The sequence below is a fragment of the Garra rufa genome, unplaced genomic scaffold, assembly GCF_049309525.1.
Source record: "Garra rufa unplaced genomic scaffold, GarRuf1.0 hap1_unplaced_004, whole genome shotgun sequence".
Taxonomy (NCBI): Eukaryota; Metazoa; Chordata; class Actinopteri; order Cypriniformes; family Cyprinidae; genus Garra; species Garra rufa.
This window is the reverse complement of record NW_027394279.1, coordinates 2,651,120-2,773,043: the sequence shown is the minus strand read 5'-3', so window position 1 is coordinate 2,773,043 and position 121,924 is coordinate 2,651,120. Positions and strand designations below refer to the sequence as shown.

General features: G+C 41.3%; 3 protein-coding genes across 3 annotated transcripts in view; all 3 read right to left on the bottom strand.

Annotated features, from left to right (window-relative positions):
• Positions 1-661: 661 nt before the first annotated feature.
• znf292a (zinc finger protein 292a) lies at positions 662-38,220 on the bottom strand. The gene is given in 9 exon segments (XM_073832614.1): positions 662-1,978; positions 1,981-7,339; positions 7,428-7,566; positions 9,859-9,995; positions 15,572-15,774; positions 15,925-16,060; positions 31,582-31,660; positions 37,267-37,421; positions 38,086-38,220. Coding segments are annotated over 9 exon segments (6,957 nt in total). The 3' UTR covers positions 662-1,364.
• Positions 38,221-39,616: 1,396 nt separating this feature from the next.
• On the bottom strand, positions 39,617-40,150 carry cga (glycoprotein hormones, alpha polypeptide). Its single transcript, XM_073832601.1, has 3 exons — positions 40,057-40,150; positions 39,787-39,974; positions 39,617-39,691 (listed from the first exon to the last, which is right to left on the bottom strand). The coding sequence occupies exons 1-3, from the start codon at positions 40,148-40,150 to the stop codon at positions 39,617-39,619; spliced, it is 357 nt and encodes a 118-aa protein (XP_073688702.1).
• Positions 40,151-102,717: 62,567 nt separating this feature from the next.
• fcf1 (FCF1 rRNA-processing protein) overlaps positions 102,718-121,924 on the bottom strand; it is a 53,633-nt gene continuing 34,426 nt past the window's right edge. Inside the window, exons 7-8 of the mRNA XM_073832610.1 lie at positions 104,228-104,322; positions 102,718-103,321 (exon numbers count right to left, since the gene is read on the bottom strand). Coding sequence (XP_073688711.1) covers positions 103,273-103,321; positions 104,228-104,322 — 144 coding nt within the window. The 3' untranslated portion in view covers positions 102,718-103,272. The remainder of the gene's footprint in view (positions 103,322-104,227; positions 104,323-121,924) is intronic.

The window sequence follows — 121,924 nt, the reverse complement described above, 5'->3', positions numbered from 1 at the left end:
ATAAACAACATAAAATTTTGACGAATTCTGCATCATGTCTGATTCATTCCAGTAACATATATTGCAGTTATAAACAATATTTATTGCAATTATGAACAGAGATGTGTCCTTGTTTTACACAAGAAAACACTGTGTAATGCTACATGTTGTTAGTGTTTTTTAGCTCATTGTTTTGTGGGTGACAAAGTGTGTTTGTCGGCTGTCAACCTTTGCTAGTGTTGTGGAAGAATGAGTTTATTTGAGACCTGAATAAAGTGTTTTGGTAGTTGTAGTGCATTCTGAATGTGAAATGAACTGCTTTGCCAAGCTGAAAGTCGGTTTGGAGAATTGTGTGAAGAGTTTTGCAAAAGTGACCTAAGTATTGAGAAATGTGTCCTAGCGTCTGTAAAAAACTGTAATGGTTACCAGTGCTTCCGTGAATGGAACAAATGGAACAAATGCTTATACAATGTCCAGTTAATGCTGAAAAAACTATTCTGTACTGATGCTGATGCAAATGCTGTTTCTCAGGAGCTGAAAAAGACCTTATTGAGGTCTTGTGTGGAGGGGATGTTTAAGCTAGAGTAATCCTGTTGTGCAGTATTTGTAATATCAGAGCAGCTACATTCACATTTCTTCATTGATTCTGCCACACAATTACACACACAAAAATACTTTGCACTTGTAAATTCTTTTAACATCTTTATTTTTTCCCCTTAGTTTGTACTTTGTCCTTCATTTCTGTGCTATATTAAATGTTCACATTTCACCTCATTCTTGAATTCTGTAGAAAAGAACCTCAGAATTGCAAACACCACAATCCGAACAAGGTAGTCACCAAGTAGTCATGTGGATGCCACAATTTACACTGAGCATTCAGTTTACTTAAATTGAATGTTAGGCGGAAGACAAGTACATTGACACACTAATGTTAAGTTAAAAATAAATACTTTCAAAAACAACAACAGCAAAAAAAAAAAAGAGAATACAATCCCACAGGGATATATTATAACTTTATCATCCTACACAAAATTGTACATTTTTTTTAAAATGTTTTCATCTAATTTATATCCGAGAATTTCAGAAATACAAAATGGTTTTTTAACACAACCATAATGGTACATCAAAATGTTAAATATTGTACAAAAGTTTTTTTCCATCTTTTTCAAAGCACTAATCAAAATCCATTAACAAACAAGGTGTTGGAACTACTATAAATGCAAGAGTGTAACTGGATGTACCTGTCAGCAGCATGTGACACAGTATGTGGTCCTGAGAACAAGGCCTTGATATATATATATATATATATATATATATATATATATATATATATATATATATATATATATATATATATATATATATATAAAAACACCATCTTACCATCAACTGTGCAGACCCTTTTTCAGTATAACCATAGGCTGCATATCTTGAAGTTGCCTTAGCAGAAGTTCAGAGCAAGTGGACAGGTTTTCATACATAACAATTTTAACATTCTTGACAGTCTCAATCTTTAGTGGATTTCTGAAATTAACAATGCATTGGACTTGATCTCTTTCTTGGATAAGTGGTTGAAGTTTTCGCTGTCGTTTTGATGGTTTGGAAAGTGAGTCTTCATTGAACTTCAGGACGGATGTCTCAAACTCTGAAGGCTTATAAAGTTTTAGTGCAACTTCTTTATCTACATGGTTCCCTTTAGAGTTAGATGAGTTCAGTATGGATCCTGAGACTTTGAGCATACATTTAACATGCTCACCAGAACAGTTCCGAAGACTTTGTTTTCTCTCAACACTTATTTTGTTTCTACATTCTGACTTCCGCGGACGACCCCTTTTCCGTTTGATTACCGGCATTGTTGTGGAAGCGAAATCTTCATTAACTACAGCTTCTGTTGCAGGCTCTAGGCCTACATCTTGAAAACTGACCTTTGAATTCTCTGTTTGATCTCCATCAAAGATTGATTCCTCGACCTCAACATTTTTTGAGGTACTTTCTGCTCCGGCATCTCGTTGCCTTTCTTGCAAAATACGAACTGGCTTCTCCGATCCTCAATGTACTGTTCTGTGAGACCGTGAGTGATGTAATGTTTTATTATACTTTGCTCAGTACTCATTACTGAATCACAACTCTCAATCATGCATGGGTACTGTAAAGGAAGTCTTTCGTTGCACATGGCAGACGCTTCATCAGTGGATTTAAGAGCAGGCCTTTCAATTGCCATGCAATGGTTTTGGCCCTTGTCCTCTCTTTTCTTTGAATTCTTCCTCTTCATTTTAATGCTATTTTCAATATTCTCTTTTCCATTGTTAGAACCTGCACTTAACTTTTTTGCTTGAACATCATCCCCAAACCCATTTTCTTGTTTCTCTTTCATAGTTTCAAAAGTAGCATCATGTTTCTTCATAAGATGTCGAAGAAGGTTCGACTTGGTTGTATATACCCTGTCACAACCTTCAAACTGACATCTGAATGTGAGGTCCACGCTCTCAAAGTCCCCATCTGCTGAAACCTTTATTGCTTTGTGATCATTTTTGATATGATCAATGTACTTCAAATGACACGTGAAGTGAGCAGAACATTTTGACTGGTCACACTGAAATGTGCCTACCTCAACACCGGATAACAATGAACTTGCTTTTTCCAATGTACATCTGTGGAGTAAAAGATAGTGTTTCAACAAACTTGTAACTTTCGACACTACTTTTGAGCATTGTTTGACTTGGCATCTGTATTCCTGCACTTGGACAACTCCATCAGTTTCTTTAGCGCTGGTTTTGTCATCACATTCTGATTGATGCATAGCCCTATAATGGAGGATAAGATTTTGTTGGATTGAAAAGGCAGCCACACATCCTTCATGCACGCATCGGTATGGCCGGTACATGATTTGTGCATCACTTGAACCACCAACATATATATTTTCTGCTGGCATTTTGGCTTTCTCTTCAACCATCACATTTGAATGCATCTCAATTTGTCTGTTAGATTGTGGAGTTGCATACTCTGTACTTTTGTGTGGAGCATTAATTGTGTCAATGAGATACTGACTTCCACCACTCAGCTCTTGCATTGCAAACATACCTGGTTTATTTAATTCAATAACACGATTCGCTTCAGTCAGAGAGGGGGCTTCTAGTTTTACATTTGTAGCTAAAAGCCCATCAGGATTTATTACACTTTTCTGTGACGCTTCCACAGTCCTGCAGGTGTCAGTGCTGGCAACTGCAATGGAGTTTTGTGTGTGCCATTTATTTTTTCTTTTAGCAGTGATGCTGGCTTTTCCTTTAAAATTTGAATCAGCAGATATAACAGTCAAATTTGCATTGATTTGGGATTGAGACTGCTCTGACAGGGAGTCATTTCCCTGGTCGATGATGAGACTGGTATGCACATTTTCTGTAGATTTTCTGATCTTTCTATAACCAAGACCAATTTTTAAGCAAGACATTTCTTCTTTTGAAAAATGGTGGACATTTTTGTAGTGAATTTTAAGGCCTGTGGTTCTGGTAAATGTCTTAGAACATAGGTGACAGTTGTAAGGTGCTAATTTGTCAGGGTTTTTCTTCATTTCATTTATCCTGTCCTCACTGTAATCATGTACACGGCTAAGGTGTTTAAATAAAGCTTCTTTTGTCATTGCTCCATAAACACAGCCTTCTTTACATCTAAATGGCTTTAAAATAGATTTCTCCTCATTTTGTACAACACCGTTAATTGTGTGACACTGATCATTTCTGGTGACTGCTTCAGAGCTTAGATCATGCAGGTTAGAGCTCTCAGATACACATTTGTCTTGACTAAGTATATCAACTAAATCAAGACGTTGTAGTGCCTTTTCAATTTCTATGATTTTGCCATCTTCACCAGTATTTGCGGGGTTGAATTCAGCTTCAGGTTTGAGTTCTGTGCCTGTGTTTGTTACAGGTTGATGGAAGAAACTGTAATTTCTAGTCATTTCAGAGGAGTCTTGAGAGGACATTTTGGTGTTCTGGACACTGTCTGTGCTATGCACACTTGTTAATGTGTTTCCATTAAAGGTATCTGATTCTGATGGTGCATAGATGCAGGATTTGTGATTGTGCTCATGTATGTCATTCACAGGAAGAGGCATTTGCACCGTTGAAATATCAGGATCATTCAGAAAATCAAGAAATGATACTGGTAAATCAGCAGTAAGATCAATTTCATCTACGGGTTTGCACTGGGAACGTTTTGATAAATGACCTCCAAGTGACTTCGTGCTCGAGAACTCTCTATAGCACCTGCAGCAAATGACTTTCCCATCCTGTATTATGGCAGGCCATTTTGTTCTCTTAGATGATTTAATTTTTTTGGATTTCCCAGTTTCTCCACAACCAGAAATGTTCTGGTCATCTGAAGGGATTTCTTCTGTTCCTTCCTGTGACAATTCATGATTACAAAAATCTTCTGGACTTTTCTCATCAGTCAGGGGGGCAGCACCAAAGAAATCTGCTGACGATTCCTTAAAATGAGGGGTTAAAAGATTCGACATACATTTGATGTCTGATGAGAATAATGCGTCAGTACTATCAGTGCTGATTTCTTTGTTTGAATTTGCCAATGACTGCACTGAAATAGGACTTGCCTCTGAAGGCAAAAAATATAGGCTGACATTCTGTCCCGACAAAGATCCTGTTTGCAGCAAACCACTGCTGATGGAAATATCATTGAGATGGTTTTGTCCAATTTGATTGAATCCAGGATTAACACTTGACTCAACCTGTGACAAGTCACAAGCCTGATCACTGTTAAGTGCATGTAGTACTCTAAGAGAGCTTGACACATATTTTGAGGCTTCGTTCATCACACTGGAGGGTGTGTGGGCATTCACAGAAAGGGGGATGATGTTATCATAAGATGAGGAAGATGCGTAATCTAAGACTGTGTCAGAATGGTATGATGGGTTTGTGTGTTGGTTGTCAGATAAAATCGTAGAGCGGTAGGGGTCATGTACAGAAAAACCTGAATCCAAATTTTCAAGTGAAGGTGTTTCCCATGTCTGAGTTATTGGCAACTGCATTAGACCTGCCTGGTTTGGTGACGTTGGACTGTTTTCAAGCTGAGAGCAAAACTTGGCACTTGCAGACTGCATACTATCTTGATTGGAAAAAGCAGAAGAAGGACTTTGAATCACTGGGTCCAGAAATGCAGTATGTTCAGTTTGTCTGGAACGGCTTGTCCATTTTGGTATCTGAGAACTAGAAGTTGTGTGCTCAGACAAAGATTTTTTTGCAGCAATTTCCGCAATCCGTTTGTACTTCTTTGATAACTTCCACTCCTCAAAGGCCTCTGAATGAACATTTTTGACATGTCTCGATAAACTTTTTGAGGTGCTGTATTTCCGTGTGCAGGTTTCAAATGGACACACATGAGTCAGACCTTCTTCTCTGTTGGCTTTTTTCACAGAGGGAGATGACTTCAGTGTTGAAGGCTCAAGCTGACTCCGTGGGAAAGAAAACAATTTCTTATCTTTCAAGAGTGTTTGAGTTTCACTGTCAGCATTCTTTAGAGCATTTAAATAAATTGGATCATTGCACTTGATGAGAATAGGCTGCAGCTTTACATAGCAAGATTCAAGACACAATCGATTTGTTCTCTCAAGACAATGAGATGTCTTACACCCATCAGGCTGAAAAGCATTCGTTTGGGAATCATTTTTGCTTACTGCCAACTGAGCTGTGCCTGATACAAGGTGCTTAGGCTGTTCAGTGAAATCTTGAGTGGTGTCTACTATGTTTTCATCTGTGCATTTCATTTCTACTGGGGTAGACTCTTGAGAAACCTCTTTCATTTGGCTTAGAGGCAACTCTAAGGCAGGACAAGTCAAAGCTGGTAATTCCAGTTGAGAAGGTGAACCCATATAAACAGCAGAGCGGTCCTGCTGTGTGTGTTCTTTCTGATGCAAATCTAGCTCAGACAGGGTGTAGAACACCTTGTCACAGTTATGACTTTTGCAGGAGAACGACACGTAGTGCTGCGCTTCATGATCATATAGCAGGTATGTCTCGTTGAATACTCTCTCGCAGTTTGGATATGCACACTGTGCCTTAAATTCAGCATGCACTTTTCTGTGTATCAGAAGCTCAGCATGAGAGGAAAAGCTGCAGTTACATCCAAGCTGAATGCAAAAATATGGCTTCTCGCCACAGTGCATCTGTAAGTGATCATTAAGATGTGTCACATTAACAAACTGACGGTGACAATATTGGCACAATGCCTTCTGGCTCTGTATTTCGAGGAAATGTGTTGCTTCTTGCTCATTTTTGTGGGCCTTAACATGGGCAACCAAATTCCTGAAGTACTTAAAAACTTTCTGACAGCTTGTAACAGGGCAGGAACAAAGTTTAGTGTTGTTAACATCACGAATAGGGTTGCCCTGTTTTGGGGATGATGATTTAATTTTACTTTTCACATTTGTGATGGGACCACCGTTTGAAGCATATACATTATTGCAAATTGTCCCTTGGCTAACTTTTGGAGCTGTTTTGCTGTAGTGCTCTTCTTTGCTCAAAGTACTGCTAGCTGGTGTCAACTTGGTGTCAGAACTGGGACGTTTCTTGCTCACACCCATAGCAGCAAGGCGTTCCTTACATGACTGTTTCACATGTGATGCCACATGAGGCTCTAGAATTGCTCTAGTTTCAAAAGTCTCAGCACATATTGGGCAACGGAAAATCCCATCTTGGACATGCTTTAATGCATGCTTCACAATCCTGTGTCCAAGGAACTCTTTATCACACAAAACACAATACTGCATATAAGCTTGCCAATTGCGGAATCGAGCAGAAACAAATCCCCTCTCTCTCATCTTCTTCATTTCCCTTTTCTTCTTTTTTTCTGCTTCAGCTTCACTGAGTTCGTAAGTAGGACTATGGGTAAAATGCAGATGTCTAAAATATTTCTCATCAGGGTCATGGACTTCATTGTCTTCACTGTCAGTAAATTTGTCAGTGGACAATATAGCTGCTGCCTCCTGACCCATCAAAGCAAGGCATTGACGTTTTAGAGTTTTCCAGTCCCAGAATTCCGGATCGAAAGGCCACTTAGTCTTTAAGGCCAACAACAGGTCACAGCGTAGTGAGTTTAGAATTGGAGGATCATCCTGCTCAAGCTTTTGGTCAGGCTCATTAAAGAGAGTCTCAACAGCATAATAAGAGTCCAAAGATGGCTTTATCAGGAACTCAGTAAGCTGACAAGCCTGTTTTACTTCCAAGTCTAAAGGCAGCAAACAAGAGATTGTTTTGCAGATGGAGATATTACAGCCCTCGCTATCATTAACTCCCATTTTTAGTGCTTGAATGCACATTTCGATGCACACTGAAAGTCCACCTTTCTCAACCTGAGGAAACAAAAATGTCACTGTCAGCTTAGTGCTATTGCCTTGGTTTCCAAAAGACAGACATGAAAAAAAAAAAAACTTTTCTAACCTCAGCTTGAATGACTTTGATGAGGAGCAGAATATGGTACACACTCCCAGAGAGGCGTGCTAACAGTCTGCATTGCTCCAAAAAGGCCTGGTTTGATTCGAGCCGTATTAGTAGTTTACTCCAAAACAGTGTCAGCTCCCTGTAAGATGCACAATATAAAATCATAATCACAATTATTATTTTCAAAATTGTTCAGTTATTTTTATGCAAGCTCATGAAAACTCCTGTTATAATCAATCAAGCTGTCTACACTGCACAATAAATCTCTGATTCACAGCATGTCGATGTAAACATTGGTGTTCACAGGAACATTGGTTAGAGTGCAAATCAGTGAGTTTGCATTCACCCAGACACTAAAAGAGCCTGTGCTGAAGAAAACAATGATCTTCAGTGGTTTTCTTCCATGCTAGTGGACATCATAAAACTTAATTTTTTTAGTATCAGGTAATGTTTCTTCACCACTCATTATACAGTATTTGCATAATTAAGCAAGTCAATTTTTCTGGTCATACTTTTTTCCAAGCACATTTTACCAACTGTACCCAATTCAAAATCACACTGATTCTGATTATTATTAAGATTGTATACGGTAATTTATAGGTGACATGTAATTGTATTGTGCAAAGCTAGACAAATTTTAAAATTAAGGCATAAACATCATTTAATTTAATGCTCACAAGGTAAGCAGTTTCACAAAAATAGGTTGAGAAGAAAATATATTCTCTAAAATTAAGATTTAAGATGAAGAATTAACCACCGGTAACTCTTTAATCTCCAGTGCCACTATTTTCCAGAACTTTAAACCTACATTACTTGCTTTTACTAGAGATGTATTTAAAAATACATTAAATAATGAAGACATCACTAACAAGTTAAGTTAAAAATATAGTGAAAGCATGTAATAAAGTGCATGTGTTCAGCTCACTTTTAAATTTATTAGCTGATAAACAAGACACGGACATTGAATGGATTTCCTAAAGTAAATGTAATGTTATGTGACATATTTACAAGCTGTTTTATTAATTTTTACTACTGGTAAAATGGTGATTTGAGTGATTACATGAAAAATGATACATGCAAGTTGTGCAGCTTCTTTCAACATACTTGACATACTGCAGATCTTCAACCAGCACACTTGCCTCAAAGCAGTGGTTCTCAAAGTGGGGGGCGCGCCCGCCAGGGGGGGTGCACGAGTATTGCAGGGGGGGGCGTGGGCCATCAGCAGAAAAATAGATATAAAAACGTAAACAGCCAAAGGACGTAACGAACGGGAGATGGATCGGTGTGTGAAAGAGAAGAGAAAACCATAGATGAATTTGCACAGACCCAGGCAGGTGCTGGTCATTCAAAAGCTCAATGCAGGGCTTCAAAGTTAAAATTATTTGCAACTTTGTCACGTCCAGCACAGCAGAGATGTCACTGACACTGCGCTCCGCTGAACTGCGGCATTCTGGCGCCTCAGTCTCGGTATACTGTACAAATCGGCATACATTCACAAATGATAACTCAGAGGCAGAGTTCAACTCATGCAGGGGCGTAATTTCCACTTGGGGCTTTTCATAATCCTGTTTGTGTCCTCCCACTTTCAAATGGTTTGTAAAAGTAATGTCTTGTATTGTAGAATGCACGCTCAGCGCCGCTGATTTTCATTATTTCCTGTCCCTTGCTTAAGGCATAAAATAAATATAAAAAAGGCTTTCAGAATCATCCCATTTGCTTGTAAAACATCTGCAATCAGAATCAGCCATGAAGAATCAAGATCGGCACATTACTAAAAATAAATTGGGTGTTCCTATATATTTTTTTTGTGCTCAAACTTTTTTAAGTGGTAGCACTGTAAAAAAGTTAATTTCAAGCCCTGCTATGCCTTAGGACAGCATGAAACCTACAAAAAATATATAAATAAATAAATAACATAGAGAATTATAATAATAACAGTTATTCTCCCTGTGCTATTTTTTATATTTCAAGTGTTGCATGTGGTTTTCTCCTGTAGCTTTTTTTTTTTTTTTTAACTAAGAAGCATTAATTTTTCATTAAGTTTAGTAAAATCATTTATTAGTCTTAGGTGGGATAGGTATTTTTGGGAGGGGGGGCACCAGATTTTTTTTAAATGTTTAAAGGGGGGCGCGACCAAAAAAGTTTGAGAACCACTGCCTCAAAGTGTCTTATGAGTCTGATCAAAATAAAGATCTACTTAAATGCATCACTACATATCACCTGTAAATGATTATATACAACCTTAACAGAAATTAATAAGATTGATGTAATATGAAATTTGTAAATGTGCTTAGAAGAAATACATGATCAGAATATTGACTTGCCAAATAATTATACATGCATTGGATAAATAAATGAATAAATGAGTAAATTAATAACAAATTTAATGAAAAAATATATGTTAATTGTTGAGTGAGAACAAGGGGCTTACCAGGCACAATAAGCATCACCACTGAGAAGCTGGCGCTTGAAAAATGCTGTACAAAGACTGAGAGCTCCCTTTTCATCTTCCTCAGACTCTAAATTACAAATCATGTCCAGAGCCTCTTTGCAGTCTACCTCCTTTATCTGTCAAATGGAATGAAGATAATTTAGGTTATCATTTGTGTGTATCTGTGTGTATACATACACACACACACACACACACACACACACACACACACACACCGTTGAGCCAAAACATTATGACCACCTATCAAATATGGTGCTGGCCCTCTTTGTGCTGGCGACAACACTAACCCACCATGTCACGAACTCTGCAAAACCCATGAAGTTGTCATGTGGCAACAAGACATTATCAGTAGATCCTTCATGTCCTTAAGTTTCCAGGTTGAGCCGGGATGGATGGGACTGTTTATTTCAACACATCCCACAGATTAACATCTGAAGAATTTCGAGATCAGGACAACACTTCAACTGTTCTTTGTTTCTTTGAACCATTCCTAAACAATGTGTACAGTGTAGCAGAGAGCAATATCCTGCTTAAAGAAGCCACTGCTGTCAAGGAATACCATTGCCACAAAGAGTGTACCTGGTCTGCAATGAGGTTACGGTAGATGGAATGTCAAATTGACATGCACATGAATGATGGAAACAGGGTTTTAAAGCAGAACACTGCCCACAGCATCACAGTCCCTCAACCAGATTGTCATATTCTTGCAGTGTATCCTAGTGCTATTACATCCAAGTAAATGTGATGTAAAGAAAATAGGGCTAATCAGACCAGACTGCCCCAAGGTCCAGTTTCATTGTTCAGGTGCCTATTTTAGGGGCTTTCCGCTGTTGAGCAGGGTCATGATGGGCAATCTGACCAGTCTGCACCTACACAGGCTCTTCATAATGTGTCCCTTCTTGGACCACTCTTGGTAGGTTCTCACAAATGCTGACCAGGAGAACCCCAAAGCCTCACGGTTTTAGAAATGTTCTGACACAGTTGTCTGGACACAACAATCTAGCCCCTGTCATAGTCAGATCTTTATTTCTTCCCATTTCTGAATATTCTTAATAATATTCACTTTAGATATTTACAATGTGGTCATAATGTTTTATCTCACAAATGTGTATGTTATTTTTATTTTTTTGGCTTTGATTCATATACAGTCATGTAAAAAAAAGTTAGGAAACCCTATTGAATTTCATGGTTTTCAATATCAGGACATAATGAAAAATATCTGGTCCTTGCCAGGTCTTGAAATTTGGAAAATAAATCCTCAGATTAACAACATCACATGACATATCACACTGTGTCATTATTATTTTTTTTTAAATGGAAAAGCCATGTGTAACAAAATTAGGGGGTACGTAGCAGTCAGGCACTGCTAGTCAAAAAACACGGAAGGACAAAGACAGCCCGAAGGGGAGGACCTTGTACTGCCAGGCCCGACCCTCGAACGCAAACCGTAGAAAGGGTCTGTGTCTAGGGAGAATTGAGACATGAAAGTATGCGTCCTTCAGGTTGTGCACTGCAAACCAATACTGGGCCTGAATACACCTGATGATGTGCTTCTACGTCAACAGCTTGAACGGGAGCTTTTGCAGGGCCTGATTCGAAACTCGCATATTAAGAATTGACTGAAGACCACCGCCTTTCTTGGGCACAATGAAATAAGGGCTGTAAGCCACGCCCCAAGCGCTGTGCGTGTGGCACCAAAGGAAAAAACGACGTACCCGCCGACGTACGATCACGTCAGGGTCCTACAAGTTCAGGAGGGGAGACACGGACAGTTCCTGCAGGTCCACGTAACCTCTAGCTGCCCCGCCATCGAGGGTGGTGAGGATGGAGGAGGGAGACGAGCGGCTTCTGGCTGAAAAAGGAGCCATCCACGACTCACCGTCAACTCGTCACGAGCCATGGCCTGCATCAAGGAACCAATCAGGGTGGCAGCCCCACCGAACTTTCATCCTCGGAAGCCAACAGCCCATCCCCCATTGCCATGATCGAAATTAGATTTTCCTGTGTGGTGCCGAAACGAAACGCTGATAGCACCGTGAGATGGATCAGCGGAATCGTCAGGAAGTTGCACGGAACAGTCTTTGCGGGAGAGATGACAGGTCCGTGGGGGCTGGACAAAATCCACTAGTCAATTTCATTGGTGTTTTCTCTTCAATCAGAGAGGATCGGGCTCCCAAGTTAGACCCCTAATGACGTCATGATGTAACTAGTAGTGACCGACAAATAGGGAACTATGCATAAACAAATGCCCACAAACCTCAATAAACTTCAGCAACACTGCAAAGAAGAGCGGGCCAAAATTCCTCCAGAATGATGTAAGATACTGATAAAGTCATAAAGGAAATAATTCAAGTTATTATTTCTAAACGTGGATCTACAAGCAATTGAATCATAGGGTGTCCAAACATTGTCACACATGGCTTTTGCATCTTGCCTTTATTTTTGTTAAATAAATAATGACACCGTGTGACATGTCATGTGATATTGCCCATCTGAGGATTTAAGGACCGGATAATTTTTTATTATGTCCTGATCAGTGTTGGGTAAGTTACTTTAAAAAAATAATTAATTACTAATTACTAATTACTTAATCAATGTTGTATTTAAAATACTTATCTAATTACTGTGTCTGAAAAGTAACTTAATTACTCAATAAGTAATTTAACTAAATACTTCTTAAAATCCCTATAAACCTTGAGTGGACAAAAAATGGAAATTAAACTCTTTAAAAAATAGATAATTAAATAAAACACGAGTCAAACATGAAATAGTTTAGCATTTTAGCTTTTTGAATCATCTTTATTACATTCTATAAAAACATTCTATAATAAACTTTTTTTTGTCAGAAATGTAACCTTCTTTAGGTAAGAAACAATTCCTGAATAACAAAAAAAATATTATTCTGCAACATATCTGAATAACAAAAAAAGCTAAACTTAAGAAAAGTTAAACATGACATGTATCAACCTGTAAACGTAAAACTTAATTTCAAAGCAATGAGTACAATATTCATACATAATGTATGTAATCATGTCATGTGTTTCAACAAAGTGAAGTTAACTGTAACCTTGCTCCTTAGCAGAAGTTGCCGCGGTGTTATCTGTCGATGATGAGCAAGGATACTCAGAAGTGTTCGTCTATGCTGCCGTGTCAGGTGCTTCAGTACTCGTGCTATTGACAGCGGCCGATAGTTTTTTCTCCCCAGGACATTCTCCCCCAGCTTACATATTACTGTAATGTTCTTGTCTGCTTGTTTCAGAAAACTGAAGTAATGGGAATTTTCCATTTCGTAAAACAGCCACTCGCTTCAGCCGAGTCCAACACCAACATCTTCCGCTTTGAAGAATACGATACGACTATGCAGCAAACTGGCAAGAAATCACGTGCACCTGCACTTCAACGATTTAAAGCGGCAGAGTTTACTTTTACCTTTAGAAGATTAATTAATCAAATTAAATAATGATATTCAGCAAGTTTAATTATTTTACAGTGTAACGCAAGTACATTAAAAGTAACTGTAATTAAAATACCTAAAAATGAACAGTAATCAGTTACTCTACTTTTTCAGTGGAAAAGTATTTTAATTACAGTAACTTTAGTTACTTAGTAACGCGTTACACCCAACACTGGTCCTGATACAGAAAACCATGGAGTTCAAAAGGGTGTCCTAACTTTTTCACATGACTGTATAAACATTGAACAATGCACATACACAGAGCAGCATACACAGAAATATGTTAAACAGGGAAGCCCAATGAGGTTTCATCTTACACATCAAGCAAATACAATTGAACTTTCATGTTTACTATGTTTGATGAGCTTCATGTATGTGCGTTGATCAAGGATCACAGAATATTAAGAATCTTCATTTGTGTTCCGAAGATTAACAAGTCTTATGGGTTTGGAACAACATGAATAAATAATGACAGAATATTTGCATGAACTAACTCTTTAACTAATAACAACACAGACCAGAAGGGAATCTTAACAGGTCATGAAACCCTAAAACATATTTTAGTATTTCATGACAATGACAGTAGCTTAGTCATACTTGTGTGACAGTTAGAACATCATTGGTTTTTGTGTCAAGCAAGTTTGAGCTTGTGTTTACCACATATGATGTACAGTAGGACTAGGGCTGTGCGATTAATTGAAATCGTATCGAAATCGCGATGTGAACATGCACGATTTCTAAATTGCCTTACAGTACAATTTTTTTGCACGCATTCGACTGATACTTTTCCTGCAGCATGCTATTTGAACCGATCACAACACAGCGCACCTAAACAGAGGGCAAAGAACATGCCAACGTTCATTCTTGAAACCAGAAATGGTCGTGCTGGTTTTCTTAGCAGAAAGCAGCTAGACTCTGCCAGTGTTCTAATTGTTTTAATGTGGGACAATGTGGTCTGGGTTGTTGTTTTTTCAAACACACGCACGCACATACGCACACACATACTTACTTTTTGCCATAGGTCTGTTCTAAAGACATTTTGTTCTACCTTTACTAGGCAGGGCTCGAAATTGTGAACGTTTTGGTCGCATATGCTCCCAAGATTTAATCTGCGTGACCTGAAATTATATTTGGGAGCATTTGTACCAGTGCGAGAAACTGTTGTGGTCCGACTTGGTTTAATTTCTTTACAAAACTTTCGCTAGCCTACTGCACAGACTGCTGTGAGCTGATACAGTGACAGGTTCACCGTTCTCTCTTTCGATTGTGAAAAATAAAAGGTCTCGACAAACCGTTTTTGAAGAAATATAATATATTTCGTGCTATAGTGTACATTCTGTCAGATACAATTCTGGCGCCTCAGTGTCCATATACTCTGTTGATACTTTGCTCACCTTCTCTATAAAATGTATTCGTCGTTTGAAATTAAATCATTACTATTAATAGGCCTAACTTACGATGTTTTTATTAAACTGTGATCACATAATACAGCTTTCATCGTATTAAAAACATTTTATGACCTGACACTCACTATCTGGTTCTTTCCTAAAAAGACCGTTATATAATGCGCGTTGTTAACAGATAACAGTTTGGTTAACTTCTGCCTATGAAATGAGAGAAAAAAAGTTTTCAAAAGCATCCACCCTCTGGTTTTTTCACAAATCGCACCCTGGTTATTAGTATGTGGTATAAGTTAGTATAAGTTGTGTAGTTGTCTATAGTTCTGTATCATGCTTGAAAAAGTCTCTATTTGCACTTTGAATATCGAAAGAGTAGCCTACTTTGATCATGTGCTTGTAAAACATCTGCAGTCAGAATCCGCCATTGCATTACTAAAAAGAAATTGGGTGCGCCTACATTTTTTTTGGTGCTCCTAACTTTTTTTCACCTGCTAGGTGATTTTTTTTTCCGCCTTATGTTTTAGAGACATGTTACAGGTCTTTGATAAAGATCTAATTGTTTTCCTTAAAAAAATGTTTTAGATTAACACTGTAAAACATGTCTGTGTCAAAATCATGATTAAAATAAAAAATCGCAATATTGTTCAACAAAATCGTGATAGGTTTCTTTAGTCCATATCGCACAGCCCTAAGTAGGACCATTAATCAGTGTTTATATGAAAATAGGCTTGGTTGTAATTTTAAATGACGCAAAAAATTTAAAAAGCAGAAACAAATTTCTAAATACGCTTAAACTCAAGCATTAATGCAAAGTAGACTTTTTTTTTAAAGACCTTACCTCTTGCATAAGTTCTTCTTGTGGCTTTATATCACACAGGCATACGAGGTAGATTTGTCTGAAGTTCTTTTTTCCTCCGAATTCAGGAAAATCTGCGCATGTCTTTGCTAGTCTTGCAGCTTTTTCCATATGCTTCTGTTTAATGAGGTGCTTTATACGCATATGAAGCAGTTCAGGTCCTTCTTGCGACAAAAACTTGTGCACTATGGAAGACACACATTCAATAAAGTTAACAACAGCAGCAAACAAATTATAAATTAATGCTATTATTACCACAATATTTGAACAAATAAGGATAACCCAAAATAGAACATTCAGATAAAAAAAGTTATAGACAGTAGAATGCATTTTACCTTTCTCTACATTAGGAATGTCACTTGAGAGAAGGCTACATAGCGTGGCGTTGGACCACACACCATTCTCCTCTGCTAGAGTCAACAGGGTGTAAAACTGTGAGTTTCCATGTGCCTGAAGAATGCCATGAGCCATCTGTACAAGAGAAATCAAAACACTCATAATGCTCACACTGTGGTGGTAAATTCCACAAAAAATTATATGATTTATTGTGATTTAAAATTTTAAATATGCATTAAAAGTAAAACACAGTCCTTGTGTAAAACAATTACACAAAACAAATAATGTTGTCATATAGTATACAGATGAACAATTACATTATGATCACCTCCAGCCTAGACCAATGAGTGTGTATGGCAATCAAACGGTGCAGCAGGGGCAGTTCACAGAACAGTGTATATATATATATATAGGACCGGCTTTCAGAGTGTTTAGTGTCAGAAGCTGCAGATTTATCACAGTTTGATAAAGGACAAATTGTGATGGCACAGCATCTCGGAACTTCAGTCTCAGAAACGGCATGCCTTGTGGGTTGTTCACATGCCATTGTAGTGAGCAGTGTTGGGGCTAGTAACTCAAAAAAGTAATATATTACATATTACATATTACTCTCAAAAATAGTAATGCCTTACTTTACTTGATTACTCCCTGGAGAAAGTAACTAGTTATATTACTAGTTATATTACTAGTTAAATTTTTTTCTTACACAAAACACTGTTATTCTTAACAAAAAAGCAAACATGACCTACTGCGTGCATCCACGGCAGAATGCAAACAAACAAAGCTCCTTTAAAGCTGACATCTCAGTGCATACGCGATCTCATAAAGCTCTTATAACACAATGGATATTATGCACAATTAATCTTTCATAAAGGTCTACATTTTGTGTGTTGTGATTCGTAAGCACGCAATATTCAGCACTGTTCAAAACTTTTGAGCAGTGAGTGAATTCTATCTTAAACACCACTGATTGGCGATGCGTTCCAAAAATCAGCAGATGGCTACATTGCTCATGCTGCAAACAAGTTTTAAATCGAAACTGCCTATTCTTGCGCTTACTAATCATATATGTTGTTCTTGCTGCTTTTGTGCAATAGATGAATAACATTGTTTTGTTTTTTAGATATTTTATGTTTAGATATTTCTATATTGCGGGAGTCCTGCGAATCGTTTTATTTTCCCGCATCCCGCACACACACACGAGTCTCTAGCCGCCCGCACCAGCACACGCACTTGCCCATGAAGTTTTCCCCCGCGCCGCACTCTGTTGCGTTGGGTCCCGCGGGATTGCAGGTCTCTATTTGCAAGTGCCGCTCTGCTGCTGGCTGCCGGGTGTCGACCAATCGGTGATGGTAATTTAATGATACCTCATGCCAAACCCAGGCCAATCGCTGTTCCATTCACGCCCTCCCCTTCCCTTCTGTTCTCTGTGTTGTCGTGTGCCTTGTGTGTGATGAAGGTGCTACTGGCAAATGTAACGCAAGTAACTAGCTCGGGAAAACTGTAATATTACCATTTTCAGACGAGTAATGCCTTACACTACTAGTTACTGAAAAAAGTAATATTATTACAGTAACTTTACTTTGTAACGCGTTACACCCAAGTACATAGTAGTGAGTACATATCAAAAGTTGTGCATGGATGGCTAAACGGCAAAACGTTGTCCAGCTCATTGATGGCAGTGGGGAGCTGTTAATGCCTTGGCCTCTAAATTCACCCAGTCAAACATTTGTGGTTCAATTTGGAAAATTAGGTTCCCATTGTACCGGAACTGGACATGGCTGGAAAGTTCTTTCTCCTACAGAAAAGCATTAAAAACTGCTAGGTCTGAATACTTTGTTTTAGAAGAAAACAAACACAACCCCAAGTATTTATTCAGTACAGTAGCTAAATTTACAAAGATCGATACTATTAGAGATAAAATTGTAACCAAGCAGCCATCAGCCACATGATCGCATCAGATTAGTGCACTATAGATCCCCTGAGGAACAATGTAAAAATTCCATTTCATTTTCTTTTATAGGCAGGGAAAATTTGTATAAACTTGTTAAATCATCTAAACCAACAACATGTATGTTAGACCAGAAGTCATAGATCCTCCTCTGAATATTATTAATTCGTCATTGTCATTAGGATATGTCCCAAAAACCTTCAAACTGGCTGTTAAGCCTCTCATTAAAAAAAAACACAACTTGACTCCAACAAAATTAATTAATTACAGGCTGATATCGAATCAAAGATACTAGAAAAGGTAGTATCATCACAATTATGCACCTTAGAAAAAAATAGTATCTGTGAGGATTTTCAAAGTTCGGAGACTGCTCTCATTGTAGTTACAAATGACCTGCTCTTATCATTCGATTGTGGTTGTATCTCTCTAGTAGTGCTACTGGATCTTCGTGTTTGACACTATTGACCACAACATTCTTTTAAACCAACTAGAAATTATTTTGGCATTAGAGAAGTGCATTGGTTCAAAACTTATCTGACCACAATGCAGACACATTAATTCATGCTTTCATGACCTCAAGGTTAGATTATTGTAATGCTTTATTGGGTGGTTGCACCGCGCTTAATAAACAAACTCCAGCTGGTACAAAATGCAGCAGCAGAGTTCTTACTAGAACCAAGAAGTATGATATTAGCCCATTCTGTCAACACTGCACAGGCTCCCTATTAAACACTGTGTACATTTTAAAATCTTGCTAATTATCCATAAAGCCCTAAATAGTTTAGCACCTCAGTATTTGAGCGAGCTCGTATTGCAGGGCAGAAGATACTTTTCCTGTTTAGCTCCCAAACTCTGGAACAATCTACTCAACACTGTTCTGGAGGCAGGCACACGCTGTTAGTTTAAATCTAGATTAATAAAACATCTTTTTAACCTGGCTTACACAAAACATATCTCTATAATTCAAATCTGTTAAAGGTTTGTTAGGCTGCATTAATTAGGTTAACCAGAACTGAGAACACTTTCTAAAACTTCCCAAAACAGTACACGTTAAAAGAATGGTGTCTATGCTAATATTAGTCTGTTTTTTTCTTATTCCGAGGCCACCGTAGCCACCAGATCCAGACTGTATCTAGATCAGATGGTTATTGCAGCCACCCGAATCCAATCCAGTTGGTGGATCAGCACCTAAAGATGACCTCTACAGCCCTGAATGTCAATGGAGAACATGTCAACTATATAAACCTCAGAGACAGATTCCCTCTGAAGACCTTGTCACCTAGACGACCAACGGGAAAAACCTGAGACTGACTTCTTAACTCCAGTCGATCTACTGAGTGCTTGAAATGACAAAAAACTAACATCCCTTGCATGGGAGACATTAGGGGGGGGGCAAGGGGGGGGGCAGTTGCCCCCCGTGGTTAGTCATGAAATCCTCGACAGCTCCACTGCAACTGGAGCGGCTAGCCAAGCTCAGGCCTATAACCCTCAAACGAAAGCAAAGCAATTGAAGATCTGTGCAAACTAACTAACGTGTTTTTGCAGCGTTGTAGCCAATCACAGACATATCTGTTGATTTCGAACAATTCATTCACTCACCGCTGAAAGCACCTGATTGTTTTTTATTAAGTGCCATTTTGCGCGCTCGAGAATAATCTCATGACTAACTGTAGACGCGTTGTAAATACAAGATTCATTGTATAGTTTAGAGAGCTTATTAATTATAACCGAACTTTGTGAGATCTCTATGAACTAAGATTAGTGACGCTTTTAGTGATAATAAAGGGAGCGCGCTTTGCATTTTCCAGGCTATAATCTATTCAGAATTTGTATGAAACTTTCGTTTTTTGGACACATACACGCTGCTATGTTTTGGGAATGACATCTGCATATTTATGCTGGGTTCATTCTCGAAATAGCGGTGAAGCAATGGACAGGAGAAAAATATATTTTTCCCCCTTCTCCCAAAACAACTTACCGTTTCAGCTATTAAAATAGTTCAGTTTCGTATGTTATGGCAAAGCGATTATATTTAGTTTAGGTTTTTTATTTAGTTAATTTAGAAAAACGTTTGGAGCATTTTCTGTTCAGTAAATATACGTTGTTTTTTTAATGAACAGCGCCGAGCGGAAGACTGATCATAGTCTGATCAGTTTGCCGTCTCAAATCATCACGACTTGCCTAAAATAAATTCAGTAGATATAAAACAGTTCAAGTATAAAACAATTTTAGTTTAAAGGTTAAAGATAAATGTGTGCTATTAGGCGCATAGTTTGTGCGGAGAGTGGAAGCTAAAGCCGTTTTGCAGGACATCGAGGCGCCAGCGCAATCACTTGCATTTTTTCAGTGGAAGCAATTTAAAATTATCCGTCATTTTTGCTCACAAAGGTACGAGTAATACATCAAAAAAGCTTTACAGCGTTTTTATAAAATAAAGAAAACAAAAATTATGCGCTTTCTGCCATCTCGTTCTTGAACAGGAGCGTTTAACAATGCACTCACAGACATGATAAACATATCTATAGAAAGCTTTAAATTATTACTTAACGAAATAAAACAAATTGAAAACAAAAACTCTTTCATTATGTAATCCGTAAAGATGCATTTCTCTCTAAAGGCACGTCCAAAAAAGAGATTGTGAGTCAGGATCTTTGCGACACTGACTCAGAATACACTAGTTTATTAATAAATAATTTAGATATGTCCTTTCTCTTTACCCAACACATTCATTGTTCTTTATTTTTGCCGGTGCTTTGTGGCAAGTTTCAGCATATTGCTTGCGCTTGAACGCGGATCTCTTCCAGCTGTGCTGAAAGACAACAAACGGTGTCCGAGCCGGTCTCGAAAGTGAAAGCGAAAGTCTCGTGTTGTTTCCATCAGCGCGGCATTTTTTTCTTCACCATAATTGATGGATGTCTAAAATATAAAAATAAGGAGAAGCCTAAAATGATGCTGTCCTGGGTCTGAACTATGACATGAAAATTGGCCCAAGGGCTGTAAAAAAAAGTCGGGGCCCATCACGGGCTGAAGTGCAGCGCTTTAATTGACTGCTTTGATGCGCTGCAATACGGCACTGTTTTAATGCTTAAATCCAATATATATATTGTGACGAGTCTCTCTGGGCTCATCAGCGTCGCCCTGGCAACCAACGCAGCACACCTGCATGTCCTCATCATGGGCTGATCGGTCCCAGCTGCCAGCGATCATCAAGTGGCTTTAAAAGCCACCACCAAGCACACTTCGACAGACAACTGTCTCAATGCTGACCGTACTGGTTCTAATCCTTTGTCTCTTATCTCTCAGAAGGCAGCGAGTGACCGACAGCCCGTTTGAGCACGCCTGGACACCCACCTTCACGAGCACGAGGACAACACAGGAGCACCAGCCACGAGAGCACCACGACCTTTAATTCCCCCTTCACTTCAACACGTACTTCTTTTTAATAAAATCCACCCTCCGGGGCTTTTGTTCACCAGCCAGCCTTGTTGTGTGTTTTCTCCCCCGTGACATCTGGTGGAGAATGCGGGCATTGCAGGAGAATTCACACACAAGTGTTGGCACTGCACCGCATTAATTTGTTTTTTTTCTTTTTGTTCACCCCCTCAGCATCAATCGGCACCCTCTCTCCCCTTGGAAAATGGACGAGCTGCTGCAACGCCTCACAGAAGTAAGCATCCGCCAGCAGCAAATTGTGGAACATCTGGCCACTCGGCAGGGCAGAGCTGAAGAAGAACTCGCTGCCCTTCGTGCCCAAGCTGCCCAGCCAGTTCCACTACCTGACCCCCGGGATGCGGGCTGCTCGGCTTCTACCCAAGATGACGGCCCACAACGATGTTGAAGCATTCTTACAAATGTTTGAAACCACAGCCAACCGAGAAGGATGGCCGCTTGAAGATTGGGCTTCGGCGCTGGCACCCCTTCTCACTGGTGACGCTCAGCGGGCGTATTTCTCTCTTCCCCCTGTGATAGCGGAGAACTACACGGAAGTGAAGCGCGAAATCCTCGCCAGGCTTGGTTTGTCCCCCATCTGTGCGGCGCAACAGTTCCACGAGTGGGAGTTTAAAGCCCGGGTGCCAGCCCGAGCCCAAGCCGCCGAACTCGCCCGCCTAGCTCAACATTGGCTGATGGATGGAGACCCCGACGCAGCTCAGGTAGTGGAACGAGTGGTCATCGATCGCCTCCTCCGCGCCCTGCCTCGGTCTCATCGTCAGGCACTGGGGATGAGGAACCCCACCACCGTCCTCGCCCTGGTGGAGGCGATCGAGCTGGCGGATGCTGTCCACCATCGGGAGGCTGGGGAGAGAGCGCCGCCGTTTCCCCGGGGGGTGGTCCAGGAGCGACGCACGCCGGAGGGCACCTCGCGCGCAGTTGGCAGACCGACGGTTCCCTCTCCAATGGACGAGCCCATGCCAACCGCTGACCCCACGACACCTCCGCGGGCTTGGCTGGCAGGCTGCATCGTCCATCAGCGCGTCCCACCTGCGGCTCCAGAGGCGGACGTGAAGCTGAACGACAAGCCCATCCGGGCGCTTCTGGACTCGGGCAGCGCGGTCACCCTCGTCCAGGCCCAGCTATGTCCTCCTCACCCTGGCCAAAAGAGTTACCTACCGATCACGTGTGTGCACGGGGACACCCAACAAGTTCCAGCTCGCCGCGTGAACATCACCGCCGCCCACGGCACCTGGTCTGTGGAGGCTGGATTAGTGAAAAATTTACCAGTCCCCCTACTGCTTGGAAGAGATTGGCCGGGGTTTGACCGCCTGCTCGCCGCCGCCGCTCAGCCCGCCAGCCCGGAAGGGAACCGTCGCCGCCGCAGCCGACCAAGAGGACCCCGCCGCCGGCCAGCGCTGCTAGCTTCGGACAGCGGGAGAGATGGTGAGTCCCCCTCTCAAAATACTAATCTCTTCTATGATGTGTTCCAGCAGGCCAGCCAGGGGGGCTCTTTTGCCAGAGAACAGCGGGAGGACGATCGTTTAAAACATTGCTGGAACCAAGTCAGAGCCATCGACGGCAACGACGTCCTCCCACGGCCCCATCCTCTCCCGCACTTCATCGTCCGAAGCGGTCTGCTGTACTGCGTTGCCCAGCGACGGGGGGAGGAGAAGGAGCTTTTGGTTGTACCGCGGACGAAGACGGAGACTATCCTGGAGTTGGCCCACTCCCATCCGATGGCAGGTCACCTGGGGGCAGCGAATACCATCCAGCGGATCCGGGACCGCTTCCATTGGCCGGGCCTGGAGGCCGATGTGAAAGGGTTCTGTAGAGCCTGCCCGACCTGCCAGCGCACGGCACCCAGGACTCCTCCCCCCAGCCCGCTGATTCCTTTGCCCATCATTGAGGTGCCCTTCGAGCGGATCGGACTGGATCTGGTAGGGCCGTTGCCTAAGTCTGCCTGAGGACACGAACACATCCTCGTCATCGTGGATTACGCCACCCGGTATACGGAAGCAGTCCCCCTGAGGAAAGCCACAGCGAAAGCCATCGCCCAGGAACTGTTTCTGTTGGCCAGCCGGGTGGGCATACCGACCGAGATCCTGACTGACCAGGGAACACCGTTCATGTCCCGGCTAATGGCTGACCTCTGCAGGCTGCTGCGGGTGAAACAGTTGAGGACAACCGTCTACCACCCGCAGACCGACGGACTCGTTGAGCGCTTTAATCAAACTCTGAAGCAAATGTTCCGAAGGGTGGCAGCCGAAGACAAGCGGGATTGGGACCTCATGATCCCCTACGTCCTCTTCGGCATCCGTGAGGTCCCCCAAGCCTCAACTGGTTTCACCCCCTTTGAGCTCCTGTTCGGCCGCCAGCCACGGGGGCTGCTGGATGTCGCTCGGGAAGCTTGGGAGCAGCAGCCTGCCCCCCACCGCACGGTCATCGAACACGTCAAACAGATGAGGGAACGGATTGACCGTGTCATGCCATTAGTCCGGGAACATCTCAGCAAGGCACAGCAGGCCCAACAACGCCACTACGATCGGGCAGCCCAACCACGGGAGTTCCAGCCGGGAGACAGGGTGATGGTCTTGGTCCCCACCTCTGCTTGCAAGTTCCTGGCCAACTGGCAAGGCCCGTACACAGTCGTTGAGAAGGTTGGACCCGTTACCTACCGAATACGCCAACCTGGACGGAGACAAGCAGAGCAGTTATATCACATTAACTTACTGAAGAAATGGCAAGGGACCCGGGACCAGCTCGCCGCCCTCAGTCTCACCGATCCCGTGGTTGGCGACATGGATCCCAATCTGTCGGCTGCCCAGAAGACCGAGCTGCAGCACCTGGCCAGTCAGTTCCAGGATGTGTTCTCCTCCAGGCCCGGGCAGACCAACGTCACCTGCCACGACATCAGGACGCCCCCCGGAGTGATCGTCAGGCAACGGCCCTACTGAATCCCAGAGGCTCGTCGGCAGGCTATAGAGGATGAGATCCAGGAAATGCTGAAGTTGGGGGTAATCGAACCATCACGCAGCCCATGGTCCAGCCCCATTGTGATGGTACCCAAGCCAGATGGCACCCTCCGCTTCTGCAATGACTTCCGCCACCTCAACGAAGTCTCCGAATTCGACGGCTATCCCATGCCTCGGGTCGACGAGCTATTGGACCGCCTGGGGAGGGCCCGGTACATTTCCACCCTGGATACTGGCAAGTACCACTCACACCCACTGCTAAACCGAAAACTGCTTTTTCCACCCCTAGTGGCCACTGGCAGTACCGGACCCTCCCCTTCGGCCTGCACGGAGCGCCTGCCACATTTCAGCGCATGATGGACATCATTCTGAGGCCCCACCAAGCGTACGCGGCGGCCTACTTAGATGACGTCGTCATCCACTCCGAGGCATGGGACGAACATCTGGAACGTCTGCGGAGGGTGCTCTCGGAGCTCCGGCGGGCTGGACTAACCACCAACCCCCGCAAATGCCACCTAGCGCTGTCAGAGGCGAAGTACCTGGGCTTCCAGGTCGGCCGTGGGCTCATCCGACCCCAGGATCAGAAGGTGGAGGCGATCCGTTCCGCTCCAAAACCCCAGACGAAGTCCCAGGTACGAGCCTTTTTGGGGTTGGCGGGGTATTATCGCTGTTTTATCCCCAACTTCTCCTCTTTAGCCGCCCCCCTGACAGACCTGACCAGGAAGGGGCAGCCAGAGAAGATCTGTTGGACGACAGCCGCGGAGGAGGCCTTCGCCCGGCTCAAGGCGGCCCTCTCCTCGTCGCCGGTGCTCCGCGCTCCCGACTTCGGCTGCCCCTTCTTGCTGCAGACGGATGCCTCCGATACCGGACTGGGAGCCGTCCTATCACAAATCCAGGAAGGTGAGGAGCACCCCATAATTTACATCAGCAGGAAGCTGTCCAAGGCAGAGAAGAACTACGCCGCCGTTGAGAAGGAGGCCCTGGCCATCAAGTGGGCAGTCCTGGAGCTGCGTTACTACCTTCTCGGCCGTAAGTTCACCCTGGTGACCGACCATGCCCCCCTACAGTGGATGGCCCGGGCTAAGGACACCAACGCCAGGGTGACCCGCTGGTTCCTCGCGCTCCAGGACTTCCACTTTGAAGTGCGACATCGGGCCGGGGCCGCCAACGCCAACGATGATGGACTCTCACGGATGTGGACAGCTTTTGCAGGTCTGTCATGGGTCATTCCCCACCCACCCCTTATCTCACCCCTACTGTCTACTCTCGTTCCCAGGGCCAGAACGACGCTTAGGGGGGGGGGATGTGACGAGTCTCTCTGGGCTCATCAGCGTCGCCCTGGCAACCAACGCAGCACACCTGCAGGTCCTCATCATGGGCTGATCGGTCCCAGCTGCCAGCGATCATCAAGTGGCTTTAAAAGCCACCACCAAGCACACTTCGACAGACAACTGTCTCAATGCTGACCGTACTGGTTCTAATCCTTTGTCTCTTATCTCTCAGAAGGCAGCGAGTGACCGACAGCCCGTTTGAGCACGCCTGGACACCCACCTTCACGAGCACGAGGACAACACAGGAGCACCAGCCACGAGAGCACCACGACCTTTAATTCCCCCTTCACTTCAACACGTACTTCTTTTTAATAAAATCCACCCTCCGGGGCTTTTGTTCACCAGCCAGCCTTGTTGTGTGTTTTCTCCCCCGTGACAATATATATATATATATATATAGGATCGGGACATCCCTAATATATATATATATTAGGGATGTCCCGATCCGATATTGATATCGGAAATAGGTCCGATATCAGCTCAAAAAAACTCTTTCGGATTATATCGGACTGCGTTAAAAATCTCCTATATAAGCAGTCCGTTCCGCTCTTAACTCCGTTACAGCTATTCTATCCAGCAGCGTCCAGAGCCAGCATGCAAAGCCCACGTGATCACAACACTGCTTGCTAGTGAAGTAGCAAAGAAAAAGAGCGATGTCGGCCGTGTGGCAGTATTTTTCATTTAAGTCCGAAAAAGACAGTGTGGCTCAGTGCAACACCTGTCATGCACCAGTTTTCCATGGTGGAACAGAACAGAGAAAGTTTAATACGTCCAACCTCATCGCGCATTTGAAGCAAGACCACTGAGTTAAAGAAGTTAAAGAAACAATCTGAGTTAAAGAAACAATCCTCTGGCAACTTCAAGCAACCAACGCTGCCTGAAACCCTCGCAAAGCGTGACAAATTCCCAAGAGATATTAAAAAGGCATTAACCTTAACAAAAAAGATATGCCAGTTTATTGTGCTCGATGACCAGCCACTGTCGGTGGTTAGTAATACCGGGTTTAAATGCTTAATTGAACACCTCAAGCCTCGCTACGTTATGCCCAGCCGCCACTACATTGTCGACAAAACCATACCCCAGATGCATAAAGAAGTTAAAGAGTGTATTGCTATGCATCTGGATAAAGCAAGTGCTGTTAGCTTCACCACTGACATCTGGAGCTCAGAAAACTGTCCGCTATCTTTATTGAGTCTGACTGCGCACTGGATAGATGCTGACTTTACTTTGCAGAGAGCAGTTTTACATGCACGCGAGTTCAGAGGTTCACACACAGCTAATGCCATCACAAACGCCATGGAGGAGATGCTAAGTGACTGGAAAGTCGACAAAAAGAAGGTCCATGTCGTTCTAAGAGATAATGCTGCTAATATGAGAAAGGGATTGGATCAGCTTGGTGTGCCAAGTTTAGGATGTTTTGCGCACAGTCTCCAGCTTGTAGTCCGTGAAGTGCTCAGCTGTTCCTACCATTTGCTGACGGTAACAAATAACTGAAGTGACCTTTAATTACTTTTTTGCACTTTAAAAAATATATTTTTGTTTATTCAATTAAGATATTTTTCAGGGTCTTAATATTTATTATTTAATTCTTTTTTATATATTCTTATGTAAAAGGTTCACATTTATGCAACCAATAGTTAATAAATTGGTCGTTTTTTTCCATACTTACTGTTGCTGATTTGTGTTCTCACACAACGAAATTGGTAAAAGTATTCAGGATTTGTGCTCATTATTGTATCGGATTTGTATCGGTTAGTACTGAAGGCTGCAATATCGGTATCGTATCGGAAGTTAAAACGTTGTATCCCTAATAGCCGTACCCCCCCGAAATCAAGAGTCAAATGTCGCCCATGATCCCTTGTAGTTAAGTTAAAGCCTAATGAAACATTATTTCAGTAAAAACAAATTTTACTTCAGTAAAAGTGCTTACATTTAATGTGTTATAAAATAGTAAGACTACTGATTTATGTTTTTTTTTTGTTGTTGTTCAGTTCTACATGCTCTATCCTACTGGGATCTGTGTCTTAGGCCACAGATAGAAGAGAGGTTATTATGAACAATGCTTTTTTCAGTATTTTAAAAACATATTAATGTCTAAGGTCTGATTACACTGTAATCAGCACAAAAGGGGCTATAATAATATGTACATGTTTGTGTTTTTGAAAAAGCAACGTTTAGGCATGGTTAGTGAAAAACTAAAATTTCACTGAAAAAGCCCATGAAACAGATATAGAACATTTGTTCACAAGACTTTTGAGAACTGGGTGTGGTAGTCTAGTTTTTGTTTTGTTTTGTTTTTTTCAAAATGATGTGAAAATCATCCCGTTTACTTGTTCACAAAAAACAATATATTGATTTAGACTTTGTAAGTTTTTGTTTTGTGTTAGAAAGGCCAGATGCAAGGGAGTGACGATGGCCATGAATTCTTAGTGATTCACACCTAAGAGACAAAGGGCCCTACCCTAATGGGCCATCACAGTGACTGTCAAGTAAAAAAAGAATGTTAAGAGAGTAAAATAATGGTTTTTATTATTATTAAATTTTTTGCATTTTTTTTTACAACACAGTATAATCAAACTATACACAATGGTCAAAGGTCAAAGGTCAAAGACACATAGTCACAGAGTTTTGGACACCTTTGTGACATTCATAAAAAAATAGATCCTGTTCAACTGTAGTGAACTATACCTGCTATTTCCAAAGTATTTGTAAAACAGCCCCATCATCAATAGTGATGTAGCTTAGTGTATCACATTCATGTAGAACTTAAGCCCAGTGTAGTTAAACATCTGATGTTGGTACAGCACAGGCGGAGAAAACAAGTTTTTCTGCCAAAAGACAGAAAATCAGCAGGGCTCATCTATACTGCAGGTATCTGGTCACCTAAATAAATAATTAAATAAATCTGTGAGCATGTTGACATCAGGAGCAGCTATATTATTACATTAGCAATCACTAATATTAACCACACAATTTTGTATCATAGATGCACATATGCTTTGTATATATTATCATACAGTACAAAAGCATTATTTTATATCTGGAAAAAAAAAACTATATTATTATTGTTAAGCACTTTATAAACATATGTTTAAGCAGATATTTGCAAACAGAATATTTCACTGTCAAGACAGGTCTAAGCACTAAAGAACATAAAACCATCTTTACGTCATACAACATTTAGATGAAATAAAAGGTTGCCTAACATATTAAAATGTTGCACTCAATTTCGCACATTTCAGTCTGGAATTATAGTTTGGAAAAAGTCCAACTAGTAAATGCGTTCAAGTTTGTCACAATAACACATTATTTAATGCCAATAAGAAACATTACTTACTCTGTATAAATGATCTCCTCCAAGCCGTGCATCACATTGCATCATGTTCTTCTTCTGAGGTAAACATAAAGCTTATTCTTCCAGAAATGAAAAGTAGCTGAGATTTACATGTTGCTGCTTTGTTTACGGAGGTGATGTGGGCGTTTACATGTTGGCGTATCTCACACAGATATTCATAATATCAAAAGCCTGATCAGCTCGTGGCCATGATCACATTAGAGATAATGAGGTCAGATGGGAAAGACTGTACATTGGTTTCATACAAATTTATCACAGAATATTTGTGTTTGATAAGATTTAAAAGTAGGTACATTTATCATGAGAAGACTGAAAAGCGCACAGTTGATTTTTTTTATTTTACAAAAAATAAAAAAATTAAAAGTTTGGTTGACATGGTGAGCAGTGAATGCATTATTAAATAACAAATTAAGGCAGATATTTTAAAAGGTCAATAACAGCTTGGGGTTCAGCTTGGATCAATTACATGAACAAATTAAAACTGCAGTGCTGTAGGAAAGTAGAGTAGTTTTTTACTTTTTGGATTTGTTATGTGTTGAACTTAAGTTTTTAAAAACACAGGGTTTGTACAGATACTGTAAAAAGAGATTCCAGGACTTTCAAAGACTTTTTAAGCACTACTTTTTTAATTTTAAGGACTTCAATCAGAGATCTCACTGTTGATTTCTACTATTTAAGAAAAAAAAATCTGATCTAAATCAAATGATTCGCAATCTGCACTCCTAGGTTCCAATCTAAAGCAAAAGATTCACAAACCCACTCTCAAGTCCCGATCTGAATAATGATATGCTCTTTTTTAAAAGATTTAACACTTATTTCATAGATACGTTGTCTTTCAATAATTCAAGCACTTTCAAGTACCTCTTCAGGAATACTGCTCTTTTCAAGGGTTTTCCAGGCCTCAAATTTCAAAATGTCAAATTCAAGTACTTCAAGCACTTTAAGCACCTTGTACCAACCCTGATTACATCATACCATAACCATTGCACTGCCTGAAGAAATTTTGTATGCTCGTAAAGTCTAGTGTGACTGCGGCTTTAGTCCTGAAAATGTCCAGGTGGATGCAGCTGCCCAGTGTTAATTTCATCAACAACATTTTTTCACAGATGAAACGAGACAATACCAAAACGAAAACTCGTTTTGAATGACAAAAACTATGACGAAAATCTATTGACATTTTCTTCAATGAATAAAAACAAAACGAAAATGTTAGGAAGGAGCGATTTAGGAAGAGATTCATTCAGAACGAATCACAGTAAGGAGGTTAGATGCATACATATGAACTGTATCATAGCCTATTGATCTACGCTGTGGGACATAAGCTGGCATACATTTGCTGCACGTCTCATAAAACATAAAAAAAATGTCAATATCTGTGAGTAAGAGAAGAGCAGACATATGAATACATTTGATGACGCAAAAGAGAACTCAGTTCGTTCCGGTTTCTGAGCACCTCTCACACAGCACACAATGTTGCGTGTCACAGCAGTTGAATCTGTGTCTATCATGATAAATACATTAAACTGTAACTAAACCCATTAGATTCTAGCCAACTAAATCTACAGTGGCCAATGCTGATAAAGTGACGTACTCTCTTGTTCACTGATCTGCTCTCTGCTATGATCTGCTCACATGCTCTGATAATAATATCTTTGTAGGACTATATATGTGGATAATTAGTCAAAAAATCTGATTCAGTTGCATAGAACTGAATAAAAATAACATTTATATTTAATATTAAAATATTTTCTGTCCAATTTTATTGTGTTAACTTCAATAAAAGTGTGGTTATTTTGTTGGCTTGTGTTTTTCAAGTTCAGTTTCATTAAAATGATGGAGTTAAATTAAAAAGTCGTACAAATTACTTTATATTATTTAATAAAATACTAAGTAATTCTTACAAAGCATTTCCGGTTTTGAATTTACATTTCAGTGCATCCCTAGGACAGCATGGCGCCAAAATGGATAAGTGCAAGATGTGCACCAAAAACAGTCCAATAGAAAGACAACAATACTAACAGAATGTTGTAAATTATTTGTGCTTTAGTTTATTTAGTATGTAGATATAATCTGTAATATTATGTTTGTTGAATATCTAATTAATCACAAATATAATGCGTTTGATTAAGTTAATTATGATTATGATAAATGATTAAGGTAAAACCACCACTGAAGCTCTTATGTTTATCCGTGATTACTGATTGTACAGCTTCTGTCCAAGCAGCTTAAAATGCAATACCTGGCATCACTGAATAATAGGTTTGGTTTTCTAATATACATAACATTATAATAAAAACATTTTTTAATACAACTTTCTTTGGGTTTGTTTGCTTGTTCGTTTAAGTGCATTGTTATAGAGTGCACACACAAAGGGAGTTACACGTTCTGAATTGCACATAATTTAGTTCAAGGTGACTTGTGTATTTTGTGCAGATATTAAATATGAATGGATTATTTGTAAACAATCATACTCCTTTTAGATGTTTTTTTTTTTTTTTTTGCATTTTTGCATGCAGAATTTATGCATTATTAATAATAACTAGATGTTCTGGCTTGCACAATAGCAGCCTCGTGTTCACCGAAAAGTATTAAGTAAGTAAAGTATAGTCTCTGACCTTGACAGAAGATTGAAACTCCTCCCATAAGGCACCAGGGATTTGTTCAGAGAATGACAACAGAAAATTCAGACAGCTCCTAAAAAGGAAACAAATACACATGTAATTCACTTACACTGTGCTTAAAAATTATTAACTATTGCAACTATTCAGTTGTTTAATGATGCACTAATTTTTTATTTAGTGAAATTACACAGCAGGGCCCTATATGGTGAAATAGTAAACAAAAATCAGTATATCGACAAACAAATATGCACCCCAGAAAACTGCAGTTTTGCAGCAATTTGAACTACAATTGCTGGACAGCTGAACGATATATTTATAAACAATAAATAGTATTAGTTACATAACATAAGTTCAGTTAGCCACTAAACTATCTGTATAAATGGAAAATACCACCCATTCCACAAACCAGGCAGCATGAAGAGTTTTTTTAGACTTTAAAAACATGAAACAACCATCACCATTAAGTCAGCATTATGAACTGGTCAGTGAAGGACTGAATATTCAATAAATATGTGTAAGATACTCTTCAGCTTTCATTAATGTCATTAAAAAACAGCTTTGTAGCAAACGTAAAACCAGACAACTATACTCATAGTAGCCCTTTTAGACTTTCAGCATTAAAGGGTTAGTTCACCCAAAAATGCCTGGGAACGTTTCAGATCCATTGCTGTCTATGGAGGGACAGAGAGGTGAATTTGTGTCCGGAAGATGAACAAAGGTCTTATGGGTTTGGAACAACATAAGGGTGTGTAAGGCTAGTGCACTAGTGCATTTTTGTTTTAAAACGCAAAACTTTTGTTACGGTTACACTTGTCGTTTACACTACTCCGGCATTTTCGACCCTTGAAAACTGAGACTTTTGAAAATGATGCAGACCCTATTTAGTTTGAAAACTCCGGGCTTGCATTTCAGTGTAAACGGACAAAAATTTGTGAAAATGATGGTGTGACTGCCCACATTAACAAACAATAAACAATAACATAATGCTCACTGGTGAACCCATAGATTGTATATGTAAATTCCCCATTTGATCGCTCTAAGCACGTAAACGTGGCAGCCATCTAAATAATAGGACATCTACCTATACAAATATTTTCTCAAAAAGGTTCCAGTGTAGACAAGGATTGTTTTAATTTTAAAATGCTGTTTTAAAATGAAAACGCACTAGTGTAAACAGGGCCTAATTAATAAAAGAATTTTAGAAAACTATCGCTATAAAGATGCATCATTTGCAATATGACAGATTTTACTAACAATTGAAGTACAAGTAGAAACATGAAAAGTCACGAACAGTCTCTGTTCATCGGTTCTCTTCAAAATAAATGAATAAACCTATGGTTGTCCTGTAGGTTCATGCTTAAAAATGAAAATGTAAACCAAAATAAAAACAATTAAATTATTATAATTAAAATATGAAAATTAAAATGATGAGTAATAATAGATTACGACTGAATTTTTATGACCCTGTCCATCAAAATGATGGACAATGTTAAAGTTTAACGCAACCTCTGATCTACAGAAAGCAAAATGTCTACTTTTAAGTGAAACAATTCAAATGGTAGTTATGTAATCAGTATGAAAGGTGCACGTCCACTGTGGAGATGATGAGTAAACGTCGTCGACTTCGTCACTGCACCCGAAAATACAGAAAACACTAGTTTATCACTGAATTAAGATGTTAAGTTTGTCCTGTATTTCTTCCCTAAATCATTCACAATATAGGATATAAGCAATTAAAGAGTCATTATTATGAATTATGTTTATTTATTTAAACTTGGGATTAGTCGACTAATCGCTTCAAATGAACGACTATTAGACGATCAGAAAAATCGTTAAAGGGGATAGTTCACCCAAAATTGAAAATATGATGTTTATCTGCTTACCCCCAGGGCATCCAAGATGACGGTGACTTTGTTTCTTCAGTAGAACACAAACAACGATTTTTAACTCAAACTGTTGCATGTGACGCGTCAACGTGAAGTAGATGCATGCGATCTGTCAAGTGTATATGTCACTCATTGTTTACACAGTACAAAGTGGCTATTTAAAATGGTAATTACTTGTGCTTATCCTGATTCTGGCAACCGATTAAAAACTAAAAGATTCCGTTTTCTTGTGCGAACTCATCCGGGAGTGTTGACTTTTCACCTATTACTTTGCCAGAGCACCTTGACGCGTCACATGCCAAGTGTTATGAACGCGCTCAATAAAGTTGAATGTTGCGGAGGTTCAGAGGTAAACAATGATATAAATACTGTTCAGTTTCTTGCAAAGATGATCATTTTGTGTCTTTACACCTCAATGTATTGTCACGAGATGCAGGGTTTAATTTGTTTTTATCTGTGTATGTTTTTTTTTTACTCTCTGGTGCCCATTGACTGCCATTATATAACTGACAGACTGCAACGGTTCAAGTTAAATTATGTTCAGATTCTTGTACAGACCAATTACCTCCTCAAAATATCACTAGGTATTAATTTTATGTTGCCTGATATGCTTTTTGACGCTCAATATGACGTTCACTTGCATTTTATGAATCACCAAAGACTATAGTTTCAGCTAAAAATCTTAAACATTCCACTGAAGAAAAAAGTGTCACCTTTTTAATTCACCTTTATTCCACTGTATTTATTTCTGCTATTGCTTGTTTATTATAATAACTTTATTGTAATATTATAGTAAGTTTATTTATTCTTATTTTATTTTGTTATTAAATTAAATTTAAAGTTTGATATCAAGCTTTCCTGCACTACGTATAAGCTACTGCACAACAAAATGTAGTTGGACACATTTAGAATTTCTGTTAGTATCTCTCTAAAACTTTGAATAAAAATCAACACAAAATCGTATACATTTTAAAAACATTTTAACAATTAGGTGAGATAATTTTAAAAAATGGCAAAAAAATGCAGGCTCCCAACTTCCCTCTCAAATGAATGGACATGGTCTTTTGATGTCATGTTTGATGTTAAAGAAATGAGAAATTACAGCTGCTTCTTTTGAGTTTTATATATTTTGGTCAAGAATCAATTTATTTGAATATTGCACTTTGAAGTGTAACAACAACTGCCAGGACATTGGTGCCTTGAGTTCAACTTTGTAATCAGTCTTACAGTCATCTTTGTTTGAAAAATTACATTATCACTTAATATTTACACAAAAGAATGACAAAGTGATTTCTCAAAAGTGAATTAGAAAGTTATTTTAATAATTTCTTCCACTGAAGAAAATAAAAAACGAAAGTCATTCTTATTTGCATGCCAAAAATTTGGCTTTAGAAGACTTTAAATCAGGGGTCTCAAACTCGCGGCCCGCAGGAGGATAGTTTGTGGCCCCCGCCTTAATATGAAAGTTTAATGTTACTGTGGCACGCGAGTTTGATATGTATGGCACTTTACAGTGTTGTGTGCGGAGCTGAGCGAACCTACCAATCACGGTGGGGTATATGGCTCTTGGAGGCGGGCCGGGTTTGATGCAAGCAGAGAAACATTTCTCAATGAGTGAAAGTTACAGCAGCGTTACCATGGAGTGTTTTCTTCCATGCCTGGCTGGCTGCCTCGTTTCTATTGGGCACACGCAGACATTTGTCCCAGCGCGCTGCGTTCACAACACTTAAAAAAAAAAAAGTTTTTTTTTAAGTTGCTGCCCAGCGGGACATTATACGACATAGGCCTATATACATTAGAATTCATTATCGCTTAATCGGGTCCGCCCACAGTGCACGTACAACTTCAGAGAATAACGTCAAATTAAAGCACCGAATGACGCATTTCTATAGAGAAAATGCATCTAAAAATAGTGGAGGAAACAGAATGAGATGCTGCAGGAGAGTTACGTGATCCAAGCCCAAAACATGAGAATTCCTCATTTTTAACTTGAAGCTAATAGCGTAATGGCTTGCCCTGTGAAACGCTTTTACAGATCCGTTTGCATCATCCTCAGCATGAAAACTTTCAGTTTACGGTCATATCCTTATCTGTAAATGTCAGAAATTCACACGACCATTTCCATTTATGCATAAAAGTCCATTCTGACAGTCTGTGTTAAGTTTAAACCTTTACTGAATGAGCGTCAGACAGGAACACAGACAGGGAGACAGTAGCCTAAATACTAAAAACGGTGCTTTATATTGAAACTCAAAATAAATGAGGCTCAAACATTATTCACGTGCGTGTTTATTTTAACAATTCCGTCAGTGAACAAGCAGCCTACAAAACGCTAAAATAAATCAAAGAAATAATACATTTAAATAAGAATGTAGCCTAAATAAGTGTTAAATACGCTATTAAACAAACATTCGTTGCAAAAATTACTATAACAACCTCGACAGCTGATCAGAATTACTGGCCGAGTTCTCTTTCTCTTCCCCATTGCACAGCTGCTGTTTTTAATAGCAAAGTAATTACATTTATTTTCGTTTCTTTAGTTTATAAAGTTAATTTAGAAATATATTTGGAACACGTTTTGTTTGTGAAATTCAAGCTTTTGTTTTTTAAAGTAACGAACAGCGGCCAGCGGCAGACAGATCCATTTAGCCTTCACGATTAAAATCCATAAAGCGCTGTGTGAAACTTCATTTTTGTTCATAAAGGTAATAGTAATAAATTTACTTTAAATTATTACTTCACTACTATAAAACGAAATAATTCAAATCGAAAACAAAACTTTTATTAGCTATAGGCCTAATTCATAAAGATGCATTTAGGCATTAAAAGCGCGTCCAGTGAGCAGATGCTGAGTCACGATCGTCAACTTCATCTTTGCGACACTGACTCAGAAAATACTAGTTTATTAATAAATAATTTGAAGAGGAAGCGCTGCCAGGTCTCTAGCAGCAAGGAGTAGGCAAGAGAAGCCATGTTCAGAACAACAGTTCATGTTCTTCAATGTTTCATTCATGTTCAGGACAATTCATGTTCAGAAAAAGGTTAAAGGTTAAAGAACTGTTAATACAGACTTTTGAATCTGAATACAGTAGATATAGAAGACTGAAGAAACCACATATAGTCGCTGACTAGCGAAATCTAATTATTATTATTGTTGTTATTAATTTCATTATTATTATTATTATTATTATTAAGTACTGATTGATTGATTTTCTTATTAATTCTTAATGTATTTATTTTTTCATCTTATTTTGATTTAAAAAATTAAAAATAAAAATAAAGAGATTTGAGAAGATTGGAATTTTTTTAACAAAGCTTTTCTTGTGGAAAACCTAATGCGGCCCAGTCTCACCCAGACTCTGCCTCCAGCGGCCCCCAGGTAAATTGAGTTTGAGACCCCTGCATTAAATAGACATTAGTGGTTTTTTTTTTTTTTTTTGTCCTTTGTCACTATGAGCTACACCTTTTTATGTTGAAAATTCTTATAAATGTTTATAAATGTTAAGCTAGTATTTTGCAGCAAAAATAACATATTGTTACCATGATATAAAATTACTTGTGACAAGATTTATGGTCATGTTGCACATGATGTTTCCAAAGTCAGTGAGTAATAATGTTAAATATGCCAATTTTATACAAAATATTTGTAATTATAATTATAACTATGAAACCTCATTAAGAAAATGTCACTTTTTAAACATAACCTTTAGTTTTGTTTTAAAACCTCATATCCAGTTCAAGTGATATTACAAACAACATGCAAACCTATTGTGATTGTGATACATATACTCACCATGATAACTTCTCCAGCACATCAGTGACGTGTTCACATTTAGGGCTGAGGAACGGGGTGGCCTCAGCACAACACATTATAGCTACTGTGTACATCTCCAAAAGAGGAAGTGGATCTTCATCTGACCTCCACTGACATCCATGATGCATCAAAATCTGCACATATATATATAAAAAAATACAAGAGCCATAAATAAATGGCCCAAAACCAATAACAACAAAGGAATGTAACAGTAGTAACAGTAATAATGAAATATGGTCCAAGCTAGATCTGAGAAAACAGCAGTGATTTATGTTATTTATATTAAGAATTTAACAACGGAAAAATAATGATTTGAGAACAGCAGTTTTCTTTAATAAAAGAGATGAAAATTACAACATTGTCTCTTTAAAATAAATCTGTTAAATTGTATTTTTATAGGTTATAGGAGAGATAACGTATATAGATAGATAGGTCTGTATATACACATGTAGATAGGTTACAGGATTATATACAGGATATAATATATTACAGGATTATATATAACATACATTATTTTTGAGTGAAAGTACAGGCTGCTGCTACAATAAGCTAATGTGTTAGCCATCAAGAGCTGTGACCGTACCATACAAACAAACAGCATAAATGTAATATATAATGACTTTAAAACACAATAATGCTTCATCTCTCCAGCACGCAGCTTTTTGTGTTTTATCCATCACATTTATGAATGACTGTATTAGTATTGTTAGTTTTGTTATCATTGGTGCAGCGATGCAAACATGCAGCATCGTCCACGAACAAAGACTGACAGATTAAAACGCATGAATAAAGTCGTACTTGACAGAAATCCTGACAAAAACTATTGGAGGCATCTAGCGTCGACTCGGGGCTCCTTTTTAATTCAGAGATGAGATCCTGAAATTTGTGTCTGAGGGCCACAACCTCAGTCGCGTTACCCTCCTCCTCCGCCATCTTCGCTGCATTCACACCAGCCCAAATATCTCAAACTACTACGGCCAAGGCTTGATCCAAATATTCATGACCCGTGCTTTCGCTATTAGAGGGTTACCGAGCAACGTCAGCACAACCTAATTAATATTCAAGAGAAAATCCGCATTACAGCAACGTTACCAAGCAATGTCTACAATACGTATTTAATATTTATGACCATGAAGCAGTCGCCATAGTAACTACTATGAAGTATATCAAAGCAACGTAATTAATATTTATCAACCAATCTTTCATCATAGTAGTATTCAAAACTGCGTTTTGCGCACTGTTCCTAGGAATGGCGCAGGCGGTATGGGGGCGTCTCTTTTCACTGAAATCACACCAAAAATAAATAAACAAACAAACGCTTTCTGTTCAATCACATAAAAAAGCCATTTAAAAGAAAAACCTTGAAAAAACATTGTTTTTGCTAATTGTATTCGTCGAAATTAAGATTCAAGTGACTTTTGCTTTCTTTATAAAGGCTTTACATTGGTAACATAAATTACAGACATACATACACATTTACACTGTTTTGATAAGAACAATGAAAAGGAAACGGCAAAAAAAAGTAACCAGTGATTTGGTTTCTTGTTTTAATGTGTTGATGCCACTGTGTGGTTGGTTGTCTTGTTGCACTAGTTACTCTGTGTCTCTCAGCAATGTTTCTCTATGGCATCAGGTTGAAGTCTTTTTCATTGGCTTTAATCAAAATTTTCTTCACAATGAGAAAAATTGTTCTTATAAGAACTATTTACTGAAAATTCTTCGTCCAAAATGGTTATTTTGCGAAAACCCACTTTGAAACATTTATTTCTAAGTATGTAGGAATATCAGTCACCCTAGGCCCAGACAAAGGATAAAGCATGTATAAAAGAGATGGAGAAAAGAAGAAACAAAGCAGCTGTCACAAGCATAATATAATGTAATAATAATCATATTTTTAATTTAATTTATGGATTTGTACATCAGTAAGATGACAAAATAAGCAAGCAATTACCAGTAAAAGAAGGGATAAGCTAATATCAAGCAGAGTGCAGTGATGATGTTTTCTTGCATTTTATTAGCCTAAAAATATCACATTCTATACTCTTAAGCTGTTAGTTGCAGTAACGATGGCCACCTTTTGAAAAAGAAGTGGGAGAAAAAACACCCAGCTATATATATGTAGTATATATATATATATATATATATTTGAGTAAATATAAGTAAATATGAACAGCTAACAAAATTCTACTAATATATTTTCACATTAAATATATTAATCATTGCGAATTTAACAACAGAAAATAAGCATTGGCATAAAATAACAGGTAGAAAGGAATATAACTAGTTTTAGGCAAACACCAGCAAATTTGTAATGTCACAGTTTGTTTTTTTAAGACTTATGATAGTAACAGGTGCTGCAGTGGCAGTCTGTGTGGTTCACTAGTTTGACATCATTGACAAGCACCTACAAAAAAAAAAAAAAAAAATACAAAAACACTATTAGTTATACACATTTAAGTGAAATACTATTTTGTCAATAGCAGTTAGTGCACATTTTACCCGTTTAACTTCTTTGGCTACACAGCATGTAGCTTCTGATGTGATATTTTTTGGAACAAGCATCGTTTTCTTGGACCTCAGTGGTGTAGGGTAAGCCCTAGAAAAACAGCATCCCATACACTGATAGACAGGAGCTCCAGGTTTTGAGAAAATGTTGTTCTCCTTGAGTTTGCATTCCTCACATCCAACTTGTATAAAATAAAAAATATAATAGTAAAGGAAATGGTCCCATATGAAGTATCAAAATTTTGTCATTGATTATCAACTTACAGTTATTCATATCATTTCTTGGGTACAGTTGTCCAAGATGAATAAGCATTAACAACAGTAATATACTTCCTCCAGCATATCTTGTCCAAAACATGATGGCTATAATAGAAAACAAAAATTAACACACTTTACAGAACTGCGCTCATATTTTCAATATACATTATATAGATACTTACATACATACATACATACACACACACACACACACACACACACACACACACACACACACACACACAGATAATTCTTCTCAGAATTTTCTACATTTTAAGTGTATTTGATAAGCTCACAAATAATTCATTTGAAAAATTACCTGTTCTTGACTTCCTGCGAGATGTGATCAATCTGTCTTCTTAGAAACAGGTATAGCTACCTTTTATACCTTGCTTATGTCAGCCCCGTTTTGTGTGTGTGCGCGTGACTGAGTGTGTGGCTGTTCCCTTGCTGACCTTGTTATCCATTAGGTAAATTAAGAAAAGAACTGAATATGAACTGTAATTTCAATAAACAATATTTTGTTTTTGAGACAGACTTTTATCGTTTACATTGTTCATTGAAAACAAAAACAAAAAACACCAAGCTTGCAAAGAACACATTTGTTCTACAGTTTTTTTTTTTTTTTTTTTAAATCTTCAGATTGTTACAGGATTTACTGACACATAAATTAACCTGTAATTAGCACTCTCCTTAATCTCTTCTATAAACACAGTATCAAGTTTCAGGGTTGAATGTTTGCTTTGCCTTCACTATCTCTCAATCTTTCCATCTGCAGCAAATCCACAAGACCTTGGTTTGGATTGTGCCGTTTCATGCCTGATGCAAAGGTAATTCAATATTTTCAATGCCAGATGGAGAGGAGTACAATCCCTGGCAAAAATTAAGGAATCACCACACTTAGATGTTGTTCACCCAATTTTTTTTTTACTTCATAGCAAATAAACGAATCACCGATATGACACAAAACAAATTTTGTTTATTAATTCAACATTCTGGTTATGTGAAACATACCTCAAACTAATGAGATTAAGCTCTTTTAATTAATGGAAAATTATTTTCATTATCAAGTACAGGAAAAAATTATGGAACCATTCAATGTTGAGGAAAAAATTATAGAATCATCAACCAAAAAAAAACAAAACAAAACAGTACTTTGTTGCTTCGCCTCTGGCATGACAGCCTGAATTCTTTAGGGCATGGACTTCACTAATGAAAAAACAACTTTCTTAAATAGCGGTTGACAGATCAGCTTTGCAAGATGGAGCCTTGTCATGGACCAGTTTTTCAATTTCCACCATACATACACTCTTAAAAAGGATGTGTTAAAAACAACACAGCCTGTGTTGTTTCTTAACACACCTTTGTGTCTAGTTAAGGACAACACATTTTGTGTTAGTTTTAACTCAACCAGTGTGTTATTCCAGCTAACACAGAAAATGTGTTGTTTTTTTCTACACACTATTGTGTTATAAATACACAATTTGTGTCAATTATGTGTTATTTTTTACCAAATTTTTGTATGCAATAAAGACACTGCAAACTAATGTATAGTTTAAACACAATTTATTAAACCTGCTACTAACAATTACATACAAACTCAAAAAGGTTAAAAAAGAGAGGTAAACAATCAATACAGTCATTTCAACATATAATTGTTCCTTGAGTGAAAAGTTGTTAATGGTTTATAAAGTTTGTACTTTAAAAAAAATGTGGTATTTGACAACCTCTTAAGCATTAGTCGTTTTATTTACATATTTTTATCAGCATACAAGTGATGGTGAGGGTCGTGAGATGAAGTCTCTCGTTTGTCTCTGTCATGTCAGTAACTGCCATTAAGCACTTCAGGAGTGTCTTCCAGTCAAAGCTGCAAGAGTAAAATAAAGATACTTTTGTTATTTATAGGCTACACATAGCGAATATTGTAAAATAGCGATAGCTAAAAAGGCAAGAAAAGCTTTAGCATTAGAGATTATGTTAGCGTCTTAGGGCAATTTGCACAATACATGTCACAACGAAGCTGTTCATTTTCAAAGAGAAAGACGCGACGAACGAATGCATTTTCTCATTAGCACTACAACGTGTCAATGATGAATTAAAAGCGATTCTGGTCACAATTAATCCAACAAAAGAAACTATAAAGCTTGTTAAAATAAGCTCCCACCGTCGTGATGTGCCGCAGGCGCAGCTCGCATCGGCATTCGTGAGGCAATTTTACCACGTATACTATATGTGCCAAATGCCCCTCGACCGTCTCCAAACGATCACAAAAGACATTTTAAAAACGTATAATGGCAAATACAAACATTTCTTACCTTCACACATCGAAGTTATGTCCTGACGATGAAAACTTGCAGCACGAGGAAATTAGCTTGTCTCTGTAAAATAACGGCTCATGAAGTGAGGCAAGCAGCAATGTGATTGGCTGATATTTAACACATATTGTGTTGGACACACTGTGTTGGATATATTCTTTTTTTCTTTTTCGTTTTTAACACACATTTAACACAAAGTAACACAAAATGTGCTAAAATAGACATAACACAAACAATGTGTAAAAAATTAACACATCCTTTTTGAGAGTGTACCATTTTCAGTTAGATTGAGATTATAATTGATAAACAATATAATTTAATTTGTTTGAGGTGTGTTTTACATAACCAGCATGTTGAATAATTAAACAAACATATCTGTGATTGGTTTATTTGTTTTAAAGTAAAAATTTTGGGTGAACATCTATATGTAGTGATTCCATAATTTTTGCCAGGGGTTGTATGTCAAATTAATAATAATTATTAATAATTTACGGTCTCCAATTAAAATAGGCAGTGTAAAAAGTCATTTTTTTTTTTTTTAGTAAAGGAACTATAAAATAAATTGAACTTTTTAAATAATAATAAAAAAAAATGGCTTGAATATCTTTGCTCCTAACCAATAACATCTGTGCTTTCTGATCAGACCCATCAGCCATACCCCTTTATGACACTGCTGTTTAACTTGAGCTACACTCTTAAAAATAAAGTGCTTTAAAAGGTTCTTCACAGCGATGCCATAGAAGAACTGTTTTTGGGTCCACAAAGACCCATTCAGTCAAAGGTTCTTTAAATAACCATTTCTTTCTTACCTTTTTATAATCAGAAGAACCTTTTAAAACAGAAAGGTTCTTCAGATGTTAAAGGTTCTTTATAGAACCACTTAGACAAAAAAAGTTATTCTAGGGCATCGTGAAGCACCTTTATTTTGTTTATGGAATCAAACTCATGCAGTTTATAAAGAATTCTTATAATTAGCCTGTCTACTTAAACATTTTAAGTTTAATTCAGTGTTACTTACATTTCTTTATAATTTTTGTGAAATATTTTACAGAGTGAAAATTGTTACAAAGTACAGGTGCTGGTCATATAATTAGAATATCTTCAAAAAGTTGATTTATTTTACTAATTCCATTCAAGAAGTGAAGTATAATGATGAATAATGTAAAAATTCATTCCACACAGACCGATATATTTCAAGTGTTTGTTTCTTTTAATTTTGATGATTATAACTGACAACTAATGAAAACCCCAAATTCAGTATCTCAGAAAATTAGAATATTACTTAAGACCAATACAAAGAAATGATTTTTAGAAATCTTGGCCAACTGAAAAATATGAACATGAAAAGTATGAGCATGCACAGCACTCAATACTTAGTTGGTGCTCCTTTTGCCTGAATTACTGCAGCAATGCGGCGTGGCATGGAGTCGATCAGTCTGTGGCACTGCTGGTGTTGAGAGCCCAGATTGCTCTGATACTGGCCTTCAGCTCTTCTGCATTGTTGGGTCTGGCATATCGCATCTTCCTCTTCACAATACCCCATAGATTTTCTATGGGGTTAAGGTCAGGCGAGTTTGCTGGCCAATTAAGAACAGGGATACCATGGTCCTTAAACCAGGTACTGGTAGCCAAGTCCTGTTGGAAAATGAAATCTGCATCTCCATAAAGTTGGTCAGCAGCAGGAAGCATGAAGTGCTCTAAAACATCCTGGTTTAGAGCTGCATTAAACTTGGACCTCAGAAAACACAGTGGACCAACACCAGCAGATGACATGGCACCCCAAACCATCACTGACTGTGGAAACTTTACACTGGACCTCAAGCAACATGGATTCTGTGCCTCTCCCCTCTTCCTCCATACTCTGGGACCCTGATTTCCAAAGGAAATGCAAAATTTACTTTCATCAGAGAACATAACTTTGGACCACTCAGCAGCAGTCCAGTCCTTTTTGTCTTTAGCCCAGGCAAGACGCTTCTGACGCTGTCTGTTGTTCAAGAGTGGCTTGACACAAGGAATGTAACAGCTGAAACCCATGTCTTGCACACGTCTGTGCGTTGTGTTTCTTGAAGCGGTTCCACTTTATATTAAGTGTCCCTAATACCTGTGAACTTACATGGTAACTAGATGTGTACGTAGCATGTAACCACAGTGTATGTACACATTGGTACACTGTATCTACAGCTCTAATACTGGTGTAATTACACACATGTAACAACTCACTGAATAGCATGTGTAAGTGCAAATGTGTAACAGGACATTGGTAACAACACTTTTTCACTTCTGGAAGTACACAAGTGTAACAAGAATTATGTAACTACATTTTGTAACAACAATATTTACTCACAGAAGTATTTACACTTCCACACAGTCTTCAATACTGCAGTTACCAGTTTGAAATGCCCTGAAACATTACTGAAATCGTGATGATTTCTATGTAGGCTACATGTAATTTTTGTATTCATGTATTTGTGAGCACTGAATTAGAATTAAAGTATTAATTTGTGGTACCAGTGTACTTACATGATAACTCCTCAGGAACTGTCTACTTAATATAAAGTGTAAAATGGTCACAACTTACTGAGTAATATATAAAATGTAAACCTCTGTGCAACGCTTTAATATCAGTGTACTTACATGATAACTCCTCAGGAACTGTCTACTTAATATAAAGTGTAAAATGGTCACAACTTACTGAGTAATAAATTAACTTTTTGTTTTCAACTGCATTATTAAATAGTTTACTTAATATGAAATTATAACTTTTCATCATGTTCTGTGTGATTTCTGTTGCCAACTCGTTTCCAAGCATATGTAAACATAATGTTAAACAAGACTACACTTTAAACCCTTAAAATAAATAACATTTCTACAATCGTTTAACCATTTATGCAATATTAACTTCATTTGTAGCGGTGGGACACAACAGGCATTTTCTCCGACATGCTACAATAAAACCATAAAATACACCGAACACGCATCATATTTATAAAATGAAACAATTTTATTTGTGCGCTGTAATCTTCAGAATCCATACCATTGCGAAGAACATGCCCAAATTCAAATCTTTATCCGGCGACCTTCATCTCCATCCCGAACAGCGAGTCCCAGCAGCAACAGCCAAAAAAAAAAAAAAAAACTACGCTCAACTGCATTTTAGGAATTCAAATACAATCGTGTCAGGAAACGACAGTTTTTACGGCAGGAAAATCGAGCTCTCATTGGCTCTCACCAGCATTCGTCACAGATTACGACATGCCGTGTTTCTGGTGAGATGTGTTTGAATTATGCGCGCCGCATACCAGTGTTGCCAGATTGGGCGGGTTTCCGCCCAATTGGGCTTCTTTTGATCGGCTTGGACCGGAGAATAACGCATTAGGCGGGTAGACAAAATTTGGCCTGTTTTAAAAAAATAAAAGCCGACCAATCAGCTGCTTTTTTCTTCGCTTTTGTCATTAGTCATTGTAATTTTAACACCTTCGAGCTCAAAGTATCACAGTAATATAATGTGTAGTGCAGTCATCAACTCATTTTTGCTTAACGCAACCCTTACTGGTTTAGTTTAACAGAGACCTGTCAATCAATTTACGTCTTCAACGTTAGTGAGATGTGATGACTTGTGAGTGACGGGGTTTTGGCCCTACAACGGGCAAGATTTTAAATATGCAGCTTATTCATTCGTTCATTTTAAGTAATTGCATGGCAAAGTGGCCTAAATATAAGTTACACGATAAAAAAGTCTTAAGTGGATTACACGTGGTGAGAGATGAATAGAAGACTTCTAAATATAATTGTAACTGAAACTAGATAAAAAAGTTCGTCGAGACAAACTTTAAGTTGGCTTGAGAAAGCCGGACCAGAAAGTTTAAAGAAGTTTACCGTTTTAAGAAGTTTAAAAAGTTTAAGAAATTAAAGTATAAAAAGTTTTACAAGTTTAAAAGCAAGTTGCTAGTATGTTTTTAGTTGTTTAAGCATGATTAGCAAGTTACAAGCATGATTAGCATGTCACTAGCATGTTGTTAGCATGACTAGCATTACGTTAACAAGATGCTTGCATGGATAGCATGTTGCTAGCAAGACTAGCATGTTACTAGCATGATGTTAGCATGACTAGCATGTCGTTAGCATGACTATCATGTTGTTAGCATGTCGTTAGCATGAATAGCATGTCACTAGCGTGATTTTAGCATGTTGCTAGCATGCCACTAGCATTATTTTAGCATGACTAGCAAGTCGCTAGTATGATTTTAGCATGACTACCAAGTCGCTAACATGATTTTAGCAAATCGCTAGCATGATTTTAGCATTACTAGCAAGTCGCTAGCATGATTTTAACATTACTAGCACGTCACTAGCATGATTTTAGCATGACTAGCAAGTCGCTTGCATTATTTTAACATGACTAGCAAGTCGCTAGCATGATTTTAGCATGACTAGCAAGTCGCTAGCATGATTTTAACATGACTAGCAAGTCACTAGCATGATTTTAGCATGACTAGCAAGTCACTAGCATGATTTTAGGATGACTAGCAAATCATTAGCATGATTTTAACATGAGTAGCAAGTCACTAGCATGATTTTAGCATGACTAGCAAATCATTAGCTCGACTTTAGCATGATTAGCAAGTCCCTAGCATGATTTTAGCATTACTAGCAAGTCGCTAGCAAGATTTTAGCAAGTCGCTAGCATGATTTTAGCATGACTAGCAAGCCGCTAGCATGATTTTAGCATGAATAGCAAAGTCGCTAGCAGGATTTAAGCATGACTAGCAAGTCGCTAGCATGATTTTAGCATGATTAGCAAGTTGCCAACATGATTTTAGCATGACTAGCAAGTCGCTAACATGATTTTAGCAAGTCACTAGCATGATTTTAGCATGAATAGCAAGTCGCTAACATGATTTTAGCATTACTAGCAAGTCCCTAGCATGATTTTAGCATGATTAGCAAGTCGCTAGCATGATTTTAACATGACTAGCAAGTCGCTAGCATGATTTTAGCAAGTCGTTAGTATGATTTTAGCATGACTAGCAAGTCGCTAGCATGATTTTTACATGACTAGCAAGTCGCTAGCATGATTTTAGGATGACTAGCGAATCATTAGCATGATTTTAACATGACTAGCAATTCACTAGTGTGATTTTAGCATGACTAGCAAGTCGCTAGCATGATTTTAGGATGACTAGCAAATCATTAGCACGACTTTAGCATGATTAGCAAGTCACTAGTGTGATTTTAGCATGACTAGCAAGTCGCTAGCATGATTTTAGGTTGACTAGCAAATCATTAGCACGACTTTAGCATGATTAGCAAGTCGCTAGCATGATTTTAGCATGACTAACAAATTGCTAGCAAGATTTTATCAAGTCGCTAGCATGATTTTATCATGACTAGCAAGTCGCTAGCATGATTTTAGCATGACTAGAAAAGTCGCTAGCAGGATTTAAGCATGACTAGCAAGTCGCTAGCATGATTTTAGCATGACTAGCAAGTCGCTAGCATGATTTTAGCAAGTCACTAGCATGATTTTAGCATAACTAGCAAGTCGCTAGCATGATTTTAGCATGACTAGCAAGTTGCTAGCATGATTTTAGGATGACTAGCAAATCATTAGCACGACTTTAGCATGATTAACAAGTCGCTAGCATGATTTTAGCATGACTAGCAAGTCGTTAACATGATTTTAGCATAATTAGCAAGTCGCTAGAATGATTTTAGCATGACTAGCATGTCGCTAACATGATTTTAGCATGACTACCAAGTCGTTAACATGATTTTAGCATTATTAGCAAGTCGCTAGAATGATTTTAGCATGACTAGCATGTCGCTAACATGATTTTAGCATGACTACCAAGTCGTTAACATGATTTTAGCATAATTAGCAAGTCGCTAGAATGATTTTAGCATTACTAGCATTTCGCTAACATGATTTTAGCATGACTAGCAAGTCGCTAGCATGATTTTAGCATTACTAGCAAGTCGCTAGCAAGATTTTAGCAAGTCGCTAGCATGATTTTAGCATGACTAGCAAGTCGTTAACATGATTTTAACATGATTAGCAAGTCGCTAGAATGATTTTAGCATGACTAGCATGTCGCTAACATGATTTTAGGATGACTAGCAAATCGCTAACATGATTTTAGCATGATTAGCAAGTCGCTAGCATGATTTTAACATGACTAGCAAGTCGCTAGCATGATTTTAGCAAGTCGTTAGTATGATTTTAGCATGACTAGCAAGTCGCTAGCATGATTTTTACATGACTAGCAAGTCGCTAGCATGATTTTAGGATGACTAGCAAATCATTAGCATGATTTTAACATGACTAGCAAGTCACTAGTGTGATTTTAGCATGACTAGCAAGTCGCTAGCATGATTTTAGGATGACTAGCAAATCATTAGCACGACTTTAGCATGATTAGCAAGTCACTAGTGTGATTTTAGCATGACTAGCAAGTCGCTCGCATGATTTTAGTTTGACTAGCAAATCATTAGCACGACTTTAGCATGATTAGCAAGTCGCTAGTATGATTTTAACATGACTAACAAATCGCTAGCAAGATTTTAGCAAGTCGCTAGCATGATTTTAGCATGACTAGCAAGTCGCTAGCATGATTTTAGCATGACTAGAAAAGTCGCTAGCAGGATTTAAGCATGACTAGCAAGTCGTTAGCATGATTTTAGCATGACTAGCAAGTCGCTAGCATGATTTTAGCAAGTCACTAGCATGATTTTAGCATGACTAGCAAGTCGCTAGCATGATTTTAGCATGACTAGCAAGTTGCTAGCATGATTTTAGGATGACTAGCAAATCATTAGCACAACTTTAGCATGATTAGCAAGTCACTAGAATGATTTTAGCATGACTAGCAAGTCGCTAGCATGATTTTAACATGACTAGGAAGTCACTAGCATGATTTTAGCATTACTAGCAAGTCGCTAGCATGATTTTAGGATGACTAGCAATCATTAGCACGACTTTAGCATGATTAGCAAGTCGCTAGCATGATTTTAGCATGACTAGCAAGTCGCTAGCAAGATTTTAGCAAGTCGCTAGCATGATTTTAGCATGACTAGCAAGTCGTTAACATGATTTTAGCATAATTAGCAAGTCGCTAGAATGATTTTAGCATGACTAGCATGTCGCTAACATGATTTTAGCATGACTAGCAAGTCGTTAACATGATTTTAGCATAATTAGCAAGTCGCTAGAATGATTTTAGCATGACTAGCATGTCGCTAACATGATTTTAGTATGACTAGCAAGTCGTTAACATGATTTTAGCATAATTAGCAAGTTGCTAGAATGATTTTAACATGACTAGCATTTCGCTAACATGATTTTAGCATGACTAGCAAGTCGCTAGCATGATTTTAGCATTACTAGCAAGTCGCTAGCAAGATTTTAGCAAGTCGCTAGCATGATTTTAGCATGACTAGCAAGTCGTCAACATGATTTTAGCATGATTAGCAAGTCGCTAGAATGATTTTAGCATGACTAGCATGTCGCTAACATGATTTTAGGATGACTAGCAAATCATTAGCACGACTTTAGCATGATTAGCAAGTCACTAGCATGATTTTAGCATTACTAGCAAGTCGCTAGCATGATTTTAGCATGACTAGCAAGTCGTTAACATGATTTTAGCATGATTAGCAAGTCGCTAGAATGATTTTAGCATGACTAGCATGTCGCTAACATGATTTTAGCATGACTAACAAGTCGCTAGCAAGATTTTAGCAAGTCGCTAGCATGATTTTAGCATGTTGGAGGTTGCTTGAGCACCTGCCCTTTTGGCCACTACTAGTGATCAAAGTGCCCTTTTGTTAAGATTCTTTTTTTTTTGTAATAATATAAAAATATATAAAAAATAACGAATTCGTGACAGCCTGCCCAATCGAACTATTAGTAAAATGAATTAATATTTTTAATACTGTAAATAGAAAGACCCTCACGTGACGACCCCACCCGGAAGTTCAGGGCGATCCAATCACGTTTATAACACCAAGGAGGTCGGCGTGAAGATGGCGGACCGGGCAAGCAACGTCTTTTGAGCTCTCGGTAATTTGCCCCATATTTACTCAAAGTTAAATTTTCTAATTAATCCAGATTACCAACAGTAAAGTGAACACTCTAAGAAGAGATTGAGGTGATTTATTGTTGGAATTTTAAAGTTTAATCACAGTTTAATGCAGACATGCCGAATGGAAAGACTGAACAAAGATTTCCCGCTGCCTCTGGCAAAGTAATCTGGGATCATGATTACTCGCTGATGGATACAACGAGTGGGGAGACAAAGAGAAAAAATTCCCCTACTACTCCAACGAAAAGTACAGCACCACCTTCGAAGGTTAAATCCACGAAGGATTCTTCAGAAATGGAAACGTATCTCTTGTCGAAGCTATTGAAAAGCTCACATCTAAAATGGATAGCTACGGTGACCAACTGAGAGAAAACTCAGTCATGGTGGCTAGCATAGCCAAACTAGTGGAGCTGAATGCCACGGAGATTAAAGAGTGCAAAATCAAGATACAAGCCATGGAGAATGAAGTGCCCCATTTAGTAAAAGAAAACAATGAACTGAAAGAAAAAGTCACGGAGCTGGAGCGTTACAAGAGATGTTGGAACCTTAAAATACATGGTTTGAAGGAAAAAGTTGACGAAAAACCCCGAGATGTCGTCATGAGTATTCTGTCCAAATTAGCACCGCAGTGGAACACTTCGATGGAGTCGGTAGCGGATTCCGCTCACCGTATTGAAAGGAAAGAAGAGGGGAGTGTCCAAAATGTCCAAAAACTCTAAGATCTGCAAAGACTTGAGGATCCACTTCAAGCAGGCCTTCTGCAAAGCTGATAGAGAGGCTCGCGCAGCTGCATGGCCGAAGATGGAGCAAGCTAGGATGGCAGGACAAAACGTGTACTACAGAGGACATGTCGGCTATATCAACGGTAACAGGGTTACTATGGATTAAGAAATATTTTTGAACCAAAGTGGGTAATTGCTCCTGTAGCACAGGTTGAATTGTACACCTCGACGACTTAATGTTAATAACTTTTCGGCAAACCGTAATAAGCTTTGGACTTGTTTATGTTTTTGTGATTAAAAGGCAATAATGTTAGATTTCAATTAGTAAAAAAGAGGGGAAGAAAATTCTTTGAATGTCAGTATGTAAACTTGACATGAATATCTTTCTCTCTTTCTTTCATTCATTTAATTAATATTCAAAAGCTCGGATGCTTTTGGGAAAAATGTTACATTTGAAGGAGTGGAGAAATAGTGAAATATCGTTATCAGAGTGTGTTCACTTGGGTTTTAAGTTAATGAAAAGAGTTAATCTGTTGGTTCTTAAAAAAAAAAAGATTGATAGGGGCCTGTAGCAGTGTTTACTTAAAAAAAAAAAAAAACTAAGGTAATCCTTTTTATTTATTTACTTTTCTCTCTCTCGCTTACAAGCAGATGTTCACTTATGTTTCACTCAACACTAGGGGTCTTAGAGATTCTATTAAAAGAAAGTCTATTTTTCTTTTTTGTAAAAATGAAAAAGCACAATGTTTTCTTTTCCAAGAAACTCATTCTGTTGACATAGACGAGAAATTTTGGTCAAACCAATAGGGAGATAAAATATTTTTTTCTCGTGGTTCTAATAGGTTTGCAGGAGTTGCTATACTTTTAAATAATTTCCCTGGGAAGATTCTAACCACTGTTAGGGATACTTGTGGTCATTGGATAATTTGTGTTTTTGAAATAGATGAAAATGTTTTGATTTTGGGAAATACAGGTCCTTTTCAAAAAATTTGCATATTGTGATAAAGTTCATTATTTTCTGTAATGTACTGATAAACATTAGACTTTCATATATTTTAGATTCATTACACACAACTGAAGTAGTTCAAGCCTTTTATTGTTTTAATATTGATGATTTTGGCATACAGCTCATGAAAACCTTCTAAAAAAAATTCCTATCTCAAAAAATTAGCATATCATGAAAAGGTTCTCTAAACGAGCTATTAACCTAATCATCTGAATCAACTAATTAACTCTAAACACCTTCAAAAGATTCCTGAGGCTTTTAAAAACTACCAGCCTGGTTCATTACTCAAAACCGCAATCATGGGTAAGACTGCCGACCTAACTGCTGTCCAGAAGGCCATCATTGACACCCTCAAGCAAGAGGGTAAGACACAGAAAGAAATTTCTGAACGAATAGGCTGTTCCCAGAGTGCTGTATCAAGGCACCTCAGTGGGAATCTGTGGGAAGGAAAAAGTGTGGCAGAAAACGCTGCACAACGAGAAGAGGTGACCGGACCCTGAGGAAGATTGTGGAGAAGGACCGATTCCAGACCTTGGGGGACCTGCGGAAGCAGTGGACTGAGTCTGGAGTAGAAACATCCAGAGCCACCGTGTACAGGCGCCAGGTCAAGCCACTTTTGAACCAGAAACAGCGGCAGAAGCGCCTGACCTGGGCTACAGAGAAGCAGCAGTGGACTGTTGCTCAGTGGTCCAAAGTACTTTTTACGGATGAAAGCAAATTTTGCATGTCATTCGGAAATCAAGGTGCCAGAGTCTGGAGGAAGACTGGGGAGAGGGAAATGCCAAAATGCCTGAAGTCCAGTGTCAAGTACCCACAGTCAGTGATGGTCTGGGGTGCCATGTCAGCTGCTGGTGTTGGTCCACTGTGTTTTATCAAGGGCAGGGTCAATGCAGCTAGCTATCAGGAGATTTTGGAGCACTTCATGCTTCCATCTGCTGAAAAGCTTTATGGAGATGAAGATTTCATTTTTCAGCACGACCTGGCACCTGCTCACAGTGCCAAAACCACTGGTAATACCATGGTATTACAGTGCTCAATTGGCCTGTCAACTCTCCTGACCTGAACCCCATAGAGAATCTGTGGGATATTGTGAAGAGAAAGTTGAGAGACGCAAGACCCAACACTCTGGATGAGCTTAAGGCTGCTATCGAAGCATCCTGGGCCTCCATAACACCTCAGCAGTGCCACAGGCTGATTGCCTCCATGCCACGCCGCATTGAAGCAGTCATTTCTGCAAAAGGAATCCCGACCCAGTATTGAGTGCATAACTGAACATAATTATTTGAAGGTTGACTTTTTTTTGTATTAAAAACACTTTTCTTTTATTGGTCGGATGAAATATGCTAATTTTTTGAGATAGGAATTTTGGGTTTTCATGAGCTGTATGCCAAAATCATCAATATTAAAACAAAAAAGGCTTGAACTACTTCAGTTGTGTGTAATGAATCTAAAATATATGAAAGTCTAATGTTTATCAGTACATTACAGAAAATAATGAACTTTATCACAATATGCTAATTTTTTTAAAAGGACCTGTATATATGGATACAATAATCATAACCAAAACAAAATTTTAATGTCTGAGGTTACAACAGTTGTTAAGGATCTATGCCATAGGTATCCTACTGAAGATTTTATTTTTGGGGGGGATTTTAATATGGTGATGGATGATTGGCGTGATAGATCTCCTTCAAAATTTTTGAGACACCATTACAATCCCATATTGCTTGACTTTTGTAGTGTGTTTAAATTGATGGATGTATGGTGCACTAAAAATCCAAGTATTCAAGTTTTCACATGGTTTAAACCTGACGGTTCAGTCAAATCCAGATTAGATTTTTGGTTAATCTCTGAATTTAGATCTGGTTTGGAGTCAGATTCTATAGTTTCTGCTGCACCCTTAACTAATCACTGCATGGTTAAGCTTATTCTTAGACCTACAAATGCTTATCAAAGGATAAAAGGTTACTGGAAATTCAATTCAAACCTTTTGCATAATGAACCCTTCTGCCACGAAATTATAGCTATTATCAATAATATAAACGGAGACTCAGATTTAAAAATTTATAGTGTCACGTTAAGAGATGAGATCTGGGTCCAATTGCAGGGAAGAATGATTTAATTAACAAGAAACACAAATAAACAAACGAATAAACAAACCAAATCAAAAGGCCAACACGGCACACACAATCAGGGTCTCGACAGGAGCAGGATACACACGAAAACTGAATACTGGAAACAGAGACAAGAAACAATGCAGACTCACAAGAGTGGTGGGACAATGAAGATTATAAAGACTGTGGTAATAGTGAACAGCTGTGGTAGAAACAGGTCAAGACAGGTGTACACGATCAGGGGAGTGAAAGTGCGGGAGGAAGTGAAACAGTGACATCGTGTGGAGAAGGGAAAAGCTGCAGCCCAGAGTCATGACATTACCCCCCCTCTAGGGAACGGCTTCCAGACATTTCCAAAAAAATTTTTTGGAGGGAGGAGGAACGGGGGAAGGTGAATCAGGGGGAGGGATGGCGGGCCAGGCCCGTGCAGCGGAGGAATGTGAGCTGGCCTCGCCGCCAGAGGAACATCGCCGGAAGAGGAACGTGAGCTGGCCTCGCCGCCAGAGGAACATCCGCGGACACCGCCGCCAGGGGAACGTCAGCGGGCATCGCCGCCAGAGGAACATCCGCGGGCACCGCGGCCGGAGGAACGCCAGCGGGCATCGCCGCCAGAGGAACATCCGTGGGCACCGCAGCCAGAGGAACGTGAGCTGGCCTCGCCGCCGGAGGAACGCCAGCGGGCATCGCCGCCAGAGGAACATCTGCGGGCACCGCGGGCGGAGGAACGCCAGTGGGCATCGCCGCCAGAGGAACGTCAGCGGGCACCGCCGCCACTGGCACAGAGTGCGTGGTCATTGCCGCTTCGGCGATAGAGAGAGCGGACGCCGCCGCATCAGGAACAGAGATAGTGGTTGCCGCCGCTTCGGGAACCGAGATAGCGGACGCCGCCGCGTCAGGAACCGAGATAGCGGACGCCGCCGCCTTCCCGCGGAAGAGCATCTCCGCCCTCGCCGCAAAGTAGGGGCGCTCCCACGCAGCCTCGGCACTATAGCCGTCCATCGCCGCCAGACAGGCGTAGAGGAACTCAATGCGAGTGGCCGACGCCGCCTCGAAGAACATCTCCCCCGCTGGACCCATTTGAGGAGTCTGCATTCTGTCACGTTAAGAGATGAGATCTGGGTCCAATTGCAAGGAAGAATGATTTAATTAACAAGAAACACAAATAAACAAACAAATAAACAAACCAAATCAAAAGGCCAACACGGCACACACAACAGGGTCTCGACAGGAGCAGGATACACACGAAAACTGAAGACTGGAAACAGAGACAAGAAACAATGCAGACTCACAAGAGTGGTGGGAGAATGAAGATTATAAAGACTGTGGTAATAGTGAACAGCTGTGGGAGAAACAGGTGACATAATCAAGACAGGTGTACACGCTCAGGGGAGTGAAAGTGCGGGAGGAAGTGAAACAGCGACATCGTGTGGAGAAGGGAAAAGCTGCAGCCCAGAGTCATGACATATAGAGAGAAGTGGGAATATTTAAAGTATAAAATACGTCAGATCTCCATATTTTATGGTAAATTATTAAGCAGGAATAGTAAAAAAAAAAAAAAAAAGATTTAGAAATTATTAAAGAAATAAACAGCATTTGTATTAAATCTCTCTTAGGTGAAAATGATAAACAAAAGATACTTCTCCTCCAATCCTCGTTAGACAACATTTATGTTGACAAAGCCAAAGGTGCATACATAAGATCGAGAGCAAAGTGGATAGAGGAAGAGGAAAGGAGTTCAGCATATTTTTGTAGACTGGAAAAAAGGAGACAAGAACGTAACAGTATTAAAGCTTTACTGATGAATAATCAAGAATGCAGAATACTTATACAATAATTTATATTCCTCCTTTTATTCACATACAGATGCTGATGCTTTCTTTGGTCGTGTTAAGGATTGGACTCCAACAGTAGATGAGAGTTTCAGAAACGCTTGTGATGCAGATATTAGTATGGAGGAAGTGGAAAGAGCAGTGAATTGTTTATCATTAGACAAATCGCCTGGTTCAGATGGATTAACAAGTAATTTTTATAAGCATTTCTGGAAGTATATTAAAGATCTAGTTTTTAATATGTTGAAAGAAATATCAGAATCCAATATTCTTCCAACTACTATGAAGCAAGGCACTATCACTCTTATCCCTAAACCTGGAAAAAATCCTAAATTAATAGACAATCTTAGACCTATAACCCTGCTTAATAATGATTATAAAATTTTAACTCACATTTATGCTAACAGATTGAAAACCGGAATTTCACAAATTATTTCAGAGACGAAGTCAGGTTTTTTAAAAAGGCGCTCAATCCACAATAATATCCGACTTGTGCTTGATTTACTGGATTACAATTATTTAGTTGAAGATGGTTTCATTTTATTTATAATTTTTTTTAAAGCTTTTGACATGATTGAACACAAATTTATGTTTCGCACTTTAGAAATTTTTGGTTTTGGAGAAAATTTTATTAATCTAGTTAAATTAATTTATAAAGATACAATAGTACAGTTATGTTACCAAATGGTATGTCTCCAAGATTTTCAATTAATAAAGGAATCAAACAGGGTTGCCCCATCTCTCCCCTGCTGTTTATTGTTGCAGCGGAAATGCTTTCTATTCTTATAAAACATTCTGAGTTTGAAAAACTGACAGTATTGGGAAAACAGTTAGTCATCAGCCAGTTGGCAGATGACACAACTATATTCATGGAAAATATTGATCAAGTTCCGAAAATTCTCCAAACCGTTGTTTTTTTTTCAAGGGCTTCTGGTTTAAAGTTAAATCTTACCAAATGTGAATTATTACCGATTCATAACTTTCCTCTGTCAACCATTTATAATATTCCTGTTAAACACACTGTCAAATACCTAGGTGTACATATCACAAAGGATAATACTTCACTTAATAATCTCAATATTTGGAATACCTTAGATAAATGTAAGTCATATTTAAACTCATGGTCTCAAAGAGACATTTCTATTATTGGCAGAATTTTACTTACAAAAATGGAATGCATTTCTAGACTCATTTACCCAGCCTACTCAATCTTTTTTCCTATAAATGCAATAAAAGCTATAAACCAAGCTAACTTTAGTTTAATTTGGAAAAGAAAAATGCATTACATTAGAAAAGGAACAATGGTCAAAAAATATGAAGAAGGAGGTCTAAAAGCCCTTGACATTGAATGCATTAATGGTACAATAAAAATGTATAAAAAATGAAAATAGTTTTTGGTTTCATATCCCCACTCAAATATTTATGAAATTAGGAGGTATCCATTTTTTCCTTAGGTGTGATTATGACCTGAAAAAACTCCCTGTTAAGTTATCAGTGTTTCATCAACAAGTTTTACTTTATTGGAAAATGATCTTTAAGCATAATTGTAGTCCCCATAATGTTCCTTTATGGAACTGCAGATATGTTGTAATTAGGAATAAATCCTTATTTTATAAAAACTGGTGGGAGAAAGGAATATGGTCTGTCATGCAAATAATAGACAATACTGGAATAATGTCTTTGTCATAGTTATGTCTGTTTATGTATTTGGTTTCTCCCATTGTCTCCCCCCGCTAATCTGTCTGCTTTGGTTTAGTCCATGTTATCTGTATCACCTGTCTTTGTAATTAGTCACCCTTTATAAGTCTTTAATGTCGGTCTTTGCCTTATGGTAACGCTTTGTGTGTGGATTTATTTTGTGTTTCCTGATCAGTCTGCTCCTTGGATTTTTATATAAAGACTTTGTTTGTTTGTCAACTCGTGTCTCGTTTCGTCAGTCCAGCACATTACCGTAACAGTTAAAGACCGACCGAATACAGTTTCCCGGCGTGTTTCCCCTGCTTTATTTTCCATTTTTCTCAGTGTTTATTTTATTTTTTATTTTTTTGTCATGGATAACCCTGCCATCCTCATCCTGCTCCTGGAGCAGGGGAACCACTCTCTCGAGGACCACACCAGAGACTTTGTGCGACTTGTTCCACTCACGCACTACCCGGACAGCTGCCTGTGTAACTTTTTTCCCAAAGGACTTAACAACTCCACCTTGGCGCGGCTGTCCGGGGAAGGTCCTCGAGAGAGCATCGCCAATTACATCAAGTGGGTGCTGGTGTCCTGTAGGACTTCGTTGACCGCGGAGAATGACACCAGTCCCACTTCAGGCGCTCTGACTCCTGTCCTGTGGGTGTCACTGTTTCGCTGTTTCCCTGCTTCCTGTTTGCCTTGCTGCAGAGTGGTCTGTGTTTGTTGCTCCCTGCAGCTTCGTTTTTCTGTTGGATTCTCTATCTTATTGTTAATTCTGCTGTTTTAAATTGATAGATATAGCTTAACTTAATTTCTGATCTTATCCATCAAACTAATCTGACTAATTTGATCGTTCGCCTTATTCTATAATCACGAGTGCAGCGTGTTAGCATTCCATTAGCCGGTTAACTTGCCGCTCACACTCCATTCACACTTTTAACTCTTGTTTACTATCTTTAGCATTGCGTTAGCTTGTCATCTGCATTCCATTCACGTTTTTTCTCTCGTGTTTAATATCGTTAGTACTCCTTTAGCCAGTTCCGTTCCGTTTTTTCAGGAATTCAAACAACAACAGTTGGTAAGTTGGAATCATTCCACAATCACGGTGAGTAATGGCTTCTTCTCCTACAATTGTTGTCTGCACTGCTTGCCACATGTATAGCTTATCTATCTCTGTCAGCAGTGAGCCTTATACATGTGATAAATGCAGGAATATAGTCAGGCTGACAGAGAAGATTTTAGAACTAGAGTCACGCATCCAAACTTTAATAGAGGATAGTAAGAATGTGAGGGCCTTAGATACGGTTTTGGATGCGACTAGCTCAGAAAGCCCTGTACATTGTTCGGTTCTGGTAACAACGCCCGTGCAGCAGGGCAACTGGGTGACTGTGAGACGGCATAGTCGCGGGTCAAAACACTGCTCTTCTGTTCCGATCAGAACATCAAACAGGTTCTCCCCACTCAGTGAAGCACCTACTGAGAAACCTGATGAAAGTGCTCTAGTGATTGGCGATTCTATTTTACGGAACGTGAAAATAGAGACTCCAGCCACCATAGTCCAGTGTTTACCGGGAGCCAGAGCACCTGACATCTTGGCAAATTTAAAAGTGCTGGCTAATGCTAAACGTAAATTCAGTAAGATTGTTATTCACCTTCGGCACTAATGATGTTCGACTTCGCCAGTCGGAGATCACTAAAAATAATGTTAAAGAGGTGTGTGAACTTGCAAGTACGATGTCAGACACTGTAATATGCTCTGGTCCCCTCCCTGCTTACCGTGGTGACGAGATACACAGTAGATTGTCATCGTTAACCGGCTGGATGTCAAAGTGGTGCCCGCGAAATAACATAGGTTTCATAGACAATTGGACGAGTTTCTGGGGCAGACCCGACCTGTTGAAAAGAGATGGTCTTCATCCCTCCGGATGTGGAGCATCTCTTCTATCTAGAAATATGGCACATAGTCTTAGAGTTTGCACTTGACTAACTGGGGCCCAGGTCAGGAAGCAGACAGACTGGCTAAACCGACCGTCTGCTAGCCGCCTCACGTCACAGAAATCAGTTAATTCTCAGCACATAGAGACCCTGTCACGGATTGGCCAGGTTCTTCCACCTCACTCACCCAACGATCACAGTCACCTGAATTTTAATCACCCGCACCTGCACGTAATTCATCAAGGCACCTACATAAGCACCACACACACTCACCAGTGTCCGGGCTCGTTGCTGCGAAAGCGGACTAACTCTATTCTCCTTCACGGATTCTAGAGGTGATCTACAATACTTACCTGTGATTACTTACCTGTCTTGTCTTGCATTCCAGTCAGTCTGTCTCGTCAGTCAATCCCTGCATCCAGTGTGTGTGTGTGCCATAAGCCAGCACCCAGTCTGCCTCTTCGACATCCTCCGACTATCGTTCCTGTAAAAGGGAAGAAAGAACCACGTTATCCATTCATCGCCAGTTAAACTTACCCGGTCCTGCACGCCATCTTCTTCATCTGCTCTGCTAAAAACAAATAAGCAAACAGCACCAGCGGAGCGATGGATCCATTTCAAGAACTTGTGGATTCATTACGCAAAGTTAAGATGGGAACAACCACCACCAATCCCTCGACACCGCGTCCCACAGCTCCACCGGCACCCAGCACTTCTTCGGTACCCGTTCCATCCAGTCCCATGGCTCGACCAGCGCCCTACTCAGGCGGGGTGGAGGAGTGCAGCGGATTTCTTCTTCAATGCTCGTTAATATTCACTATGCAACCTGAGTTATACCCTACTGATCAGTCTAAAATAGCCTTCATCACTTCTTTGCTCACAGGACCTGCTCTGAAGTGGGCGGACACCATCTGGCGCCAAGCCGGGCCAGCGACCAGCACCATCCAGAGTTTCATCGCTCACTTTAAAGAGGTTTTTGGAAGTTCGGACGAGGCGATCACCGCAGGAGAGCAGCTCTATCATTTGCGACAAGGGAGTATGACGACTCAAGAATATGCTTTACGTTCCCGTACCTTAGCAGCTGCCAGCGGATGGAATGAGAGATCGCTATTAACTACATACCGGCTCGGCTTGGAACCCAAATTGAGACTTCAGTTGGCAGCACTAGACGATTCCATGGGTCTAGAAAAATTCATTCAACAGTCACTTCGTTGTTCAGACCGAATACAGTCCTATCATCACAACGCTGACACCGCAGCTACTGCACTCCTCCGCGCACCTGACTCAGCCGCTCCTCCAGAACCAGAGGCTATGATCCTGGAGGCTGGAAAATTGTCATCCGCTGAGCGACAGAGAAGGCTGACCCGGGGTCTATGTATGTACTGTGGGGCCAGCGGACATATCTGTTTCAACTGCCCCATCCGTCCTGTTCGTTCCTTGGTGAGTGGTCTGTGTTCCGAAATAGAAAATCTTCATCCCCTGACTACCAATGTTCAGTTGTCCTCTCTGTCATTCTCTGTTACAGTCACGGACCTCATCGACTCCGGGTCAGTCGGGAACTTCATCTCGGGCACCCTCTGTCGCCAGCTCCAACTCCGAACCGAAGCCTCAGCCTCAGTATACCAAATCGAGCCCATAACCAGCAAATCCACCAGCCACACCCGAGTACATCGCAAAAGTGAGAGCATCAGCCTGCAAATTGGAGTCCTTCACAAGGAATCCATTCAGTTTCTGGTTCTGGAGGGCGCCTCAATGGACATCATCTTAGGGCGCCCGTGGCTGGTGAAGCATAATCCCATCCTCTCTTGGGGCAACGGCGAGATCATGAAGTGGGGGCCCGAGTGTGCAGATACCTGTTTCCCGGAACTTCCACGTCCTGTCAGAAAACCCCTACCAGTATACGTCACGTCAGTCGAAAGTCCAGTCGAAAAACAGTCCGTCCAGATCCCTGAATGCTACTCGTCCTTCCAGGATGTGTTCTGCCCCAAGAGAGCTTCCCAGCTACCTCCACATCGGCCATGGGACTGCGCCATTGACCTGGTTCCGGATGCTCCACTGCCCAGAGGCAAGATCTACCCGTTGTCGCTTCCGGAGACTAAGGCTATGGAGGAGTACGTACAAGAAGCTCTGGCCCAGGGATACATCCGTCCATCTACCTCACCCGCAGCATCCAGTTTCTTCTTCGTGGCCAAGAAGGATGGAGGGCTGCGGCCATGCATAGATTACCGGGTCCTCAACCAAGGCACCATCAAATTCCGGTATCCACTTCCTCTCGTCCCTGCGGCCCTGGAACAGCTCCGATCGGCCAGGATCTTCACTAAGCTGGACCTCCGCAGCGCGTATAACCTTGTGAGAATACGTGAGGGGGATGAGTGGAAGACCGCGTTTGTGACCCCAACTGGCCACTATGAGTATCTCGTTATGCCCTATGGTCTGGTCAACGCCCCCTCCGTATTTCAAAATTTCATCCACGAGGTGCTCCGGGAGTTTCTACACCGCTTCGTTATCGTCTATATCGACGATATTTTTATCTACTCCCGGAGCGAGGCCGACCATCGCCTCCACGTTGCGGAGGTCCTCCAAAGACTACGCGAGCACCAACTGTATCTCAAGGCCGAAAAATGCTCATTCCACCTCCAGTCTGTTCAGTTTCTCGGGTACATCATAGATCGGCAAGGGGTCCGCATGGACGAGGGTAAAGTATCAGCAGTCGTCACCTGGCCAGAACCCACTACCATAAAAGAACTACAGAGATTCCTCGGCTTCGCAAATTTCTACCAGCGCTTCATTTATAACTACAGTCTCCTCACAGTCCCACTAACTAATCTACTCAAAGGCAAGTCACGGACACTCCAATGGACTCCCGAATCTGCCGCAGCCTTCCAGTCCCTCAAGGCTGCGTTCACCCAAGCTCCACTTCTAACTCACCCAGATCCAGATCATCCGTTCGTGGTCGAAGTGGAGGCGTCCACCACTGGCGTCGGAGCAGTCTTGTCTCAACACCACGGTACTCCTCCACGTCTCCACCCGTGCGCCTATTTCTCCAGGAAGCTCAACCCGGCGGAGCAGAACTACGACATCGGTAACCGGGAGCTACTGGCTATCAAGCTCGCCCTGGAGGAGTGGCGGCACTGGCTGGAGGGAGCTCAACATCCCTTCCAAGTCATTACGGACCATAAGAACTTGCAGTATCTCCGCGACGCCAAGGGACTTTGTCCACGGCAAGCACGCTGGGCCCTGTTATTTTCCCGATTCAATTTCAAAATCACCTTCCGTCCAGGCTCAAAAAACATCCGTGCCGATGCCCTCTCTCGACTTCATGACAACCAGGATTCTTCAGAGACATCTACGCCCATACTCCCGAAACACATCTTCGTCGCGCCCATCAACTGGTCTAGTCCCCCAGCCGTCGCCACTCCAACAGCCAGATCTCCGCCGGGTTGCCCCCTCGGACGTCAGTTCATCCCTAGGGAACAACGGGTAGATCTCATCCACTCATCCATCTCATCCATCCGCTAAAAACAAATAAACTTTACCTGTTGTTTCACTCACCTGTTTGTCAGTCTTCTTCCCTAACAGACCCTTTCACCTAGATATCACACTATAGAGACTGTGTCTGTTCCCCGAGCAAGAAAATACAAAAAATGCCTGAATCAAATCAAGACTAACAATTTAATTGATGTTCAACAAATAAAAAATATAATACAGAGAAACAATTGATAAAGCTTGGCTTATTGAATATCAGGTCCCTTTCTACGAAAGCACTTTTTGTAAATGATATGATCACTGATCATAAGCTAGATGTGCTCTGTTTGACAGAAACCTGGCTAAAACCAGACGATTACATTATTTTAAACGAGTCCACCCCCCAAGATTACTGTTATAAACATGAACCGTGTCTAAAAGGTAAAGGGGGAGGTGTTTCTACTATTTATAGCAATATTCTCAATGTCTCTCAGAGAACGGGCTTGTTTGAATATAACTTGTTTGAAGTAGGGCTGTCAAAATTAACGCGTTAATAGCACGTTAACGCAAATTCATTTTAACGGCACTAATTTTATTAACGCGCGATTAACGCAGCGCGCATTTTCTGTTTGACCCACTACCTAGCCCATAGTTAAAAAAATGGATGCACAATGTTGCCAACCTAGCGAAAAGTGTCTAGCAATAATACATAATTGGACAAACCTAATATAGTTTCTGAGGCTCTTCGGTTTTGCTCAGGGGCGGAGTGGCAATCGGGACGACCGGGACTTTTCCCGGTCGGCCAGCCGAAGGATTTACACAGCGGATCACAAATTGGGCGGGCGCGAGGCGAACGCGACCGGCCTGAGCTTATAAGAATCATTGACGTTACTAAATTCTCCGCGAGGGGACCAGGGTGGATCAGAAGCTTGGCCCACCCGAGCCCCACACTACATAGCCAATCACAAAATTTGTATGATATTTAGTTGAGCACCATATTTTTTTTTTTACTGGCCGCACCCGCAAACATTGTAATAATGTAAATAATTTTCGCACTTTCAATATGCAGTGCTAGTGCTGTTTACTTTTACTTTCGATTTTGCGATAATGCGCACTCTGTGTAAAGGGAGCAGCACATTATAAATATTTGTAATAAGATTGAGCAGCAAATCCTCCAGTCTGGTCTATTTTTTAGTCATCTCTCCTTACTTCGACCCATGATCAGTTAAATCTAAAGGTCATTGCACACTGAGTCCGATTTAAGCATGCGTTTTTTTTTAGTTTTCTCATATTCGCCATCCTTACCTATCAATGCTTATTATGGATGCGAAAAAACGCAGAAAATCAAACATGATCCGATTTTTTTTATGCTGGACGAAAGTTTCAGAGGCAGAGTCTAAACTCGATTAACATAACCTCACCTGTATTTATTTTTTTAACGTGCAAAAATCTCGGACGAAAATTTGATGTGTGCAATGACATTAACTCCAGCAGCTCGTGTTGGATGCAGGGTTGCCAAGTCCGCATTTTTTCCTCACGGAATTGGTCTACTTTTAAACTGTTGCCATGGGTTGCATTCCCCCAGTTATTCAAAGGTTTTAAACATTGCAGAAATTAAATTTCAATAAAATGCCTGTATTTAAATATTTTGCGTTCTACCTATGATAAAACGATGCTGGATATTAGGTTTTGTGAGTGCTACTGGTAGGAAGCCTTTGAGCTGTGTTTATGATCAATGTGCACAACTGTAAAATGTGTATTTTAGATATGGAAATTAAGTATATAAGTTCTGATATTTGGGATATGGTCAGTGCACTATTTTGGGTTGTTTTTGACTGGCCATTGGGCTAGTTATGTCATACAGACCTGGTAACCCTGTTGTCAGATGCTTTCAGTTTAGAATTGTAGCTTACATTTTCCAACTGCAGTAAATTATTTTTATTTCTATAAAAATGCAAAATGGCAGTGAAGGTGCAGTGGTGGTCGAGTAATGTAATCAACATAAAACCAAAGACTGTGTAACAGCAACTACCCCAAATGGAAAAAAATGTGCACTTCCATAATGCACTTAAATAATACTCACTCTGTTTTCACACACTAATTTTATACTTAATATACTAAAAAGTATTTAGTACTTCTTAAGATAATTTGGGAAATTTTGGGCTAATTGGGGGGGATGGGGCCGGTGCGGTCAGAATTTTCCCGGTGGATTTTAGTGCCCCACTCCGCCCCTGGTTTTGCTGAACGTGCGTGAGGTCTTCCAATGCGCGCGCACCTCCCTCTCTTTATATCTGCGTCTGCTCTGTTCAGCGAGCGGCAGTGGAGCAGCGCTTTCAGTTAAAACAGATGTTATGTTCATTCCAGTGCTTGAAGTGGGCCGGTGCGCAGGCATTTCTGTATTTTATCCTTTTGCGTACTTGCACTTTTTCGTGCGTACCGGCACTTCTGGCATATTTAATGAATGCAAGCGGAGTCGGTTTACGTTAGGATTGGTGCTCTGGGGTTGATGCATAAAGCCACATATGAGTATGCACGCGAAAACGGCGATATCATATGCACGCCAAAGTTAATTTCTGCTTATTAATAGCACGCCAAATAGAAACAGAAAGTCGTGCTAGTGCGCATTTTCATGAGACCAGGCTCTCCAGTCAGTACATTATAACCAAAACAATACATTAAAAAATAAAAGAAGCAGGTTTTTGGGATCACATAACTTTAAATGGGTAAACTCCTAAAAAGTCAAAGGATCTGTAATGATGAATAGAACAGGATCCAAAAGCAAAAGAAGGGTTTATTTAGTAACAGTCTTGTATATTACAGGAGCCAGGATAGCTTGCAGACAACTCAGGGGGAAACAGTCTCTCAAAACGGGAACGAAGGCAATTCGCAGATTATGCAGGAAAACTAGATAGTCTCTTCAAACAGGAACTTAGGCATTCGCAGGATATGCAGGAAAACTAGATAGTCTCTTCAAACAGGAACTTAGGCACTCGCAGGATATGCAGGAAAACTAGACAGTCTCTTAGAACAGGGAAAAGGATAAACTCTGGAAAGGCGTTCCTCCGTGGCTTCACAGCCCTCTTGTATTCACTATCGTAGCTGGGAGGCCGCGGAGAGCAGGAATGTCGGCTAGAGGAACCCGGGCTCCTTTCCTCTTGTACCGTGCGGCAGCACGGCGTCGAACCCGACAGCGGGAGTGAGCAAACAGCAGGGTAACTGGACACAGGGTAGGTGAACAGGTTAATAGCAGGAGAGATATAGCTGACCTGGACCAGACAGTTCAACAGGACTAGGACACGACAGGACGTATAGCTGTAGAGGGTTCTGACGGAGATCTTCAGCATCTAAATCAGGCAAAATAATCCGACAAAAGACTAGAGAACAGGGGACATTAAATAGCTAACGAGCTTGATAGGGGGAACAGGTGGAAAGGATGAGTGAGATACCAAATGAGACGCAGCTGCGAAAGGGAGAGGGGAGAGAGAGAGAGGTAGTGACCAGCAGAGGGCGGAAAAGGGAAAGAAAAAGCCCGAGAAAGCAGAATCAGAACCAGACTCATAACAGTGCCCCCCCCTCAACGAGCGCCTCCTGGCGCTCCCGAGGAAGATACCTGGCGGGTCCGGAGGAAGTCATCAATAAGAGAGCGATCCAGAATGTCCCGGGAGGGAACCCAGCTTCTCTCCTCAGGACCGTAACCCCTCCAGTCTACAAGAAATTGATGGCCACGACCACGACGACGCATATCAAGAATCTTGCGTACAGTGTAGACAGACGGACCCACGGTACGCTTAGGAGAGACGGGAGTACGAGAAGGGGCGCGCACGACTGGCTTAATACATGACACGTGAAAGACCGGGTGGATGCGCCGGAGCTTGGGAGGGAGCTTCAACTCTACTGTGACAGGGTTGATGACCCTGGAAATTAGAAAAGGTCCGATAAAGCGGGGAGCGAGTTTACGGGACGGTTCCTGAAGGGGTAAATTGGTAGTGGACAGCCAAACTCTCTGACCAAGTGCATACTTTGGACTCCTGACGCGATGGCGATTAGCGTTTCTTATAACGCGAACCCTAGAGCGACACAGCGATGTTCTTACTCTCTTCCAAGTCCGCTTACAGCGCTTAATAAATGCCTGAACAGACGGAACGTGAGACTCGGTTTCTTGAGAGGAAAAAAGGGGAGGTTGGTAACCAAGACAGCAGTGAAAAGGTGACAACCCAGTGGCGGAGGTGGGGAGAGAATTGTGAGCATACTCTGCCCAGGGTAATTGCTCGGCCCAAGAAGAGGGATTACGAAAAGCCAGGGTGCGCAAAAGTCGACCGACTATCTGATTGGTGCGTTCAGCCTGCCCGTTAGTCTGCGGGTGGAAGCCAGACGAGAGGCTGACAGAAGCACCAATCAGACGACAGAATTCTTTCCAAAATTGGGACGCGAATTGGGGTCCCCTATCCGAAACAACGTCGGTGGGGAGCCCGTGATACTTGAAAACGTAGGTTACTAGAAGCTGGGCTGTTTCTTTGGCGGAGGGAAGCTTGGGGAGCGGTATGAAGTGAGCGGACTTGGAAAAACGGTCTACTACAGTTAGGATGACAGTATTGCCAGCCGAGGACGGGAGGCCGGTAATAAAGTCAAGGCCAATGTGTGACCACGGACGCGACGGGATGGGGAGCGGTCTAAGGAGCCCGGCAGGCGGAGAGTGACCAGACTTGGTCTGAGCGCAGACGGCACAAGAGGCAATGAAACGACGCGTATCGCGTTCCGCAGTGGGCCACCAAAATCGTTGACGGAGAGTGGCTAACGTGCCCCTAACGCCGGGATGGGCGGATAATTTAGAAGAGTGAGCCCACTGAAGGACGGCTAACCGGGCGGAAACCGGGACAAATAGGTGGTTCTTAGGCACATTACGCGGAACAATTGAACGAGAAAGGGCGCGTTTAACGAGCTTCTCGATTCCCCAAATAACGGTGCCGACTACACGCCCCGGGGGAATTATCTCCTGGGGTGTGGAGACTGCGTTGGATGGGTCAAATAGGCGAGACAAAGCGTCAGGCTTCTGGTTCTTTGAGCCAGGTCGATAAGAGATCGTAAAGTCAAAACGGGCAAAAAATAAGGACCAACGAGCTTGACGCGCATTAAGTCTCTTGGCCGAACGAATATACTCCAAATTCTTATGATCTGTCCAGACCACAAACGGGACGGCAGAGCCCTCTAACCAATGCCTCCACTGACCTAAAGCCAAACGGATGGCTAAAAGCTCTCGATCACCCACATCGTAATTACGCTCTGCTGGGGAAAGGCGGTGAGAGAAGTAGGCGCACGGATGGACCTTATTGTCGAAGAGGGCGCGCTGGGAGAGAACACCTCCGACTCCCACCTCCGACGCATCCACCTCTACAATGAACTGTCTGGAAACGTCTGGTGTTATGAGAATAGGCGCGGTAGTGAACAAAAGCTTTAAATGATCAAAAGCCTTCTGAGCAGGATCGGACCATTTAAAGGTTGACTTGATCGACGTAAGGGCGGTGAGGGGCGCGGCTACTAGGCTGAAATTACGTATGAAGCGCCGATAGAAATTCGCAAATCCCAGAAATCGCTGAAGCGCGACTCGGGACTCAGGGACGGGCCATTGGGCAACAGCCTGTACTTTGACGGGGTCCATGCTAATCCCCTCCGGCGAGATTATGGAACCAAGAAAGGAGACGGAGTGAGCGTGGAACGTGCATTTCTCAGCCTTTACGAATAGACGGTTCTCCAGAAGGCGCTGGAGGACTCGGCGAACGTGTTGGACATGACTCTGGAGGGATGGTGAAAAAATCAAAATATCGTCTAAATAAACGAAGACGAAGACATTCAGCATGTCTCTCAAGACATCATTGATTAATGCCTGAAAGACAGCTGGCGCGTTGACCAGGCCGAACGGAAGAACCCGATATTCAAAGTGACCTAGCGGAGTGTTAAAGGCGGTTTTCCATTCGTCCCCCTCCTTGATGCGGATTAAATGGTACGCGTTTCGTAAATCTAGTTTAGTGAATATCTTAGACCCTTGAAGCAGTTCGAATGCGGATGCCATTAGTGGCAAAGGGTAGCGGTTTTTGACTGTTATTTCGTTTAACCCCCGGTAGTCGATGCAGGGACGAAGGGAACCGTCTTTCTTCTTTACAAAGAAAAACCCCGCGCCAGCGGGTGAAGATGACGCTGTAATGGTACCGGCGGCTAACGAATCAGCTAGATAGCTCTCGAGCGCCTTGCGTTCTGGGCCCGATAGGGAGTATAAACGGCCGCGAGGAGGGGAAGTACCGGGTAACAGATCGATGCTGCAGTCATAAGGACGATGGGGAGGAAGAGAAGAGGCCCGGGACTTACTAAAGACCGCCCTCAGATCGTGATATTCCTCCGGGACCCCTGTGAGATCGGTCGGCTCCTCCTGAGACACAGAAACAGTAGAAACAAAAGGTTTAGCAGAAAACAGACAATTAGCGTGACAAGACAGACTCCACGAGAGAATAGTGTTATTAGACCAATTGAACTGAGGGTTGTGTCTGACTAGCCAAGGGTGACCTAGCACTACAGGGGAATAAGGAGAATGAAAGACTAAAAAGGAGAGGGTCTCCTGATGGTTTCCAGAAACAGTTAAGGCTAATGGTACTGACTGGGAATCGACATTGAAAAGGGGTCTACCATCTAGGGCAAAAAGGGACGTAGTTAGTCTACGGTTCGTTAAAGGAATACCTTGTCTGCGAGCCCAGGCTTCATCGAGGAAATTCTCCTCAGCTCCAGAATCTATTAAAGCCTTGCAAGGGACAGTAGTACCAGCCCAACTCAAAGTTATGGGGATAGTAGTGCAGGAGGTAGAAGAGGAGAGTAAAGAAGTTGCGCTCGCCAGTACCTCCTCCTTCACTGGTGAGCGTTGGCTTTTACTGGACATTTAGCAACGAAATGATTGGGTGCTGCGCAATACATGCAGAGGCGATTAATTAAGCGGCGTTCTCTCTCCTTAGTAGAGATGCGCAAACCGCCAAGCTGCATGGGCTCGGGATCTGGAATGGGAATGGAATGCTTAGGTGTAGCTATCGAAGCTGCGGAAAACTCAGCGCCTCTGGCGCGACGACGGAGATCGAACCTCTTGTCTACCCGGATAGCGAGATCAATAAGGGGATCAAGATTCTTGGGCAGCTCGCGGGCGATGACCTCATCCTTAACGTGAGCATTAAGTCCTTCTAAGAAACGAGCCGCCAGAGCAGTCTCGTTCCAACCGCTCGTGGCCGCTAGGGTGCGGAATGCAATCGAATAGTCCACCACAGACCTTCCTCCCTGGCGGAGAGATGAAAGCACGCGGGATGCCTCCTCGCCGTGTGCCGAACGATCGAAAACTCGGAGCATCTCCGTCTTGAAAGAGTCGAAGCCTCCGGTAAACTCCGCCTCTGCCTCCCAAGCCGCTGTTCCCCAGTCGCGGGCTCGTCCAGTAAGAAGAGAGAGGACGTAGGCCACTCGGGCCCGCTCATGGGCATAGGTGACTGGTTGGAGAGAAAATACAACCTCACATTGGGTGAGAAAAGAGCGACACTGGGTGGGCTCACCACTGTAGCATGGAGGATTGTTGACACGAGGCTCTGGTGCGTCAAGGGCCCGGGGAGGAGGCGAATCGCTCCTGAGCAACTGGACCTCGGAAGATAATGCTGAAATCTGAGCCGCCAGTGTCTCGACCACTCGACGAGTTGCGGTGAGCTCCTCATCATGCCTTCCTAACATAGCTCCTTGTAACTCGACTGCTGTATGGATGGTTCTCTCGTTCGCTGGATCCATAGTTTGGTCGGATTATTCTGTAATGATGAATAGAACAGGATCCAAAAGCAAAAGAAGGGTTTATTTAGTAACAGTCTTGTATATTACAGGAGCCAGGATAGCTTGCAGACAACTCAGGGGGAAACAGTCTCTCAAAACGGGAACGAAGGCAATTCGCAGATTATGCAGGAAAACTAGATTGTCTCTTCAAACAGGAACTTAGGCATTCGCAGGATATGCAGGAAAACTAGATAGTCTCTTCAAACAGGAACTTAGGCACTCGCAGGATATGCAGGAAAACTAGACAGTCTCTTAGAACAGGGAAAAGGATAAACTCTGGAAAGGCGTTCCTCCGTGGCTTCACAGCCCTCTTGTATTCACTATCGTAGCTGGGAGGCCGCGGAGAGCAGGAATGTCGGCTAGAGGAACCCGGGCTCCTTTCCTCTTGTACCGTGCGGCAGCACAGCGTCGAACCCGACAGCGGGAGTGAGCAAACAGCAGGGTAACTGGACACAGGGTAGGTGAACAGGTTAATAGCAGGAGAGATATAGCTGACCTGGACCAGACAGTTCAACAGGACTAGGACACGACAGGACGTATAGCTGTAGAGGGTTCTGACGGAGATCTTCAGCATCTAAATCAGGCAAAATAATCCGACAAAAGACTAGAGAACAGGGGACATTAAATAGCTAACGAGCTTGATAGGGGGAACAGGTGGAAAGGATGAGTGAGATACCAAATGAGACGCAGCTGCGAAAGGGAGAGGGGAGAGAGAGAGAGGTAGTGACCAGCAGAGGGCGGAAAAGGGAAAGAAAAAGCCCGAGAAAGCAGAATCAGAACCAGACTCATAACAGGATCCTGAAGGCATTCAAAAAGGAAGTTAAAAACAATGATAATAATGCAGAGAATAGTGACTTATGTCCAGATGCCGGTAAATGATTCTTTTCAGTGATAGAATCATGATCATAATTCAGGATTTCTTTCAGTTATTATTTCATATTACTTTGGTTGTCTGATAACAGAAATACTAAATTATAACAATGAAAACAGTTTTGTTGAGAACTTGGCTGCATCAAATTACAGTATGTGGGCACCAAGAGGCAAACAAATGTAATAATAAATGTAGATTTTACATGTTGAGAACAAGTGAGCTGCCCTGTCCTGCAAATAATGTAAACAGGCTTGTGTAAGTAAATGGCTCAGTGCAAAGAAAGAGAAGTAATGCGAACCTGGTGTTTCTATGTTCTTTTTTTCATGTGTCTAATAGACATGAACAAGTTATTTGAAAAACATCTCTGACATTTGAAACAAGTTAGTCTTCATGCTCTATGTAAAGTATGGTTTCACTGATAATAAACACATATTTGCTTAAAGCATCCATATTTGTCCATGCCAATGTTGATTAGAGTATTAAAAACTTTAAAAAGTATTAATTTGAGGTACATTTAGAACAGATAAAAATGTGCGATTAATCGCGAGTTAACTCATGACAACCATGCGATTAATCGCGATTAAAAATTTTAATCGATTGACAGCCCTAGTTTGAAGTAATGGTGCTTCATATAGCATTATCCAGAGAAACAAGTGCTAATGATAAATCCGCCGTGACGTTTGTACTAGCTACTGTTGTACTAGCCACCAGGGCACCATACAGACTTAATTAAAGAATTTGCTGATTTTCTATCCGAGTTAGTGTTGGCCGCAGATAAAGTCTTAATAGTGGGTGATTTTAACATCCATGTTGATAATGAAAAAGATACATTAGGAACAGCATTTATAGATATTTTGAACTCTATTGGGGTTAAACAACACATGTCAGGTCCTACTCATTGCCGAAATCATACTCTAGATTTAATACTGTCACATGGAATTGATGTTAATGGTGTTGAAATTCTGCAGCAAAGCGATGATATCTCAGATCATTATCTAGTCTCTTGTATATTCCAGATAGCTAAAATTGTAAAATCAACTCCTTGCTACAAGTATGGTAGAACCATCACTTCCACTACAAAAGACTGCTTTGTAAGTAATCTTCCTGACTTATCTGAATTCGTCAGCATATCCAATACCTCAGAAAAACTTGATGATATAATAGAAACTATGGAATCTCTCTTTTCTAGCACTTTAGATACAGTTGCTCCAGTGCGCTTAAAGATTAAGAAAAACAGTGTAACACCGTGGTATAACGATCACACTCGCGCCCTAAAGAGAAAAGCACGAAAAATGGAACGCAGCTGGAGAAAAACAAAACTAGAAGTTTTTCGTACTGCTTGGCGTGAATGTAACTTATCTTGTATAAAAGCATTAAAAACTGCCAGATCGGATTACTTTTCATCTCTCTTAGAAGAAAACAAAAATAACCCTAGGTATTTGTTCAATACTGTGGTTAAATTAACAAAAAATATAGCAGAAACAGGTGCAGACATTTCCCAACAGCACAGCAGTAATGACTTTATGAAGTACTTTACCTCCAAGATAGACACTATTAGAGATAAAATTGTAACCATACGGCCGCCCGCTACAGTATCACATCAGATAATGCGCTATAGATCTCCTGAGGAACAATTCCACTCATTCTCTATTATAGGAGAGGAAGAATTGTATAAAATTGTTAAATCATCAAAACCTACAACATGCATGTTAGACCTTAATCCATCTAATCTACTATAGGAGGTACTTCCAGAAGTCATAGATCCTCTTCTGAATATTATTAATTCGTCACTATCATTAGGATATGTCCCCAAAACCTTCAAACTGGCTGTTATTAAGCCACTCATTAAAAACCACAACTTGACCCCAATGAATTAATTAACTACAGACCAATTTCGAATCTCCCTTTTCTGTCAAAGATACTAGAAAAGGTAGTATCCTCACAATTATGCTCTTTCTTAGAGAAAAATGGTATCTGTGAGGATTTCCAGTCAGGTTTTAGACCATATCATAGTACTGAGACGGCTCTTATTAGAGTTACAAATGACCTGCTCTTGTCAACCGATCGTGGTTGCATCTCCCTATTAGTGCTACTGGATCTTAGTGCTGCGTTTGATACTATTGACCACAACATTCTTTTAAATAGACTTGAAAATTATGTAGGCATTAATGGTAGTGCACTGGCTTGGTTCGAATCGTACTTATCAGACCATCATCAGTTTGTGGCAATAAATGAAGAGGTATCATTTAAATCGCAAGTGCAGTATGGAGTACCTCAAGGCTCAGTACTAGGGCCACTACTTTTTACGCTTTACATGTTACCCTTGGGAGATATCATCAGGAAACATGGTGTTAGCTTTCATTGTGTTAAGGAAGCAGACGGACGAGAGAGGTAAGTGAACACAATCGAGGTTTTATTTATAAACAGCAGAGCAATGAAGATGATGACGTGCAGAGCCGGGTAAGTAGAACTGTTTAAGATGCAACATAATTCTTGAGTGGAAAGCTGGTTTGACTGAAGATGATTTCTTTTTGCAGGAACGACGAGAGGAGGATTTCGCATCGTGACACACACACGCCGGTGGTGTTTGAGATGCAGACTTACGGCACACACACACGCTGAAGACTGGGAGCGGCTGATCTATGGACAGACTGGAACAAAGCAGATAAACAGGTAAGTAGTCACAGGTAAGTATCAAGCTAGGTTTTGTGAACTTTGGCAGAGATTCACAATGAGTCCGCTTTGAACAAACGAGCCCGGACACTGAGAGCTGTGCGTGGTGTGCTTATAAGTGCTGGAGGTGATTGCGTGCAGGTGCGTGTCATCAGTACTCAGGTGAGAGTGATCGCTGTGTGAGGGAGGTGGAAGAACCTGGCCAATCCGTGACATTACCCCCCTCCCCAGGGCCCGCTCCTGAGGGCCGAGATCTCCGATGTCGTGGTGGTCTACCTCGTCCCCGAGGTGCTGGAAACTCTGGGTGAGTATTGTGGAAATCCTCCAGAAATGCAGGATCTAGTACGTCATCTCTAGGTACCCATGATCTCTCTTCTGGTCCGTATCCTTCCCAGTCCACTAGGTACTCCAAGACACCACCACGACGTCGGGACTGCAGGATCTCCCGAACAGAGTATATGGAACCTTCCTCCAGGACCAAGGGGGGAGGGGGTTCCTCTTCGTGGCCAGGTTCTGTGGAGGGAAGAACAGGAGGGTGAAAAGGTTTCAATAGTGATACGTGAAATGTGGGGTGAATCCTGTATTGAGGTGGAAGCTGGAGTTTGTAGGTGACGGGGTTGACCTGTTCCAAGATGGTAAAGGGGCCAACAAATCTGGGACTTAGTTTCTTCGAGGGCAGGTGCAGACGAATATCTCTGGTAGAGAGCCAGACCTTCTGACCAGGAGCATAAGTGGGACCTGGAATCCTCCTGCGATCGGCGACGACCTTGGTTCTGCGCACTGCCCTTTGGAGATGGTGATGAGCCTCGTCCCAGAGTCTCTCGCTCTCCCGGAACCAGTGATCCACTGCGGGCACCTGTGATGGTTCACCATTCCAGGGGAAGAGTGGTGGTTGGTAACCAAGCACACACTGGAATGGTGTGAGTCCTGTAGTGGGTTGCCGCAGTGAATTCTGGGCGTATTCTGCCCAGCCCAGAAACTGGTTCCAGGAGTCCTGATGACCATGACAGAAAGTCCGAAGGAACCGTCCCACCTCTTGGATTTTCCTCTCGGTCTGTCCGTTTGTCTGAGGGTGGTATCCTGATGAGAGGCTGACGGTCACACCTAGGAGCTTAAAAAAGGCCTTCCAGACTCTAGAGATGAACTGGGGTCCTCTATCCGATACGATGTCTTCAGGGATACCATAGTATCTGAACACGTGATTGAATAGTTTCTCAGCGGTCTCCAGGGCAGTAGGGAGACCCTTCAGAGGCAGAAGTCGACAGAACTTAGAAAAACGATCCACAATGACTAGGATGCAGGTATTACCATCTGAAGGAGGGAGGTCGGTCATGAAGTCCACTCCTAGGTGTGACCAGGGACGGTTCGGGACGGGCAAGGGATGGAGCTTTCCTGCAGGTAGATGTCGTGGACTCTTCGAGATGGCACATTCCTTGCAGCCTCGGACATAACGCCTCACATCCCTTGCCATGTCAGGCCACCAGAAGCGCTCTGAAAGCAGCGAGAGGGTGTTGTTGGCCCCTGGATGTCCAGTGCCCAGGGATGTGTGTGTGGAGTGGATAAGATCTACCCGCTGGTCCTGAGGAATGAATTGACGACCTGGTGGACAGCCCGGCGGAGATCTGGGTTCTGGAGTGGCGACGGCTGGAGGATTGGACCAGTTTATGGGACAGACAATGATGTTTTCCGGGAGTATAGATGTGGACGTTTCTGGAGACTCTTGGTTATCATGGATTCTTGAGAGAGCATCTGCTCGGACATTTTTGGAACCTGGACGGTAAGTTATCTTGAAGTGGAACCGGGAAAAGAATAAGGCCCAACGTGCTTGTCGGGGACAGAGCCTCTTGGCGTCTCGAAGATACTGCAAATTTTTATGATCTGTGATGACTTGGAAAGGGTGTAGAGCTCCCTCCAGCCAATGTCGCCACTCCTCCAGAGCGAGCTTGATAGCCAGTAACTCGCGGTTGCCGATGTCGTAGTTCCTCTCCGCTGGGCTGAGCTTCCGGGAGAAGTAGGCGCATGGATGGAGTAACGGAGGAGTACCGTGGTATTGGGACAAGACAGCTCAGACTCCGGTAGTGGATGCGTCCACCTCCACCACGAAAGGGAGATCTGGGTCAGGGTGAGTCAGGAGTGGAGCTTGCGTGAAGGAAGTCTTGAGGGCATGGAAGGCTGCGGCAGAGTCTGGATTCCATATTTGGGGTCCGAGGTTTTCCTTTTAGCAGATTGGTGAGAGGAGCAGTAATAAGGCTGTAGTTTCTGATGAAGCGACGATAGAAGTTTGCAAAACCGAGGAATCTTTGGAGTTCTTTGACGGTGTTGGGTTCTGGCCAGGAGACGACTGCAGATGCCTTCCTCTCGTCCATGCGAACTCCTTGTTGGTCAATGACATATCCCAGAAATTGTACAGACTGAAGATGAAATGAGCATTTCTCAGCCTTGAGATACAATTGGTGTTCCCGGAGTTTCTGTAGGACCTCCGCAACGTGTTGGCGGTGTTCGGCCTCACTCCGGGAGTAGATCAAGATGTCGTCTATGTAGACTATTACAAAGTGGTGTAAAAACTCCCGGAGTACCTCATGGATGAAATTTTGAAATACGGAGGGGGCGTTGACCAATCCATAGGGCATGACGAGATACTCATAGTGGCCGGTTGGTGTCACGAATGCGGTCTTCCACTCGTCCCCCTCACGTATTCTCACGAGGTTGTAAGCGCTGCGGAGGTCCAACTTAGTGAATACCTTGGCTGTTCGGAGTTGTTCAAGGGCCGCAGGGACGAGAGGAAGTGGGTACCGGAACTTGACGGTTCCTTGATTCAGAGTCCTGTAATCGATGCATGGCCGCAGCCCTCCATCCTTCTTGGCCACGAAGAAGAAACTGGATGCTGCGGGTGACGTAGATGGCCGGATGTACCCCTGACTCAGAGCTTCTTGTATGTACTCCTCCATGGCCTTAGTCTCCGGAAGCGATAATGGGTAGATCTTACCTCTGGGCATTGGAGCATCCGGAACTAGGTCAATGGCGCAGTCCCATGGCCGATGTGGAGGTAGCTGGGAAGCTCTCTTGGGGCAAAATACATCCTGGAAGGAAGAGTAGCAGTCAGGGATCTGAATAGATTGTTTCTCGACGGGACTTTCAACTGATGTGACGTAGAGAGGTAAGGATCTCAGGACAGGACGTGGAAGTTCTGGAAAGCAGCTAGTGGAGCATCCGGGTCCCCACTTCACAATTTCGCCATTGCCCCAAGAGAGGATGGGATTATGCTTCACCAGCCACGGGTGCCCTAGTATGATGTCCATGGTGGCGCCCTCCAGAACCAGAAACTGAATGGATTCCTTATGTAGAACTCCAATCTGTAGAATGACGTTCTCACACTTGCGATGGATCCGTGTTCGAGCTGTGAGTTTGCTGGTTATGGGTTGGATTTGGTAGACTGCAGATGATGCTTCGGTACAGAGTTGAAGCTGGCGACAGAGGTTGCCCGAGATGAAGTTTCCTGCTGACCTGGAGTCGATGAGAGCCGTGACTGTAATGGAAGACGACAGGGTGGACAACTGAACATTGGTAGTCAGTGGGTGAATATTTTCAATTTCAGAACACAGACCACTCACCAAGGATCGAACTGGACGAAGGGGGCAGTTCAAACGGACATGTCCGCTGGCGCCGCAGTACATACATAGGCCCCGGGTCAGCCTTCTCTGTCGCTCAGCGGAGGTGAGTTTGCCAGCTTCCAATATCATAGGTTCTGGTTCTGGAGGACCGGAAGACTCAGACGAACGGAGGAGTGCAGTAGCAGCGGTTTCGGTGTTGGTCTGATAGGAATTGATGAGATCGGAACATAGAAGTGACTGTTGAATGAATTTTTCCAAGCCCATTGAATCATCCAAAGCTGCTAATTGCAGACGAAGTTTGGGCTCCAAACCGAGCCGGTATGTCGTTAACAGAGATCGCTCATTCCATCCGCTGGCAGCAGCTAAAGTACGGAAACGTAATGCATATTCTTGAGTGGTCATACCTCCTTGTTTTAAGTGGTAAAGCTGTTCCCCAGCGGAGATTGCCTCATCTGAGCGTCCAAAAACTTCTTTGAAGTGAGAGATGAAATTTTGGATGGTGCTGGTTGCTGGCCCGGCCTGGCGCCAGATGGTGTCAGCCCATTTCAGAGCGGGTCCGGTGAGTAATGACGTGATGAAAGCGATCTTGGATTGATCTGTCAGATACAAAGCAGGTTGCATGGTGAAAATCAATGAACATTGTAATAGAAATCCGCTGCACTCCTCTGCCCCGCCTGAGTAGGGCGCTGGTCGGGCCATGGGACTGGATGGAACGGGTGCCGAAAAAGTGCTGGGTGCCGGTGGAGCTGTGGGAGGAGGTGCTGAAGGAATGGATGTTGAAGATCCCAATAACACCTTCCGAAGAGAATCCACCAGTTCTTGAAACGGATCCATATTGCTCATGCCGATGCTGTCTTGGTCCGGGCTTCTGTTAAGGAAGCAGACGAACGAGAGAGGTAAGTGAACACAATCGAGGTTTTATTTATAAACAGCAGAGCAATGAAGATGATGACGTGCAGAGCCGGGTAAGTAGAACTGTTTAAGATGCAACGTAATTCTTGAATGGAAAGCTGGTTTGACTGAAGATGATTTCTTTTTGCAGGAACGATGAGAGGAGGATTTCGCATCGTGACACACACACACACGCCGGTGGTGTTTGAGATGCAGATTTACGGCACACATACACGCTGAAGACTGGGAGCGGCTGATCTATGGACAGACTGGAACAAAGCAGATAAACAGGTAAGTAGTCACAGGTAAGTATCAAGGTAGGTTTTGTGAACTTTGGCAGAGATTCACAATGAGTCCGCTTCGAACAAACGAGCCCGGACACTGAGAGCTGTGCGTGGTGTGCTTATAAGTGCTGGAGGTGATTGCGTGCAGGTGCGTGTCATCAGTACTCAGGTGAGAGTGATGGCTGTGTGAGGGAGGTGGAAGAACCTGGCCAATCCGTGACACATTGTTACGCTGATGATACTCAGCTCTATATTTCTTCGCAGCCCGGCAAAACATATCAATTCGAAAAACTAACAGAATGCATAGCTGATATTAAAAACTGGATGGCGAATAATTTCTTACTATTAAATTCTGAAAAAACAGAGGTGTTAATTATTGGAACTAAAATCTCTACAAGTAATGACCTAAAACACAGTCTAATACTAGACGGCTGCTCTGTAAATTCGTCGGCAATCTCTCCTTTGAAAGCCACATTTCTAGCATTTGCAAAACCGCATTTTACCATCTTAAAAATATATCGAAATTACGACCTATGCTATCAATGTCAAATGCTGAAACATTAATTCATGCGTTCATGACCTCAAGGGTAGGTTATTGTAATGCTTTATTGGGTGGTTGTTCTGCACGCTTAATAAATAAACTCCAGCTGGTCCAAAATGCAGCAGCTAGAGTTCTTACTAGAACTAGAAAGTCTGACCATATTAGCCCGGTTCTGTTAGCACTGCATTGGCTCCCTATAAAACATTGTATAGATTTTAAAATCTTGCTAATTACTTTTAAAGCCCTCAATGGTTTAGCTCCTCAGTACTTGAGCGAGCTTCTATCGCATTATAGTCCCTCACGTCTGCTGCGTTCTCAAAATTCTGGCAATTTGATAATACCTAGAATATAAAAATCAACTGCCGGTGGCAGATCATTTTCTTATCTAGCGCCTAAACTCTGGAACAATCTACCTAACACTGTTCGGGAGGCAGACACAATCTGTCAGTTTAAATCTAGATTAAAGACACATCTCTTTAACCTGGCTTACACAAAAAAACATTAACACATTCCTATAATTCAAATCCGTTAAAGGATTGTTAGGCTGCATTAATTAGGTCAACCGGAACCGAAAACACCTCCCATAACATCTGATGCACTCGTTGCATCGTAAAAAGAATGGCATCTACGCTAATATTAGTCTGTTTCATTCTTATTCCGAGGTCACCGTAGCCACCAGACCCAGCCTGTATCCGGATCAGATGGTCACTGCAGTCCCCCGGATCCAGTCCGTACCCAGCTTAGATCATGGATCACCACCTGGTGACTTCAATAGCCGTGGATGTCAACCAGATGAGCTCCAGAGACGGATCATCACTAAAGACCTCGCCAACCTAGACGGCCATCGGCGCTACACCACAGGAACCTGATGAGTTCTCTACAATCGGACAATGGTACAAACTGCTGGTTTCGTATGGCCAGAGGAGAACTGGTCCCCCGACTGAGCCTGGTTTCTCCCATGGTTTTTTTTTCTCCATTTCTGTCACCTGTGGAGTTTTGGTTCCTTGCCGCTGTCGCTTCTGGCTTGCTTAGTTGGGGACACTTTCCAGCGATATCGTATACTATTTGAACTGAACTGGATGATGATATCACTGAATTCATTGATGAACTGCCTTTAACTGAAAATTGATTATTTACAATAATGCGTTACTTACACACTATTGTGCTGTTTAAATACTGTGCAGTTGCTTTGACACAATCTGTATTGTTAAAAGCGCTATATAAATAAAGGTGACTTGACTTGCCTTGACTTCAGACCCAGAGCCCAGCCAAACATCACCCCGACATGCGGAGTGTGAGCCCGAGCGCACCGCGGAGGAACCTGAGCCGCGAGTCCTGCACGTTGAATCAGGTGCATAAGCCGCCATATACATCCGCGACGGTGGATTGCAACGTGGAGCAAGTGAGGGCAATGGAGAGCCCTGCCCACTGCAACACCGTGAGCTGGATAATAACTCTGGGGATTTGATTGACTTCTTTTCTGAAGTTATGGACAATAACCCTGGGGATTTAATTGACTTAAATACAGAAATACCTCCCTGTCATGTCCAACCTGTCTGTCAGAAATTCCCACCCACCCCCCCTCTTCTGCTCATGTCTCCGTCCGTCTGGCCACCGCTGTCTCCTGACAGCCCCTCTGCTCACCCTCAGCCCACCATCAGTGCAGTGGGCTCGCCGCAGGGCTGCCAGTCAACATCGGTGTCATGGCTGGAGGATCCCTCAGCTCTGCCTCCAGCCTCAGAGCACAGATCTCCACCGCGGCCCTCCGACCCTGCGGCTCCACCACGGCTCTCAACGCCCTCATCTCCACCATCGCTCGTCAGTCCACCAGCTCCACCGGGCTCCATCGTCTCTCCGGCTCCGCCCTGGTCAGTCGTCGTCCCTCCGTCACCTCAGGACTCTGTTCCTCCGGCTGTGCCTCGTCACGCCGTCCGTCCAGCTCCTACGGACTCCTCCCTCCCTCCGGCACAGCCTCCATCCTCTGTCGCTCCGGCTCCGCTGCGGACTTCTGGAACTCTGCCTCCGCCTCGGTCGTCAGAGCCTCCAGTTCCACCTTGGCCCTCCGGATCCGCGGTGTCGCCCCGGATCTTCGGCTCTCCATCTCCGCCTCGGGCTCCTCTGCCAGCTGCTCCGCCTCTGTCAGTTGGCCCCCTGGAGTCGGCGGTCCTTCCTCCACCATGGCTCCTCCCTCCGTCGGCTCCACCGTGGGCTGTCATCATGGCTGTGGTCTGGGTCTGTCTCTCCTGCTCCGGGTCCCTCCTGTTCGTCCCCTGGCTCCTCCCACCGTCGTCGCCCCCCTGGACTGTCTTGTCTGCCCCAAGGACTCTTGTTTTGGTCCCCCTCCCGGGGTTGCGTCCTCCGCCTAAGCCTCCTCCTTCATGGACTCTGTTTTTCTGTTTTACCGCCCCTCTAGTCTGTTTTGTTTTGTTTCTGTTTTTTACGGCGCGACGATGCGCCTATGCGGAGGGGGGCGTAATGTCATAGTTATGTCTGTTTATGTATTTGGTTTCTCCCATTGTCTCCCCCCGCTAATCTGTCTGCTTTGGTTTAGTCCTTGTTATCTGTATCACCTGTCTTTGTAATTAGTCACCCTTTATAAGTCTGACTTTGAGTTCAGTTTAATGTCGGTCTTTGCCTTATGTTAACGCTTTGTGTGTGGATTTATTTCATGTTTCCTAATCAGTCTGCTCCTTGGGTTTTTATATAAAGACTTTGTTTGTTTGTTTGTCAACTCGTGTCTCGTTTCGTCAGTCCAGCACATTACCGTAACAGTCTTTTGAAAATTTTAGCTCTAAATTTAATTTATTTGACAAAGCAATATGATAAAATCATCAAAGCTATCCCACAGTCTATATTTCAGATGTCTTGTAATTTATTGCAAAATAATATAACACCTTGTCTTCCTAAGCTTTTGGTGAATGGAGTTACGATTACTAGTATAAATTTATCCAATATTGTAATCCGGAATGTTTTTTGTTAAAGAACTATAACCCTTTTCTTCAGATAAAAATTTAATATTCCATTATTTCTCTAAGGACAAAGTTAAATTGTTGAGAACAAAATATTTGAAATTTCCAGTGGCACCAAAAGTAAAGGAAGTCCATTTTAAAATTCTCAATGGAGTATATCCTTCCAGAGAATTTGAGATCTCAATTTGGGTTTGATGCTAACAATTGTTCCTACTGTGATGATCAAATTGAAACTACAGAGCATCTTTTTTATGATTTTAAATTTGCCTGTGGCTTTTGGCAAGATTTGCACTATTGGTTATTTTCTAAAATTGAAGATTTACATGCTTTAACAAAGGGAAATGTACTATTTGTCTTATTTTTGAAAGATGAAACACATGATCTAGCAGTTAAGACAATTATTATTCTTGGGAAGTTCTTTTTGCATAAGAACAGATTTCTGAAAATGCTTCCAAATTTCTATATATTTCACAAGGAACTATGTCTTTACTTTCTGTCACTTAAATGGATGAAGAAAAAGAATGCCTTAAGTCTTGAACTTGATGAAAACCCCTAGTTATTTTTATTTCATTTATTCATTTTGTTTTATTTATTTAATTTTCCTTTTTTATTCTTTTCTATGTCATGCTTGTCTGTTGTCTGATCAAGGAATTCAACTTTTTGTACCAGGCCATGTATGGTTGTAATGTTTACCTGTGTTCAAAAATGTTCAATAAAGTTCCAAAAAACGTTTATAACACCAAGGATAGACAGGTTCGTGGCTGCTGGTAAGTGGTGTTTTCACAAAATTTGACGTTACTTATAAGAATGACGTGAAGAAAAGAGATTATGCACGAGTATTTATATTATTTTATAGCTTGTGCATGTGTAGTCTGCTCTGAAATAGCTGTCGATAATGTTAATGTCATCATGTAAACAAAAGTGCATTTTCACTTTGTGAAGTGTTATTGCATTTTGGGGGAGAAAAAGACGTCATGGGCATCTTGGGTCTGTTTTTTTCTTTGTTTATGTAATGCAGGGCTCGCAAAATCGCTAGCCTTGATGTCCCGGGGCTACAATGTTTTTCAGTCGGGCTACCAAAATACTTAACTGGACTGCCCGATGGGCTATTGTAAAGTAGAGGGCTCCTGCAGGTCCTTAAAAACTCCTCAATTAGGTTGTATCAAATTTAAAGGCATAAAAAGTTTTATATATGTTAAATAGAATAAGAAAAGACTTAATTATAATTTAGGAGGTCTTACATTTGGGGACGGAAAGAAGAGAGTTGCAATAGGGCTGGATTAAACTTCAAAAGGCAATGATGTCAATGAATAAATATGCACGCTGCATGTTTCAAAGTCAAAACGCTGCACTGATGTCTTTATATAAATATCTGAAGGGAAAAGGTCTGTCCTCAGAAACGTGTCGTTGGCATTTTCATTTCACGTCTGATAAAATAGCGTTAATGCTGCTTTGTATACAGCCGTTCCTATGGAAACCGTAGTATTTCAGCGCTCCTAAAGCGCCCCCTCGTGACAGAGAATCAATTTTTATTTCCACATTTTTCAGCTCTATGGTCAAATTATTGCAATTATCGACCTACGTTTTTATGCAGCAAACACATAGAGTTTTAAATGTGAAAGAAGTTAATGTGCCTTCTAAAAACAATTAAGACAGTAATATTTATGTTTTAAATAAATATAATAAATGATAAGCTCGAATGATCCCTTTTAATGGTATAAAGGTGTATAAGATATTTTGTTTTTGTGTGAACCTGTATCTGAATTATAAATCACGCCATTTTATGCCTTAATATCCTACCGTCTACAATCTTACAATACAATACATCAGGGGCCACATATATTTTCAATAGTGACCACACAGGTTTTAATATAACAGCTGTTATTCATTATTGTGTTTAAAAGAGAGAAGAAAATCTTTACGTTTGACAATTTAATACGCAACAATTTCTAAACAAAATGAATAGGTCCAAAGAAAATATTTTTAATCTTTTAAACATAATTTTTTTTTTTTTTTTTATGTTCCGTTTCTTTCTCAGAACTGCTTCACAGCATTGGCTGCTAGAAGCCTCTGTAATAATATGTGTATCAGCAAGGAATGTGTCACAATATACAGTACAGTATTGCTGTACTGATGTTTTGAGCACAGCCCTATTTAGAGAGCCCCTTTTATAGTTATAAAAATATTACTAATTCTATTGTTTGAGTCCTGAACTAAACATTAATGCAATTAAAACTTCGAATAATGCATTATTTGTCTTATTAATGACATTGTTACTTGTTACGTAAGTAACTGGATGCCTAAAATGAGGTAATGTCTGTCATGATCAAACACACGGAAGCAATTGCAAGTACTCAAGGGTTTTAATAAGAAAATCAGAATGATGAATTACACAGTCCAGAGAGAAAGATCGCTAGTGGTGCAGGGACTGAGATGGTCAGATGAGTGCAGCGATGGTGATGAGATGACGAATCCAGAAAATAATCCACAGAAAACACGAACAGGAACGATGAGGGCACAGACTGGAACGCAGACGACATCAACCTGACAGGGGACTCACAAACAAGGATCTGACAAAGGAATGAAAGTGGCGTGAGTTTAAATGTGCTTAGGTGATGAGCTGCAGCTGGTAACGGGCGTGATGAGCGTGATCGCTGATGAGCCTGAATCAGCCGGCACGCCCACACAGACACACACACACAACAGAATCACGAGACTAGAAAGAGACATAGGATTTATGAACTGTGACAGTACCCTCTCCCCTAGGGGCGCCTCCTGGCGTCCCCAGGTTCTCTTACCTGCCGATTGTAATCATCGATAAGGGAGTGATCCAGGATGTCTCTTGCTGGTACCCAACTTCTCTCCTCCGGACCATAACCTTCCCAGTCCACCAAGTACTGAAATCCGCGTCCCCTCCGTCTAGAGTCCAGAATGCGATTTACCGAATAAGTGGGTTCCCCGTCTACGAGTCGCGGCGGGGGGGAACCGGGACTGGCGGATTAATACGAGCAAAAAAGACGGGCTTAATTTTGGATACATGAAAGACGGGATGAATCCTCCTGTACACTGGAGGAAGATTAAGGCGGACTGTCACCGGGCTAATGATTTTAGTGACAGCGAATGGGCCAATAAATTTGGGTGCAAGTTTATTCGAGACGGAGCGGAGAGGAATGTCCTTGGTAGAAAGCCACACTTTGGAACCGACGACATATACGGGAGGCCTTCGCCGGTGGCGATCGGCTTTGGCCTTGGTGCGCGCCCTCACTTGGAGTAGAGTCTCCCGGGCTCTAGTCCAAGTGCGGTGACACCTCTGGACAAAGGCGTGAGCGGAGGGGACCGCGACTTCGGATTCCAGACTAGGAAAAATTGGTGGCTGGTACCCTATACTACACTGAAATGGTGATAAGCCCGTGGATGAGACTGGCAACGTGTTGTGGGCGTACTCCACCATAGAGAGTTGCTGACTCCAAGAGGAAGGATTCTTAGACACTAAACATCGTAACGTTCTCTCCAAATCTTGGTTGGCTCTCTCAGTTTGACCACTGGTCTGTGGATGGAATCCAGACGACAGACTGACAGTCGCGCCCAGGCATTTACAAAATTCTCGCCAAAATTTGGACACAAATTGGGGTCCCCTGTCAGAAACCACGTCTGTCGGGAGGCCATGTAACCGGAAGACGTGGTTAATGACTATCAACGCTGTCTCCTTGGCTGAGGGTAATTTGGGCAAGGGAATGAAATGGGCTGCCTTCGAGAATCGGTCCACCACGGTCAAAACTACCGTGTGACCCTGGGAGGGTGGGAGGGCGGTGATAAAATCTAGAGCGATATGGGACCAGGGTCTCGAAGGCACCGGCAGCGGTTGGAGTAACCCATCTGGGGAACGATTGGAAGTCTTACCTGTGGCACAAACTGAGCAAGCCAAGACAAAACTGTGAACATCACGAGCCATGAGAGGCCACCAGAATCGTTGCTTAATCAAAAATTTAGTGTGATTTACTCCTGGATGGCAAGCCACATTGGAACACTGTCCCCACTGAACAACGCTGGACCTTAAACTCTCAGGCACGAATAAACGATTCGGTGGACAACGGGTCGGAGGCGTTACCCCTTCTAAGGCCTTCTTGACCTTCGATTCGATCTCCCATGTGAGTGTAGAGATGAATAGAGTCTCTGGTAAAATGCACTCGGGAGTAGACGGGCGTTCGGAGTGGTCAAAAATGCGAGATAAGGAATCAGGTTTGATGTTTTTGGAACCCGGGCGGTACGAGAGAGTAAAATCAAAACGACCGAAAAAAAGAGCCCACCGAGCCTGCCTGGAGTTTAGTCTTCTGGCTGTCCGAATGTATTCCAAATTCTTGTGATCGGTCCAGACGATAAAAGGTACCCCCGAACCCTCTAACCAGTGGCGCCATTCCTCCAATGCTAGCTTAACTGCCAACAACTCTCTGTTGCCAATGTCATAATTGCGCTCAGCGGGGGATAAACGATGGGAGAAAAACGCGCAAGGGTGCATCTTATCGTCTGAGGGAGAACGCTGGGATAGCACTGCACCTACCCCCACCTCTGACGCATCGACCTCCACCACGAACTGACGTGATGGATCAGGGGTTATGAGGATAGGGGCTGAAACGAAGCATCCCTTCAGTTTGGCAAACGCAGCCTCGGCTGCGTCTGACCACCTGAACGTCGTTCTGGGGGAGGTCAAGGCGGTCAGAGGTGAGGCTAGTTGGCTGAAGTTGCGAATGAAACGCCTGTAGAAATTGGCGAACCCCAGAAACCTCTGTAGGGCCTTACGGGAATCTGGACTTGGCCATTCTACCACAGCCCTAATCTTCTCAGGATCCATGCGCATTCCCTCAGTCGACACGATGTAACCTAAAAAAGGAACAGACTGTGCATGAAATTCGCATTTCTCCGCCTTGACAAAAAGCCCATTCTCTAGCAACCTCTGGAGCACTTGTCGGACGTGCTGCACATGTTCCTGGAGAGACGAAGAAAAAATCAATATGTCGTCCAGGTAGACATATATGAACTGGTCGACCATGTCTCGCAGAACGTCATTGACAAGTGCTTGGAAGACCGCTGGGGAGTTGGACAGCCCGAAGGGCATGACCAAGTATTCAAAGTGCCCCCTGGGGGTGTTAAAGGCGGTCTTCCATTCATCCCCCTCCCTTATGCGGACCAAATGATAAGCATTACGTAAATCCAATTTAGTGAAGATAGATGCTCCCTGCAGCCTCTCGAAGGCTGAAGACATCAACGGCAAAGGATAAGTATTCTTTACCGTGATGTTGTTCAACCCCCGGTAGTCAAAACAAGGCCGCAGGGACCCATCCTTCTTCCCCACAAAAAAGAACCCCGCCCCCGCTGGAGAAGAGGAAGGACGAATGAACCCAGTTGCTAGAGAATCAGAAATATATTTCTCCATAGCCTCCCTCTCTGGGACAGAAAGTGAATATAACTTGCCCTTGGGCGGAGACGTACCTAGCAGTAACTCTATAGCACAGTCATAGGGACGATGCGGAGGAAGAGAAGCAGCTCGAGACTTACTGAACACCTCCTTCAGGTCCAGGTACTCCGCGGGCACGTTAGACAAATCCACTGTCTCTTCCTGAAACACAGGGACAGAAACAGACGGACAGGCAGACACAAGACAAGACTCATGACAAAAACTGCTCCACTCTAACACAGATTTTAATTGCCAGTCCACTTTAGGGTTGTGACGGGTGAGCCAGGGGTGGCCCAGGACGATGGGTGCTAGGGGAGTGTCCAGAATGTAAAAGGAGATGGTCTCAGTGTGATTGCCTGATGTGATGAGGGTGATGTCTTTCGTGATAAGTGAGATGGTGGGGAGTTCCTGACCGTTGAGGGCGTGTACTGCGATCTTGTGTGTGAGAGGTCTGAGGGGGACTTTGAGTTTGCGTGCGAATGAATGGTCCATGAAATTACCTTCTGCTCCTGAATCCAGAAGTGCTTGACAGTCGTGAAGGTGAATTGACCATCTCAGTCTTACCGGAAGGAGAGTAGACGTGTGTGAGGACTTCTCGGCGGAGATCCCACCCGATAGTAGCCTCATACTTACTATCGGGCTGGGCCTTTTAACGGACAGTTATATGCGAAGTGGCCCGCTCCTCCACAGTACATGCAGAGGCCCTGGGACCTCCGCCTCTCCCTCTCCTCCCGAGAAAGCCGGGCTCTCCCTACCTGCATGGGCTCGTGATCGTGGGTGGGGCTGACCGCATCCCCACCTCCAAACCGTTGGCCTTCGAATCCACCTGTAAGGCGACTGGGCTAAGTCCGACGATCCATTTGTGATAACCGTGCGTCCACTCTTAAAGCGAGGGCGATCAGGCCGTTGAGCGAAGTGGGAAGATCCATCGCGTATATCTCCTTTTGGACGCGGTCAGCCAGCCCATGCAGGAACATGTCCCACTGGGCCTCCTCGTTCCATCGACTCTCCGCTGCTAGGGTTCGAAATTCAATGGAGAAGTCAGATACAGACCGTTCTCCCTGTCGCAGATCGGCCAGCATTCTTGCCGCCTCCCTTCCAGCGACCGCCCGGTCGAAGACACGTTTCATCTCAGCAGAGAGCTCCTGGAACGAGGCGCAGCATGGATCTTGGTTTTCCCACACCGCGGTCCCCCAGAGTGCCGCCTTCCCAGTCAGCAATGTCAGTACAAAGGCGACCTTGGCTCGTTCGTTATTGAACGTTCTAGGTTGCAGAGAAAAGTGCATAGAGCATCGTGTTAAGAAAGCTCGACAAAAATTGGGTTCACCTGCATACGGCTCGGGAACGGGTAGGCGTGGTTCTGACTGGGCGGGGTTCTCTGGTGGTGGTGGGGGAACCAGCGGTGCGGGGGGCACAGTGGGAGATCGCAGATGGTGAAGCTGTTGGGTGAGCCCGGACACCTGCACCACTAGAGTCTGAACAGCGCGAGCTGTATCGTTGAGATTCTTCTCCATTCGAAGTATGCTGCTGTTGACAAATTCCTCCAGCGATCGGGTTGAGCTACTCGCTGCCTCCATTCCTTGGTCAGATCGTTCTGTCATGATCAAACACACGGAAGCAATTGCAAGTACTCAAGGGTTTTAATAAGAAAATCAGAATGATGAATTACACAGTCCAGAGAGAAAGATCGCTAGTGGTGCAGGGACTGAGATGGTCAGATGAGTGCAGCGATGGTGATGAGATGACGAATCCAGAAAATAATCCACAGAAAACACGAACAGGAACGATGAGGGCACAGACTGGAACAGAATCACAAGACTAGAAAGAGACATAGGATTTATGAACCGTGACAATGTCTTGTTCCAGGTGCCCTTTTTATACTTTGAGCACCTGCCTCTTTAAAGGTCTCTGCACGGCCCTGTTTGGCAATTAAAATTTGCCAAGAGGTCCTCGCTGCAGGCTGTAGCGCGATGACGTAGATGGACCAGGTCCAATACGTACTGGACGTTTTTTTTGTTTTTTTTTGCCAAGGTACAAAGCACAAAAGTACAAAAATGTCAGCATTATACATGTATATAATACAATTAAAAATAATAATAAAATAAATACAAAACAAAACCTTCAACAATATAAACTAAAAAGATGAAACAAATTGACAGTTTAAGATTTTTGGATAATGATATAGTTTGTATATACTGTTGAACCTCTTTTTAAAAATAATAAATAAAGGATTTTGTTGAGTGAATTTGCAGCGGTAAATATTAAAATTTGCAAGTGGTAATAGTAGGATAACGATAAAATATTCGTTAATTTTATCTTTTTTTTTTTTTATACTGAACGTTATAGGCGCGTACACGGTGGTTTGTTTTGCCGATGTCATAGACACTGAATATAACACGCATGCGCTGGTTTAAAGGGACTATTGTATTGTGATGATATTCTAACCTGTGTATTGGTATAGATGAATATTAATAAGTAGTAATTGATAAATAATAATTTACACAAATGTGATGCTTAAGTTGTGATGTGATGCTCACATTCAAAATGTTTTAAATTTCATAACTTTAGAGCGTTTTAACAAATTTATTGGATTAAAAGCATAATATCTTTGTCAAGTATTATTTTCAGTGAGTGTATATACAACATAATAAAATGAAGCCATTTTATTCAGGTCATATTTATTGCTGAGTGGAAGTGTCAGCAACACATCCGGACCGTCAGGTTCCATCACCACGCCCACTCGTTCCCAATCACCAGCTTTCTGATCTCCTGCACCTGCCGCTCCTCATCAACGCACCTCCATAAATACACAGCACTTTCACCAGCACACTGTCAGATCTACTCGTTAGACACTGGACTCTAATCATTCCCTCTGCTACCTTCGATATTGCCTGCCTGCCTTCCTGCCATTCCTTTATATCCTCTCAGTTAAGTTGGTTTCTGTTTATGTTTGCTTTGCCCTTTATTTGTGATGATGTGATTTATGTTCTGAACAAAGCCTTTCTGTTTTTGAGTTTATTATTAAAAAGATTTAAGTTAATCTCATCCCTCTCTCTCTCTTCCTTACGAGCCTGACAGAAGATCTGACCTAGAAAAGATTCAGATACTTCATCATGTCAACTCGCCCCACTTCCGACCCTCTCCTATCAATATTCCAACCTTCACCGAGCACTTCCCCGTTTGCCTCTGGAAGTCCCATGGCCTTACCTGCTTGCTATTCGGGCGAGGCGGACAAATGCAACGGCTTCCTTCTGCAGTGCACTCTGCATTTTGAGATGCAGCCCCAGCGGTCTCCCACGGAGCGATCGAAGACGGCGTTCATCACCAGTTTGCTGTCGGGCAGAACGCTGGATTGGGCTGATGCACTATGGCAAGCGGAAAGTCCCATAATCGGTAATTTATCTGCATTTACTAAACACTTCAAGGAAGTTTTTGGAAGAACTACCGGATCCTTATCAGTCTCGGATGAACTGTTGCGCCTGCGTCAAGGCTCTTCTTCGGCTGGTGAGTACACTCTCCGGTTCCGCACCCTAGCGACCCTTAGTGGCTGGAATGAACCAGCGCTGCCTCGGGGAACTTCATCTCCCTCAACACACTGAGAACCCTCAACCTACCTGCTTTACCTCAACATCCTCAATATCAGATCAACACTATCAGAGGTGAGCCCTTGGGACCCGGCCGAGTGAAACAACGTTCGCCTGACTGCCAGCTCCAAATCGGCAACTTCCACGTGGAGGACATCTCATTTCTGGTGTTGGAGGGTGCTACTGTGGACATCGTCCTGGGGCGCCCTTGGCTGATCAAGCACGCACCATCTATGGACTGGGAGAGATGTGACATCCTCCAGTGGAGTTCTAAGTGCCACGAATCCTGTCTTCGACACCTACCTATTCCAAACCTCTCTCTTCAGTCAACCCTCGTCGAGAGTCCTGAATCCACCAAGTGCATCTCCATACCGGAGGACTACAGGGCGTTCCAGGATGTTTTTAGCAAGCAGGCTGCCACCAGATTGCCACCGCACAGGCCATGGGACTGCGCCATCGACTTGCTGCCTGGAGCTAAACTTCCCAAGGGTAAGGTCTACCCTCTGTCCATCCCAGAGCAGAAGGCCATGGAGGAGTACATCAAGGAGGCTCTCCAACAAGGTTTCATCGTGCCATCCACCTCGCCAGCCGCCTCCAGTTTCTTCTTCGTGGGGAAGAAGGACGGAGGCCTGCGACCTTGTATTGACTACCGTGTCCTGAATTCCCAGATGGTCAAGTTTCCATACCCCCTGCCGTTGGTCCCAGCTGCCCTCGAGGAACTGCGTGGAGCTCGCATCTTCTCCAAGCTGGACCTGCGTAGCGCATACAACCTCGTTCGTATCCGCCCTGGGGACGAATGGAAGACCGCCTTCATCACCCCTACTGGCCACTACCATTTACATTTACATTTACATTTATTCATTTAGCAGACGCTTTTATCCAAAGCGACTTACAATTGGGAATACAACAAGTGATTCATCCTAAGGAGGCAGATCAACATAGGAAGTGCTCAAAAATACCATATGACAGGCGTTGTTAGATGAGTACGGGCTAGAAAGGGAAGATCAGGAAAGAGAGGAAAATAATTATTTTATTTATTTATTTATTTTTTTTTTATTGAGTCTGATAGTGTCGAAAAAGATGGGTTTTCAGCAGTCGCTTGAAGACAGTAATGGAGTCTGCGTTCCGGATGGGGGTGGGAAGATCATTCCACCAGGCAGGGACGTTGAAGGAGAATGTTTTGGAAAGTGATTTCGTGCCTCTCTGTGGTGGTACAATAAGGCGTCTTTCACTAGAGGATCTCAGACTTCTGGAGGGAGTGTAGATGCGTAGTAGTGAATGGAGGTAGGCAGGTGATGAGCCGGTGGCTGTCCTATAGGCCAGCATCAGTGTCTTGAATTTGATGCGAGCCGTAACCGGTAGCCAGTGCAGGGATATGAAGAGAGGTGTGACATGGGCCTTCTTGGGCTCATTGAAGACGAGCCGTGCTGCTGCATTCTGAATCATTTGTAGAGGCCTGATTGTACATGCTGGAAGACCAGCTAAAAGAGCATTGCAGTAGTCCAGCCTGGAAATGACCAGGGCCTGTACGAGGAGTTGTGCAGCATGCTCTGTTAGGAAGGGCCTGATCTTTCTGATGTTGTGCAATGCAAACCTGCAGGATCGAGCAGTTTTAGCTATGTGGTCTTTAAAAGTCAATTGGTCATCAAAGATTACACCAAGATTTCTGGCTGAAGTCGATGACTACCATTACCGGGTCATGCCCTATGGCCTGGTCAACGCGCCTTCTGTCTTCCAGGGCTTCATGAACGAGGTGTTCCGAGAGTTCCTCCACCGGTTCGTCATCGTCTACATCGACGACATCCTCATCTACTCTCGGAACCTGGCCGACCATCGCCACCACGTTACGCAGGTCGTCTTGAAGCTGAGACACCACCACCTGTACCTCAAGGCGGAGAAGTGCGAGTTCCACCAAACCACCATCCAGTTCCTCGGCTACGTCATCAGTCCAGCTGGGATCAGCATGGACACGGACAAGGTCGCAGCCATCAGGGACTGGCCCCAACCCACCTCAGTTAAGGAGCTTCAACGCTTTCTCGGATTCGCGAACTTCTATCGCCGCTTCATCCTCCAGTTCAGGCTTCATTCAGCCAGCCTCACCAACCTGCTTAAGGGTAAACCCAAGACCCTCACCTGGACTCCTGATGCCATCCACGCCTTCACCTCACTCAAGTCTGCCTTCTGTACGGCTCCGGCCCTCATCCTTCCTGATCCCACCAAACCTTTCATCGTGGAAGTAGATGCTTCCACCGTCAGGGCTGGAGCCGTACTCTCACAGTACTCCGGAGAGGCTCCCAAACTCCATCCATGTGCCTTCTTTTCCCGGAAGTTTTCCCCAGCGGAACAGAACTACGACATCGGCAATCGGGAACTCCTGGCCATCAAGCTAGCTCTGGAGGAATGGAGGCATTGGCTCGAGGGAGTAAAACACCCTTTCAGCGTCATCACCGACCACCGTAACCTGGAATACATCCGAGAGGCCAAGCGGCTGAATCCTCGCCAGGCTCGGTGGGCCCTATTCTTCTCCAGGTTCTGCTTCACCATCACCTACCGTCCAGGCCACAAGAACCTAAAGGCGGACGCCTTATCCCGTATCCACCAGCCAGACCCGCAGCCAACCTCCGATCCTATCCTTCCTCCAGAGCTCTTCCTCAATCCCATCATGTGGAACCTGGATCAACAACTCCAGGAGGCCACGTCCCGAGAGCCAGTTCCGCTGGGAGGTCCAGAAGGGAAACAGTACGTCCCTTCCTCTATGCGCTCCTCCCTTCTGGACTCCATTCACTCCTCTCCGGGCTCTGGACACCCAGGCAGCAAGCGGACCCTCTCACTCCTCCGCTCCCAGTATTGGTGGCCCGGAATGGCCCGTGAGGTAGCCCACCATGTCCGTGCCTGCTCAGTCTGTGCCATGACCAACACTCCACGACAGCTACCACAAGGAAAACTCCAGCCTTTACCCATACCTGCCCGGCCCTGGTCCCACATGGGGATTGACTTTGTCACCGACCTGCCACCATCCAACAATTTCACCTGCATTCTAGTCATCGTAGACCGGTTCTCCAAGTCGTGCCGGTTTGTTCCCCTCAAAGGATTGCCCACGGCTATGGAGACCGCAGAAACCCTCTTCCAGTCTGTCTTTCGCTATTTCGGCCTACCAGAGGACATCGTGTCGGACCGGGGCCCACAGTTCATCTCCCGGGTATGGCATGCATTCTTCAAACAACTCCAGGTATCCATCAGTCTATCTTCAGGCTACCACCCTCAAACGAACGGCCAGACTGAGCGGAAGATTCAAGAACTCGGACGGTTCCTCCGGGCCTATTGCTCTTCCGACCAGCATGACTGGAGCCGTTACCTGCCTTGGGCCGAATATGCCCAAAACTCTCTGAGACAATCCACTACTGGTCTTACTCCCTTTCAGTGTGTGCTAGGCTATCAACCCCCTCTGTTTCCCTGGTCGGAAGAGCCCTCCAACATCCCAGCCGTCGACCACTGGTTCCGGGAAAGTGAGAGGGTCTGGGACTCAGCCCACGTTCACCTACAGCAAGCAGTTCGGAGACATAAGACCTTCGCGGATGTCCGACGTCGTCCAGCTCCCACCTACCAACCTGGAGAGCTAGTGTGGCTCTCCACCAAGGACATCCGCCTCCGACTGCCCTGTAGGAAACTCAGCCCCCGTTACATCGGGCCGTTTCCCATCCAGAGGCAAATCAACCCCGTCACCTACCAGCTTCAGCTCCCTGCACACTACCGCATTCACCCTACATTCCACAGGAGGACCCATCTGTCTACTCTGTCCGGGAGATCCTGGACTCTCGGCGGCGAGGGGGTCTGCTGGAGTACCTTGTGGACTGGGAGGGCTATGGTCCCGAGGAACGGTCCTGGGTTCCTCGCAATGACATTCTCGATCCATCTCTACTCTCAGACTATCATCAACACCATCCGGATCGTCCTGCTCCCAGACCTCGCGGCCGCCCTCGCCGTCGTTCCCCGGCATCGGGAGCTGCCCGTGGAGGAGGGGGTACTGTCAGCAACACATCCGGACCGTCAGGTTCCATCACCACGCCCACTCGTTCCCAATCACCAGCCTTCTGATCTCCTGCACCTGCCGCTCCTCATCAACGCACCTCCATAAATACACAGCACTTTCACCAGCACACTGTCAGATCTACTCGTTAGACACTGGACTCTAATCATTCCCTCTGCTACCTTCGATATTGCCTGCCTGCCTTCCTGCCATTCCTTTATATCCTCTCAGTTAAGTTGGTTTCTGTTTATGTTTGCTTTGCCCTTTATTTGTGATGATGTGATTTATGTTCTGAACAAAGCCTTTCTGTTTTTGAGTTTATTATTAAAAAGATCTAAGTTAATCTCATCCCTCTCTCTCTCTTCCTTACGAGCCTGACAGGAAGCAAAAATATGTCATATTGTGTAATTTTAAAAATATGTCTCTATGTCATTTTAATCCTATAGGCTACAATACAATAAGGTATGTAAAATACTTGAAATACCAGTACACATTCAAGGGAAAATGGAAATATAATAACAGCGCCAATAAAATAAATAAATAAATAAAAAATCTTGTCAGATGGCAAAAAAAAAAAGTGTAGGCTACTTAATGATATTTTGACTGTTAAGAGTTCCTTCTTTAATGGCTATCAGTGATGCACGGGTCAATGTATAAACAACCCGAACCCGACCGACGTTTTCAACTAACCCGCCCGCAACTTGGACCGCAAAAAAAGAAGAAAATATTGTACCCGACCCGCATGTTTAATATTTGCGACTGACACCAGCGATTATATGCGCTGGAGATGCGTTCACTGTCAAACATCATTCGGCATTAAAAGAAATGTTCTTGATTACAAGAAAAATACAGATTGAATATAGTTCTTGTTTTATTTTGTCTTTCCTTTGTATGATCAAGAATTATTTTATTTCGATCTACAGTGTAATAAAAGTTAAGAAAAAGATTAGCCTATAGCCCTTAATATATATAGACTACAAGCTAATTCCTTTTTTCTTAACTTTTAACTTCTTAAAATTATCAAGAATATTAAATCAACTTAAAGGAGAACTCCGGTGTGATATTGACCTAAAGTGTATTGAATCATGATACCGAGTGTGAACGTACCTTGCATATCTCATCTCGGTTTGTGTCCAGCTGTCCGAAATCTGGGGTCAGTTAGCCGATGCTCACAACAGGTTGTCAATGAGAGTCAACAGGGCATCGGAATAGCCATGTAAATAAATCACTGTTTTACGCCATTTACGAGGCACAAAGTAGCTCCACACTTCATTGGTAGACTTCCAAGGGCCCTGACATTTAAAACGAGACATTGAGAACTCAGAAAAAGCACCGGTAGTTTATTTACAAGAAGATTTATACAGACAGTACCTGGAAAAGAAAATCCGGTCGCCGCCATCTTGAACTTAGTCACGATAAGTCGAGTGTCGAGCACCAAGGAATTTGTCAGGTTATCAACGTATCAGGTTGTAGTTTCCTTCGTGCTCGACACTCGACTTATCGTGACTACATTTAAGATGGCGGTGACCGGTCTGTTCCTGGTGGAACATGTCTGTATAAATCTACTTGTAAATAAACTACCGGTGCTTTTTCTGAGTTCTCAATGTCTCGTTTTACATCGCGTTACAGCCAATAAAGTGTAGGCTAGGTCTATGTATTTCATAGAAAATTGTATAAATTACAAAGGTTTAATTGGCATCTTTATTTCAATTATTATTAATTATTATTATTACAATTATTATATTAATTATTTCCGCGACCCGAATAACCGCGGGCACCCGCCTATTTTGGATCAACCCGCGCATCACTGATGGCTATACTAATTTTTCTACAGTGATCTACATTGATCAGCAAATTGCAGCAGAACCCAGTGTCAGCAGGTCATGTACATATATGGGGAAAAAAATAACAACAACATTAAACATTAGATTCAACATACAAACTGATCATAGCTTGACAGATCAAGCTGTTTTCACTCATGTGACTGTTTATATTGAAATTTCAGCACAACAAACCACCGCACATGCGCCTTACAACGTCCAGTACGTATTGGACCTGATCCAGCTACGTCATCGCGTTACAGGCTGCAGCGAGGACTGACTCAAAATTTGGGCTGGTTTTTGTTGAAGTGGGCGGGTTTTGGTGAGCTTTTGGGCTGGAAATCGTCAACACGATCTGGCAACACTGGCGCATACTCTTTGGGCGCATTTAGGGAGAGGATCAGGAAAATAATCTGGATAATATTTTCAGCGATTAATAACTTTAATTCTGCTCTGCACCTCAAACAAACCTACTGTATTCTGCCAGAGAGGACTGCAGCTGCAAAAGCATCGCCATTTGGATTACTTTTTGGTATGGCTGTTGACATTTTTGCATTAAATAAATGATTGTGATTGGAATTTTCTGTCTGTCATGTTTTTTATTATTGTGCTGAGCGAGATATGGTTAACGTTAGGTTTAGAGGTAGGAGTGTGATTAGTGACTATAAAAATATTTTTTATGCTATATTGTTAGTAAAAATGGTAGTTTCCCTGCATATTTTGGTCAGTTACGATTTATATCCTTTTATATTTGCTATAAAATGGGTAGCTTTAGGTTTGGGGGTAGGTTTAGGGGGCTAAAAATGTAAATCGCTCATTAATAAAATGATAAAAAGGCATTGATACGAACATCTTAATGAAATGAAAGATACGTAAATATTTTACGTTTTTTTAGCAAAAAATACGTAGCTATTTGTACGGTTTAAACGTTGAAATACCAACGTATAAACAATGAGACCAGGCTGGACCATTTTACACTATATTAAGTAGACAGTTCCTGAGGAGTTACCATGTAAGTACACTGGTATCATAAATTGATACTTTAATTCAAATTCAGTGTTCACAAATACATAAATACAAAAATTATATATAGCCTGCATAGGAATCATCACGATTTCAATAATGTTTCAGGGCATTCCAAACTTGTAACTGCAGTATTGAAGACTGTATGGAAGTGTAAATACTTCTGTGAGTACATATTGTTGCTGCAAAATGTAGTTACATAATTCTTGTTACACATGTGTAGTTCCAGAAGTGAAAAAAGTGTTGTTAACAATGTCCTGTTACACATTTGTACTTACAAATGCTATTCAGTGAGTTGTTTGTAATTACACCAGTATTAGAGCTGTAGATACAATCAAGTCAAGTCAAGTCACCTTTATTTATATAGCGCTTTTAACAATACAGATTGTGTCAAAGCAACTGCACAGTATTTAAACAGCACCATAGTGTGTAAGTAACGCATTATTGTAAATAATCAATTTTCAGTTAAAGGCAGTTCATCAATGAATTCAGTGATATCATCATCCAGTTCAGATCAAATAGTATACGATATCGCTGGAAAGTGTCCCCAACTAAGCAAGCCAGAGGCGACAGCGGCAAGGAACCAAAACTCCACAGGTGACAGAAATGGAGAAAAAACCTTGGGAGAAACCTTGGGAGGCTCAGTCGGGGGACCAGTTCTCCTCTGGCCAGACGAAACCAGCAGTTTGTACCAATGTCTGATTGTAGAGAACTCGTCAGGATCCCTTTGTGTAGCACCGATGGCCGTCTAGGTTGGCGAGGTCTTCATTGATGATCCGTCTCTGGAGCTCATCAGGTTGACATCCACGGCTATTGAAGTCATCTCCAGGTGGTGATCCATGATCTAAGCTGGCTACGGACTGGATCCGGGGGACTGCAGTGACCATCTGATCTGGTGGCTACGGTGACCTCGGAATAAGAATGAAACAGACTAATATTAGCGTAGATGCCATTCTTTTTACGATGCAACGAGTGCATCAGATGTTATGGGAGGTGTTTTCGGTTCCGGTTGACCTAATTAATGCAGCCTAACAATCCTTTAATGGATTTGAGTTATATGAATGTGTTAATGTTTTATGTGTAAACCAGGTTAAAGAGATGTCTTTAATCTAGATTTAAACTGACAGATTGTGTCTGCCTCCCGAACAGTGTTAGGTAGATTGTTCCAGAGTGTAGGCGCTAGATAAGAAAATGATTTAGATTTTAAAATCTATATGATGTTTTATAGGTATATCTAGTTACCATGTAAGTTCACAGGTATTAGGGACACTTAATATAAAGTGGGACCCTTTTTTGTCTAACACATCTTTTCCTTCCCTTCACCTCTCTATTAATGTGCTTGGACACAGAGCTCTGTGAACAGCCAACCTCTTTTGCAATGACCTTTTGTGTCTTGCACTCCTTGTGCAAGGTGTCAATGGTCATCTTTTGGACAACTGTCAAATCAGCAGTCTTCCCCATGATTGTGTAGCCTACAGAACTAGACTGAGAGACCATGTAAAGGCCTTTGCAGGTGTTTTGAGTTAATTAGCTGATTAGAGTGTGGCACCAGGGCTGTACCCGAAATCGCCCCCTACACCCTATTCACTATTCCCTACATTAGTCCACTCGTACAGTTCACTTGAAAGAGTGAATGAAAACGAGTGAGTGAATTCGGACACTAAGTGCACCGGAAGGACTGCCGCTTTTACATAGTATTGCTTACTGTTTAACAATCATTTAAAACGGACAGTTCGAGTAGTAAGATTAAAGGATTTATCTTGAACTATGTCAAGGAGTTTATGTATAAACCTTGGTTAAACAATTTAATAATCAATTTACAACAAATTTGTACCTGTGTTGTACGCTGCATTACGCAGTGGAGGAGCGCGTTGAAAAATGAACAGATGGATGAATCAGCTGCGGGCGCCATCGTCTGGAGAGACGCGGGAATTCAGTCAGCGCGCGACTCTCGCAGTGCATTATGGGTTATCTCTAGCTGTTGAGCTTACATCGGTTGTACACTCGTTTTTGCGGTGCATTGTGGGATTGAATGAGTGCACTCGAGAACGTCCACTATGGTTTCGAACACCACTTAAAATGGCTGTCCCCTCAAATAGTGCACTATTTGAGGGTATAGGGGGCGATTTCGGATACAGCCCAGGTATCTTAATGCTGCCTTCATGTGATATGGGAATTGGAAGATGATGCTTTCCACTTGTGAAGTGGAAATTACCAGTGTGTCGTGTTCAGGTGCTTTTGTTGTCGTAGTGAAGAGAAACATGGTGGACTCGGAATTTGTCCTCACATGCTACTTGGGTAAAACGGTTATAAACTCCCTAATGCATCTGCTAATAAAATAACATGAGAAAATTGCCTCCTTCAGAACACTGTACCGCACAGCACCCTACTGGAGGCGAGCCACGGCGAGCTAGCATCTTCTCTTAATGGTATTTTTAAAGACAACACTACGTTTAAATAGCGATGTTATTAAAATGATTTATGCCACAGCATTATGGGGGCTACTAACTAACCAACTAAACAGCAGAGAACTTTTAACATCATGCAATGCTTAACTTTCAGTATAGTTTCGTTGCTGTCCGCCATGTTGAAAGGTCAAAGTTTATCCCATCTCGGCAGCTCGGGTATCATAAAAAAATTTGAGCTTTCCAGTGTAAATTACAACGTGAGTGGGTGTTCATGTGCAATTTCGATGTCGGATTTTGGTATTCACCATAATTACGATAGCACATGAAGGCAGCATTAATACTGAACCTTTTCACAATATTCTAATTTTCTGAGATACTGAATGGGATTTTCATTAGTTATCAGTTATGATCATCAAAATTAAAAGAAAAAAAAACTTGAAATATATCAGTCTGTGTGGAATGAAGGTATACATTATACAAGTTTCACTTCTTGAATGGAATTAGTGAAATCAACTTTTTGAAGACATTCTAATTATGTGACCAGCACCTGTAAATCCTACACCAATTAATTCAGTGCAAGGTGGCAAACAGTTTATTAAACACATCAACAAAACTGAAAAAAAAAACAAAAAAAACCCTTGAGTATGCAAGTATTCGTCTACAAATATGACATTGAAACAGCAGTTCTAAGAATATATTTGTTGCCATTAATAAAGGAAGTGACCACAACCTATAGTCAAAATTAACAAACTCACTCAAATCTTGTGAAGACATTTTGTCTGGAACTAACATTTCCCCAATCCAATACTTTTCTAAACTGCAAGATTTAGAAAAAGTGCATTTGCACATTCATCAGGCTCCTCTACAGGTTACTGATAAACAAATCAGCACATACAGCCACTAATAAGCCACAGAGATATTATGCCTTTTTTTTCCACTTTAAAATCAAACGCAAACGCAAAAAAATTAATCTAAAATAAAATAAAATAATCCCTCATGCAATTCAATGCCATGACTTAAAACTTTTTGCTTCCATTTAATATATTTTTAAGACCAAAATTTACTAAAGGGTGAATTAAGACCTGCAACGACCCTGACACATGAGAAATGTTACATTTTTTGTACCATGATCATGATTAGAAATTTCAATTATACATTTAAACGATTTAACCTACCTCAATAGACCAGTCCCATTCTTTGGACTTCCTGACTCTGTCACTTGACACAGCATGCTCAGTTCTAGTCCTATGCAAGTTATTTTAACAATGGTCACTAATTTGCAATAATTTTACACATACTACTCGGCTGACCTACAACAGTGTAGTGATTTTAAGATAAATAATTCATTAGAACAGCGAAAGCAAGATTAAAAAGATAAATAAATGGATAGTTCGCTAAATCATCTTGGCAGGCATCCTGTGTAGCACTGCAGAATGTAAATATGGCTTTACCAACATGAAGCCAACTGTAATTAACAATAATAAAAATTGACAAACAACAAAAATTGGATTTAAGCAAGGATACTGATAACTTGTTTATCAATGGTGATTTTTATTTAAGACAGCCTCCAAGCAGATGTGATCCAAACAGATGTGCAAACAACCAAAGATGTCATTGTTAAGATGAAGACACAACAATATGGTAAGCAAATAAATCCTAAGATCCTACAGACATAAAAGAGTGCCAGGGAGTGGCTCAGGGGAGTTCATTACTTTTTTAACACTGCATTGGTAAGCTGTTAACATTACTGTAATAGTAAAAATATGTAATTAGACTACTAGGCCAATTACATATTTTGATTAAATCAATATCACTGTTGGGAGACACCAAATAATTTTAATTAATAACATTAATATCAGATCACTGAAGTTACCCATAATAGCCACTAGACATGTTTGGGTTAGTCATTTTCATTGGTCAAAGACAATTTTCTTCCTATTTCCCCCCACCTTTTAATGTCCTCTGATGTTCTCTGAGCTGCTGGGGATCTGGGCTGCCAAGAACTGTGGAGTGGAGTATATTGTGGGGGGGATACCCACTAAACAAATTCTTATAATAAAAAAAAAAAAAAAAATCTGTGCACTACAGCCGTGGTGCTCCATAATCATCCGGCATTCTCTCAATGTTATACCTGTAAAAAAAAAATATTCATTTGTTATTTTATCAATTTAAATAGGTGACAAGATAATATTCTTCTTTTACAATAAATACAAAAACATACATAATTCATATACAAATGCACATAAATATGCAAGCCTGAAGTCAGCCAGTACAGCTATACTACACTTGATTACACTTACTCGGTCAGACTATCTTTATGGAATCCCCTGTAATAACGACAGGTGTATATGACTTGATGTGGCGCTGCACAGACTGTCTGACTTGAAGCAGTTCATGACAGTTAGAAAGTCAGTCTGCCCCACTTGAGACGGTGGTGATGCCATGTCACTGTAACGTATGCCATCAAAGTACCATGAGAGTGATTTGGGGGCAGTTGGCTGGTTCAATATGCGCAGCATCTTTAGAGAGGCTGGACGCTCTTACAGCAACACAGGTGTTATGCCATTGGCCGGATTCATTGATGACAACTATCATCTGCGCTTCATGTTATTCTGACAACTTAATTTATGGTAATGCTCACAAATCTGTGTTTTTATAAAAGTAATAACCCATGTCATGTACACCTAATGTAAAAATAAAAAGTCCTTTTAATGGTATTTTAATAGTATTGGCCTAAGTTAAACTTTATTCAGTGCTTTTTACTGCTGAATGAACACAAAGTTTGTTGCTACATCTGAAATATATTTGTATATTTAACAAATATTACATCTAGTCCATTCCATCTGTGAAAAAGAAAGTGTCTGACTTCACGACTCCATTTTCATCTTAAATCCATTCGCAGCTCAAATCAAACACAACCCCTCAAAATGGTGGTCCTACAAGAACAGGATTGGACACACCTGGACATGCATTTACCACATGATAAAGGCTTTAACCATTATCTGGAGTTTGCACATAGCTGAGAGAGCTTGAGTACCTGTGATTGGAAATGTACATGATGGGGACTCCTGGGATCTTCCGAATCCTCCTTTTTAGGTCCCTGTCCACCGTGGCCACAATGTAACACTTGTGCTAATGAAACAAATGTGATTGCTTAGTCACAATGTAAGGAAAGATATAAAATAAGTATCAGCTCTGAGATTAGAATTGTTTTATAATCTCACTTATTTTTTTGTATTTTACGCCATATAGTAACTAATCAATAACTTCTCATTAACTATAAAATGTGCAAACATTTAAAAGTTGCGAATGTTAATGTTATTACAACATTTTACTCATATTTTATTAATTAAAAAAAAAAAACTCATTGCAGCATGAAAAAAATTGACCATTAATAGGCATGCATATTCATGTTTATCAAAAAAATTTAGTCCCAAAAGTGTGTGAGAGACATGGGAAAGAGACAAAAATTTTGAGACAAGACACATTCCTGTAGCTCCCGTACAGCATAATGCTAGTAATGCCAAGGTCATGGGTAAGATTCCCAGGGAATGCATGAATTTATTAAACGTATAATTTAAACGCAACGTAAAAAAAAAAAAAAAGTCTACTTTAGTTTAACTTTAAAAGACCTAACTCACAGATCAAAAAGTCTGCATAACATTATGTGTAAAGAAGGGGTGTGCAAAGCAGCCGGTATTTGTATCTGTATTTGTATTTGTTGAGGGGGGAAAAGTATTTGTATTTGTATTCAAGTAAAATTCAAAGTAGGTGTAGAAATCCAGTTTTTTTTTGTGCGTTACACTTATAATTTACGTTATAGTGAAAGTATTCTTTAATTATATCCATTATAAACAGTGTAACACCGTGGTATAACGATCACACTCGCGCCCTAAAGAGAAAAGCATGAAAAATGGAACGCAGCTGGGGGAAAACAAAACTAGAGGTTTTTCGTACTGCTTGGCGTGAATGTAACTTATCTTACAGAAAAGCATTAAAAACTGCCAGATCGGATTACTTTTCATCTCTCTTGTAAGAAAACAAACATAACCCCAGGTATTTGTTCAATACTGTGGTTAAATTAACTAAAAATATAGCAGCAACAGGTGCAGAAATTTCCCAACAGCACAGCCGTAATGACTTTATGACGTACTTTACCTCCAAAATAGACACTATTAGAGATAAAATTGTAATCATATAGCCGCCCGCAACAGTATCGCATCAGATAATGCGCTGTAGATCTCCTGAGGAACAATTCCACTCATTCTCTATTATATGAGAGGAAGAATTGTATAAACTAGATTGTATAATTCATCTAAACCTACAACATGCATGTTAGACCCTATTCCATCTAATCTACTAAAGGAGGTACTTCCAGAAGTCATAGATCCTCTTATAAATATTATTAATTCGTCATTATCATTAGGATATGTCCCCAAAACCTTCAAACTGGCTGTTATTAAGCCACTCATTAAAAAAACACAACTTGACCCCAATTAATTAATTAACTAGACCAATTTCGAATCTCCCTTTTCTGTCAAAGATACTAGAAAAGGGAGTATCCTCACAATTATGCTCCTTCTTAGAGAAAAATGGTATCTGTGAGGATTTCCGGTCAGGTTTTAGACCATATCATAGTACTGAGACTGCTCTTATTAGAGTTACAAATTACCTGCTCTTGTCAACCGATCATGGTTGCATCTCCCTATTAGTGCTACTGGATCTTAGTGCTGTGTTTGATACTATTGACCACAACATTCTTTTAAATAGACTTGAATATTATGCAGGCATTAATGGTAGTGCACTGGCATGGTTCAAATCGTACTTATCAGACCGTCATCAGTTTGTGGCAATAAATGAAGAGGTATCATTTAAATCGCAAGTGCAGTATGGAGTACCTCAAGGCTCAGTACTAGGGCCATTACTTTTTACACTTTACATGTTACCCTTGGGAGATATCATCAGGAAACATGGTGTTATCTTTCATTGAGTACGTTTACATGGACAAAAATATTCCGATTTTAACGCGATTAAGTCAATACTCTGATTAAGAAGCAACCATGTAAACTGATATTTTTGATTAATTTAATCCGACTAAAGTCATAATCTGAGTAAACACAAATCGAATTAAGACAGGTGGAGTATTCCTATTTTAGTCGCATTATGGAAGACATGTACACACTTTAATCAGACTATTCCCCTTCTGTAGGACTTTTCGCCACATTTTGTGACAGGATACACATTAATGCTGCGTTCCAGGCAGGTTTTTGAGCTCGAAAATCAAGTCTTCAAACCACGACTCAGGACTTTGTAGCGTTCCAGGCAAGTCACGCCAAGCATTTATTATTTTTATAGTATTAATAATTTGATTGCAACGTTATATTGTCCTAAACTCAAATTTTCCACCGTGTGCCACTTGCATAAACACCACACCCCTAGAGGCTTTATTGTTGTTTCTCGTGCTATGTCACGTCAGAACTCGTAACTGGGAGTACGTCGATCTAGTACGAGTTCACGGGTTTGACTGCCGTTCCAGTGCACTTTCACGGGTAGAAGTTTGGAAAAACACGGGTAACGGGTTGTCTGGAATGCGGCATAACGCTCTCAGTTGGTTGCACATGCATATGCTTTGGTTTCATTTTTATTTATTTATTTTTTGCTACAACATGGGCCTAATCAATGCTCATTGCTGATAAATAGTTTGTCTGTTATCATAATTTATAGTTTTATGGTAACGTATTTAACATTCAACCCGTTCTTTTTCATTAGTATTATTTGTTAGTATTTATTTTAATTTTGTGAACGGATTTCCGCTATTGGAATGTCTTAGGATGCTTTTCACTTTTACTTTTGAATTCATGATCTTGGTTTTGCTTACATATATAAGGCTACACCTATCAATTTTAAGATTAAACAAATTCTTAAAAGATGGATTTGTTATTTTTAATTAAACAGCATAACAAAAATAAAATAAAACTAGCTTATATAGCATTTATTAACAAAAACTAATAAGACGAGGCATGGACTCCATCACATGCTGTGTTATATGCCGACTAAACAATTTATTACAGGGCGCGCAAACACTGAGCAATCAAAATAATTAATTAAAAAAATAAAATAAAATTAAAGCTGCAAGCAGCGATGGTAGGGCCCTCGCACTCGGGCTCACCGCCGATCGGTGGTGAATGGTGGGCACTATGCTATTAACACAGAAAATGTAGGAGGAATATGTCAAAGTCATTGATATGTGCCAATCTTCCTTCTGCCAGCTGGTGGCGCTATGCTTATAACTGAATATTGGCATGCAGATGTGTTCAGGCCAGTGCTTTTATCAAACATATGAAGTTTGGTGAAGCTTGAACATGGCATGCTTGAGTGTAAGTCATGACATATCCTGCTGCCAACAGGTGGCGCTATTACAAAATATTGGCTTTTAGATGTCTTCAGGCCAGGACTATTGGCAAACATGTCAAGTTTGGTGCAAATTGTACATTGCATGCTTAAGTTAGTGTAAAACAAGTAATTTGCTGTTGCCAGCTGGTGGCGCTATGACTATAACTAAATATTGGCATGTATATATCTTCAGGCCAGGACTCTTATCAAACATGTGAAGTTTGGGGCTGATTGGACATTGCATGCCTGAGTTACAGTAACTTCCTGTTTCATTGCATTAAGAGTATGCTTTAGCACTTAGCTAAATGTTGCTAACATGTTTCTAGCATGTTGCTACCCTATTTAACACTTGTTGATATTTTTAAAATGTTGCTTGGCATCCACAACAGTATTAAACATGTGACTTCCTGTTGCCAGCAGGTGGCACTATGACTATAACTGAATATGGGCATGGGCTTGTGTTCAGACCAGGACTCTTATCAAACATATTAAGCTTGGGTCAGATTGGACATTGTATGCATGAGTTACACTTATTTTTCTTTGTATTAATATCATGCTTTAGCTCTCAGCTAAGTGTTGCTAGCATGTTTTAACATGATTCTAGCATGATGCTAGCCTATTTAAAACTTGCTGACGCTTTTTATTATGTTGCTAGGAGTCCGTAACACCATTAAACGTCACTTCCTGTTGTCAGCAGGTGGCGCTGTGACTATAACTGAATATGGGCATGTATATATCTTCAGGCCAGGACTCTTATCAAACGTGAAGTTTGGGGCTGATTGGACATTGCATGTCTGAGTTACAGTAACTTCCTGTTTTATGTCTTTAACAACATGCTTTAGCACTAAGTAAGTGTTGCTAGCATGTTTGAGTACGTTTTAAACTAGTTTAGCACTCAATGGCTTTTTTAGTGTGTTGTTAATAGTGTGTCACAGTGTTAAACATGTCACTTCCTGTTGACAGTAGGTGGCGCTATAACTATAACTGAATATTGGCATGTAGATATCTTCAGGCCAGGACTGTTATCAAACATGTGAAGTTTGGGGCTGATTGGACATTGCATGCCTGAGTTACAGTAACTTCCTGTTTCATTGCATTAAGAGTATGCTTTAGCACTTAGCTAAATGTTGCTAACATGTTATAGCATGTTGCTACCCTATTTAACACTTGTTGATATTTTTAAAATGTTGCTGGGCATCCACAACAGTATTAAACATGTGACTTCCTGTTGCCAGCAGGTGGCACTATGACTATAACTGAATATGGGCATGGGCTTGTGTTCAGACCAGGACTCTTATCAAACATATTAAGCTTGGGTCAGATTGGACATTGTATGCATGAGTTACACTTATTTTTCTTTGTATTAATATCATGCTTTAGCTCTCAGCTAAGTGTTGCTAGCATGTTTTAACATGATTCTAGCATGATGCTAGCCTATTTAAAACTTGCTGACGCTTTTTATTATGTTGCTAGGAGTCCGTAACACCATTAAACGTCACTTCCTGTTGTCAGCAGGTGGCGCTGTGACTATAACTGAATATGGGCATGTATATATCTTCAGGCCAGGACTCTTATCAAACGTGAAGTTTGGGGCTGATTGGACATTGCATGTCTGAGTTACAGTAACTTCCTGTTTTATGTCTTTAACAACATGCTTTAGCACTAAGTAAGTGTTGCTAGCATGTTTGAGTACGTTTTAAACTAGTTTAGCACTCAATGGCTTTTTTAGTGTGTTGCTAATAGTGTGTCACAGTGTTAAACATGTCACTTCCTGTTGACAGTAGGTGGCGCTATAACTATAACTGAATATTGGCATGTAGATATCTTCAGGCCAGGACTGTTATCAAACATGTGAAGTTTGGGGCTGATTGGACATTGCATGCCTGAGTTACAGTAACTTCCTGTTTCATTGCATTAAGAGTATGCTTTAGCACTTAGCTAAATGTTGCTAACATGTTATAGCATGTTTCTAGCATGTTGCTACCCTGTTTAACAGTTGTTGAATTTTTTTAAAATGTTGCTAGGCATCCACAACAGTATTAAACATGTGGCTTCCTGTTGACAGTAGGTGGCGCTATCACTATAACTGAATACGGGCATGGGCGTGTGTTTAGGCCAGGATTCTTATCAAACATGTTAAGTTTGGGGCTGATTGGACATTGTATGCCTGAGTTAGAGTAACTTCCTGTTTCATTGTATTATTAGCATGCTTTAGCATATTAGCTAAGTGTTGCTAGCATGCTTTATTATTTTTGTAGCATGTTGAATATTAAGTTTGGGTCAGATTCTACATTATATACATGAGTTACAGCAATTTCCTTTTGTATTTGTATTAATAGCATGCTTTAGCTCTTAGCTAAGTGTTGCTAGCATGTTTTAGCATGTTTGTAGCATGTTGCTAGCCTATTTAAGACTTGTTAACGCTTTTCAATATGTTTCTAGGAGTCCGTAACAGTGTTAAACATGTCATTTCCTGTTGTCAGCAGGTGGCGCTATGACTATAACTGAATATGGGCACTGACGTGTGTTCAGGACCGGACTGTCATCAAACATGTGAAGTTTGAGGCAGATCGGACATCGTATGCCTGAGTTATAGCAACTTCCTTTTTCATGGCGAAACATCAAAGTTTGTCCGGCCGCCACGGACACGCCCTTTGACGAAAACTCTAAAGCTTCGCAATTTAACATCGCAAAGGCCTTATGATGACACTCAGCAAATTTGAAGATGATCGGATAAAAACTGTAGGAGGAGTTCGTTAAAGTATGAGGCCTGAAAATGGCAAAAACTGCACAAAAATCGTACAGGAAATTCAATATAACGGACTTCCTGTTGGGTTTCGGATGTTGCACCAGGAGACTTTTTTGTAGGTATTGGTGTGTTACATATGTGTACCGAGTTTCGTACATGTACGTGAAACGTAGCTCGAGGGGCACTCCGTTGAAATTTTATAGGTGGCGCTATCGAGCCATTTTGCCACACCCACTTTTGAAAACCATATCAGATGTAAATTTTCGCCAGGTCTGATGCGTGTGCAAAGTTTCGTGAGTTTTCGGGCATGTTTAGGCCCTCAAAAAGACTTTTCATTTTGGAGAAGAAGAAGAAGAAGAAGAATTAAAGCTGCAAGCAGCGTTGACCGGGCCCTCGCCGTCTGGCAGTCGCCATCCCGATAGCATCAGGAAAACGGTTTCCAGTTGGCACATGCATTCACAGTAACCCTTTGGACTAATCCTAACTGTCTCTCCTCCTGTCTGACTCTTTCTCTTCCCACCCATCCCACCTCCTTACACTCAGCCACTTACCACACAAACACACATAGAGTGCAGAGCAGAGTGAGATCAGATTTGTTTTTTAATTTTCTTTCATTCGTGGAGTTTTGTATAATTATGAAATGAACTGTGTTTAATCAGAATGAATAGTTATTTGTATGAAAAAAGTTTCAAAGAGTTAGGATGCTGCACTTTAAATATATAATAAATCATTGAAAATTGAAAATGGAAAATTAAATTCTAGGCACGCTATCTGCCTCAAAAACACAGGAAACAAATATTTGAATGTATTTTGTATTTTTATTTATTTGCCATGGCAACAGCATTTGATGCATCAGGGACGCCTTTACAGACTCTCATCGGCCGTGTTTTTACATCTTTCTGATGAAGTTTGAAGAAAATCGAGTACAAAAATATTGTTCGTTGTTCGTTCGTGTGTTAGTTCATTAACCAATGTTAACAAAAGAGACCCTATTTTAAATAGTTACCATGTTTTATGATCTACATCAATTTTTTTATATTATTTTAATGATCTATAAGCATCTGTGAAATAATTATAAACAAATATATTAAAAATAAATACATATTAACTTAGTTGATGTATTTGTTTCTCATTCTAATTAAGTGAACTGAGTAGTATAGTGTCATACTTATAAGATTTTTTATTCTATCAGTGAGATTGTATATATGTATATAAATCATATAATTTTTCCTTAAAAGATTAAAAAAAGATTTTAATGCTCTTTAAGCACCTATACAAAATAATTATGTAAAAGTACACTGACAGTACAGTCTATATCAACTGATTCTATGGATTATTTTCATTCTTATACACTGAGAATGAGCTAAATAGCATTAGAGGTCAAACGATTCCTTATCTTATGAGGACCTCTAGTGTTCATCCCTGGTATTAGAGCTTTAATCTGACAAATTTATGTGACACTTTTAATGTTTTTGGGGCCTCTGAGCATGATAACATTTTGAAACTACACGTATTTCCTAAGAATTTCTTGTTCTTTATATGTAAAAAGTTTTGATGAGTTAGAATAATGCAATTTAAAGATATATGAAAATAACTCTTCATCTTTTTTATTGTTACTTTCATAAATCACCACATCAACACCGTTCAAGATATCCCAAAGCCGTTCACAATTTAACATCTTCAGTATCTTGGCATCATGTTGACAAAGTTTGCTGTGAACTGTATGATTCTGCTATGAGTGATATGAATTTATTCACAGCTATATTTAAAAACACAGGAAACAAATGTTAAAGTTTGACATGTTGCCATGGCAACAGCATTTGATGTATCAAGGACCCCTTCACAGATTCTCATCGGCCGTGTTTTGATATTATTCTGATGAAGTTTGAAGCAAATTGAGTAAAATTAAGAGGTTGATTTAAAAGCGTTTTGCAAGCAACACACTTCCTGCTGCCAGTTGGTGGCGCTATAACTTTGACTCATAATAGTCACATCTCTGTGATCGGTATCATACGACGAACAAACTGCTTAAGTTTGGTCAAAATCAGATAAAGTGTGTCAAAATTATTAGACATTTCCTGTTTCTCATTTCTCGCCATAATTCGTCGCCCTGCCACGGCCAAACCGTTCGAGATAGCAAAAATCCCCTGGCAATTTTGCATTCCCAATATCTTGAGATCATGCTGACCGAGTTTGGTGGCCATCGGTGGAAAGGTCTAGGAGGAGTATTTCAAATTCCACAGCTTGATTTTTCCAAAAATCCATATTTAAATAAAAATAGCTGACTTCCTGTTGGTCGTAGCTAATGGGTGTAAATTAGAAAGTTGTCCGGCTTGATGAGTCCAATATATGTACCGAGTTTGGTGACTGTAGGACAAAGTAACCCCCCAACTTTTGTCAAAAGGTGGCGCTATGGAGCGCCTGCTCCACGCCCATTTATGGGCTTTTATCAGTGTTTAACTGTCATTAATACAGATGTGTGTGTTGAGTTTTATGAAATTCTAAGCATTTTAAGTGGCTCAAAAACACGAAAAACTAAAGTTAAAGTTTGACACGTTGCCATGGCAACATGATAAAAGTTATGGATAACGCCCTTCACAGATTCTTATCGGTCGTGTTTTGACATTATTGTGATGAAGTTTGAAGCAAATTGAGTAAAATTAAGAGGCTGAGTTTAAAGCGTTTCAAAAACGTCACACTTTCTGCTGCCAGTTGGTGGCGCTATAACTTTGACTCATAATAGTCACATCTCTGTGATCGGCATCAGACGATGAACAAACTGCTGAAGTTTGGTCAAAATCAGACAAAGTATGTCAAAGTTATTAGGCACTTCCTGTTTCTCATTTCTCGCCATAAATTTGTCGCCCCGTCACGGTCAAACCGTTCGAGATATCAAAAATCCCCTGGCAATTTTGCGTCCCCAATGTCTTGAGATCATGCTGACCGAGTTTGGTGGCCATCGGTGGAAAGGCCTAGTAGGAGTATTTCAAATTCCATTGCATGCACTTTTTAGACATCCCTGAATAGCCGACTTCCTGTTTGGCGAAGCACGGACTATGAGTGTGAAATTTGTTCGGCCCGATGAGGTCTATATGTGTATGAATTTTGGTGACTGTAGGTCAACCGTTGTGCGCTCCAGAGCCCTTCAAAAGTCGCAATTTTTAACGCTGTGCCATGCCCCCCCCCAGGTGACCCCCCCATGTCAAAGTCTGTCCAGCCCTGATGGCCGCAGGTTCCAATGTGTGTGCAAAGTTTCAAGAGTTTTCGTGTATGTTAAGGCCCCCGAAATCCCCCAAAACATTGAAAAAAAAATAATAATAATAATAATAATAATAATCCTTAGAAAAACAATAGGGCCTTCGCCCTTTTGGGCTCGGGCCCTAATTAAAGCTGCAAGCAGCGATGAACGGGCCCTCGCACCCGGGCTCACCGCCGACCGGTGGCTTTAGGAAAATAGCAAACGGTGGGCATTATGCTTTTAAAATAGTAAATGTAGGAAAAATAGATCAAAGTCACTTAAATGTGCCAAACCTCCTGCTGCCAGCTGGTGGCGCTATGCCTGTAACTGATTATTGGCATGTAGATGTGTTCAGGCCAGCACTTTCATCAAACATATGAAGTCTGGTGCAGATTGACCTTGGTATGTTTAAGTTAGTGCAAGATATGATATATCCTGCTGTCAATAGGTGGCGCTATGATAATATCTGAATATTGGCCTTAAGATGTCTTCAGGCCAGGACTCTTATCAAACATGTGAAGTTTGAGGCAGATTGGACATTTTATGGCTGAGTTATAACAACTTCTATGTCCATGACCAAACATCAAACTTTGTCAGGCCACCACGGACACGCCCTTCAACGAAAACTCAAGATCTTCGCAATTTAACATCACTAAAGCCTTTTTATTAGACTGACCGATTTTAGTGTTGATCTGTATAAATCTCTTGGAGGAGTTTGTTGTAGAGTACAGCATGACACTTCCTGTTGCCAGCAGGTGGCGCTATGACTATAACTGAATATGGGAATGTAGATGTCTTCAGGTCAGGAGTGTTATCACACATGTGAAGTTTGGGACAGATCGGACATTGTATGCCTGAGTTATAGAAACTTCCTTTTTCATGGCGAAACATCGAAATTTGCGAGACCGCTATGGACACGCCCTCCAATGAAAACTCTAGATCTTTGCAATTTAACGTCACAAAGTGCTTTAGATTACACTCAGCAAATTTGGCGTTAATGCGGATAAATCTCTAGGAGGAGTTCGTTCAAGTACGAGGCCTGAAAATGGCAAAAATGACAAAATTTGCTGAGAAAAAAACAACCGACTTCCTGTTGGGTGTCAAATTTTGCTCCAAGAGGCTTTTTTGTAGGTATTGGACCCTATTTTAAATAGTTACCATGTTTTATGGTCTACAAGCATTTTTAAATATTATTTTAATAGTCTATAAGCATCTGTGAAATAATTATAAACAAATATATTGAAAATAAATACATATTAACTTAGTTGACTTTTTGGCCTTTTTGTATTTGTTTCTCATTCTAATTAAGTGAACTGAGCAGTATAGTGTCATACTTATAAGATACTTTGTTCTATCAGTGAGAGTGTATATATGTATTTAAATCACATAATTTTTCCTTAAAAGATAAAAAAAATATTTTAATGCTCTTTAAGCACCTATACAAAATAATTATGTAAAATTACACTGACAGTACAGTACATATCAACTGATTCTATGGATTATTGTCATTCTTATACACTGACAATGAGCTAAATAGCATTAGAGGTCAAACGATTCCTTATCTTATGAGGACCTCTAGTGTTCATCCCTGGTATTAGAGCTTTAATCTGACGAATTTATTTGACACTTTTAATGTTTTTGGGGCCTCTGAGCATGATAACATTTTGAAACTACACGTATTTCCTAAGAATTTCTTGTTCTTTATATGTAAAAAGTTTTGATGAGTAAGAATAATGCAATTTAAAGATATATGAAAATAACTCTTCATCTTTTTTATTGTTACTTTCATAAATCACCACATCAACACCGTTCAAGATATCCCAAAGCCGTTCACAATATAGGGAACATTTTCCCTATATTCTGAGGATGATGATAAGAACATGTAATTCATGATGATAACAAAATGTTATTATTGCTTGCTTTACGTCCACCACTTTTGCTTAAATGTCATCGTTACCTATCTGTTCCATTTGTGTGTGGACATTGCTTTGCAGGTGACTCCTGTTATAAGACATCACTCTTAAGCGCTACATAACTAAGAATCAATTAGGAAAACGGTGCCCAGTTGGCACATGCATTCACAGTAACCCTCTGCCAGTTTGGATTTAAAGTTTACAGAAATGAAAGGGTTACATTTTTAAATCAACACACAGACAAATACACACTAAATATACAACTTTACCATCCAGTTTCATTTGTTAACATTGTTAACATGAACAATAATAAAAAGCATTTATTAATGTTAATTAATATTAACCTAAAAAAGTACTCATATATTGTTTAAAGGTAAATTAGTATCTTTTAACATAGTGTATGTACTGTGAATTAACATGAACATGAACACAGTTCATGTGGGTATACAACAATAAACAATAAAGTGCTCAATAAACACTTCATTCTTTCAAAATATCTTTAAAAATCAAGTTGGGTATTGTAATGGGGCGATATATAAATATAACTCATCTTAAAATGGTACAATTTTCAGATGTTTTGAACAGATAACAGCAAAGTTTGTTTTGTTGTCAAAGTTTGTCTTGAAATTGTTAGTGTTTTTTTTTATTGAATCAAAAATTTTAATTATGAAAATAAATGTCTATCAATGAAGATAAATCGCTCATGCTAAAAAGCTGTATTTTTCTTAATCTTTTGCTATGTGACTGAATAGGACAAGTTCATGGTACAGTTCAGTAAAAAATAAATAAAAAACAACAACTGCAATATACAAAGAATGAAAGAGTTCGTGACCCTTTATATTTTCTCAAAGATCAGACTCTCAAAGTTCAGACTTATTTATGCAGATTAAACTACAGCAATGTGCATCTCCTCAAAGATGGTCTTAAGCAAAACAGCATGTTCCACTGGTCTCTCTCCCTTTCACCCCTCCCCCTTCAGTCACTCTTAGTTTCAACACAGACTGTCAGCCCAGTGACAACAGTTTACTGATTTCTTTTTTTAATTTTCTTTAATTCATAGAAGCTTGAATAACTATGATATTACCAGCACTTGCTCATAATGACTAGATCTCTGTGTGAAAAAAGTTTTAAAGAGTTTGGATGCTGCACTTTAAAGATATAAAAAATTAGGGTTATGTTTTTTAAAAAATCACCACGTCAACACCGTTCAAGATATCCCAAATCCGCTCGCAATTTAACATCTTCAGAATATTCTCTTCATGTTAAAAAAGTTTGGTGTGAATACCTTGTTATTCTTAGAAGGAGTGTGAATTTGTTTACAGCCTGATTTTTCCAAAAATCCACATTCAAATCAAAATAGCCGGCTTCCTGTTGGTCTTAGCTAATGAGTTTGATTTAGAAAGTTGTCCAGATTGATGAGAACAATATATGTACAGAGTTTGGTGACTGTAGGAAAAACTAACCCCCCAACTTTTGTCAAAAGATGGCGCTATAGAGTGCCTGCTCCACGCCCATTTATGACCTTTTGCCAGTGTCTAACTATCATTAATATTGATGTGTGTGTTGAGTTTCATGAAATTCTAAGCATGTTATCTGCTTCGAAAAGACAGGAATCTAATTTTAAAGTTTAACACGTTGCCATGGCAACAGCATTTGATTTATCATCGTACCCTTTACATATTCTTATCGGCCGTGTTTTGACATTATTTTGATGAAGTTTGAAGAAAATCAAGTAAAATTAAGAGGCTGATTTCAACGCATTTTGAAAATGACACGCTTCCTGCTACCAGTTGGTGGCGCTATAACTTTGACTCATAATAGTCACATTTATGGAATCGGCATCATACAACGAACAATCTGGTGAAGTTTCATCAGAATCAGGCAATGTGTGCAACAGTTATTAGACACTTCCTGTTTCTCATTTCTCGCCATAACTTTGTCGCCTTGCCACGGCCAAACCGTTCGAGATATCAAAAATCCCCTCGCAATTTAGCGTCCCCAATGTCTTGAGATCATGCTGACCGAGTTTGGTGACAATCGTATGGAAATCCTGGGAGGAGTACGTTAAATTCCAGAGCATGCGCTTTTTAAACAGCCCTAAATATCTCACTTCCTGTTGCGTTAAGAAAATGACATAGAGTACAAAAGTTGTTCAGCTCAATGAGTTCTATATGTGTACCGAGTTTCATATGTGTACGTTCAAGTATGTGTGCTATATGGCCCTAAAAATTCCAGGGGGCGCTGTAGAGTCCCCTTGCCACGCCCCGGTACCAGCCTCTGTGACGTCCTGATGGCCGCAGATTCCGACATGTGTGCAAATTTTCAAGAGTTTTTGAGCATGTTAAGACCCCCTTAAGTGCCCGGAAGGTTAACAAAAAAAAAAAAAAAAAAAAATAAGAATCCTTAGGAAAACAATAGGGCCTTCGCCCTTTTGGGCTCGGGCCCTAATAATTAAAGCTGCAAGCAGCGATGACCGGGCCCTCGCCGTCTATGCAATCGCCATCCCGATAGCATCAGGAAAACGGTGCCCAGTTGGCACATGCATTCACAGTAACCCTTTGGACTAACCCTAACTGTCTCTCCTCCTCTCTGACTCTTTCTCTTACCACCCATCCCCCCTCTTTACACTCAGCCACTTACCACACAAACACACACATTAAGTGCAGAGCAGAGCGAGATCAGATATGTTTTTTTTATTTTCTTTCATTCGTGGAGTTTTGTATAATTATGAAATGAACTGTGTTTAATCATAATGAATAGTTATTTGTATGAAAAAAGTTTCAAAGAGTTAGGATGCTGCACTTTAAATATATAATAAATCATTGAAAATTGAAAATGGAAAATAAAATTCTAGGCACGCTATCTGCCTCAAAAACACAGGAAACAAATATTTGAATGTATTTTGTATTTTTATTTATTTGCCATGGCAACAGCATTTGATGCATCAGGGACGCCTTTACAGACTCTCATCGGCCGTGTTTTTACATCATTCTGATGAAGTTTGAAGAAAATAGAGTACAAATATATTGTTCGTTGTTCGTTCGTGTGTTAGTTCATTAACCAATGTTAACAAAAGAGACCCTATTTTAAATAGTGTTTTATGATCTACATCCATTTTTAAATATTATTTTAATGATCTATAAGCATCTGTGAAATAATTATAAACAAATATATTAAAAATAAATACATATTAACTTAGTTGATGTATTTGTTTCTCATTCTAATTAAGTGAACTGAGCAGTATAGTGTCATGCTTATAAGATTTTTTATTCTATCAGTGAGATTGTATATATGTATATAAATCATATAATTTTTCCTTAAAAGATTAAAAAAAGATTTTAATGCTCTTTAAGCACCTATACAAAATAATTATGTAAAAGTACACTGACAGTACAGTCTATATCAACTGATTCTATGGATTATTTTCACTCTTATACACTGAGAATGAGTTAAATAGCATTAGAGGTCAAACGATTCCTTATCTTATGAGGACCTCTAGTGTTCATCCCTGGTATTAGAGCTTTAATCTGACAAATTTATGTGACACTTTTAATGTTTTTGGGGCCTCTGAGCATGATAACATTTTGAAACTACACGTATTTCCTAAGAATTTCGTGTTCTTTATATGTAAAAAGTTTTGATGAGTTAGAATAATGCAATTTAAAGATATATGAAAATAACTCTTCATCTTTTTTATTGTTACTTTCATAAATCACCACATCAACACCGTTCAAGATGTCCCAAAGCCGTTCACAATTTAACATCTTCAGTATCTTGGCATCATGTTGACAAAGTTTGGTGTGAACTGTCTGATTCTGCTATGAGTGATATGAATTTATTCACAGCTATATTTAAAAACACAGGAAACAAATGTTAAAGTTTGACATGTTGCCATGGCAACAGCATTTGATGTATCAAGGACCCCTTCACAGATTCTCATCGGCCGTGTTTTGATATTATTCTGATGAAGTTTGAAGCAAATTGAGTAAAATTAAGAGGTTGATTTAAAAGCGTTTTGCAAGCAACACACTTCCTGCTGCCAGTTGGTGGCGCTATAACTTTGACTCATAATAGTCACATCTCTGTGATCGGTATCATACGACGAACAAACTGCTTAAGTTTGGTCAAAATCAGATAAAGTGTGTCAAAATTATTAGACATTTCCTGTTTCTCATTTCTCGCCATAATTTGTCGCCCTGCCAAGGCCAAACCGTTCGAGATACCAAAAATCCCCTGGCAATTTTGCTTTCCCAATATCTTGAGATCATGCTGACCGAGTTTGGTGGCCATCGGTGGAAAGGTCTAGGAGGAGTATTTCAAATTCCACAGCTTGATTTTTCCAAAAATCCATATTTAAATAAAAATAGCTGACTTCCTGTTGGTCGTAGCTAATGGGTGTAAATTAGAAAGTTGTCCGGCTTGATGAGTCCAATATATGTACCGAGTTTGGTGACTGTAGGACAAAGTAACCCCCCAACTTTTGTCAAAAGGTGGCGCTATGGAGCGCCTGCTCCACGCCCATTTATGGGCTTTTATCAGTGTTTAACTGTCATTAATACAGATGTGTGTGTTGAGTTTCATAAAATTCTAAGCATTTTAAGTGGCTCAAAAACACAAAAAACTAAAGTTAAAGTTTGACACGTTGCCATGGCAACATGATAAAAGTTATGGATAACGCCCTTCACAGATTCTTATCGGTCGTGTTTTGACATTATTGGGATGAAGTTTGAAGCAAATTGAGTAAAATTAAGAGGCTGAGTTTAAAGCGTTTCAAAAACGTCACGCTTTCTGCTGCCAGTTGGTGGCGCTATAACTTTGATTCATAATAGTCCCATCTCTGTGATCGGCATCAGACGATGAACAAACTGCTGAAGTTTGGTCAAAATCAGACAAAGTATGTCAAAGTTATTAGGCACTTCCTGTTTCTCATTTCTCGCCATAAATTTGTCGCCCCGTCACGGTCAAACCGTTCGAGATATCAAAAATCCCCTGGCAATTTTGCGTCCCCAATGTCTTGAGATCATGCTGACCGAGTTTGGTGGCCATCGGTGGAAAGGCCTAGTAGGAGTATTTCAAATTCCATTGCATGCACTTTTTAGACATCCCTGAATAGCCGACTTCCTGTTTGGCGAAGCACGGACTATGAGTGTGAAATTTGTTCGGCCCGATGAGGTCTATATGTGTATGAATTTTGGTGACTGTAGGTCAACCGTTGTGCGCTCCAGAGCCCTTCAAAAGTCGCAATTTTTAACGCTGTGCCATGCCCCCCCCCAGGTGACCCCCCCATGTCAAAGTCTGTCCGGCCCTGATGGCCGCAGGTTCCAATGTGTGTGCAAAGTTTCAAGAGTTTTCGTGTATGTTAAGGCCCCCGAAATCCCCCAAAACATTGAAAAAAAAAAAAAATAATAATAATAATAATAATAATCCTTAGAAAAACAATAGGGCCTTCGCCCTTTTGGGCTCGGGCCCTAATTAAAGCTGCGAGCAGCGATGAACGGGCCCTCGCACCCGGGCTCACCGCCGACCGGTGGCTTCAGGAAAACAGCAAACGGTGGGCAGTATGCTTTTAATACAGTAAATATAGAAAAAATATGTCATAAGTCATTTAAATGTGCCAAACTTGCCGCTGCCAGCTGGTGGCGCTATGCCTGTAACTGATTATTGGCATGTAGATGTGTTCAGGCCAGCACTATTATCAAACATATGAAGTTTGGTGCAGATTGACCTTGGTATGTTTGAGTTAGTGAAATATATGAGATATCCTGCTGCCAACAGGTGGCGCTATGATAATATCTGAATATTGGTCTTTAGGTGTCTTCAGGCCAGGACTCTTACCAAACCTGTGAATTTTGTGGCAGATCAGACAGTTTCAGGCTAAGTTATAACCACTTCTATGTCTATGCAGAAACATCAAACTTTGTCAGGCCACCAAGGACATGCCCTTTAATGAAAACTCAAGATCTTCACAATTTAACATCTCTAAGGCCTCAAGATCAGACTGACCAAATATAATGTTGATTTAATTAAATGCAATCAATGCAAGGACTTCAGATAGATGCCATCTGTGAACCAGTATGCTACAAATAAGAACATGTAATTCATGATGATAGCAAAATGTTATTATTGCTTCCTTTATATCCACCACTTCTGCTTAAATGTCATTGTTACCTATCTGTACAATTTTTGTATAATATATTTTTGTATAAAATCAATTGTTGTCATAACTAAGAATCAATAAGGAAGACGGTGCCCACTTGGCACATGCATTCACAGTAACCCTCTGCTAGTTTGGATTTTAAGTTTACAGAATTGAAAGGGTTAGACTTTAAAATCAACACACAGACACATACACACAGAATATAAAATGTTGCCATTCAGTTTTATTTGTTAGCATTAACTATATTAGTTAACATGACCAATACATAAATAGCATTTATTAAT

Coding starts and splice junctions, on each gene's coding strand:
- cga (XM_073832601.1), bottom strand. CDS start 40,150: ATGTTTTGGACAAGATATGCTGGAGGAAGTATATTACTGTTGTTAATG. Junction 39,975..40,056: donor AAGAAATGATATGAATAACT/GTAAGTTGATAA, acceptor ATTTTATACAAG/TTGGATGTGAGGAATGCAAA. Junction 39,692..39,786: donor TAGCCAAAGAAGTTAAACGG/GTAAAATGTGCA, acceptor TTTTTTTTGTAG/GTGCTTGTCAATGATGTCAA.